Raw genomic sequence first — 144,179 nt, forward strand, 5'->3', positions numbered from 1 at the left:
ATGTCAGCCAGCCAACCAGAGAAACCCCAAACAAGGGTCAACAAAAGAACACTGAACCCAGCTGCTTTCTTGGAGATCCTGGTATGACACCTCCTGGAATATAAGGCTTTTGGAAAGTTACTGTTTTAAGATCGCTCAGCCTTTCCCCTCTAGTATCTTAACTAGATATCAAGAAAAACTTGATCCAAAGGACTGGCCCAACCTGGATATATTCTAGAGTAGAAGGACAGCCGGAAAGAATAGAAAAAATAGTCAGCTGGGACCATGAAAAAAACATTAAAGGGTCAAAAGAGATTATACCAGGTAAAGAGACCATGGCTAGTGTTTTTTGCCTCTTTCTACTTTTATTTTTCAAATTTTATTTCTGTGAAAATGTATCTGTTTACAGAAAAATACAAATCTGGGTAGCAACTGGGTGTTTCAAGAAAACACCATGGACACAATTGTCTGCATTCCCACGGGGAAGTGAAGGCGTTTGATAAAAGGGCCAAGGGTGCCCTCGTGTGGCCACGGAGGGAAATGCCGCGGCTGCAGCAGAAAGGAGGGGCTCGGGGAGCTGGTCATGAAGTCATCGGCTCCCTTCTTTCAAAAGGCCTTGGATTCCCCACAGGCTTTTCCGTCTTTTCCACTCCTTGCAGTTTTGTTATTCCTGTCAGAACTTAGAAGTTCGGGTGCTCACATGGTAAGCTTCGACTGCCATCGAGAGGAAGGGCTTTATGTTTTATAAAAAATATATACTAATCTACACGAAGCTTCGGATGAGCTGAAAGGCCACTGCAGAGCCGCAGCCCTGCCAGGACACGCAGCAGAGGTCTGGAGTGGGGACTGTGCGGCCAGGATGTGTGGGGAAGGAACCAAGCTGACGGAGGCAAAGCAGATTCCGAAGAACAAAAGCAGCTTTAGTTTGCCTGGAAAACAGGCTCAGCTTCTGTCAGCTTCTGTCTCCACTTCCCTTATCAAGAGACCAGAAGCCGATTCTAGGGACCAGAAGAGAATTTAGGGTCACACCACAGAGATTTCATTTCATGCCAACCCAACAACGTGAATGTGACCTCCGGACATGTAAGGAGAGTAACACTCAAGATGATGACATATGAGTCAATAACCTATTTCTTCTAAGAAAGCCTTTGCCACCTGTACCAGAGGTACATGCGATGGCACAGCCCACAACTATAAAGCACACGCACGACCAAAACAATGTTCAGCTGTCCTTTCAAAAATACGTTCGATGTTCTCTCACTAGGTAGTCTAAGAAAATCTTCTCAGGGAAGGAAATGGAGACATCCAAATGCACAGAAGGCACTCAGCTCCAGACTGTGAAAGCCGGCCTGCTCATGGATTTTTTTTTTTTTTTTTTTTTGAGACCGTCTCACTCAGGTTCTTTTTTTTTTTGAGACAGAGTCTCACTCTGTGGCCCAGGCTGGAGTGCAGTGGCATGATCTCGGCTCACTGCAACCTCCACCTCCCAGGTTCAAACGATTCTCCTGCCTCAGCCTACCGAGTAGCTAGGATTACAGGTGCGTGCTATCACGCCTGGCTAATTTTTGTATTTTGAGTAGAGGTGGGGTTTTGCCATGTTGGCCAGGCTGGTCTCGAACTCCTGACCTCATGCGATGCGCTCACCTCAGCCTCACAGTGCTGGGATTACAGGCGTGGGCCACTGTCACAGATTTTTTAAAACTCTAAGATCATTAGCTTAACATCTATAAAATCTCCTCCATGACATGAAGCCTTAAACCTAGGGACAGAAACACACTGAGACACAGAAACACCGTCTGTGCTTCAGTACACGGAGCATTCTCTGGAAATCCCTAAGACAGACTTAAAGGCCAGTGCCGTGCCTGAAAGACGTTTTGAACAGGCAAGGAGTATAAGTCAATACACTCCTGTTGTAACATGGAAAAATACTCGTAAGATGTTAAATGAAAAAAAGACCAGAATATAAAACTGAATATGCAGCATGAGTACAACCAAAGTTAAACCCACACACTCACACACCCCATCTATAGAGAGACTGGAAAGAAACGCGCCAATACCAATAGTGGTTATGTTACAGAAGGTTGGGACTAGCGGTGATTTTGTTGTTTTGACTTTCATTTCTCCAAATCTTTGATGAGCATGTGCCACTCTTTTATAATGAAACAAGCAAACAATAAGTTCTTACTACTTACTGAGTGAATAGTTGCTACTTAACCAATTATCCTAAAATTATACCAAGGAAACTAGGTTTGGGTCCAGCAAAGGATTCAAATGTGATATTCACTCGAGGTAAGGATAGTGGGATGGTGTGGGCTAGCACAGCAGAAAATTACTAGACCAGGGGAATCCACGGTCCTGAATTGAATCTTGGCTCTGTGTGACCCTGGGTATTGGATTTTGCAGCCTGACACATGAATGCTTGAACTAGAATAATGATTCTTAACCCTTAGTGGGTTACTGACCCCTCTGTCTATGTCTGAGGGTTCTGGGAACCCTCTCTCCAGGAAAAAGGAAACACACACACACACACACACACACACACACACACACACACACACACACGCTCACAGAACTTTTAGAAGTAACTCTAGGAGGCATATGGACTCTCTGGAGGTCCACGGACCAAGTTAAGAACACTGGTCAGAGGCTGGGTGTGGTGGCTCACGGCTGTGATCCCAGCACTCTGGGAGGCCGAGGTGGGTGAATCACCTGAGGTCATGAGTTCGAGACTAGCCTGGCCAACATAGTGAAATCCCATCTCTACTAAAAACACAAAATTAGCCGGGCATGGCGGCACGTGCCTATAATTCCAGCTACTCAGGAGGCTGAGGCAGGATAATCGCTTGAACCTGGGATGCAGAGGTTGCAGTGAGCTGAGATCGCGCCACTGCACTCCAACCTGGAGGACAAGAGTGAAACTCCCTCTCAAAACAATCAAAAAGCCACTGGTCAGTATGCTGTCTTCTCTAGCTCCAGCTCCACAGCCAAACGAAAGCACAGTAGTTCCACTTCCTGTGTCTCTGCTAAGGGCCTGATCTAGCAGATGCCAAGATATGCCAAGGTCACCAGCTTCCTGTCCTAACCAACAGCCACCTCTCAGAAGGCTGGCTTAACTACTCAGCCCCAGTCTTCTTAGCAGATGGCAAGGAGCCCTGGCGAAGATTTTAGTCTAAAGAGAACCCTAGGCTGCTGATGCAACATCGAGCTGTTAAGTCAAGCACAGCAAAAGGTCACCCCTTTTCCGGGGGGGCTGCTACCGAACCCTGGTATTCCAACTAGAAACGTGTTTTAAGGACACCCCTTTTCCGGGGGCACTGCTACTGAACCCTGGCATTCCAACTAGAAACGTGTTTTAAGGACACGGTTACTCCAGCCTCAGAACTCTCCAATGTGAGTAGGTAAGTACAGAGGGGATTACAAGTGAAGCCACAAAAAACAGTATTTGATCAGCAACAAAATATCTGAGACTTTCTTAAGCTACCTACGGCATATACTATTTTGTTCCATTTCTCATTTCTGTCATCAGCCGCTCACTCAGCTAACCCCAGGATTCAAATAGGACCACTGGTTTTTAATTTTTGAATATTCTTATATTAAAAACAAAACAAGCTCTACTTCAAATGTCCAAACAAAAATCATACAGTAGTAAAACTGCTACAAAATGGTACTTTCAACAGGCTGGAGGTGGGGGTACGGGTGCCTTCTGTGTGCCTCAGTCACACCCGGGGGTTTTGCTTACCTAATTCTGCTTCTGAAATAAGAAACATCAAAACAGGCCGGGCGCGGTGGCTCACGCCTGTAATCCCAGCACTTTGGAAGGCCGAGGCGGGCGGATCACAAGGTCAGGAGATCGAGACCATGGTGAAACCCAGTCTCTACTAAAAATAGAAAAAAATTAGCCGGGCGCAGTGGCGGGCGCCTGTAGTCCCAGCTACTCGGGAGGCTGAGGCCGGAGAATGGCGTGAACCCGGGAGGCGGAGCTTGCAGTGAGCCGAGATTGCGCCACTGCACTCCAGCCTGGGTGACAGAGCGAGACTCCGTCTCAAAAAAAAAAAAAAAAAAAAAAGAAACATCAAAACAGCCAAGTGTCAGGAATGTGCCATTTACTGGGTACTCCCCAGACTCTGCTCCTCCTTCTAGGATTATTAGGGTTTCTCTCCCCGATTCCCCACCACCCACCCATGGCTAGCTCCCTTCGTGGGACTGACGCAAGGTAGGTCCCATCTCGAAGAGTGACCTAGAAATGGGTACCAGGGCCTCCAACTGGAGGCAGAGAGAGCCACCCCTCCTCAAGAAACACCCTTGGGTGACAGAGAGAGCATGACATTCTAGGCAGTGCTGCCCAGCCCAGACTCCACAAACAACCCTTTTGGCCTTGAAGAAGCAGTCCAAAGCTGAGGGGCAGCTTGAGCCAGCTTGCAATCCCTCGGAGTTTACTGAGGGCTTTTTGTTGTTACTGATGACAGCAATTCCTCCTTGTAAACGACCACGCTACAACTCCCTGTAACTCAAAATGCAGGAAGGCGGTGGGGGGAGGTGGGTGACAGATTCATTGGTTTTTGTGTTTGAAGATAATTCCACATAATGCTACTAATGGGCCACTGGTAGGATTCCTCTTGCCACCCCACAGGCCACTGCAAAGCAAGTTACTATAAACACTTTTCCAACTGTGCAAGAAGTTTCTAGTTAACTGGCAACAAGCCTGAAAATTTGGTTCCGTATGTAGGTACAAAGCTGGTTCATCAAATCCCTGTTCTGGCCCTCAACCCAATGCATTTCAACTAAGGCATCGTCCACCTCCTTCTTAACGTTTATCAGACACTTAAACAGGTACTGTCCAGCCACTCCTGGGAGCCGTTTCCCCCTTTCAGCCACTGGGCTGCTCAATTGCTCAGAAGCCTCTTGGTCCTGGGCTCCGTTGCTAGAGCCTTTACAACTTTCCAGAACCTCCCCCCCTCCCTTTTCCTCACTCCTTTCATCCTCCGTGGGCTCCGGGTTTTCCTCCTGGGACAGGGACTCCTGGCTCGGGCATGGGCCCTCCACAGCGGCAGGCTCGCCTTCCCGCAGAGCAGGCCCACAGGGGGCCCTCTCCCGGGGGCCCCTGGCCAATTCTTGGCTATTGCCAGACTCTTTGGGGGTGGACTTTTTCTCTTCCAAGGCCTGAATGACATCCTCCGGAGCGCGAGGAACTTCTCTCAGCTGTCTCACTCGCTCTCTTTTCTTCCTCCTTAAATGAATCCAGGAGTTTTCTATGGCCGTTAGGAAAAGGCTAACTTCCTCTTTTCCACAGGGAACTCGTTTATGCTGGACCTGTTTGGAGGAAAAACAGAATTTTATGGGAAATCACTTTTCCCCTCTCTCCAAACTCGATGAAAAAAAGAAAACAGAGAGAAGGATCGTTATGAGTACTTCGTCAGTATGGTCACCCAGGTACCTTCAAATCCGTGAGAATTTGTTCAATCCATGCTGTGACAGCCACGATGCCTTCCGCCGTCTCAGAGCCCAGGGACGATGCTCTGAGGGACAACTCTTTCATCACGGATGCCAGCACCACAAATGTAATGGGCTTCCTTGGTTTCTCTAATTTTCTCCGCTTACTTGGTGGTGACTGAAGAAAAAGGAAGCATGGAAAAGAGAAGAAAGTGATCCGAATAATTAAACCTCATGCATTGTAATGAACTCAGAGAAAATTTCCACAACTTCTGCTACCAATCACAGAGCACGGAAAACACAAAGGCTTTTGTATGTGTTATTTCCAGCACTTAAACCAACCCTGCAGGGTGCGGTCGTCCCTGCCTATAATCCCTGCACTTTGGGGGCCATGGCAGGATCACGCGAGCCCAGGAGTTTGAGATCAGCCTGGGCAACACAGTAAGACCTCCATCTCTAAAAAAATGTTTAAAACCAGTCAGCCACAATGGTGTACACCTGGAGTCCCAGCTACTCTGAAAGCAGAGAAGGGAGGATCATGTGAGCCCAAGACTTCCAGGCTGCAGTGAGCTCTGACTGTGCTACCACAATCTAGCCCAGGAAATGGGGTGAGACCTTGTCTCCTTAAACAAAAAATTTTTTTAACTAAAAAAATAACCCCACAAGATAGAGTTTTGGCATCTCCCTATTTTACAAAAGGGAAAACTAAGATACAGGAAGGCTATGTCACCACAGCTCAAGGTCACATAGTAACCACAGTTAGGACGGAACGCTCAACCCAAGTTCTTTCCAGCCGTACCACACACACTGCCTTTGTTCTGCCTGTCACCACGTAACTCCTCCAACTGCTAAACGTCCTTCATGTACCTGTGGTACCCAAAGCAGACCTGCACAATTATTTCTTCCATGACAACTCAAGGACCCTGGGGGCACTGTGTTCTTTGCTAGAAAGAACTGCATGGCATAAACATTGTCAAGTTGTAGTTTTGCGTTTATATTTGCTGAGGCTTGAGATAAAGCAGCCGGTGAATCACAGCTGTGAGATTACATGCAAGGAAGGATCAGGGCCACTCAGATCACATGGGCAGAGGAGGAGGACTCCTGAATCTTGGCTGACGTCAGGACCAACCCAGCGGCGAGCTAAGCACTGCCGTTTAGCTGGGGAGGGTGACACCAGCGCTGATGAGAAGACTGGATTTGAAAGCTGGTTCCAAGAAAATCATGACTGGCAGCTTCCATTCCATCTCAAGCTGGGAAGGTGAATTATATCCTATCCACTAGAGGGACTCAAGTTCCACTTTAAAAACCAGTGGCACCAGCCGGGTCGTGGTGGTTCATGCTTATAATCCTAGCACTTTAGGAGGCCGAGGCAGGCAGATCAGTTGAGGTCAGGAGTTCAAGACCATCCCGGCCAACATGGTGAAACCCCGTCTCTACTAAAAATACAAAAATTAGCTGCGTGTGAGGGCACGCACCTATAATCCCAGCTACTCAGGAGGCTGAGGCAGAAGAACTGCTTGAACCCGAGAGCCAAAGGTTGCAGTGAGCCGAGATTGCGCTACTGCACTCCAGCCTGGGCAACAAGAGTGAAACTCCGTCTCAAAAAAAACAAAAAAACCAATGGCACCACTGTATTGAAAATTTATTTTTTTATTTATTTTTGAGATGGAGTCTCACTCTGTCACTGGAGTACAGTGGCGCAATCTCAGCTCACTGCAAACTCCGCCTCTGGTTTCAAGTGATTCTCCTGCCTCAGCTTCCCGAGTACCTGGGACTACAGATGCATGTCACCTCGCCCAGCCAATTTTTGTATTTTTAGTAGAGACAGGGTTTCACCATGTTGGCCAGGATGGTCTCGATCTCTTGATCTCGTGATCCACCCACCTCGGCCTCCCAAAGTGCTGGGATTACAGGTGTGAGCCACCGTGTCCAGCCTGAAAATTTCTTTCTTTAAAGTAAAAACTTTAGGCTGGGTGTGGTGGCTCACGCCTATAATCCCAGCACTTTGGGAGGCAGAGGCGGCCAGATGAATTAAGCTCAGTAGTTTGAGACCAGCCTGGGCAACATAAGGAAACCCCATCTCTACATAAAATACAAAAATTAGCTGGAAATGGGGGTCCCAGCTACTCAGCAGGCTGAGGTGGGAGGATTGCTTAAACCTGGGAGGTTGAGGCTGCAGTGAGCCGAGAGCCCACCACTGCATTCTAGTCTGGGCAACATAGGAGACCCTGTGTCAAATTAATAAGTATGTAAACAAATACAAGTAAAAACTTTCTAAATGGCATTTTAAAAAATGACTCTTGGTTGCTGGGTGCAGTGGCTCACACCTGTAATCCCGGCTACTTGGGAGGCTGAGGTAGGAGGATCACTTGAGTCTAGGAGTTCAAAGCTGCAGTGAGCTATGACCACGCAGCTGCACTCAAACCTGGGTGACAGAGTGAGATGAAGAAAGACTCCTGGCCGGGTGTGGTGGCTCACACCTGAAATCCCAGCACTTTGGGAGGCCGAGGTGGATGCATCACCTGAGGTCAGGAGTTCGAGACCAGCCTGGCCAGCATGGTGAAACCCTGTCTCTACTAAAAATACAAAAATTAGCCAGGCCTGGTGGCGCACGCCCGTAATCCCAGCTACTCGGGAGCCTGAGGGAGGAGAATCACTTGAACCCGGGAGGTGGAGGTTGCAGTGAGCTGAGATTGCGCCACCGCACTCCAGCCTGGAGGACAGAAGGAGACTGTGTCTCAAAAACAACAACAAAAAGGATATAAAAGAAAAAACACTAAGTCAGAGTTGAAGATCTTTTTCTGCTAAAAGGAATCTGATGACTGCTACTGATAATTCCTGTTGTACCTGGCAACACTGACAGCACACACACACGCACACACACACACGACAGGCTCTGATTATTGGGGGAGGTCTTCTAATAAGAACTAATCAGCAGCCTCACAGTGTATACATACACAACAACCCAGCCAGTTTATTCTACTAGGAAACTGTTAAGAAAGGATAAAAAACAAAGTGTGTCTGTGTGTGTGTGTGTGTGTGTGTGTATGTGTGTGAAGAAACTGCTCTTGAGAAATGAATAGTGGACTCTAAGACCTGTCTGAACCTGAACTTGTTCAATTATGTTTCAGACAAGATGAGACAAATTCATATTGACATTAAGACAGTCATATTGTTATTACTCAATCATCCTGCAAGAGAAACAATTTCGAGTCTACTGAGAGCCGAACGCTTTGCAGTAAGGAGCTTACAATAAGAGTATTAAGCTGGGGACGAAGTGTATGAAGCTGGTGTGCGGGAAGATGATGGGGGTCGAGAATCAGGACTCCCCATTCCCCGTCCCAACATCGAAGGACATGGCCATGGAGAGCTTACTGCAACCTGGTCCTCCTCGCCAGTCCACCCTGCACAGCAAAGGTCATCTACAAGGACGGCTAAAAGGGCAGCACTTCCTGTCTCTTCTCACAGGGGGAGCAATCATGTGCTCACAAATTCTGACCAGTGAAGTGAAGATATTGCTGTTTCTCATTATGCCAAAGCTGACCTGTGATACTCTCTCCAAAAGTATGGACGGGCTTCATCACTTCTAGAGATTAAAAGAAGAAAATACATCGTGACCAACTGACAAGAACTCTATCAGGGATCTTTCAGAGTTCGGAGAAAGTCAGAAATCACAAAATCGACACTTATTACCCAGTTATCTTAGGACTAAAATGAAAACTTCCCTGTCTCAAATATGGCTCCTTCACCTGCATCCTGACCCGACTTTCCCAAGTACAATGGTCAGTCAACAAACTTGGGATTTCCTAAGATTTCTTTTTTAAACACTTTCATTTTATTTTATTTTTTTAAATAGAGAGGGGTCTTGCTATATTGCCCAGGCTGGTCTGGAACTCGTAGGCTCAAGCCCTCCATTTGCCTCAGCCTCCCAAAGTGTTTGGACTCCAGGCCTGAGCTACTGTGCCAGCTGCATTTCGGAAGATTCCTAATGAACTGCTTTAACACGCACACGCACACACATCATCTTAGGACTGTCTTCAATCTGGCTGTGCTCTACTATAGAAACTAGACATTAAGAGACAGACAGGCCGGGCACAGTGGCTCACGCCTGTAATCCCAGCACTTTGGGAGGCCAAAGTGGGCAGATCATGAGGTCAGGAGATTGAAACCATCCTGGCCAACATGGTGATAACCTATCTCTACTAAAAATACAAAAAATTAGCCGGCGAGGTGGCAGCACACGCCTGTAGTCCCAGCTACTCAGGAGGCTGAGGCGGGAGAATGGCGTGAACCTGGGAGGCAGAGCTTGCAGTGAGCGGAGATCGCGCCACTGCACTCCAGCCTTGGCGACAGAGTGAGACTCCATCAAAAAAAAAAAAGAGACAATTCATACTCCAGGAGTTCTCAAGCAAGGCTTTTACATGATGAAAGATTAACTTAACTATGGCTCCCAGCAGTTGTTCAGTCCCCCTCTCGTTTATCATGAAAATTCCTAGTGGGCAGGGTCACGGTAAAATATAGGATCGAGTTCTAAGAAATTAATAGTTAAATTCAACACCATAGGTCTCTGGTCGTAGGCAATTTTTACATTTTGCCGCAAACACTAGTACGCAGAAGCTGTCAGTTTTCCCCCAAGTGAAATGATCTTATTTTGCTAATATCCTTATAATTGCAAACCACAAATATTTTAAATGAAGAGTGCTACACTCAAACTGTCATAATCTAGTGTAGCAGGCAAGGCATACATAAATAATGCAAGATTTTAAAGTCTACCCCAAAACCAATCATTTACAATGGCTAATCCAGTTTAATGCAAAGAACTAGGTGAATTTACAGCTGATTTTTGATTTGAAGATGCAATGCTGGAATTACAATGTGAGAGAAGCCTAGTGAGGAGTCGTAGGTCCGTAGAGGACACAGGTTTTACATCTTTTGAATTCCAAGTAGTCAAGGAATGATCATCAATAAGGGAGGAACTGCAAGCGTTAAAAACACATTAGATCACAGAAGCCATCGATCAGGCAAAAACGAACAAACAAACCAACAAAAAACCAGTTCTTAAATTTTAAAATATGCTACGTAGCAGGGTGGTCTACAAATTTCTTTTCTTGTCTGTTTTTTTGAGATGGGGTCATGCTCTGGCACCCAGGCTGGAGTGCAGTGGTGCAATTATGGCTCAGTGCAGCCTCAACCTCCTAGGCTCAAGTGATCCTCCCACCTGTTTTCTGAGTAGCTGGGACTACAGGTGTGTGCCACCGTGCCTAACTAATTTTTGTACTTTTTGTAGAGATGGGGATCTGCCATGTTGCCCAGGCTGGTACAAATTTGAGTCTTCACTTTAATTTCTAGATCTCAATGGTGCAATCAGCCAAGAAACTTTCACATGTGGTGTAGTTTGACACAGATCAGTGTAGCATGTTATCTCTGTTAATTATGGCTAAGGCAAAAAAAAAAAAAAAGCCACAGGCTGAATGAAATCCTTCAATTCTCTCTATTATTTACAGGAAGAGAAGAGCCATTCTACAGAGAGATTTGATGCGCACGAAGCCACAACCTCTTTGTTTTCACAAAGCAGCTTCTAGAAAAATCTCAAGGGGAAAGGGGACAGGGCAGAGAGGAGACCCCAGTGCAGTGGCCTTCTGTTTTTTAAAAAGAGATAGGGCGTTACAGTGTTGCCCAGGCTGGCCTTGAACTCCTGTGTGCAGGTGATTCTCTCACTTCAGCCTCCCAAGTGGCTGCAGCTACAGGTGCACATCACCACACCCAGCCCATTTCTTTCATCTTAATCTGACAGGTCGTTGTTCAAAATGTCCTGAAATCATCCCCAGGATTATGTTAAAACAGTAAAAAGTAAAAATAGCAGCCGGGTGCCATGGCTCATGCCTGTAATCCCAGCACTTTGGGAGGCTGAGGCGGGCAAGACTCTGTCTCAAAAAAAAAAAAATAAAAATAAAAATAGCAAGGGGAAGAAAACTCACTGCAGAGTGCTACCTGTTTGAGAAGGAGTAATGATAAGTAATAAATACACGCATGTATTTCCTCGAATTTGAAAAAATGGCCCGGGCGCCGTGGCTCACGCCTGCAATCCCAGCACTTTGGGAGGTCAAGGCAGGCAGATCACTTGAGGTCAGGAGAATTCAAGACCAGCCTGGCTGACATGGTGAAACCCCATCTCTACTAAAAATATGAAACAAACAAACAAACAAGAGCCGGGCATGGAGGCGTGCACCTGTAATCCTAGCTGCTCGGGAGACTGAGGCAGGAGAATTGCTTGAACCCAGGCGGCAGGGCCTGCGGTGAGCCGACATCGTGCCACAGCACTCCAGCCAGGGCAACACAGCAAGACTCTGGCTCAAAAATAAAAATACACGGTGGCTCAAGCCTGTAATCCCAGCACTTTGGGAGGCCGAGACGGGCGGAGCACGAGGTCAGGAGATCGAGACCATCCTGGCTAACACGGTGAAACCCCGTCTCTATTAAAAAATACAAAAAAACTAGCCGGGCGAGGTGGCGGCGCCTGTAGTCCCAGCTACTCGGGAGGCTGAGGCAGGAGAATGGCGGGAACCCGGGAGGCGGAGCTTGCAGTGAGCTGAGATCCGGCCACTGCACTCCAGCACGGGCGGCAGAGCGAGACTCCGTCTCAAAAAAAAAAAAAAAAAAAAAAAAAAAAACAAATAAAGGAATGATAAAGTATAAAATTGTTTAAATAGTAACCCATGAGGAAGTAAAGGATTAGGATGAATGAGATAGGAGAAAGAAGTTAAGACTTCTGACCATTCTTTTGAGATTTGATTTGTTTTTCATTTCACAGGTAGATAAATTAGAAATATATATATATATATATATATATATATATATTTTTTTTTTTTTTTTTTTTTTTTGAGACAGAGTCTGGCTCTGCCGCCCAGGCTGGAGTGCAGTGGCCAGATCTCAGCTCACTGTAAGCTCCGCCTCCCGGGTTCACGCCATTCTCCTGCCTCAGCCTCCAGAGTAGTTGGGACTACAGGCGCCCGCCACCGCGCCCGGCTAGATTTTTGTATTTTTTAGCAGATACGGGGTTTCACCGTGTTAGCCAGGATGGTCTCGATCTCCTGACCTCGTGATCCGCCCGTCTCGGCCTCCCAAAGTGCTGGGATTACAGGCTTGAGCCACCGCGCCCGGCCGAAATATATTTTATTACAAAACAAAATTAACAACAAAAAAGGCACTTTCTAAAAATCTGAAGTAAAATGAAACAAACGAACCTCTGTCCTGACTCCATGGCAGAAAATTCAGAGTGGAAACATTCCAAATGACTTTGAAATCCACCGTGAGAGTCTCCAAGGACAAAAAAGAAATGTAAAAGTAAAAAAAAAAAAAATAGCTATTTCCAGAAACCACTTTGTTGATGGTAACGTTACTTTCAAGACTCTTGTGGTCTATTGTGCGATGAAATTAACGAGTAATATGTTTGCTGAGGACTGGATTTTTTGGCATGGGATTTTTTTTCTTTTTTTAAGAGATTAGGGTCTTCTGGTTGCCCAGGCTGGCCTCAAACACCTGAACTCAAGTGATCCCCCCCGCCTCAGCCTCCCGAGTAGCTGGGATTACAGGTGTGCACCACTGCAGTCACAAGATTTTTGAATGGGAGATATAGATGGACAATTGATGAAATTAAGTAAAAACCTGCAGATGTGAAACTGAATAAAGTATCAGCAAGTATATGCCGGGCACAGTGGCTCACACCTGCAATCCCAGCACTTTGGGAGGTTGAGGCAGGAGGATCACTTGAGCCCAAGAGTTTGAGACCGAATGGGGCAACATGGCAAAACTCCATCTTTACCACCAACACCCCCCCCTCCGCAAAAAAAAAAAAAAATCAGCTGGGTGTGGTGGCAAGGAAGAGAGGGAAGGGAAGGGGAGGGGAGGGGAGGGGAGGGGAGGGGAGGGGAGGGGTGGAAGAAGGAAGAAGGGAGGGAGGGAGTGAAGAAGGAAGGAGAGGGATGGGAAAGGAAGGGCCAGGGAGAGGAGGAAAGGAAAAGAAAGGAAAGGAATCGACAAGAACTCGCAACATATTTTATCTTAAAAATAGTAATTCCTAGCTCTGCTGAAAAAGCCTCTAGAAACAATGACTAACCTGGTACCATCCCTAGTGCCCAGATGAATACCTTTAAATATGACTTCCCAGTAAAATAAACCAGATCTCCTGGGAGAAATGGTTGATTCCAGATCTGAGAGAGGAAAAAATACGAGCCTAGAACAACCTGTGATACCAGAAAGCAAGAAAGCCATCAAAGACTACAGTGGATATGATAAAAAAAGACTCACAAGCCAAGCTGAATAAATTCTCCATGGTCAAAGATGGTTAACTGTACCTCAGTAAAGATAGTAAGTGTAATGAATTGAAAATATATTAAAAAATCGTAATCCAGAGGGACACGGTGGCTCACGCCTATAATCTCAGCACTTTGGGAGGCAGAAGCAGGAGGATCACTTGAGCCCAGGAGTTCGAGACCAGCCTGGGCAACATAGTAAGACCTCATCTCTATTTAATAAAAAGAAAAAAAAAAGTAATCCATGAGTTCATAAGACTCTACCAAATAATACCAAACCACCCTCTTTGGTCACTTTTGGAAGATGCTAGGGAACCACCAACTCATTGTTTTTATTTATTTATTTTATTTTATTTATTTTTTGAGACAGAGTTTTGCTCTTGTTGCCCAGGCTGGAGTGCAGTGGCGCGATCTCGGCTCACTACAACCTCTGTCTCCTAGGTTCAAGTGATTTTCCCGCCTCAGCCTCCCAAGTAGCTGGGATTACAGGCATGCACCACCACGCCCGGCTAATTTTGTTTTTTTAGTAGAGACAGAGTTTCTCTATGTTGGTCAGGTTGGTCTCGAATTCCCGACCTCAGGTGATCCACTCGCCTTGGCATCCCAAAGTGCTGGGATTACAGGCGTGAGCCACTGCGCCCAGCCAACTCATTATTTTTAAAACTGATAAAGCAGAAGAATGAAACTTTTTTTTTTTTTTGGAGATGTAGTCTCACAGGCGGAGTGTAGTGGTACAATCTCAGCTCACTGCAAACTCCGCCTCCTGGGTTCAAGCGAGTCTCCTGCCTCAGCCTCCTGAGTAGCTGGGACTACACGCATGTACCATCACACCCAGCTAAATCTGTATTTTTAGTAGAGACGGGGTCTCACTATGTTGGCCAGGCTGGTCTCAAACTCCTGACCTCAGGTGATCTACCCGCCTTGGCCTCCCAAAGCACTGGGATTCCAGGCATGAGCCACTGTGCTCAGTCAAGAATCAAACATTTATCCTGTTTTACTAGATGAACTGTACTTCAAAGTTATTAATAACTAATACAGAGAAGTTTCCTCTGTATGAAGGGACAAATAGAATTGGAATGTCATTATTTGCAACTCTAAATGAATTAATGAATCTCGGCAATGATCATGAATGACTGCTCACATCACGAAGACACAATCTAACATTATGTGCTTCCAGGTGGTAATATATACCGTCTACACACACCGCCCACACATACCGCCTACACACACCGCCCACACATACCACCTACACATACACATACCGCCTACACACACCGCCCACACACACCGCCTACACATACACATACCGCCTACACACACCGCCTACACATACCGCCTACACATACACATACCGCCTACACACACCGCCCACACACATCGCCCACACATACACATACCGCCTACACACACCGCCTACACACACCGCCCACACACACCGCCCACACACACACATACCGCCTACACACACCGCCCACACACACCGCCCACACACACCACCTACACACACCGCCTACACACACCGCCTACACACACCACCTACACACACCGCCCACACACACCGCCCACACATACACATACCGCCTACACTACACACACCGCCTACACACACCGCCCACACACACCGCCCACACATACACATACCGCCTACACACACCGCCCACACACACCGCCCACACACACCGCCCACACATACACATACCGCCTACACACACCGCCTACACATACCACCTACACACACCGCCCACACACACCGCCCACACACACCGCCTACACACAGCCCACACACACCTACACATACACATACCGCCCACACACACCGCCCACACACACCACCTACACACACCGCCCACACATACCACCTACACATACCGCCCACACATACCACCTACACATACACATACCGCCCACACACACCGCCCACACATACCACCTACACATACACACACCGCCCACACACACCGCCCGCACACACCGCCCGCACACACCGCCTACACATACACATACCGCCTACACATACCGCCTACACATACCGCCTACACACACCGCCCACACACACCGCCCACACACATACCGCCTACACACATACCGCCTACACACATACCGCCTACACACACCACCTACACACACCACCTACACATACACATACCGCCTACACACACTGCCTACACACCGCCCACACACACCGCCCACACACACCGCCTACACATACACACACTGCCCACACACACCGCCCACACACACCGCCTACACATACACATACCGCCTACACACACCGCCCACACATACCGCCCACACACACCGCCCACACACACCGCCCACACACACCGCCCACACACACCACCTACACACACCGCCTACACACACCGCCTACAAACACCGCCCACACACACCGCCTACACATACACATACCGCCCACACACACCGCCCACACATACCACCTACACATACACACACCGCCCACACACACCGCCCACACACACCGCCCGCACACACCGCCCGCACACACCGCCTACACATACACATACTGCCTACACATACCGCCTACACACACCGCCCACACACACCGCCCACACACATACCGCCTACACACATACCGCCTACACACATACCGCCTACACACACCACCTACACACACCTACACATACACATACCGCCTACACACACTGCCTACACACCGCCCACACACACCGCCTACACATACACACACTGCCCACACACACCGCCCACACATGCCGCCCACACACACCGCCTACACATACACATACCGCCTACACACACCGCCCACACATACCGCCCACACACACCGCCTACACACACCGCCCACACACACCGCCCACACACACCACCTACACACACCGCCTACACACACCGCCTACAAACACCGCCCACACACACCGCCTACACATACACATACCGCCCACACACACCGCCTACACATACCGCCTACACATACCACCTACAAAGTATTCTTGCTCCCCCTCCCCAAGGAAAAAAAACAAGAATCAACCCTGTATCTGATCAAGCTTCTTTTCTTTTTTTTTTTTTTTTTTGAGGCAGAGTCTAGCTCTGTCGCCCAGGGTGGAGTGCAGTGGCATGATCTCGGTTCACCGGGTTCAAGCGATTCTCCTGTCTCAGCCTCCTGAGTAGCTGGGATTACAGGCACCCGCCACCATGCCTGGCTAATTTTTTTCTATTTTTAGTGGAGACAGGGTTTCGCCATGTTGGCCAGGCTAGTCTCAAACTCCTAACCTCAGCTGATCCACCTGCCTCAGCCTCCCAAAGTGCTGGGATTACAGGCATGAGCCACCATGCCCAGCGCCCCACTCCTTTTTTTTTTTTTTTTTAAGACAAGGTCTTGCTCTGTCACCCAAGCTGGAGTGCAGTGGTGCAATCACAGCTCACTGCAGACTCAAACTACTGGGCTCAAGCAATCTTCTCATCTCAGCCTCCCAAGTAGATGGGACTACAGGCGCATACCACCACTCCTGGCTATATATATATTTTTTTGTAGAGACAGCACTGCTGTACCTAAAAATATGCTTCTATCTGTATTTAAAGTTGAATTATCAGCTTTAGACAGTTTCAGTTGCCTTAATTCTGTTCTATTCAGATATATTTTTATATATTTTTTTAAAAAATTGAAATGTACATACAGAAAAGCGTATCTGTTATAAATGTTGTCTTATTTACCAGGAACCCAAATTCCCTCTCATGCTCACTCACCGTTACCAACCTCTCAGTATCCCGATTTCTATCACCACGGGTTATACCTGTTTGCAGTCTTCAGTATCTGACTTCTTTCATGTAAATTATTAAATTATTATTATTGAGATGGAGTCTTGTTCTTGTCGCCCAGGCTGGGGTGCAGTGGCGCAATCTCGGCTCGCTGCAACCTCTGCCTCCCGGGTTCAAGCAATTCTCCTCCCTCAGCCTCCCGAGTATCTGGACTACAGGAATGCGCCACCATGCCCAGCTAATTTTTGTATTTTTAGTAGAGACAGGGTTTCACCATGTTGGCCAGGATGGTCTGGAAATCCTGACCTCAGGTGATCCACCTGCCTCTGCCTCCCAAAATGCAAGGATTACAGGCGTGAGCTGCTGCGCCCAGCCTTTTCATGTAAATTATGCGTATGGGATTCATTCATATTGTTGTGAAGGCAGGTTCATTCACTGGAACACAATTACTGTGTAGTTTCCAGCTTCTGAATATACTACAACTTATTTACCGTTTCTACTAGAGACATTTCAGGTGCTTCTAATTTAGGGCTATTATGAATACTGTTGCTGACTTTTTGGAGCCTCCAGTAGATGGAGAGTAATACCATCTACTTCACTCGACTGCTGTCAGGTGGAAATAAAATGAGAATATAATGTATTGAAGTACTCAAATAACAACAAATATTATATCCAGTGCTTCAAATATACTAAATCTACTGGTTCTTGCTCACAATGTTGCTCTTCAATGTAAGTCCTACACCATTCCTTTAAACATTCCACAAACACTGGGAGCACCACCCACCTGCCCACAGCCAGACGCTGGCGACTTCTCCTCCGGAAAGCTGTCCCTGACTAGCCCCAGCCTGAGCCATTTCCTTTTCTCAACTCCTGGCCACTCTTGCTACCACCATCCATGTCAACACTTACTCACATGCAAATCTGCATCAATAGCGCTACGTGTTTTTCTTTCCTATAAAACTGATCATTGTAAAGAACAGAAAACAATGTCTGATTTGTTTATCATCACAATGAAGACCACACTTAAGAAGAAAAGTAACTAAGAAGAGGGTCCTACCTAATAAGCTTTGGCTTTGCTCAAGAGCTCAGGCCCCTGGCCATCACATCCATTTGGTAGCATAATGCACAGCCCGGTACAGTACTGGTTTTCAAACTCTTTCTTTCTTTCTTTCTTTTATTTTGAAACCAAGTCTCACTCTGTCATCCAGGCTGGAGTGCAGTGGCGTGACCTCGGCTCACCGTAACCTCCGCCTTGCAGGTTCAAGCGATTCTCCTGCCTCAGTCTCCCCAGTAGCTGGGATTACAGGCGCGCACCACCACACCCAGCTAACTTTTGTATTTTTAGTAGAGATGGGGTTTCACCATGTTGGCCAGGCTGGACTCAAACTCCTGACCTCAGGTGATCCGCCACCTCAGCCTCCCAAAGTGCTGGGATTATCAGCCACCACAGCCAGCCCAAACCATTTCTTTTTTTTGTTTGTTTGTTTTTTTGTTTTTTTGAGACGGAGTCTCGCTCTGTTGCCCAGGCTGGAGTGCAGTGGCGCGACCTCGGCTCACTGCAAGCTCCGCCTCCCGGGTTTACGCCATTCTCCTGCCTCAGCCTCCTGAGTAGCTGGGACTACAGGCGCCCGCCACCGCGCCCGGCTAATTTTTTGTATTTTTAGTAGAGACGGGGTTTCACCGTGGTCTCGATCTCCTGACCTTGTGATCCGCCCGCCTCGGCCTCCCAAAGTGCTGGGATTACAGGCGTGAGCCACCGCGCCCGGCCGCCCAAACCATTTCTTAACAGCAGGACACTTTCAACAAATAAATCAATGTATAAAATTGATAAAAGCAGATGAACTCTTTAAAATGAGAGGGAGGCCGGGCGCGGTGGCTCAAGCCTGTAATCCCAGCACTTTGGGAGGCCGAGGCGGGCGGATCACAAGGTCAGGAGATCGAGACCACAGTGAAACTCCGTCTCTACTAAAAATACAAAAAATTAGCCGGGCGCGGTGGCGGGCGCCTGTAGTCCCAGCTACTCAGGAGGCTGAGGCAGGAGAATGGCGGGAACCCGGGAGGCGGAGCTTGCAGTGAGCCGAGATCGCGCCACTGCACTCCAGCCTGGGCAACAGCGTGAGACTCCGTCTCAAAAAAAAAAAAAATAAAAATAAAAAAAATAAAATGAGAGGGAGGCCTCAAGTACCAGCCTGATGTCTGCCCCGCCCTGGGCCCCTGCACGGCACCCCTCAGCTATGTGACGGGACTGAAAACCTATGGAGCAGGGAGCCAGGCTCTGAAAACCTATGGAGAAGGGAGCCAGGCTCTGTCAGGACACCACCTCCAACACGCACAAAGTTGCCTAATTAATTTGACACCTCTCCTCCATCTGCTCTCCAAAAAGCTCTCTAGTTCTCACTCCCTGGACAGTCAGTCAGGTCCCAGGCTTAAAGGTAATGTCTTCAATGTAGAGGATCCTTTTCAAGCCCAGAGTTCCTGAGCAGCGCTCACACCAAGAGTGAGCAACTCACTGGGGCGACATTTCCCCCCTTTTCTCTTAACAAACGTCAAACTTCCTTAAAGCAAACCAAAATAAAACTAAATAATGCCTTGGGCAATGAGAGGAGAGCTGGAACAAAGAGGTAAGTGGCTTGTCAGAATTCTGCAGAGAACAGTTTGTAGAACACGCTTCCTTATATTCATCATTAGTTGAAATTATGGAACGAAATTCTATCAACATTAGGACCTGTCTTTTTGTTGCTAAAATAAATCCAGACAACAGGAATGGGCTGAGTGTGGACACGTGAATCACCAGTGAATTAGAATTTTTCAGCATTCAGCACCAACAGAAACGAGTCAGGAGGCCTGCGATAAGTGAAAACAGAAGTTGCCATAGTAACTTGCACATTTACCCTAAAATGGCGGGAGTGGGGGTGGGGAAATAGGTCAATGTTTCTGCTTAACTAGCTCTATTCCTTGTCTAAAGGAGCATCCTCCTCCTTCCTCACCCCCAACAGGAGCGAGAGGGGGAAAGTCAGATGGGCTTTTCAAAAAACGAGGGTGGGGAGAGAGGTCTAGGAAGAGGGAAGAGAACCAAGAGGACCGCCAAATACACGCCTCGTGAGTACCCTGGGACGACCCCCTGGGGAAAGCAGTTGCTGATCAAGGGCAGCAGCGCTAAGAAACTGTTGCTGGGTTACTACAAATCAGGAATTGCCGTTTTTTCCTGTAGCGGTTGAAGTGAGTCTAATGGAACACTTGGGAGTGCATTATTAGCAGCTTTTGGGGCTGGGGTACTGGTGGGGAGGGAGGAAGACTCTGGCATGGGGAAATCTGGGGCCCTTAGCATTCTGATGGTTGAGAACTAAGAACGGGGCTGAAGGATGCCCCAAAAACAGAGAAGAGGAGGAGAGGGAAGCGTAGGGGGTTCCTTTTCAAAATAAGCTGGTTTTGTTAACACAGAAGCAGTGCCCTTTACTATGTGGACCTGACATTACTACTCATCCAGGAGGGCCAGGAGGGCCAGGAGGACTCGGTCTCCGAGCTGGTGTGGCGTGCCAGGGCGCATTGTCCGCTCTTCCACCTGCGCTGCTGACCCATGGGGGAGGCGGGTTAAGCAGAAAGCACTTGAAAACAGGTGCAGTTCCACTGTCCTGCAGCTGTGCCTCCACGGGGCTAACTCAGAGCATTACTGATGATTTTAACCATGTGGTGTGAGGGCCCTGGTATTCTAGAAAATGACAGAAAGGATAATCCTTCGGGGTGATGAGGGGTGTTAAACAAGGAGAAGCATCTTTTTAAGCAGAGACTATTTCAAACACAGACCTCTAGATACCTTACTGCACTGGCCAGGAGTCTACGCTTCAGGGAAAGGGCCATTCAAATGGCACTGGGGAGCGTACTTCAACCCAGCAGCGCTTCTAGCTGCAGAGCAGGACAGGCTCAACCTCGAATGTAAGCTCCTGTTTTCAGAAACATGGCAGCATCTGCAAATTGTTCCCTTGTGCTACATGTCTCTACTCCTCTACCCTACAAGGGCAGGGAAAGAGACTCAGACACACAGCAACAGGTAAGATGACTTCAGAGACCAAGAGCGGCCAAGAGCTTGGGAGAGCGGCACCCAGAACCAGCCTGCCGTAGGCGCTGGGGGGAGACGTAAAGCAGCAGGTGTCGGTCCCCGCACATATAAGGAAAGGAAGAGCCCGTGCTGAGCAGGGTGTGCAGACGCTTCAGTTGGGAATCTCCAGGCAACAAGAAGCCAACCACACCTGGGAGGGAACTGTGAGAACCAGCAGAGGCTATTCTGTCACTGCCTCTCAGCACTGCCCAGATCATTCGGTCTGGCCAGCTCAGAGGCGGTTTTCCTTTACCTATAGCAGCACTGAGGACAAAGAGACATTTGTGAACAAATCTTTTTTTTTTTTTTTTTTGGGACAGGGTCTCACTCTGTTGCCCCAGGCTGAAGTGCAGAAAGTGCAGTGACACGATCGGGGCTCACTGCAGCCTCCACCTGCCGGGCTCAAGTGATCCTCCCACCTCAGCCTCCCCAGCAGCTGGGACTACAGGCATGCGCCATCAAAATACAAAAATCGTTGTATGTTTTGTAGAGACGGGATTTCACCATGTTGCCTAGGCTGGTTTCCAGCTCCTGAGTTCAAGTGATCAGCCCGCCTCGGCCTCCCAGAGCGTGGAGATCACAGGTGTGAGCCACCAGGTCTGGTCACAAATCATTTCTTTCAACTTTTTATTCCAGAAAATGTTCTAGCATACACAAAATAGAAAGAGATAATGATCTATCACACAGCTTCAGAAATGGTTAACATTCTGGTGCGAATCTGAAAGCCGAGATAGAACCCTTCATTAGAATGATCCCCGAGTGTTACACATCAAAACCTGCAATCCAAAACGTCAACTTCTGCGTTCTCCAGGAGCCCCAGGAGGCAGCTATTCCAGGAAAGCGGCAGTGGTAAGGAAAAGATAGAGACCTCACTTTCAGTTCCTGAGGAATGTCCACCAGCGTAATTATACCTGCAAAATGTTTCTACAGGTTATGTTACCTCAATTTTCTTTTTTTTTTTGAGACGGAGTCTCGCTCTGTCGCTCAAGCTGGAGTGCAGTGGCCATATCTCAGCTCGCTGCAAGCTCCGCCTCCCGGGTTCACACCATTCTCCTGCCTCAGCCTCCCAAGTAGCTGGGACTACAGGCGCCTGTGACCACGCCCGGCTAGTTTTTTGTATTTTTTTTAGTAGATACGGAGTTTCACCGTGTTAGCCAGGATGGTCTCGATCTCCTGACCTCGTGATCCGCCCGTCTCGGCCTCCCAAAGTACTGGGATTACAGGCTTGAGCCACCGGGCCCAGCCCTTGTTTTTTTTAAAATATTTTATTTTATTTATTTATTTATTTTTTTTTTTTGAGACGGAGTCTCGCTCTGTCACCCACACTGGAGTGAGTGGCGCGATGTCGGCTCACTGCAAGCTCGGCCTCCCGGGTTCAAGCCATTCTCCTGCCTCAGCCTCCTGAGTAGCTGGGACCACAGGCACCCACCACCACGCCCGGCTAATTTTTTGTATTTTTAGTAGAGACGGGGTTTCACCGTGTTAGCCAGGATGGTCTCGATCTCCTGACCTCATGATCCGCCCGTCTCGGCCTCCCAAAGTGCTGGGATTACAGGCTTGAGCCATCACGCCTGGCAAAATATTTTATTTTTAATACTTTTGAGACAGTCTTGCTCTGTGGCACAGGCTGGAGTGCAGTGGCATAGTCTCAGCTCACTACAACCTCTGTCTCCTTGGTTCAAGCAATTCTCGTGCCTCAGCCTCCCTAGTAGCTGGGATTACAGGTGTGCACCACCACGTCCAGCTAATTTTTGTATTTTTAGCTGAGACACGGTTTCACCATGTTGGCCAGCAGGTCTCAAACTCCTGGCCTCAAGTTATCCACCCAGCTCAGTTTCCCAAAGTGCTGGAATTACAGGCACAAGCCACTGTGCCCGGCCACATTTTTAATTCCTAAAAGACACATTTCTGTCTGCTGAGCAAATACCACTGTGTTATACAAACTCACAGAGGAAGGCTCCACGGGCTCCAGGACCAGCCTTCTAGGTGTCTTGGTGACAACCCCTTTCCATTTTGACAAAAGTATTTGGGGCAAACTTCAGTTAAACAGGACACTAGTGATTCAGTTCACTTATGACTGACCGAAACCCACCATGGGCTGGCAGGTGGCGAAGCTGAGCAAGGTCTGTACTTACTGGTACTGTTACATCATCATAAAAACTCCAAGCTAAGGCCCATCTCATCGTCCGACCTTGACAGAATTCAGTGTAGGTGACTTTAGGAACCTGAAACCAACAAAGATAGCATCTCATCAAACTGAAATCATTCTACCAATATGTTTCTGGCTGCCGCCTCATGCTGTATTATGTTGATCCTTCTTTTTAATCAGCTAACAAACAATATTATCAAACAACAGTTATACACAGCTACCTAATAATAACTCATCTCTCAATAAAGTTGTATTTTTTTCTCCCATAAAACATAAGAGAATTTATAGATGTGACTTAAAGGTTCAAATATATGAAACACCAAAAACACAGCTCTTTAGAGAATTATTTGTAATATGACTCAAGTGAGTTTTTTTGGTTGTTTTTTTTTGAGACAGAGTCTCACCCTGTCACTCAGACTGGAGTGCAATGGTGCGGTCTCGGCTCAATGCAACCTCTGCCTCCCAGATTCAAGCAATTCTCCTGCCTCAGCCTCCCGAGTGGCTGGGATTACAGGTGAGTGCCACCATGTCCAGCTAATTTTTGTATTTTTAGTAGAGACGGGGTTTCACCATCTTGGCCAAGCTGCTCTCGAACTCCTGACCTCAAGCAATCTGCCCACCTTGGCCGCCCAAAGTGCTGAGATTACAGGTGTGAGTCACCATAAGTGGCCTCAAATGATTTTTTGTTTTCTTTTCTAGAAAGAAAGCCAACTAAAGCCTGACTAGATACAGATAGATAATCTCTTTTATCAATCAGATTTTAAGAAAGGTAAAGGAACAAGTTTGTAGCTCTCACAATTTACCCAAGAAATGGTATTGTGAGGAAAAGAGGAAGAAAGAATAGGACGTCAGAGAGAAACCAGAGACCAGAAACTCTGCTCCTCCCACCGATGTGCATCTGACGCTTTTGCTGAGAAGTCCTCTGACTCACACCAAACACCAGAAACTGGGAGGAAAGTGGAAGTGGCGGGGGGAGCATTTATTTTATTTAAAAGAAAATTGGCCGGGCGCGGTGGCTCAAGCCTGTAATCCCAGCACTTTGGGAGGCCGAGACGGGCGGATCACGAGGTCAGGAGATCGAGACCATCCTGGCTAACACGGTGAAACCCCGTCTCTACTAAAAAATACAAAAAACTAGCCGGGCGAGGTGGCGGGCGCCTGTAGTCCCAGCTACTCGGGAGGCTGAGGCAGGAGAATGGCGTAAATCCGTGAGGCGGAGCTTGCAGTGAGCTGAGATCCGGCCACTGCACTCCAGCCCGGACGACAGAGCCAGACTCCGTCTCAAAAAAAAAAAAAAAAAAAAAAAAGAAAATTGTTTTGGGAGACAGGGTCTCACTCTGTCGTCCAGACTGTAGTTCAGTGGTGTGATCTTAGCTTGCTGCAACTTCGACTTCCCAGGCTCAATGGATCCTCCCACCTCAGCCTCCTGAGTAGTGGGGACTACAGGCACGCGCCATCATACTTGGCTAATTTTTTGTATTTTTTTGTTGAGATGGGATTTCACTGTGTTGCCCAGGCTGGTCGTGAATTCCTGGGCTCAAGCATTCTGCCCGCCTCAGCCTCCCAAAGTGCTGCGATTATAGACATGAGCCACTTTGCCCCGCCTGGGAGTACTTACTTGTGATCTGCCTTCTGAAACAGGAGCAGGGGGCTCTACTCTTGTGGAATGTCGGAATGTCATCCTAGCGGGAAGCACACGGGACCGAGACTGTGTTCTGCTGCTGTTCCCCCAGAGCTAACTGCATGGCCCACAACAAAACCTTAAACCTACCTAGCTTGAGTTTCTGGATCTATAAAGGAGTGAGTTGAACTTGTCTTGGAGGCATGGTAAAAAATAAAAATTTTAAAAAATTAAAAATAAAAAGGAGTTCGATGTGAGGTCAGTGGTAGATACCAGGTTTTTTGATTTCCGGTTTCTCTCTGAGATTCTACTCATCTGTTTTTCTCCACCCTTCTCTGTTATAATTGTCAAAAAAGGCCTTGTTTTAATAATCTATAAAAAATACATTTTAGCCCTAAAAATATAGAACTTAGAAAACAAAACAAAAAAAAAATTTAGAGTTTTAGAGTATAAAGAAAATTCTATACTCAAAACTACCATCAGAGTAGATACAGGTCAGGTGCGTGGGTCACGCCTGTAATCCCAGCGCTTTGGGAGGCCAAGGTGGGAGGATCACTTGAGGCCAGTAGTTTGAGACCAGCCTGGGCAATACAGCAAGACCCTATCTTTATAAAAAATAAGGATTACTTGAGTGCAGGAGTTTGAAACCAGTCTGGGCAACACAGAGAGACCTTGTTTCTACTAAAGATTTAAAAATTGGCCGGGCGCGGTGGCTCAAGCCTGTAATCCCAGCACTTTGGGAGGCCGAGGCGGGCGGATCACAAGGTCAGGAGATCGAGACCACAGTGAAACCCCATCTCTACTAAAAATACAAAAAATTAGCCGGGCGCGGTGGCGGGCGCCTGTAGTCCCAGCTACTCAGGAGGCTGAGGCAGGAGAATGGCGGGAACCCGGGAGGCGGAGCTTGCAGTGAGCCGATATCGCGCCACTGCACTCCAGCCTGGGCAACAGCGTGAGACTCCGGATCAAAAAAAAAAAAAAAAAAAAAAAAAAAAAAAAAAAAGATTTAAAAATTAGCTGGGCATGGTGGTGTGTGCCAACAGTCCCAGCTACTTGGGAGGCTGAAGTGGGAGGATCGCTTGAGCCTAGAAGTTTGAGGTTGCAGCAAACTATGATCATGCAACCACACTACAGTCTGGTTGACAGAGCAAGACCCCATCTTTTTCTTTTTTTTTTTTTGAGATGGAGTCTAGCTGTGTCACCAGGCTGCAGTGCAGTGGCACAATCTCAACTCACTGCAACCTCTGCCTCCCAGGTTCAAGTGATTCTCCTGTCTCAGCCTCCTGAGTAGCTGGGACAACAGGTGCCCGCCACCATGCCTGACTAATTTTTGTATTTTTAGTAGAGATGGGGTTTCACTATGTTGCCCAGGATGGTCTCGATCTCTTGACCTTGTGATCCGCCTGCATTGGCCTCCCAAAGTGCTGGGATTACAGGCGTGAGCCACTGCACCTAGCCCGACCCCATTTCTAAAAAAAAAAAAAAAAAAAAAAAGAAAGAAAGAAAAAAGTATATGTATATATGAAAAATAACCTCAAGATGGGCTAAAGACTTGAATGTAATACCTGAAAGTATACAAAATACTAGAAGACTTAGTTCCAAAGGAAAAGAAATCATTAGGTGGGGTACAACGATGCACACCTGTAATCCCAGCACTTTGGGAGGCTGAGGTGAGAGGACTGCTTGAGCCCAGGAGTTTGAGACCAGCCTGGGCAGCACAGCAAGACCCCATCACTACTAATAAAAAAAAAAAACAAAGGCCGGACACGGTGGCTCAAGCCTGTAATCCCAGCACTTTGGGAGGCCGAGGCGGGTGGATCACGAGGTCAGGAGATCGAGACCATCCTGGCTAACATGGTGAAACCCCGTCTCTACTAAAAATACAAAAAAACTAGCCGGGCGTGGTGGCGGGCACCTGTAGTCTCAGCTACTTGGGAGGCTGAGGCGGGAGAATGGTGTGAACCCGGGAGGCGGAGCTTGCAGTGAGCCGAGATCACGCCACTGCACTCCAGCCTAGGAGACACAGCGAGACTCCGTCTCAAAAAAAAAAAAAAACAACAACAACAACAAAAAAAAACAAAATAGCTAGGGATGGTGCCATGTGCCTAGAGTCCCAGCTGCTCAGGAGGCTGAGGCGGGAGGATGAGTTGAGCCCAGGAGGTCAAGGTTACAGTGAGTCATGATCCCACCACTGTACTCCAGCCTGGGAACAGAGCTAGACCTGGTCAAAAAAAAAAAAAAAAAAAGAAAAGAAAGAAAAGATATCTGGACTTGAATTAACTTAAGTATCCATCAACAAAGGATTGGATAAAAAAAAAAAAATATTTAGGCCGGGCGCGGTGGCTCAAGCCTGTAATCCCAGCACTTTGGGAGGCCGAGACGGGCGGATCACAAGGTCAGGAGATCGAGACCATCCTGGCTAACACGGTGAAACCCCGTCTCTACTAAAAAAAAAATACAAAAAAAAAAAAAAACTAGCCGGGCGAGGTGGCGGGCGCCTGTAGTCCCAGCTACTCGGGACGCTGAGGCAGGAGAATGGCGGGAACCCGGTAGGCGGAGCTTGCAGTGAGCTGAGATCCGGCCACTGCACTCCAGCCTGGGCGACAGAGCGAGACTGTGTCTCAAAAAAAAAAAAAAGTAGTATACACATATAATGGAATACTATTCAGCCATAAAGAAGAATGAAATTGTGTCTTCGGCAACATGGATAGAACTGGAGGCCATTATCCTTTTTTTTTTTTTTTTTTTTTTGAGACGCAGTCTGTCTGGAGACAGCCTGTGTCCAGTCTGTTGCCCAGGCTGGAGTGCAGTGGTGCAATCTCGGCTCACTGCAAGCTCCGCTTCCCGGGTTCATGCCATTCTCCTGCCTCAGCCTCCCAAGTAGCTAGGACTACAGGCGCCCACCGCCACACCCAGCTACTTTTTTTGTATTTTTAGTAGAGACAGGGTTTCACCATGTTAGCCAGGATGGTCTTAATCTCCTAACCTCGAGATCTACCTGCCTTGGCCTCCCAAAGTGCTGGGATTACAGGCGTGAGCCACCGTGCCCAGCCAGCTGGAGGCCATTATCTTATGTGAAACAACTGAGACATAGAAAGACAAACACCACATGTTCTTAGTTCTAAGTAGAGTTAAATAATGTGTACACATGGAAGCAAAGTATGGAATGATGGATGAATGAAGACTTGTGGTTGGGGAGCGGGAGACCGGGTGATGGGAGGTTGCTTAATTGTTCCAGTGATAGTTACATTGAAGGCCCTGACTTCACCACAATGCAATACATCAATGTAGCAAAACTACTTGTGCCCCATGGATACAAAGAAAAGTAGCTACGTGAGAACAGTAATGAGGAAGCCTCACCCCTTGTATGCGAAGCTCTTCCTTCAGAGGCGCCAGGCTGCATTTCTTTCCCAGCATACAGCTATACCATCTAGGGGAAAAAAAAAATCAGACAAGTAAATACTGTTTATGTGGTTAAAATTTTAAACTAAGCTTATTCAAGTGAATAAGATGAGAATAGTAACAAACAAACACTGAGTAAGGTCACAAGTGAAAAATAACAAGAATTGCATATAATGTATTTAGACAAAGACCAAATCTAATGATGGAAAACAAGCCCAAGGCAACTTAATAAAATATATATATATATATATATATATATATATATATATATATATATATATATATATGCACTTAGCCTCTCCAGTGCTTCAGGGCTACATATTAAATATTTGAGTAAAGCAGTCTCATCTGTCATGCTTACAATGAAGGCTGTTTAGCTCTAGGACAGAAATTAGAAAATAAAGAACAACAAAAACATCATACTAAGAGAACTTATAAGATCCAGCATGAACCTATATTGTGAGATGTCCTCATCTGCAAGTAATTTAAGGATAGATAATGAGTTTCAACAGATCATGAAATCAATTTGTTCTAGAGTAAAAACAAATCCAGAAGAAGGAATGTGGAGAAGTTGGACTGAACTGATTAAAAGGTAAAGAGACAGAATTTATTTCTTCTGATTATTCTGAAAAGTTTGTAAAGGACCTCTGCTTCAGCCCATGAAAGATGAGTTACTACAGGAATTGCCCTTCCACCATAAACAACCAGGAAACTGGACAAAACATATAAAAGAGCTGTTTTTCAGACACTGGACAACTGGCAGTGCAGACCTACAGTCCCAGAAACAAACAAGGTGAGTCTGCATTTGCCAGAGCTTCCTGCTTGAAGGAAATTCCCAGACTGCAGTACAGGGAAAAGAAATTCGAACACAGTCCAACGTCTTGCTGAGTTGATGAGACACAGATCGAAGGTCACATATGCTGACGGAGTTAATGATTTGTAAAGCAAATTAACAAGAGCAAATGAAACCCAAGTAAGAAGAAGAAAGGAAAAAACAAAGATTAGAGCAGAAACTGAGGAAAGAGAAAACAAACAATGGAGAAGAATAATGAAATCAAGAGCTGGTTCTTTGAAAACAAATTTTCTTGAAGTCAAGAAAAAAAGAAGACGCGAACTCTCAGTATCAGAACTGAAAGAGCGGACGTCCCACAGATCCTCCAGGTATTAAAGGATGTGAAGAGAGTATAGAACAACTTTTTGCCAACAAATTTCACAACTTTGATGAAACAAATTCCTTCAAAAACACAAACTACCCAAGATTACTCAAGAAGAAATAGATAACTTGAATAGTTTTCTTTTTTTTTTTTTTTTTTTTTGAGATCGAGTCTTGCTCTGTTGCCCAGGCTGGAGTGCAGTGGCACGATCTGGACTCTCTGCCACCTCCGCCTCCTGGGCTCAAGCGATTTTCCTGCCTCAGCCTCCCAAGTAGCTGGGATTATATGTGTGTGCCACCAGGCCCAGCTAATTTTTTTGTTTTTGAGACAGTCTCACTCTGTCGCCCAGGCTGGAGTACAGTGGCGTGATCTCCACTCACTGCAACCTCCGCCTCCCGGGCTCAAGCGATTTTCCTGCCTCAGCCTCCTCAGTAGTTGGGATTAAAAGCATGCGCCACCACACCCTCCTAATTTTCTTTTGTATTTTTAGTACAGACAGCACTTCACCATGTTGGCCAGGCTGGTCTCAAACTCCTGACCTCAGCTGATCCACCCACCTCAGCCTCCCTAAGTGCTGGAATTACAAGCATGAGCCACTGTGCCTGACAAAGAAATAGATAACTTGAATAGTTCTCTATCAATTAAAGAAATTGAATTTGTATTAAAAACTTTCCAGACCCAAGTCACTTTCACTAGTGAATTCTACTAAACATTTAAGGAATAAAAAATATTAATTCTATGCAAACTCTTCCAAAAAATTTTACAAGAGGGAACACTTCCCAACTCATAAGGCCAGTATTTATTTATTTATTTTTATTTATTTATTTTGAGACAGACTCTCACTCTGTCGCCCAGGCTGGAGTGCAGTGGCACGATCTCGGCTCACTGCAAGCTCCACCTCCTGGGTTCATGCCATTCTCCTGCCTCAGCCTCCCAAGTAGCTGGGATTACAGGCACCTGCCACCATGCCCGGCTAATTTTTTTATTTTTAGTAGAGACGGGGGTTTCACCGTGTTAGCCAGGATGGTCTCAATCTCCTGACCTCGTGATCCACCCACCTCGGCCTCCCAAAGTGTTGGGATTACAGGCGTGAGCCACCACACCAGGCCCATAAGGCCAGTATTACATCGACAAATCATATCATTTCTTACAATGATAAGAAAACTAGGCCGGGCGCGGTGGCTCAAGCCTGTAATCCCAGCACTTTGGGAGGCCGAGGCGGGTGGATCACGAGGTCAGGAGATCGAGACTATCCTGGCTAACATGGTGAAACCCCGTCTCTACTAAAAAAAAAAAAATACAAAAAACTAGCCGGGCGTGGTGGCGGGCGCCTGTAGTCTCAGCTACTTGGGAGGCTGAGGCAGGAGAATGGCGTGAACCCGGGAGGCGGAGCTTGCAGTGAGCCGAGATCACGCCACTGCACTCCAGCCTGGGAGACACAGCGAGACTCCATCTCAAAAAAAAAAAAAAAAAAAGTAAAATACTAATAAATCAACTGTATTTTCTTAGAGTAGCAATACATAATTTAGAAATTAAAATTGTAAAATGCCATTTATGGTAGCATGAAAATACACAAAATACTTAGGAATAAAATTCATATAATGTGTGTAAAGAAAACTACAAAGCACTGCTGAAAGATAAGACCTAAATAAATGAACAGCTAAACCAGGTTGGAATGGAAGACTCATTATTGTTAAGGTATCAGTTCTTTCCAACTTAATCTATAAATTCAACACAATCCCAACCATAAATTTTCATGAAAACTGATAAACTGAGGCTGAAATTTATATGGAGATGCAAAAGATTGCCACTAGCTAAAACGAATGTTTTTCCACAAAGCCAGGGCATCACTATGTTGCACAGGCTGGTCTCGAACTCCTGCACGCAAGCAGTCCTCCTGCCTCAGCCTCCCAGCATGCTGGGATCACAGGCGTGCGTCACCATGTCTGGCTGAAAACAATTTTGAAAAAAAATAACAAAGATAGAGGATGTGCACTGCCGGATTTCAAGACTTCTATAAAGCTATGATAATTCAGACCATATGGTACTGGCATAAGATAGACACAGATTAACAGAATGGAACAGAGTCCAGAAATAACTCACTTATAAGGTCAGTTGATTTTAAATAAAGGCCCTTAAAAGTTCAAAATTGTGCTCTTTAAAAGAGATTCATAAAAATGCAAACCCAACTACAGACTGGGAGGAAATACTTGCAAAACACATTTGACAATGGACTGTACTCAGAATCTATAAAGAACAACCAGTCAGGCCGGGCGCGGTGGCTCACGCCTGTAATCCCAGCACTTTGGGAGGCCGAGACGGGCGGATCACGAGGTCAGGAGATCAAGACCATCCTGGCTAACACGGTTAAACCCCGTCTCTACTAACAAAATACAAAAAACTAGCCGGGCGAGGTGACAGGTGCGTGTAGTCCCAGCTACTCGGGAGGCTGAGGTGGGAGAATGGCGTGAACCCAGGAGGCGGAGCTTGCAGAGAGCTGAGATCCGGCCACTACACTCCAGCCTGGGCAGCAGAGCGAGACTCCGTCTCAAAAAAAAAAAAAAAAAAAAAAAAAAAAAAAAGGCCGGGCGCGGTGGCTCAAGCCTGTAATCCCAGCACTTTGGGAGGCCGAGACGGGCGGATCACGAGGTCAGGAGATCGAGACCATCCTGGCTAACCCGGTGAAACCCCATCTCTACTAAAAAATACAAAAAACTAGCTGGGCGAGGCGGCGGGCGCCTGTAGTCCCAGCTACTCGGGAGGCTGAGGCAGGAGAATGGCGTAAACCCGGGAGGCGGAGCTTGCAGTGAGCTGAGATCCGGCCACCGCACTCCAGCCTGGGCGACAGAGCGAGACTCCGTCTCAAAAAAAAAAAAAAAAAAAGAACGACCAGTCAGTAAGATTAATAAACCAATAAAAAGGAGATACGGGAATGACCAATAAGCACACGCGGATGCTTCCTATCACCAGCCACCAGAGAAATGCAGATTCTAATCATAATGAGAGACCACTACACCCACCCATGAGAACAGATACATTTTCAAAAGGTGACAACAGTACCAAATGGTGTCAATGGAAACTCTCAGATATTGCTGGTGGGAATGTAAAATACTGTACAGTCACTTTGAAAAGCAGCTTCTTATAAAGTTAAACATATACTTACAACAGGACCAGGAGTCCTCCTCTCAGGTATTTACTTAAGATGGAGGAAAATTTAATTACGCAGAAAAAATTATAAGCAAATGTTCAGTTTTATTCCTACTAGTCAAATCCTGGAAATGATCCAAATGTCCATCAACTGGCAAATGGATGAACAAACTGTGGTATCCTCAGCCTTTTTAGCAACAAAAGGGACAGGCCACTGACACAAAAAAAGCATGGCTATGCTACATGAAAGAAACCAGACAATCAAAACCTGCATTTTCTATGCCTCCATTTGTATGAAAAGTCTAGAACACACAAAACTGTTGGGACAGAAAGTACATCAGGACTACAGGAAGCTGGGAGCACAGCGTGGACAGACTGCAGAGGGGAACAGGAAACTTTTTAGGGTGATAGAAATGTTCCACTTTTGTCTAAACTCATGCAACTGCACACATAAATGGGAATCACTTAAGTTTACCTCAGAACGACTGACTGAAACATATAAATGTGGTTATCTTATACCTTCAAATGCACATAAAATAAGAGTTAACAATATCGTAATGTTTTACACGTTTCCTTCTTGTTTTATAACAATTTAGCCAAACAATACATATTCTGTCTCCTGCTTTTCTCACTGAGCATTATAATCACCTGTCACAAAATTCACCTAATCGCATTAAAAGGGAAATTTCAGATTAAAGGATATACACTCAATATTTAATTGTTTATATACAAAATGCATACTACGAAGATGAATTTTCAAGTGACTAAAATTCTAAGAGAATTTAAGAGTCTCTAAAATCACAAATTAGATTAAAACTGTATAAAACTGACATTTTTATACATCAAAAACTATTTTATAGGTCAAAAACTGTTGAAGACTGGCAACCTGGTATTTCAACATCATACATTAAATAACATATATGAAAAATTAATTATTTTTAAAGTATGAAAAATACTACTATATTACGTTAGAAATAGTGGGCATCAACAAATATTTTGTCTTGATTGTGAATTCAACACGAGGTGACTGCACCTATTTTTGTTTAGGCAATCCTTTTTCCCTTTGAAAACAAAGAAATAATTGGTATAACTAAACTACTTTAAACAAACCCCAGTAAAGTTATTTAAAGGATAATAAATTTCATTTGGTGGTTTAAAAATGTTTAGAAGAAAAATAGTATGTTCCCTTTAAGAAACTATCATCAGGCACAGTGGCTCACACCTGTAATCCCAGCACTCTGGAAGGCCAAGGCGGGAGGATCACTTGGGGTCAGGAGTTCGAGACCAGCCTGGCCAACATGGGGAAACCCTGTCTCTATTAAAAAATACAAAAAAAAATTAGCGGGGCATGGTGGTGCATATCTGTAGTCTCAGTTACACAGGAGGCTGAAGCAGGAGAATCGCCTGAACCCAGGAGGTGGAGGCTGCAGTGAGCTGAGATCGTGGCACTGCCCTCCAGCCTGGGTGACAGAGGTAGACTCTGTTTCAAAAAAAAAAAAAAAAAAACCAGAAAAGCAAGTGTATAAATGGAGGAATCATTAACCAGGAATTTAAAGCTTTGGGTATGTTATGAACAAGATGAAGTAAGAGAAAATAAGGAGCAATTAGTGCTGATAAAATAACAGCATAAAACAGGTTAATTAACACTTTCCTTTAAAACTAGCACTCCTGAACAGATTAAATAGACTGGAGCTATCAGAAGCCAAGAAAAGGCCTAGAACAACAAAGAAAGATACTGGATGGGCTTGGTGGCTCACATCTGTAATCCCAGCACTTTGGGAGGCTGAGGCAGGTGGATCACTTGAGCCCAGGAGTTCGAGACCATCCTGGGCAACATGGCAAGATCCCATCTCTTACAAAAAATAGCTGGGCATGGTGGTGCATGCCTGTGACCCCAGCTACTAGGGGGGCTGAAGTGGTAGGACTGCTTGAGCCTGGGAGGTCAGGGCTGCAGTGAGCAGTGATTGCACCACTGCACCCCAGCTTGGATGACAGAGCAAGCGCTTGTCTCAAAAAAAAAAAAAAGATACCGTAAGGTTCTTCAGGAGATGAAGGAAAAGAAATATTTAGAAGACAAGAAAGACTAGTAAGAGTTAAACATACCATTGACAATTAACAGACACTTGGGAGGGAGTTCATATTTCTTTTAACCTTTGCACTAAACTGAATACCACACAGCAAATCATTTCAGATTGAATGTCATATATACACTGTTTACAGCAACAGTTGTATTTGTTATGGAAAAAGCAGAAGTCACTGGATGTGTTAAAAATCCTATTTTAGCTGCACATTTAAAATATGCCTACCCACTAGATCCTAGCTACTCTCAACAGGCATCTTGTGACAACTAATCAAAATGCAAGTGGAAAAAAAAACGAAGAAAAGGAAGATCTAGTCACCCAAGAGACTTTGAATCCATTAAACTATTTTAATGATGAAAGTAACACTCTACTTATTACAACATTTAGGAATTCCTCTGAGATGGTAGGTTTCAAGAAAAATTATTTTGAAATACTTTCAAACTTCCAGAAGAGTGGCAAGATTTGTGCAAATGTCTCCAGTATACCCTTCACCCAGATTCACCAGTTACATCTTCCTTCATTTACCCATTCTGTGTGTGTGTGTGTTTTCCTAAGCTGTTTGAGAATTAGCTATGGACATCACCATGTCTCATTAACTGTAATATTTTGGCATGTCCATTTTAAAAGCACGTATTGTTTTTTGGTTTTTGGGGTTTTTTTTTTTTTAACATTTTGTTTAGACAGAGGCTCACTCTGTCTCCCAGGCTGGAGTGCGGTAGTGCAATCTCAGCTCACTGCAACCTCTGCCTCCAAGGCTCAAGCGGTTCTCCTGCCTCAGCCTCCAGAGTAGCTGGGATTACAGGTATGTGCCACCACACAGGCTAATTTTTGTATTTTTCCTAGAGACGGGGTTTCACCATGTTGGCCAGGCTGGTCTTGAACTCCTGACCTCAGGTGATCCGCCCTCCTCGTCCTCCCAAAGTGCTGGGATTACAGGTGTGAGCCACTGCGCCCAGCGGAAACAAGTGTATTCATTTTTGTAACCACAGAAGAATTATCAAATTGCTAAAACTTAACACTCATTCAATACTATTATCCGGAATACAGTCCATACTTAAATTTCACCTGTTTATCCCAATTTTCTCCCCTGATGCAAGGCCCATTAGGATTGTGAATTTCGTGTACTTGTCATGTCTCTTTAGCCTCCTTCAATCTGGAATAGTTCCTCAGTCTTCTTTTACTCTCATGACCTTAATGTTTTTGAGGAGCTGTTTTTACAAAATCCCTCAATTCGCTGTGTCTGAAGTTTCCACGTCGTTAGATTCAGATTACACATTTTCGGCAAGAAGAGCACGGAGGTGCTGCTTGTCCTTCCAGGTGCATCACATCAGGAAATGAGCACACAGCAAACTCTTTGTTTACTCTGTAAACTCCTACGTTTCTCTTTGTAATTGTAAGTAACCTAAAAGGGGGGGGTGGTTCTTTGAAACTAGGTAATTATCCTGTTCCTTTTCAAATTTCCCCTTGCCAATTGTTCCACGAATCAATTATTACTATGATTGTTGCAAAATTTAAGAGCCTCTAAAATCACAAATTAGGTTAAAACTGTATGCAACTGACATTTTTATACGTCAAAAACTGTTTTATAAGTCAAAAACTGTTTTATAGGTCAAAAACCATTGAAGACTGGCAATCTGGTATTTCAACCTCATACATTAAATAACATAAATGAAAAATCTAATTAATTTTAAAAGTATGAAATTAGTAATGTAATAGTCTATTATTCTTTCTATATTTGTTCGTCGGCATTCACACTATCCCCTGTATGTATTTCATTTATCTTATTCAGTGGGTTATAAGTCATTCATCTTGAAACTCATGTTGTCCCAGCTTTGCCCTGAGCTCACTCTAGGTTCTTCTGACATGTCATTTTTTGAGTATGTCATTACTTTCTGGTACTAGAAGATATTCCAGGCTCATCGTGTACTTATCCTAACTCAGAACTGGAATTTACCATTTCTCCAAAAAAATTTTTCCCCCTCAGTGGGGAACGGTTATTTAGAAACTCATTAAAAACTAAAGTGAAGTATAATATAGAAAAACAGGAAAGCAGAGGTTTAGGGTATAAGCAATTATGAACCTTACCTAAAAAGTTCTCTAAGTAGTAAAATCTAACACCTTGCTGCCTATAATAAATTACTAGAACGAATGCCCCTAGACATTCAACAGAGCAGCCCTAATGTCCACCTGATCTGAAAATTTACTATTTAAACTATCATAAACTTCGAATCTATATAACTAAAAATGAACTTTTATCCTATGCTCTTATTAATCAGTGATTTTAATTAGTCACTTTTTGACATGGATAAGAAAGACTACATTATTATTATTTTTTTTTTTCTGAGATGGAGTCTTGCTCAGCCTCCCAGGGTGGAGTGCTGTGGCGTGATCTCGGCTCACTGCAACCACTGTCTCCTGGGTTCAAGCAATTCTCCGCATCTCAGCAAACCGAGTAGCTGGGATTACAGGCACCCGCCATCATGCCCAGCTAATTTTTCTATTTTAGTAGAGATGGGGTTTCACCATGTTGGTCAGGCTGGTCTTGAACTCCTGACCCCTGGTGATCTGCTCACCCTGGCCTCCCAAAGTGCTGGGATTACAGGCATGAGCCCCCGTGCCCGGCCAAAAGACTACATTATAACAAGCAAGTGGAACCAAGGCTTTTAGTTAATTTATTATTTTTGAGATGGAGTCTCACTCTGTTGCTCAGGCTGAATGAAGTGCAGTGGCGCAATCTCGGTTCACTGCAACCTCTGCCTCCCAGTTTCAAGTGATTCTCCTGCCTCAGCCTCCCAAGCAGCTGGGATTACAGGCACGTGCCACTATGCCCAGGTACTTTTTTTTTTTTTTTTTTTTTTTTGAGATAGAGTCTCATTCTGTTGCCCAGGCTGGAGTGCAATAGTGCTATCTTGGCACACTGCAACCTCCACCTCCCAGGTTCAAGTGATTCTCCTGCCTAAGCCTCCCAAATAGCTGGGACTATAGGCATGCACCACCATGCCTGGCTACTTTTTGTATTTGTATAGAGACGGGTTTCACCATGTTGGCCAGGCTGGTCTTGAACTCCTGACCTCAGGTGATCTGCCCACCTCGGCCTCCCAAAGTGCTGGGATTACAGGCACGAGCCACCGTGCCTGGCCCGCCCAGCTACTTTTTATATTTTTAGTAGAGACAGGATTTCAACATGATGGCCAGGCTGGTCTTGAACTCCTGACCTCAGGTGATCCACCCACCTCAGCCTCCCAAAGTGCTGGGATTACAGGCGTGAGCCACCGCGCCCAGCCTGTTATTCCTTTTTAGACTGCTAGATAAACTCAAAATACATGCTTGTTGATTTTAAGAATTCTCTTCTTTGGCCGGGCACGGTGGCTCACGCCTGTAATCCCAGCACTTTGGGAGGCCAAGACGGGAGGATCACGAGGTCAGGAGATCGAGACCATCCTGGCTAACATGGTGAAACCCCGTCTCTACTAAAAATACAAAAAATTAGCCGGGTGCGGAGGCAGGCACCTGTAGTCTCAGCTACACGGGAGGCTGAGGCAGGAGAATGGCATGAACCTGGGAGGTGGAGCTTGCAGTGAGCCAAGATTGTGCCACTGCACTCCAGCCTGGGCAACAGAGCGAGACTCCGTCTCAAAAAAAAAAAAAAATTCTCTTCTTTCATCAGCAAAAGCAGAACCAAGCAGTGACTACGTCTTAGAAATGCCATGTAAGCTGACACAGCCAGCTCGTCATGGCGCAAGCTGCTGGATCCAGTCTTTTCTCCCTGAGACCTGAGAGCAGACACCAATCAACAAGGCTGCCACACCAATCCTGAACGGGATTAAACTAAGCATGATTCCTGAGTTTAAATGATGAAATGCATATAACCTAATTCATTAAAGAAAATAAGGTAAGGCCAGGTGCAACGGCTCATGCCTGTAACCCCAAAACTCTAGGAAGTCAAGCTAGGGTGGAGTCACTTGAGTCCAGGAGTTCAAGACCAGCCTGGGCAACGTGGCAAAACCCCATCTCTACAAAAAAATACAAAAATTGGCCAGGCATGGTGTTGTGCACATGTGGTCCTAGCTACTCAGGAGGCTGAGGCAGGAGGATTGCTTGAGCTCAGGAGGTGAAGGCTGCAGTGAGCCGTGATCATGCCACTGTACTCTAGTCTGGGTGACAGAGCAAGACCCTGTCTCAAAAATAAATAATTAATTAACTAAAATAAAATAAAGTAGTCCCTTATCTTTCAGGCTGCTTATCCCTCTTTTTCCTACCTTCTTATGAAGGAAAAATCAAAATAGCAGCATCTACCCCCTGTGGAGCTCATAACTGGGAAGTGTTCCTTCATGTTTTAATTGCAAAAATGCTGCACTACCTGGAGAACAAGCTGGTACACCATCTGTCCCCCAATACTTCTCTATCTCTGGTATCTGTGTAGGAAGTTTGAGGGGCACGATTCTCTGTAATGATAACCCAAAACACCTTTATTGAATGACAACCCTACTTTGGGTCCTAATCAAAGATGAAGGCAGAGATCAAAGGTAGCCATTCATAACAGCCTCAACAGGTGGCAGTTCAGTAAGAAACAAGTGGTATGTTCTTTGTAACAGTGAAAACAAGAAAAACTCTGAATGTCCAATAATAAAGAATTAGTTAATCATGGACTGTTGTTAAGCTCACTAGCTACTGACTGACTGACTGAGGTCTCGCTCTGTTGCCCCGGTTGGAATGCAGTGGTGTGATCATAGCTCACTGCTGCCTTGACCCCCTGGACTTAAGTGATCCTCAGGCCTCAGCCTCACGAGTAGCTGGGACTACAGGAACATGGCACCACACCAGGCTGATTTTTTGTAGAGACAGGGTCTTGCTGTGTTTCTCAGGTTGGTCTTGAACTCCTGGCCTGAAGCCATCCTCCAGCCTCAGCCTTGCAAGTGCTGGGATTACAAGCATGAGTTACCACACCCGGACTGTTTTATTTATTTATTTATTTATTTATTTATTTATGTATGTATGTATGTATGTATTTATTTTAAAGACAGTTTTGCTCTGTTGCCTAGGCTGGAGTACAGTGGCGCAATCTCAGCTCACTGCAACCTTCTGACTCCCACGTAAGTGATTCTCCTGCCTCAGCCTCCCATGTAGCTGGGATTACAGGCACATGCCACCGTGTCCAGTTAATTTTTGTATTTTTAGTAGAGACAGGATTACAGGGTTTCACCGTGTTGGTCGGGTTAGTCTCAAACTCCTGATCTGAGGCAATCCACCCACCTCAGCTTCCCAAAGTGCTGTGATTACAGGCGTGAGCCACCATGCCTGGCATCTTTTTTTTTTTTTCCAAGACGGAGTCTCACTCAGTTGCCCAGGCTGGAGTGCAGTGGCACAATCTTGGCTCACTGCAAGCTCTGCCTCCCGGGTTCATGCCATTCTCCTGCCTCAGCTTCCCAAGTAGCTGGGACTACAGGTACCCGCCACCAGGCCTGGCTAATTTTTGCTATTTTTAGTGGAGACGGGGTTTCACCATGTTAACCAGGATGGTCTCGATCTCTGAACCTCATGATCTGACCGCCTTGGCCTCCAAAGTGCTGGGATTACAGGAGTGAGCCACCGTGCCCGGCTTTTTTTTTTTTTTTAATGCCAAAGCAGCTTTCTCCATTTTCTAATTTCCTGTAAGTGTGGTTGTATTGTTTAAGAGAGAACAAAATTATAAAAATAATAATGCCATTATCTAACATTTACACTACATGTTGCAGTCTCCTAGAATAGTCAAGAGTTAAAAATCGGCCAGGCACAGTAGACCTGTAATCCCAGCACTTTGGGAGGCCAAGGTGGGTGGATAACCTGAGGTCAGGAGTTTGAGACCAGCCTGGCCAACACACTGAAACCGTGTCTCTACTAAAAATACAAAAATTAGTCAGGTGTGGTGGCACGTGCCTTTAATCCCAGCTACTTGGGAGCCTGAGGCAGGAGAATTGCTTAAACCTAGGAGGTGGAGGTTGCAGTGAGCTAAGATCGTGCCACTGCACTCCAGTCTGGGTGACAGAGCAAGACTCTGTCTCAAAAAAAAAAAAAAAAAAGAGTTTAAAAATCACCCTATTTAATATCCACTATTATTATTATGTCAAATATGTATTCATTTAATTCTATAACCACTCTATGAGATAGCTACTATCATTCCATTTTACCAATGAGAAATCAAAATTTCAAACCAAAGAATCACATTCAAAAGGCTCAAATTATCATTATTTTTTGAGACAGGCTTTTGCTCTGTCACTCAGGCTGCAGTGCAGTGGAATAAACACAGCTCATGGCAGCCTCAACCTCCCAGGCTCAAGCAATTCTTCCACCTTGGCCTCCTGGGTAGCCGGGACCACAGGCATGTGCAAGCATACACAGCTAATTTTTTAATGTTTTGTAGAGATGGAGTCTTGCTATGTTGCCCAGGCTGGTCTCAATCTCCTGAGCTCAAGTCATCCTCCTGCCTCAGCCTCCCAAAGTGCTGGGATTACAGGTATGGGTCACTGTGCCCAGCCTAGGCCCAGATTATTATATTACCCACCCCCAAATATGTGGGTTATATCCAAATCCAAGCAGTATCTGTCATCTGGCAGGGGACACGCTGGTGCTTTGTGGAATACAGATCTCTGGTTCCTAAGAAAATCCTAAAATCATTGCCATCAAGGGCATCGGTTATAGAACTGGTAACCAATGACAAGAGGCAATCCAAAACATATAAAATTATGGTGTGGAGAAGAAACTTAAAAAAAAAAAAAAAAAATTCAGGGCCAGGTATGGTGACTCACACCTGTAATCCCAGCACTTTGTGAGGCCAAGGCAGGTGGATCATTTGAGCTCAAGAGTTCAAGATCAACCTGGGCAACATGGTAAAACTGCGTCTCTACTAAAAATACAAAAATTAGCTGAGTATGGGGGCACACACTTGAAATCCCAGCAACTCGGGAGGCTGACGTGGGAGAATCACTTGAACTTGGGAGGCAGAGGTTGCAGTGCGACAAGATCACTCCACCTCACTGTAGCCTGGGTGACAGAGCAAGACTCACACACACACACACACACACACACACACACACACACACACACACACACAATTCAGACCGTGAGGAGTTTGATAAAGTCTGGTAATTTATCTAGAAGGTCAGGTGGGTGAGTCCCTTTTTTTTTTTTCTTTTTTGAGATAGGGTCTCACTCTGTCACTCAAGCTGGGGTGCAGTGGTGCAATCTCAGCTTACTGCAGTCTCGACCTCCTGGGCTCAAGCAATCCTCCTACCTCAGCCTCCCGAGTAGCTGGGAAGACAGGCATATGCCACCACACCCAGCTAATTTTTGTATTATTTGTAGAGAAGGGATCTCGTCACGTGGCCCAGGCTGGTCTTGAACTCCTGGGCTCAAGTGATCCACCAACCTAGCCTCCCAAAGTGTTGGGATTACAGGCGTGAGCCACTGTGCCCGGCCTGGGTGAGTCACTTCAGAGAAGAAAAAGCTATTAAGTAAAGCTCAAGCCACAGGCACAGAAAGCCAAAGTAAGGGTGACAAGCACTTGTAAATCTTCATCAACGATAGAAAGGCTCTTCAGAGTCCACCTGTAGCTTAGAGCTGCAGAGACTGTGGGGGCGGCAGAAAGACCACTGGACTAGAATGAGGGTATCTGAGTTCAAAGTTTCAAGACTGTAAACCAAGAGGCTGGATAACTTTACCTCTCAAGGTCTTTCCAGCTGCAAAATTCCTTAAGATACAAAACAAAACTGTAACTGCTGCTGAGCATGACAGAGGTGAGACATGAACCTCCCAGGGGAGACGAGGCATCATAAGCGCCATCCTGAGGTCAGTCCAACAGATTTAACTTATTTCACCCCATAATGCTGCAAATTCTGCTTCGTTCCTGTATTTCTTCAGGGACAAAGAAAAAAACATTCTAGAGGCATAAGAAACAGATGGTAGGGTTAAGATACTTGTTTGTAATCTCTTATTTTTTAGAGCTTCAAAATACACAATTTTCACAGCATTCCGAAATGTGAGTCACACACGTATAAACATTATGATGTCAACTATAAAAATATGCATGGGGGCCGGGCACAGTGGTTCACGCCTTTAATCCCAGCACTTTGGGAGGCCAAGGCAGGCAGATCACCTGAGGTCAGGAGTTCGAGACCAGCCTGGCCAACATGGAGAAATCTTGTCTCTACTAAAAATACAAAATTAGCTGGGTGTGGTGGTGCATGCCTGTAATCCCAGCTACTCTGGAGGCTGAGGCAGGAGAATCGCTTGAATACAGGAGGTGGGGGTTGCAATGAGCTGAGATCGTGCCATTGCACTCCAGTCTGGGCGACAAGAGCAAAAACTCCATCTCAAAAAACATAGATAGATATATATACATATGCATGGGGACACGAACTGGGTAATCATGGTAGGATGTGATTGAAAACAATATTTGCAAGCAATACCCTTTCACAAAACACTCTTCTATTTTCTTCTCAATAAAAATAACTTCATTTCTTCCTTTCTTTCATCTAAACTTTCAAACTGCCTGAGTCCTCACAGAGAAGACAGTTGCACCTTGTTTTAAATAAATCCTAACAGGGTTTGTTTCCCATATGAGATACCAAGCACAAGATGGCCAGCTCTCCGGAGCTGTGACGGGCTCTTGCATTTTATCCTTCTTAGCAAATTTACACCCTTGATTCAGTTCGCAGGCTGCCCCAGCGCCAGGGATAAGCAGACTAGGAACATACTGAGTCCATTTCCACCCCTTAAAATGGTGTTCTGTTCAAACATATTTTTGTAGTTCAAATGGGACTTTGGAAATGACAGAAACTTATTGTTTAAAAGCCTCCTGAGAACAACCCCAATATTATTGTAGCCTAGAAGAGCCACCTACAGTTCCCCATTTTCCTGGCTGGCTCCAGTTCCCTCAAAAGCCATAATGAGGGCTGGGCGCGGTGGCTCACGCCTGTCATCCCAGCACTTTGGGAGGATGACGCGGGTGGATCACCTGAGGTCAGGAGTTTGAGACTAGCCTGACCAACATGGAGAAACCCCGTCTCTACTAAAAATACAAAATTAGCCTGGCGTGGTGGTGCATGCCTGTAATCCTAGCTACTCGGGAGGCTGAGGCAGGAGAATCGCTTGAACCTGGGAGGCGGAAGTTGCGGTGAGCCAAGATCATACCATTGCACTCCAGCCTGGGTGACAAGAGTGAAACTCAGTCTCAATTTTTAAAAAAAGCCATCATGAAATGGTCACGTGGCTCGGTTACCTCTTTTCTGTGAATTTCAGTGCTCTTACCTTCTTTATTTTACTTTCTCAGACTTTTCTCAATGCTCAGTATAATTTTAGTCTCTTTCTTCTTCAAGATAGTTTAATGTGTCTAAATAAGTTAATCTAGACTGGGTGTGGTGGCTCACATCTGTAATCACGGCACATTGGGAGGCCGAGACAGGAGAATCACTTGAAGTCAAGACTTCGAGACCGGCCTGGCCAACATGGTGAAACCTCAACTCTACTAAAAAAGTGCAAAAACTTAGCCAGGCGTGGTGGCACATGCCTGTAGCCCCAGCTACTCAGGAAGCTGAGGCATGAGAATCGTTGGAACCTGGGAAGCGGAGAGAGGCTGCAGTGAGCCAAGATCACCCTACTGCTCTCCAGCCTGGGTGACAGAGTGAGACTCTGTCTCGAAGAAAAAAAAAAAATCAGGATATTTGATGATTTTGGAATAAGTCTTTAATAAAATAAGCAGCTTTCTACCTTTGGGAGATAGGAAAGATTTATAGAATAAGAATAAACAAAAATTGAAAAGGTAGTAGCTCCTATAGCCTGCAGAGACCCTGTTTCTGAGGATATTTTCATTTCTGAGGATGTTCTCCTGTCTTTTTTTTTTTTTTTTCAGATGGAGTCTCGCTCTGTCACCCAGGCTGGAGTGCGGTGGCGCAATCTTGGTTCACTGCAACCTCTGCCTCCCAGGTTCAAGCAGTTCTCCTGCCTCAGCCTCCCAAGTAGCTGGAATTACAGGTGCCTGCCACCAGGCCTGGCTAATTTTTTGTATTTGTTACTAGAGACAGGGTTTCACCATGTTGGCTAGTCTCCAACTCCAGACCTCAGGTGATCCACCCGCTTGGGTCTCCCAGAGTGCTGGGATTACAGGCGTGAGCCACCGTGCCCAGCCTTCTCACATCTTTAAGTGATTTTGTTTCCTATAATCATCTATACTACATAGACAGAAAAGAGGACAATACCATATAGGGAAAAAAATCTTCCCTATCCAGGAATTCCACTTCTAGGTCTACATCCAAAGAACTGAAAGCAGGGTCTCTAGGAGATATTTATATACCCATATTCATATAGCATTATTCACAATAGCCAAAGGGTAGAAGCAACCTAAGTATTCTCCATCAGCAGATGAATGGAGAAACAAAATGTGGTACACATGGACAATGGAATTTTAACACTATCAGCCTTAAAAAGGAAGAAAATTCAGAAATATGCTGCATCATGGATGAACCTTGAAAACATGACGAAAAGTGAAAAAAGCCAGTCATAAAAGGGCAAATACCGTATGATTCCATTTGTACGAGGTACCTAGAGCAGTCAAGTTCGTAGAGACAGACAGCAGAATGATGGTTGCCGGGGGCTCAGGGAAGGAGAGAACGAGGAGTTATTTAAGCAGCACAGAGTTCCAGTTCCGCAAAATGAAGAGTTCTGGAGACTGCTTGCACAACAATGGGAATGTACTTAACGTCACTAAACTATACTCTAAAATTTTAGATGGCGATACGGTTTGGATTTGTGTCCCCGTCCAAATATCATATCAAACTGTAATCTCTAGTGTTGGCGAGGGGGCCTGCTGGGAGGTGACTGGATCCTGAGGGCAGATTTCCCCTTGCCGTTCTGGTGATAGTGAGATCTCACTAGATCCGGTTGTTTAAGTGTGTAGCACCATGCCGCCCCCCTTCTCTCTTCCTCTTCCTCCTCTGGCCATGTACTGATGTACCTGCTTCCCCTTCACCTTCTGCCATGATTGTACATTTCCGGAGGCTTCCCCAGCGATGCTGTCTGTACAGCCTGTGGAACCGTGAACCAATTAAACCTCTTTTCTTTACAAATTACTCAGTCTCAGGTATTTCTTTATAGCAGTGTGAGAATGGACTAATACAGATGGTAAATTTTATGTTATGTGCATTTGACACAATAACAAATAAAATCTTCCCTATGTCCCAAAGCTAAATTCTAGGGTTGAAAGCTCTTTTAGTTTTTGAACTACCACATTATCCATCATTTCAACAACATGTGGCAGGGTGAGAAGTCAAGCGAGACAAATAGCTCTTTTTGAGTACCTTAGGTTGCTTAACGACAGGTGTACTGTCCAAAATAATTAGCTTTCAAAAGGAATGGCCTTAACCCTCCTCTGCAACTGGTTAGTGATCTCAGTTTCCCTTCATTAAGTTCTTGACAGCTCAATGTCCTCACATCTGTCACTGTTTGGGAGACTGATTCCGAGAACCTAAATTGCTGAAAGGACTAGGCAACACATTTATTCTGGTTCATGGGACAGAACTGAACCCATCTGTTTTCTAATCAAAAGCTGTATTTGAATCAGTTTTGTTCCCCCACAGGACCATCCTAATGGGAGCAATACAATCATATGGTATTTTCCTCTTTCCTATCTATGTAATATACACGAATACAGTAAACACTAATCAATTAAAGGCATGGAACATCCTCAGAAACAGGGTCTTCACAGATTGTAGGAGCCACTACCTTTGCAATCTTTATTTTTATTTTTATTTTTGGAGAAGGAATCTCACTCTCTCGCCCAGGCTGGAGAGCAGTGGTGCAATCTCGGCTCACTGCAACCTCCGCCGCCCAGGTTTAGGTGATTCTCCTGCCTCAGCCTCCCAAGTGGCTGGGACAACAGGCACCCGCCACCACGCCTGACTCATTTTTATATTTTTAGTAGAGATGGGGTTTCACCATATTGGCCAGGCTGGTCTTGAACTCCTGACCTTCTGATGCGCCTGCCTCGGCCTCCCAAAGTGCTGGGATTATAGGCATGAGCCACCGCGCCCCACCTCCCCTATGTCGTTCTAAAACAAACCATGTCGCTCAGAGGAAAAGTAATCCTAGTGGTCAGAAGAACAAGCAGATAAAGATAGCAGGCTGGGCACGGTGGCTCATGCCTGTAATCCCAGCACTTTGGGAGGTCGAGGCAGGCGGATTCACCTGAACTTTCACCTAGGAGTTCCAGACCAGCCTGGCCAACATGGTGAAATCCCCGTCTCTACTAGAAGTACAAAAATTACAGGTGGCAGGTGCCTGTAATCCCAGCTACTTGGAGGCTGAGGCACAAGAAAAGCTTGAACCCAGGAGGCAGAGGTTGCAGTGAGCTGAGATGGTGCCACTGCACTACAGCCTGGGCAACAAGAGCAAGACTCCATCCCCCCACCACAAAAAAGAGAACTACATAGGGGGTAAATATTCCTGTGTTGTAAAAATGGACTCTATGTTGTAAAAACAGACTTACCTTAATCTTTTTTTAAGTTGTAGACTGTCATGGATGATCCTTTTAACAAACTCTAATTCACCTCCTTCTGCCATGATCTCTGTGATGCCTCCTGTATTAACAGAACTAGGTGGAGGTCTTCGAGGATTTCGTGAGTTTACTCCCTGAACAACAACGACAAAAAAACACTGGTGAAAAATGTGTACACCCAAGAACCGAGTCTGAATGTAACCTAAGTTAGAATGTTTAGATGCAATTTTACTTTCCAAATAGTACGCTAGATTTAGATTTTAAAATCACATAGCCAATAAAATATTTTATTTATTTATTTTTTGAGACGGAGTCTCCCTCTTTCACCCAGGCTGGAGTGCAGTGCCGCGATCTCAGCTCACTGCAAGCTCCGCCTCCCGGGTTCAGCCATTCTCCTGCCTCAGCCTCCCGAGCAGCTGGGACTACAGGCACCTGCCACCACGCCCGGCTAATTTTTTGCATTTTTAGTAGAGATGGGGTTTCACTGCGTGAGCCAGGATGGTCTCAATCTCCTGACCTCATGATCCGCCCGCCTCGGCCTCCCAAAGTGCTGGGATTACAGGCGTGAGCCACCGTGCCTGGCCTAAAGTATTTTATTTTAAGCAGCTACTTCATGCAACTATTTATTCCCAGGTCTTTTACTTTCCATTTTTGTGATTAAACATAAAAATTATTTACCTTTTTATATAGCCCAATCTGTCACTTTTTCTTTATGCTTTCTTTTTCATGTACAGAAAATCCACCCAAAGATTAGATAAATATTTACTTATGTTTTTTCCTAGCATTTTCATGGTTTTGCTTTTCACATTTAAATATCTAATCCACCCTTACCTCATACCATATGAAAGTTAACTCAAAATTCATCAAAGACCTAAAAGTAAAACCTAAAACTATAAAACTTTTTAGAAGAAAACATAAGAGTAAATTTTCATGACCTTGGAATAGGCAATGGTTTCTGAAACATAACAACAAAAGCGTAAGCAACAAAAGAGAACAGATAAATTGGACTTCATCCGAATTAAAAACTTCTGAGCTGCAAAGGGCACCATCAAGAAAATGAGAAGAAGGCCGGGCCCGGTGGCTCAAGCCTGTAATCCCAGCACTTCGGGAGGCCGAGATGGGCGGATCACGAGGTCAGGACATCGAGACCATCCTGGCTAACAAGGTGAAACCCCGTCTCTACTAAAAAATACAAAAAACTAGCCGGGCGAGGTGGCGGGCGCCTGTAGTCCCAGCTACTCCGGAGGCTGAGGCAGGAGAATGGCGTGAACCCGGGAGGCGGAGCTTGCAGTGAGCTGAGATCCGGCCACTGCACTCCAGCCTGGGCGGCAGAGCGAGACTCCGTCTCAAAAAAAAAAAAAAAAAGAAAGTGAGAAGATTGGCCGGGCGCAGTGGCTCAAGCCTGTAATCCCAGCACTTTGGGAGGCCGAGACGGGCGGATCACGAGGTCAGGAGAGCGAGACCATCCTGGCTAACGCGGTGAAACCCCGTCTCTACTAAAAAATACAAAATAACTAGCCGGGTGAGGTGGCGGGCACCTGTAGTCCCAGCTACTCCGGAGGCTGAGGCAGGAGAATGGCATGAACCCGGGAGGCAGAGCTTGCAGTGAGCCAAGATCCAGCCACTGCACTCCAGCCTGGGCGACAGAGTGAGACTCCGTCTCCAAAAAAACAAAAAAAAGTGAGAAGACAACCCACAGGAAGGGAATGTTTGCAAATCACTGTCTAATAAGTAACTTGTTTTTAGGATGTATAAAGAATGCTTACAACTTAATAATAAAAAAGAAAAATAAACCAACTTAAAAATGAGCAGAGGATATGAATAAGCATTTCTCCAAAGAAGATATGCAAATGGCCAATAACCACGTGAAAAGATGCTCAACATCATCAGTCATCTGGGAAATCCTAATCAAAACCACAATGAGATACCACTTTATACCCACTAGGATGGCTATAATCAAAAAGACAGATCAGGCCGGGTGCAGTGGCTTACGGCTGTAAATCCCAGCACTTTGGGAGGCTGAGGCGGGCAGATCACGAGGTTAGGAGATCGAGACCATCCTGGCTAACACAGTGAAACCCTGTCTCTACTAAAAAAAAATACAAAAAATTAGCCGGGCGTGGTGGCTCACGCCTGTAGTCCCAGCTACTGGGGAGTCTGAGACAGGAGAATCGCTTGAACCCAGGAGGCAGAGGTGGCAGTGAGCCGAGATCGCGGCACTGCACTCCAGCCTGGGCGACAGAGCAAGACTCCGTCTCAAAAAAAAAAAAGCAAAAAAAACCCCGACAGATCAGGCTGGGCATGGTGGCTCATGCCTGTAATCCTAGCACTTGGGGAGGCCAAGATGGGCAGATCACTTGACGTCAGAATTTCGAGACCAGCCTGGCCAACACGGTAAAACCCTGTCTCTAATAAAAATGCAAAAAAATTAGCCGAGGGCAGTGGTATCTGCCAGTAGTCCCAGCAACTCAGGAGGCTGAGGTGCGAGAATCACTTGAACCTGGGAGGTGGAGGTTGCGGTGAGTGGAGATCACACCACTGCACTCCAGCCTGGGCAACAAAGCAACACTCCATCCCCCCCATCCCTCCCCCCACAAAAAAAAGGACAAATAAGTGTTGACCGGGTGCGGTGGCTCACACGTGTAACCCCAGCACTTTGGGAGGCCAAGGCGGGTAGATCACTTGAGGTCAGGAGTTTGAGACTAGCCTGGCCAATATGGTGAAACCCCGTCTCTATTAAAAATACATAAATTAGCCGGGCATGTTGGTGCATGCTTGTGATCCCAGCTATTCCGGAGGCTGAGGCAGGAAAATTGCTTGAACCTGGGAGAAGGAGGTTGCAGTGAGCCGACATGGTGCCACTACACTCCAGCCTGGGTGACAAGAGTGAGACGCTGTCACAAAAAAAAAAAAAAAAAAAGCAGGCCATGTAGCAGTAAAAACATTGATTTTCTTCCTAAGCCAAGAAGTTCAGTCCAGGAGTGGACTATGACCCAAGCTGGTCAAATGAGAAGCAAATCAACTGCTCAATGGTTCAGGGAAGAAAAGAGCTGTCTCCGCACCCTCCCACCCTCTAAATATTGCTGTAGCACAAGTAAACCAGCTTATGAACAAAAACAACCACGGAACAAGTCACACCCAAGAGAAAAACAGAGCTCTTAATACTGTGAACACCTTAATCAAATCATTATGAAATCCCAACTACTGCTGGGTTTCTCAAATATGTCAGCCAATACACTTCCTTTGTCGTTAAGTCAACCTAAATTGGGTTTTTAGGTACAGTCCTCCCTCAGTATCTGAGGAAGATCTGCCTTAGATACCAAAATCCAAGGAAGCTCAAGTCCCTTTTATCATATGGGGTAGGATTTGCATTTCACCTGCCCACGTCATCTCATCTACTTTCAATAATTCCTAGATTAATTATAATACCTAATACAATGTGAATGCTATGTAACAATAGTGCTACTGTAGTTTTTTGTATTATTTTTCATTGTTACATTGTTATTTTTTATTGTTTTCTTTTTTTCTCCAATTTTTTTTTTGAGACAGGGTCTTGCTCTGTTACCCAGGCTGGAGTGCAGTGACACGATCCTGGCTCAATGCAACCTGCACCTCCTGGACTCAAGCCATCCTTCCACCTCAGCCTCCCCCAAGTAGCTAGGTCTACAGGCACACGCCACAGCATCTGGCTAATTCTTTCTATAGTTTTTGTAGAGACAGGGTTTCACCACGTTGCCCAGGCTGGTTTCGAACTCCTGAGCTCAAGCTACCCGTCCGCCTCAGCCTCCCAGAGTGCTGGGATTACAAGTGTGAGGCACCCTGCAAGCCTCCCAACGCTTTCAATGCGTGGTTGGTTGAATCCACAGATGTGGATCCCACAGGTGTAGGACCTATAGACACAGAGAGCCGAGAGTACCTCAAACCAAAAGCACCCTAACTGACACAGCTTTCAAAACCCAGGCACTGTAGCATGCGCCTATGGTCTCAGCTACTAGGAGAGCTGACGGGAGGGGGACTGCTTGAGTCCAGATGTTCAAGACCAGCTTGAGCAACACAGCAAGTTCTCATTTCAAATATATTAATTTAAAAAATAGTAAGTTAATTTTTTAAAGTTTTCTTTAAAAAATAGTAAGTTAATTTTTTTTTTTTTTTGAGACAGAGTCTCGCTCTGTCGCCCAGGCTGGAGTGCAGTGGCCGGATCTCAGCTCACTGCAAGCTCCGCCTCCCGGGTTTACACCATTCTCCTGCCTCAGCCTCCCCAGCAGCTGGGACTACAGGCGCCCGCCACCACGCCCGGCTAGTTTTTTGTATTTTTTGAGTAGAGACGGGGTTTCACCGTGTTAGCCAGGATGGTCTCGATCTCCTGACCTCGTGATCCGCCCGTCTCGGCCTCTCAAAGTGCTGGGATTACAGGCTTGAGCCACCGCGCCCAGCCATAAGTTAATTTTTTAAAGTTTTCATTGCAACCTCCGCCTCCCGGGTTCAAGTGATTCTCCTGCCTCAGCCTCCCCAGTAGCTGGGATTACAGGCGTGGGCCACGACGCCTGCCTAATTTTCTGTATCTTTAGTAAAGAAGGGGTTTCACCATGTTGGCCAGGCTGGTCTCCTACTCCTGGCTTCATAATCCACCCACCTCGGCCTCCCAAAGTGCAGGGATTACAGGCATGAGCCACTGTGCCCGGCCTATATTCAATTATTTTAAAGCAGAAGACATTTTACCTTGGCTTCCAATTGATTGGCAAAAAAGGGAGGGTTGCACATGCAAAAGTCATAGATGATCTCAGATTCTTCTTTAAGAGCGTCCATCAGGAGCGTCTTCTGTGGCACTTTCACCACTAGGAGGAAAAACAGGGCTGTGAGCTCATCACTGTCACGGTGGTTTTAAAGCATAATCACGCCCTGCGTAACGATGCTTTGGTAACAATGGACTGCATATATGACGCTGGTCCCGTAAGATTGTAACACCACATTTTTACTGTACCTTTTCTATGTTTGATATGCTCAGATACACAAATACTTACCATTGTGTTAAAACGGCCTTCCGTATTCAATACAGTAACATACTGTTCAGGTTACAGCATAGGAGCCACAGGTATTACATACAGGCCTAGGTGTGCATGAGCACACACTACGATGAAATCACCTAACAATGCATTTCTCAGAATATATTCCTGCTGTTAAGTAATGCGTGACTGTATGTCCTCAAACCCTTTGACGTTACTCCCTTCAGGAGATGGAGTTTAATTTCCTTCCCCTAGAGTGTTGGCTGCATTTTAAGGACACTCAAATAGCTTCACGGAGAGATCCACATGGCTATGAACTAGGGTTTCCTTCCAAGAGTCGTGTGAGTGAGCCGCGAGTAAGCCATCTCGGAAGCAAATCTCTACCACCCGTAAATCCTTCAGATACTGTAGCTCTAGCCAACAACTTGACTGCAAATGCATGAAAGTGTCTCAACTGGAACCACCCGACTAAGCTATGCCAGAATGTATGACCCACAGGAACAATGAGATAAATGTGTATTGTTTGAAGTTGCTAGGGCCAAGTGCGATGGTTCATGCCTGTAATCCCAGTGCTTTGGGAGGCCAAGGTGGGAGAACTGCTTGAGACCAAGAGTTCCAGATTAGCCTGGGCAACATACAAGAACCTAGCTCTACAAAAACTTTAAAAATAAAAAATTATCTGACCGTGGAGGTATGAGCCTGTAATTCTAGCTACTTGGGAGGTTAAAGTGAGAGACTGCTTGAGCCCAGGAGGCTTGAGCCATGATCACGCCAATGCACTCCAGCCTGGATGACAGTGAGACCCTGTCTCTAACAAAAAAAAAAACAAACAAAAAAAAATTTTTAAGGCTCCTAGGGCCGGGATTGTTATATTGTTACAATAACAATGTAACAATGAGGTGGCTCATGCCTGTAATCCCAACACTGTGGGAAGCCGAGGCAAGTGGATCACTTGAGGTCAGGAGTTCGAGACCTACCTGGCCAACATGGTGAAACCATGTCTCTACTAAAAAAAATCACAAAAATTAGACGGGTGTGGTGGTGGGCACCTATAATCCCAGCTACTCGGGAGGCTCAGGCAGGAGAATCGCTTGAACCTGGGAGACAGAGGTTGCAGTGAGCTGAGACTGTGCCACTGCACTCCAGCCTGGGTGACACAGCAAGAGTCTATCTCAAAAAATAAAAAATAAATAAAAGTAAATAGGCTCCTAGATTTTGGAATAATTTGTTACACAACAATGGAGAAATAAAACAAATGCACTAATAATATGAATGTCTCCCCTTACAAAAATATGTTCAATACTATGAGGAAAAGTCTTATTTCCTTCATAAAGAGACATAAAATCTCTTCAATGGAAAAAAAAAATTAACACTGCTTTATACACAGAATGGTCACAAAAATATTTATTTTTATTTATTTTTTTTGTTGTTGAGACGGAGTCTTGCTCTGTCGCCCAGGCTGGAGTGCTGTGGCTGGATCTCAGCTCACTGCAAGCTCCGCCTCCTGGGTTTACGCCATTCTCCTGCCTCAGCCTCCCAAGTAGCTGGGACTACAGGCGCCCGCCACCTCGCCCGGCTAGTTTTTTGTATTTTTTTAGTAGAGACGGGGTTTTACTGTGTTCGCCAGGATGGTCTCAATCTCCTGACCTCGTGATCCGCCCGTCTCGGCCTCCCAAAGTGCTGGGATTACAGGCTTGAGCCACCGCGCCCGGCCACAAAAATAAAAAGTAACAAATCACAAGGGGATTTGACTATTTCTAGCACAGTTCTATGTACTGAAATTATTATTTGTTTTTGAGACACAGTCTCACTCTGTAGACCAGAATAAAGTGCAGTGGTGTGATCTCCACTCACTGCAACCTCTGCCTCCCAGGTTCAAGCGATTCTCCTGCCTCAGCCTCCCGAGTAGCTGGGATTACAGGTGCCCACCACCATGCCCAGCTAATTTTTGTATTTTTAGTAGAGATGGAATTTCACCATGTTGATCAGGCTGCTCTCAAACTCCCGACCTCAGGCAATCTGCTTCGGCCTCCCAAAGTGCTGGGATTACAGGCGTGAGCCACCGCACCCTGCCTATGTACTGAAATTAAAAAGATGGTATAGTTTAAGCAACAGTAGGGTTTCCTTCCTTTTAAAATCTTGATGACTAAGTTACTTCACATATAGTCAATTCTCATTATCTGCACTAGTTATGTTGTAAAAAGTAGCCACAAATAGTCAATGAGTGAATACTGAACCACTGGTTCCCGGGGGAAATACAGGGTTAGGTTCCTACAAGTCTCTCATCACGTTTTCATCAATTGATAGATACACAATCTTGTTTTATGGTGTTTAAAGACACTTTATCGAATATACATTGCTGATTCACTAACACGAAACTCATGGCCAACACCACTATGACTCGTGTCTGAAGGAAGCTTATTTAACACATGTATTTTCTCTGTAAGGCACATCACAGCCTTTTTGCACTGAGGAACACAAGACAGCCTTTCAGCACTATGTTTAGGGACTAGTTTAAACAGCAAAATCACCAAGGGAAAGCACAAAAATGCAAAATAAAAATTTAAAAAACACCCAAAACGTGGTATTAAATAGACCAAGAAAAGGACACTTGGTCCACAGAAAGGAAGCTGGAGTAAGAAGGCAGAGCATCGCTTTGCTGAGCCTCAGCTGGGAACACGCACACTGGGCAACTCCAATTATATGCCACTATGCACGTGTCTGTGAATGACCACAAAAGTACCATGAATGTCAATTTTAAGTTAAAAATAAATTTTTGGTTGGGGGTAGTGGCTCACGCCTGTAACTCCAGCACTTTGGGAGGCTGAGGCCAGAAAATCACTCGAGCCCAGGAGTTTAAGACCAGCCTGGGCAACATGACAAGACCCCATCTCTACAAAAAAACACAAAAATTAGCCAGGCGTGGTGGCAACACACCGGCAGTCTCAGCTACTCACAAGGCTGAGGCTGGATGATTACCTGAACATAGGAGGTTGAAGCTACAGTGAACCACTACACTCCAGCCTGGGTGACAGTGAGACCCTGACTCTAAAATTAAATAAGGAAACACATTCATACGTACAAACCTACATGCATACATTTTAGCTATTGACAAACTAATTTTAAAGTTTATTTGGAGAGGCAAAAGGCTCAGGATAGCCAACACAGTATTGAAAGAGAAGAGGCAAGTTGAAAGACTGACACTACCCAATTCTAAGACTTACTACAAAGCTACTATAATCAAAACAGCATGTTTTTAGTGAATGAATAGATCAATAGAACAGAACAGATACAGTCTTTTCAAGAACTGATACTGGAACATCACTTAGACATCCACATGCATAAAATGAATCTAGACACAGACCTTATATCCTTCACAAAATTTAACTCAAAACAGATCACAAACCTAAATGCAAAATGCAAGACTATAAAACTCCTAGAAGTAACAGAGTCTTGCTCTGTTTCCTGGGCTGGGGTGCAGTGTCGTGATCTCGGCTCACTGCAACCTCCACCTCCCAGACTCAAGTGATTCTTGGTCCTCAGCCTCCTGAGTCACTGGGATTACATGCATGCACCACAACGCCGGCTAATTTTTGTATTTTTAGTAGAGATGGGGTTTTGTCATGTAGGCCAGGCAGGTCTCAAACTCCTGACCTCAAAGATCTACCCACCTCAGCCCCCAGCGTGCTGAGATTACAGCACTTTTGGATATAATACCAACGGTACTGTATATAATTCCTTAAAAGAAGATCAATAAGCTGGACTTGGCTGGGGGCAATGGCTCATGTCTATCATTCCAACACTCTGGGAGGTACAGACAAGAGAATCACTTGAGGACAGGAGTTTGAGACCAGCCTGGGCAACATGGTGAAACCCCATCTCTACTAAAAATACAAAAATTAGCTGGGCATGGTGGGGGGTGCCTGAAATCTCAGCTACCTGGGAGGCTGAGGCAGGAGAATCACTTGAACCTGGGAGGCAGAGGTTGCAGGGAGCCGAGATCGCGCCACTGTACTCCCACCTGGGGAACAAGAGCAAAACTAAGTCTCAAAAAAAAAAAGGGGGGGGGGGGCAAAAGGCCTGAATAGACATCTCACCAAAAAAGATATACAGATGGTAAATGAGCACATGAAAAGATGCTCTACGTCAGTATCAGGAAAATGCACATTAAAAGAAGGAAGCACCACTGCACACCTATTAGAATGGCCAAACTCCAGAACACTGACAACGCCCAGCACTGGCAAGGCTGTGAGCAACAGGAGCTTTCGCCCACTGCTGGTGGGAGTGCAAAACGGCGCTCTGGAAGGGAGTTTGGTGGTTTCTCACAAAATTAAACATCCCATTACCATACCAGCCAGCAAGCACACTGCTTGGCCTTTACCTAAAGGAGTCAAAACCTTACACGCACAGAAAAAGCGGCACACAGGTGTTTCTCACAACTTTATCTGTAATTGTCAAAATGTGCAAACAATCAAGATGTCCTTCAAGAGGTGAATGGAGAAACTCTGGTACACCCAGATAATCGAATATCAAAATGAAATGTGCTAAAAATAAATGAGCTTTCTGCAATTAGAGAGGCAGCAGAAAAAAAATAAATTAAAAGAATTTTTTAAAAAGCTGTCAAACTGTAAAAAGACATTAGGAAAGTTAAATAAACGTCACTCAGCGGAAGAAGCCACTCGAAGAGTCTATCTACTGTGTGGTTCCAATTATATGACGTTCTGGAAAATGTACAACTATGAAGACAGTAAACAGGTCAGTAGTTTCCTGGGGCTGGGGCCAGTGAGAGACGGACAGCTGAGGCACAGAACACGGCAGGGCAGTGAAACGATTCTGTGTATACTGTACTGGGAGACACATGTCCGCTTCATTCGTCCAAAACTACGAAATGTACACCACCAAGAGGAATCCGTGATGTAAAGCACGAACGGTGGGTGACAATGATGTGCCAGCATAGGTTCATCACCTGTGACAAATATCCCACTCTGCTGGGGCATGCTGATAATGGAGAAGGCTATGCACGTGTGGGGGCAGGGATATACAGGGAATCTCTGAACCTTCCACTTCATTTTGCTATGAACCTAAAAATGCCCTAAAAAATAAACTCAACAAACAAACAAAAAACCGCCACTTAAAGTCTCTGGAAATGTTTCTAAGGGGTTATAACGAATAAACATTTATTCAAGAAAATCTACTAAAATAAATGAATGGATAAATAAATAAATTTCGGCAAGCAGGCAAATTCACTAATAAAGAATCCACAAACAATGAAGGATCAACTATAGTTACAATTTTCCTTCTGAGTTAATTCTGGTATCAAGACAGACAGCAAACCCAATTACAAAATGCCAGATTTTTTTAAATTGCCGAAGTTTGCATATTCAAGAAAAAGGTAATGAAATGTGTTAAACTAAAAAGGCAGGTGAAGACACAGTGTGTGGAGGTATTCATTCTGTGGCGCTAACCTTTTATGAGATCAGATAAGTTATTCTGTTCCACATTTTTCTTTGCATAGTTGAAACACATATCATCCACTTCTGTTGCAAGGAAATACCAGCCATTCAAGGTTGCTCCAAGTAAGGGGTAGATGCAGGATGCCCCCGTACCTAGTAAAACGAAAATTCAAAACACATTCCACACACCAGAGGGAAAGGTTAGAATCATCATGAAAACACCACTCTTCTCAGAATTCTGTTTTCACTCCGTCACCCAGGCTACAGGGCAGTGGTGTGATCATGGTTCACTGCAGCCTCGACTTCCTGGGCTCAGGCGATTCTCCCCACTCAGCCTCCCGAGTTCCCGGGACTACAGGTGCATGCCACCATGCCTGGCTAATTTTTGTATTTTCTGTAATTTTTGTATTTTTTGGTAGAGAAATCACAAGCTAGTACCTGATTCCACATATATTATGGCTACTGGGTTCCTTAGTCATTCGTGTATATTAGTCTTACCTCCTAATTAGACTCAACCTTCCTAAAGTATCGAAACCTTGCTGGCCTCCTCTTTCGTGTGTTGTATAAAAAATGAAGAACACACAAGCAGAGGTCAAGGAATATGTGACTAATTCACCTAAAATGCTCAAAACTCAGCTGATTTACTTTGTAAAGAGTCTTCATTTTAAATCTCACACAAAACTCAATTTTCTTAAAAGAAAACAATGCTATTTGTTAAAATGCCTTTGTAATATCTTAAAACGGATCAATGTACATTCCATTCTCCAAAAGCAAGAAAAAATATGTAGGGTATAAAATGTTTATTAAACTGCTGAATTACCCAAATGTCTGTAAGTTGTCAGCTGAAAGAAATAAGAAGTGGAAAAAACAAACAAACAAACAAAAAAACTAAAGAGATTAGAGATAACTCATCTCTCTCTTAGCTGTAGAGACATGGGAAAATACTTGGTTTGAAGCCAAGACATCAGAGTCACTGGCTCGCCTCACCAGTGTCAAGGGAGGTATTCAAAAGGCAAACACTCCAGGCAAAAAAAACACTCTTTGACCACTAGGGTTTGGTACTAAATTATGTAGAACCCCGAGCCCTGGACTGGACTATATACTAACCATGAATATTGTTTTTAAAGGCCGGGCATGGTGGCTCACACCTGTAGTCCCAGCACTTTAGGAGGCTGAGGCAGGCGGACCACCTGAGGTCAGGAGTTCCAGGCCTGCCTGCAACATGGTGAAACCCCGTCTCTACTAAAACTACAGAAATTAGCTGGGCATGATGGTGGGCACCTGCAATTCCAGCTACTCAGGAGGCTGAGGCAGGAGAATCACTCGAACCTGGGAGGTGGAGGTTGCAGTGAGCCGAGACCTTGCCACTGCACTTCAGCCTGGGTGACAGAGCAAATCTCAATCTCCCTCTCTCTCTTTTACAATATTGACTATCTTGGCCAATTAGATCCTAAAGAGTATATTCAAGAGAAGAGTGTTTCTCCCAGAGGCCTAAAGCAGTCAGCCTCCACCAGCCACTGTAGGTCTGCTCTCATCTGACCATATCCCAGCTCCGGTCTAGCCTTGTAAGGATTTGCCAGGGAGAAGCAGGGGCTAGATACTCCTAACCCAGAGGAAATCCAGGCTTGTCATACTGCTTCCTCATTACGCATCCAGAACAGGCTACTAAAAGCTGACGGCCCCAACATTTAAGCTCTTTGATGGTCACGGTGAATGCTGCGTTGCCTACCATGTTTGCCCGAGAGTATCCTGGGCCTGGTGCTACTGGACAAGCACCTCCTTGGATACCTGGGGGTGGTGAGGGAAAGGGTGGTAAAGGGTATTCAAGGTCTTCTCAGAAACCACACTGCTTTAGCTCCTGCTGGCCGTTCTAGTAAGCCAGACACACACACATTTCAGAACATTTCAGTTGTACTTTCTACTCTGTAGGAAAAAAATCCAGACCAGATCCTTGACTTTTACACAACTGCCTCTCTCTTCAAACTTCAATTTCATTTAAAAGATTAAAAAAGTACACTTACCTCCAGGGTAATAAATATACATAAAAGATTTGTCAGCGCCAAAAGAAGTTTCTTAATTCTCAAGACCCAAAGACTTGTACTCTAATAGAATGCAACAGATTCTTTACTAGTCCTTTATAGGACAGGACAAAATCCCCTCAGAAAGCCAAATGACATTTTTAAATGGGTAATAATCTTTGTAATGATAAATAAAAATGGAAAGTACGTAATCGTAGAACTAGAGCAAACTGATGGAGTCTGGGGGAAGAATTTATATAAAGCCCTAATTAGAATGGACGTGATTGCAGTTAGGTAGTGCCCCTTGTGAAGAATTAAAATCCATTAACCTCCTCTATCCCCAAATGCTATTTTAGAGGGTTTGGGGCATAATTAAAATCAAATTAGTACCAACTAGGCTGTCAAGCTTTTTAAGCAAAACTAGGTGAGAAGCAGAAGAGGTGAGAAATGCAGAAATGCAAAAAGGTAAGAGATGATGACTTGGCTAGGACGGCAGTGGAGATGGAGAGAAGTAGATGATTTCAGAAGTATTTAAGAGAGAAAGTCAACAGGAAACAGTCAAAGACATTTTTTTACTGAGTGGTAAGTACCAAGGATCACAGGGTGGACTACGGTAGACTCACTGAAACAAGAAACAAAGAGAACCAGGATTAGGGAAACAGAGTGTGAGTTTGGTCTTGGACACAGCAAGTCTGAGATGTTTTTCAGAAATCCAAGTTTCTCTTATATATGAGATCGGAGGTCAAGGAAAGTAATCTGAGTTGGAGGAACATATAAACATGTGATTTATTTGTATAGAGGTGGGAAATCATCATAGAAGTGAATGCAATTGCCAGGGTAGGGTGCTGAGTGAGAAAGGAGCTAAAGGCTGAGCTTTATGCAAGGAATACCAATATCTAGTGGTCAGATACAGGCAGGTACGCCTGAAAAGTGGAGAACAGTGCACAGAAACGAACGAGGAAACCAACAGTCTGGCGTCATGAAAGCAAATGAAGGAGAGCGAACAAAAGAGAAAGGAGGGATCAATAAATGCCGCTGAAAAGATCATGTAGGATGAGGACTGAAAAACGTATACAAACATCAAAGTTAAACACTTACTACTATCTAGGAGTAAGGAATGCTAATAATTCCACTGAGTCCGAAATAGAGGCCAGGTGCAGTGGTCAGGCGTGGTGGCTTACGCCTGTAATCCCAGCACTTTGGGAGGACGAGGTGGGCAGATCACCTGAGGTCAGGAGTTTGAGAACAACCTGATCAACATGGTGAAATCCCATCTCTACTAAAAGTACAAAAGTTAGCCAGGTGTGGTGGAGGGCACCTGTAATCCCAGCTACTTAGGAGGCTGAGGCAGGAGCATTGCTTGAACCTGGGAGGCGGAGGTTGCACTGAGTTGAGACCACGCCATTGCATTCCAGCCTGGGCAACAAGAGCAAAACTCCACCTCAAAAAAAAAAAAAAAAAAAAATCACAATATGAAGACACCAGAGTAAAAATTAAGCCCAACAGACACAGACATCAATGTGGTAATCTGAAAAGCTAAGTAGGGCCAGGTGTCGTGGCTCATGCCTGTAATCTCAGCACTTTGGGAAGCCGAGGCACGTGGACTGCTTGAGCCCAGGAGTCAAGACCAACCTTGGGCAACACGACGAGACCCTATTTCAAAATAAAAAAATTTAAAAAATGAAAAGCTACGTAAGTAAGAGCCTCACTTTCATTTTGTACTTCCCTTAACCTCTTACTCCCTGTTTGGACTGACAATCCCTTCTCAAGAGAAATCAGTGGGAGAAAAGGCCAGGTGTAGTAAATAAGAACGGTAACAGGTATAGTAAATAAGAATAGTAACAGGTGTAGTAAATAAGAATGGTAACAGGTATAGTAAATAAGAATGGTAACAGGTGTAGTAAATAAGAACGGTAACAGGTGTAGTAAATAAGAACGGTAATAGGTGTAGTAAATAAGAATGGTAACAGGTGTAGTAAATAAGAACGGTAATAGGTGTAGTAAATAAGAATGGTAACAGGTGTAGTAAATAAGAACGGTAACAGGTGTAGCAAGTAAGAATGGTAACAGGTGTAGTAAATAAGAACGGTAATAGGTGTAGTAAATAAGAATGGTAACAGGTGTAGTAAATAAGAACGGTAATAGGTGTAGTAAATAAGAATGGTAACAGGTGTAGTAAATAAGAACGGTAACAGGTGTAGCAAGTAAGAATGGTAACAGGTGTAGTAAATAAGAACGGTAATAGGTGTAGTAAATAAGAATGGTAACAGGTGTAGTAAATAAGAACGGTAATAGGTGTAGTAAGTAAGAATGGTAACAGGTGTAGTAAATAAGAATGGTAACAGGTATAGTAAATAAGAATGGTAACAGGTGTAGTAAATAAGAACGGTAATAGGTGTAGTAAATAAGAATGGTAACAGGTGTAGTAAATAAGAACGGTAATAGGTGTAGCAAGTAAGAATGGTAACAGGTGTAGTAAATAAGAACGGTAACAGGTGTAGTAAATAAGACGGTAATACAGGTTGAGGATCTCTAATCCAAAATGCTTGGGATTAGAAGTGTTTTGGATTTCAGTTTTTTTTTTTTCAGATTTTGAAATATTTGCATTATATTTACAGGCTGAACATCCCTAACCCCCAAATCTGGAAAGCTCCAATGCACATTGCCTTTGAGCAGCATATCAGTGCTCAAAGGTTGCAGATTTGGAAGCATTTTGGATTTTCGGATTAAGGATGCTCAACCTGTATCTGTAGCCAGCTTCTTTCGTACAACAACAAATACCCAGTAGAAAAGTTAACAAAGAATTTGATCTTGCAAAACTTACGAAACCTATGTTTAGCCAAAAAAGAATTTAAAACTATATACCTATGTCAATTCCTCTTCGAAGAGTACTTTTGTCAGAATCCTGGTGACCGATCAGATCTTCTACCCAATGAATATAGTTGAGTCTCAAGGGAACTGTGGGAATTAGTCTCTCCAATGGAATATCAATAGAAAGTCCAAAATCTTCCCTTAGGAGAGTACAAGTCAGAGCTCTGACTGCTTCGGGGTCTTTAAAATTAAGGCTGAGGAATAGAGAAAAAGAAGTAAAACTGATTAATAAGATTCACTATGTTGTACAAGCTCTGTGACAAACAGGCAAAACCAAATGCCCATCTGAATTTCCTGGAGAGATCACACATAAATAGTTATACAGAGCATTCATCCCAGCGGCATATATACATGAGTGTTTAACAGTCACGGCATATGAAAAGCAGTACAATCCTCCACCAAAAACACTGCATGTCCATATACAGAGCACAGAGATTAAACGACTCGGTCAAATTCCTGTCTCACTGTCTCCTTACTGTGTGGCTTTGGACAAGTCATTTACCTCTAGGAAACTGTTTCCTCTGCTGTAAAATGAGGATAGTAGTACCAATATCACAATGCTACCGTGAGATAACCTAGAAGTACTTAGCATAATGTCTGGTGCATAGTAACTATTTTACAAATGCTAGCTATTTTTACTGTTACCATTAACATCATCTGACATTAGCATTCCTTGAAAATCCTACTTAAAAGTGGAAAGAAAGCAGTATAAAAATGTTTAATAATGAAGACAGGATAAGATACTTAAATATGACAACTATTACAGACATCAAATTTAAAATGTAATTTTTTAAAGCTTTATGAAGTATAATTCACACACTATAAAATTCACCTGTAAGTGTACAATTGAATAGTTTCTAGTATATTAACAGAGTTGTGCAACCATCACCAAAACCCACTTTTAGAGCACCCTTATCACCCCAAAAAGGAGAACTCATGACCATTTGCATGTCTTTCTTCATTTCCAACTTTAGCCTGAGGCAACCATTGATGTACTTTCTGTCTTTACAGACTTACCTTTTCTGGATATTTCAAGGAACTGAAATCATAATGAGGTCTTCTGGTAACTTAACACAAGTTTGTGAGGTTCATCCACTTTATAACTTGTCAGTATTTCACTTCTTTTTATGGGTGAATAATATTCCACAGTAAGAATAACTACACTTTGTTTATCCATATTCCCCAGTTCCTGGACAGCTGGCTTGTTTCTACTTGTTGACCATCACGAACAATGCTGCTGTTTACATACAAGTCTTCGGGTGGACATACGTTTTCACCGCTCTTGGGTAGACAGTCAGGAATGGATCATAAGATATATTTGTGTTTAACTTTTTTCTTTTTTTTTTTTTGAGATGGAGTCTCGTTCTGTCGCCCAAACTGGAGTGCAGTGGCGCAATCTTGGCTCACTGCAAGTTCTGCCACCCGGGTTCACACCATTCTCCTGCCTCAGGCTCCCAAGGAGCGGGGACTACAGGCGCCCGCCACCACGCCCAGCTAATTTTTTCGTATTTTTAGTGGAGACGGAGTTTCACTGTGTTAGCCAGGACGGTCTCCATCTCCTGACCTCGTGATCTACCCGCCTCGGCCTCCCAAAGTGCTGGGATTACAGGCGTCAGCCACCGCACCTGGCCTGTATTTAACTTTTTAAGAAAATTGTACGAATGTAACTATGTTGATGTCAAAATACTGCTAAACTGAAAATATTAAAAAAGAAAACCAACAGACCTTTTTTATAAACACAGCAGGGTCTTTTTTGGTTTTGCGGGTTTTTTTTTTGAGACAGGTCCTTACCGTCTCCCAGACTGGAATGCAGTGTGATCACGGCTCACTGCAGCCCCAACCTCCCAGGCTCAAGTGACCCTCCTGCCTCAGCCCCTCAAGTAGCTGGGACTGTAGGTGCATACGGCCACACACAGCTTTTTTTTTTTTTTTTTTTTTTTTTTTGGTAGAGAAAAGGGCCCAGCCCATTATGTTGCCTTGGCTGGTCTTGAACTCCTAGGCCCACGTAATCTTCCCGCCTCGGCCTAAGTGTCGGAATTAGAGGCGTGAACCACTGCACCTGCCCAACAGAGCATTTTGAAGAAAGCAGAAAGTCCGTAGATGGGGCTAGGAAAGGGAGGAGGAGTTTTGAAACTACTTAGAATTCTGGCCTTAAGGTGTCTGGTCAGGCAACACCACATCCCCAAACAGCTTCTGGTCTGGACCATCTCCTTTTCTGCTCCCCTGCCTGGTCATCAAATGACCAATCACCAGAAAAATTCAATGCCCATCTGGATACCTGAGTGCCAAGAGAGAAGGAAGCGTGCTGTTTCCACCCAGCAACCATGGAAACTTCAGGCAGGTTCCATCAACCCAATCTCTCTCCACTACCTACAGCAAAAATGTTCTAGAACGGAAGTTAGGAGCCCTGGACTCCACTTTTGGCTCTGCAATCAATTAGCCACGGACTTAAGTCAGTTCAGTTCTTAGGTCTCAGTTTCTCCACCTATAAAAGTAAAGGATTGGCTAGTTGTGGTGGCTCATGCCTGCAATCCTACCAATTTGGGCGGCCAAGGCGGGTGAATCACCTGAGGTCAGGAGTTCGAGACCAGCCTGGCTATCATGGTGAAACCCCACCTGCACAAATAATACAAAAATTAGTCAGTCGTGGTGGCGGATGCCTATAATCCCAGCTACTCAGGAGGCTGATGCAGGAGAATCGCTTGAGCCTGGGAGGCAGAGGTTGCAGTGAGCTGAGATCATGCCATTGCACTCCAGCCTGGGTGACAGAGTGAGACTCCATCTTGGAGGAAAAAAAAAAGTAAGGGATTGGACTCAACAGGCTAAGGGTCCTTCTTGCTGGCATTTTATGACTATGAGGAATACTATGACCTAGTACAATGGGAGTCATTAATTATTTATCAAGCAAATTATAGACATGGAAGGGTTGAAACGGCTACTGAAAACAGAATAAACAGTAAACATTTCCATTACCTTCCAGTCTGATGTGAAGAAAATTTCTTTATTCTTCTGTTATGTGATGCCAAGAATACAGCAACACAATTGAACACATATTAAAGAATAGACAGCCAGTGGTTGTTAGGTAACACGACCTACTCTTTCAAAAAACTGTTTAGAAAAAAACACACCTTGGGCCGGGCGCGGTGGCTCACACCTGTAATCCCAGCACTTTGGGAGGCCGAGGCAGGCAGATCACAAAGTCAGGAGATTGAGACCATCTTGGCTAACACGGTGAAATTCCGTCTCTACTAAAAATACAAAAAATTAGCTGAGTGAGGTGGCGGGCACCTGTAGTCCCAGGCAGGAGAATGGTGTGAACCCGGGAGGCGGAGCTTGCAGTGAGCCCAGATCGCGCCACTGCACTCCAGCCTGGGAGAAAGAGCAAGGCTCCGTCTCAAAAAAAAAAAAAAAAAAGAAAGAAAGAAAGAAAGAAAAAACACACCTTGGCCAGGCACAGTGGTTCACACCTGTAATCCTAGCACTTTGGGAAGCTGCAGCAGGGAGATCACCTGAGGTCGGGAGTTCGAGACCAGCCTGACCACCATGGAGAACCCCGTCTCTACTAAAAACACAAAATTAGCCGGGCGTGGTGGCGCATGTCTGTAATCCCAGCTACTAGAGAGGCTGAGACAAGAGAATCGCTTGAACCCAGGAGGCAGAGGTTGCGATGAGCTGAGACTGCGCCACTTCACTCCAGCCTGGGTAACAGAGAGAGACTCTGTCTCAAAAAGAAAAGAAAAAACATACCTTTCACAGGAAAAGACCTTGCAAAAAGATGGATGATGGGCAGAATCACATTTCATGGATATAGATTTGTTATCTACACAAAAATTGCATTCCATACCTGAATATAATGATTTCTTGTGACCTCTAAGAATGCTTCCAGATACTAACTTATAGGGAGGGAAATGGAAGGGATGAAGAATGGAACTTTAGTATCATCGACAGCAGACAGAAATAGGATGACTATAGTGGACTCTGAAGAGACACAGCCAAAGCCTAGAAGCAACGACGCTCCCATCGCTATGAGCATACCTAGAGTTCCAGACCTTGGTTTCTAAATAGTACTCCCTAAAGGAATCAGAGTTCCTTGGATAAATCATTATTCCACAACTGGATAGGGAAGTACAAGATGAACCCGAAACATTGTATTGTATTAGAAAACAGGACATGCTGAAAGGAAGGTAGGAACAAAGCAAAAGTATACTAGACCCAGCTTGATGGCGCTATCTTTGGCCAAACCTGTGTCAACGTGAATGAAGAAGGCTAACAAGGGATTTATGGCCCATAGAATAAAACCTATGAGTCCAGCCTTAAACATAGAAGCAGTGAAAGAGTTAGATAATTTACATGTGGCAATCACCATGCTAATAATTGTTTCACTTAAGAATTATCAATGGATGCTAAAAATAATGAGTAAAAGTTTGTTGAAAAACAGGATATTGGGCTGGGCACAGCAGCTCACACCTGTAATCCCAACACTTTGGGAGGCCAACGTGGACAGATCACTTGAGGTCAGGAGTTCAAGACCAGCCTGGCCAATATGGTGAAACCCCATCTCTATCAAAAAATCCAAAAATTAGCTGAGCATAGTGGCACACACACCTTTAGTCCCAACTTCTCAGGAGGCTGAGCTGGGAGAATTGCTTGAACCTGGAAGGCAGAGGTTGCAGTGAGCCTAGATCAAGCCATTTCACTCCCGTATGGACAACAGAGTGAGACCATGTCTCAGAAAAAAAAAAAAACAACACTGACAAGAAAACAAAAAAAGAAAACAGGATATTTACACAGTCACAAAATACTTCCCCAGAAATTATTAATTACCTTGATAATGATATCAATTACCAGACTATAAAAGGATAAAATAATAACAGTACAATAAAGAAATCTGACAGATACCCCCTTAACGAAGCGACCAAAGTCAATACCCCTAATTACGAAACAAAATGATATTATATGCTTCAATAATACAGAGAAGAAGAGAAAAGGATAAAGCAAGCAAGACTCAAAAAACCAGGCAAAATTAAACAAAATTCAGGAATGAGATAGTAGACATGGTTGTACAAGTATCAATATACTAAAAACCACTGAGTTATAAGAGTGAATTTTATAGTATGTGAACTATATCTCAATAAACAAATGAAATGGAAAGGAGTGAGAAGTTTTAAAAAGTAAAGAAAAAGTAGTAAACATAAGAGAGGTCAATAATGAAGACCCCCTTACATATAACTGGGGATTCTGAATAACAGAACCAAAGGATTAGAATAAAGAAATATTCAAAGATATGATTCAAGATAACTTTCTAGAAATAGAAGGCTCACTATGTTCCTAGGAAAAGATACAAAATTAGCAATACCAACACCTAGAAAAATTACCAGACTTTAAGGCTTACAAGAAAAAAAAAATCCTTTAGATATCTAGGCAAACAAGTTAAACAATTGATTTTGGGGTTAGGGACGCAGTAGGGTAAATGAGGCTACCTTTGTATTTCCACACAGCACCATTCAATAGTAGAAGATAAAAGAACACTGACTACAAAGCTCTTAGAGGAAAAGAAGCGTGACACAATTTTATACTCAGCCAAACTTACTTTGATTATAATGACGACAGATAAACATTTTGAGTGTACAGGAACTCAAGGAGTAGAGTTTTCATGAGCTCTTTGTGAAGAAATTTCTTTTTTTTTTTTTTTTTTTTTTTTGAGACAGAGTCTCGCTATGTCGCCCAGGGTGGAGTGCAGTGGCCGGATCTCAGCTCACTGCAAGCTCCGCCTCCCGGGTTTTTACGCCATTCTCCTGCCTCAGCCTCCCGAGTAGCCGGGACTACAGGCGCCCACCACCTCGCCCGGCTAGTTTTTTGTATTTTTTAGTAGAGACGGGGTTTCACCGTGTTAGCCAGGATGGTCTCGAACTCCTGACCTCGTGATCCGCCCGTCTCGGCCTCCCAAAGTGCTGGGATTACAGGCTTGAGCCACCGCGCCCGGCCTGTGAAGAAATTTCTAATGGAAAAAGTTTAATCAATAGAGATAAATTAAGGAACTACAGTAAGTCTTCACTTAACATTGACAATAGGTTCTTTGACTTGAAGCGAAACCATATATAACAAAATCAATTTTTTTTCTCATCACTTACAAGGAAATGACGTTATTAGAGGACCTGCTACACATCATTTCATTAATGTCACAGTTTCCAAGAACCTACTGGCAACACTAAGTGAGGACTTACTGTATAGCAAAACAACCGGCACTGAGCATTTAAGCCTTTTTAACCAGAGAGCTAAGATAAAAACACCTGTGAACTGTGGCTACATAATAAAATGTCAGTGTTTACAAACCACAACAACATACACATAATCAAAATTCAGGACAGGAAACAGAAAAGGGAGAGGGAGTTCCTCAGCTTTTATACACAGGGTCAAAAGACTTCATTTAAAGGTGATAAACTAAGTAGCAGAGATAGAAGCACACATTTAAGAAGATAAACTGGCTGGGCCCAATGGCTCACACCTGTAATCCCAGCACTTTGGGAGGCTGAGGTGGGCGGACTGCTTGAGCTCAGGAGCTTGAGACCACCCTGGGCAACATGGCGAAAGCCCGTCTCTACAAAAAGTACAAAAATTAGCTGGATGTGGGAGTATGGTGGTTGTGTGAGCCTGTGGCCCCAGCTACTCAGGAGGCAGGAGGATCACTTGAGCCCAGAAGGTCAAGGCTGCAGTGAGCCAAGATCCCATCACTGCACTCCAGTCTGGGTGAGAGTGGGCCCCTGCCTCAAAAAAAAAAAAAAAAAAAGAATATTAACACTAGAAGAATGAAGATAAATAATATAATCAAATAAAATCAGGGGCAGTAAAGGAAAGGTAGGTGAAAATCAGATTATATAGTGTAAAAGAAAAGTAACAAGAACAAAGCATGATACGAATGTGAAATGAATGTAAATAGTAAACTCATAATACTCTCAGATTACATCACAAAAGTCAAAATCTACTCACTATAATAAACTGTTTTAAACAAAAACTACAGTTAAAACAAAATGAGCCAAAGGTTGAAGATAAAAGCTTAACCAAAAGTATCCCAGACAACTACAAATAAAAAGGAAAACAGGCCAGGCGCGGTGGCTCAAGCCTGTAATCCCAGCACTTTGGGAGGCCGAGACGGGTGGATCACGAGGTCAGGAGATCGAGACCATCCTGGATAACACGGTGAAACCCCGTCTCTACTAAGAAATACAAAAAACTAGCCGGGCGAGGTGGTGGGCGCCTGTAGTCCCAGCTACTCGGGAGGCTGAGGCCGGAGAATGGCGTGAACCCGGGAGGCGGAGCTTGCAGTCAGCTGAGATCCGGCCACTGCACTCCAGCCTGGGCTACAGAGCGAGACTCCGTCTCAAAAAAAAAAAAAAAAAAAAGAAAAACAGGAGTTATTTTACAACAGACAACCTTAATTTTTGGATCAAAAGGATTAAATGAGCAACTATGCAGAATGGGTTAAAGATATAAAATGCTGATGGAGGCCAAGAGAATAATAACTTTAAAAAGTGACTGACTTTCCATTCCTGTGGGTATTGGTTTTAAAGAACAGCTTCTATAGGACCGTGGAAGCAGATGTTTATTGCATAAATATATGCTAGCAATTGAAAGTCTCATTAAAATACATTAAGTCTATTTAAAGGGGTATTAAGTTTATTCTTAGAGATCAGAATTGGATATGTATTAATTTTGTCATTTGTGGGGGCTAATAAAAGAGGGTTAATCCAGGGACAACAGCCACCAACACATTTCTGCTTTACTCAACAGCACAGCAATGGCCTCAATCAATTTTCACATTAAAAAAAAAAAGATTTGCACTATCTTTGTATTTCTTATTCAATTAAAAGCAGTATAAACTCAGGATCAACAAGATAAATGATGAGCAATAAAAAGGTATAAAATCTATAAAAACTTCAGTTTTACTTCTAACAAGAATATTTCATTCCTGTGAAATCAGTCAAGTGTGTGAGAAGGATGGGCCAATTCCATTTTCTTCAATGATACAGGAACGAAAGTCAAGTTTTACATGTGAGGAAGAAGTTCACATCTAAGAACCATGCTAAGGCATTCAAACACATTCGTGTCTTTAATTAGAATGGCAGCCCGACCTTGTAACTAAATTTCACTGCTAAACACACAAAAGAAAAAATAATCTATGTCTGTGTTCAAAGGCTTAAAATCTCAAATGTAAAATTTCATGGTAAAAGGCATTTGAGGAGAAAAATGTTTTCAGAAAATCTCTATTAAAGAAACTTAATAACTTAGATACTTTATAAAATAAATTTGATAAAGAGTATTATCTAAGGGCAGCAAATAGTAACAAAAGTATTGCTATTTTGCACTGGCATTTCAAAGTAACTGTGAAAATCAGGGGTTTCAAAATATTTATAAGGAATAGCTATTGGTACTACTCAAAATGCCAGTCCCTGATAAGATAAGGAGCTTGTGCCAGAATGTAAACAACACATTAAAAAGTCAACGAAACCAAAGAAATGTGAGGTAACCTAAACATACGGCACAAGGTCCTTATCTCCGTGGACAGTAACAAATAGTTTGTGGTTAAGCAGCCAGTTCAATAACCACTTTTAGTAGCACTATGCCAGATGCCACAAATGGCCATTTCAAAGGTTATGACCACCATTCTGTTCTTTTTTTGGTTTTTTTTGAGACAAAGTTTCGTTCTTGTCGCCCAGCCTGGAGTACAATGGTGCAATCTCGGCTCACTGCAACCTCCGCCTCCCGAGTTCAGGCGATTCTTCTGCCTCAGCCTCCCGAGTAGCTGGGACTACACTCATGTAATACCATGCCTGGCTAATTTTGTATTTTTAGTAGAGACGGGGTTTCGCCATGTTGGCCAGGCTGGTCTCGAACTCCTGACCTCAGGTGTACTGCCCGCCTCAGCCTCCCAAAGTGCTAGGATTACAGGCGTGACCCACCGCGCCCAGTGACCACCACTCTGTTCTAAGTAGTTAATGTCGTGTGGATTTGCCCGCCCAGTTTTGCCAGCTCTCTAACACTTTCAAACAAAACCAGTGATCCATGTTTTCATATGAAATGGATCTGATTCTCAACATTAATATGGGCAATAAATAATAACTGCAAGCCTTATACAACTCACAGGCTAATGGGCTGTCCCCTCTATTACAGGGGTCCCCAAGCCCTGGGCCATGGACTGATACTGATCCGTGGCCTGTTAGGAACTGGGCCGTACAGCAGGAGGCGAGTGGCAAGCAAAGCTTCATCTGAATTTACAGCCACTCCCCATTGCTCGCATTACTGCCTGAGCTCCGCCTCCTGTCAGATCAGTGGCAGCATTAGATTCTCACAGGAGCATGAACCCTCCTGAACTGCACATGCGAGGGATCGAGGTTGAGCACTCCTTGAGAATCTAATGCCTGATGATCTGTCACTGTCTCCCATCACCCCTACATGGGACCGCCCAGCTGAGGGGAAGCAAGCTGCGGGAAAACAAGCTGATTCTACACGATGGTGAGTTGTATAATTATTTCATGTAATGAAATAATACAATGTAATAATAACAGAAATAAATGCACAATAAATGCAAAGTGCTTGAATCATCCCAAACCCACCCCTCCCCCACCACAGGTCCATGGAACAATGGTCATCCATGAAACTGGTCCCTGGTGCCAAAAAGGCTGGAGACCACTGCTGTACTCTATTGTAAATAGTAGAATTGTCAAGAAAGTTGGGGTACTTGGCTACTCTACTTTTAAAAGTGAAATATAAATATGTTTCCTTTGAGCACACTTTGTTCAACTGAGGTATACAGAATAGGTCAGAATTTTTAAGAAACTGTGACAGCTGGCGTGTATTCCTTTATTCATTCAACAAACAGTTATTAAGTGTCAACTATGTGCCAGGTATTATGCAAAATGCTAGGGATATTGCAGTAAAGCGAACACAGACAATCCCTCCCTTTCTGAAGCGGACGGTCTGGCAGAGGATGGGTCTTATCCAGAAATCACTTAAATACCTGTAAATCTGTAACTGCGACAAATGCTATAAAACACAGGTAAAAGATACTATTGACCCTCCCTAATTCGTGGATCTGCCTTAGGAAGGTCAGAGAAGGCTTCCCTGCAGAGGCAACTGATCTAAGAACTGACAATGGAAGAAAAATTCACAAAGGAAGGAATGAGGGGAAGGGAACGTGGCATTCTAGGGTCCTAGGTAAAGCAAACAGCAAGTACGAAGACCCTAGGGCAGAACTTCTGGAGTATTCCAGGTACTAAGAGACAGTCACTGTGTCTAAACTTTGCAGAGAGCAAAGTAAGCACATACAATTCAAGGTGAAGCTGGGGAGGAAGGCAGGTTCCAGATTATGTAGCGCATTATAATTAGAGTGACCATATAATTTTATCATATCCCATCTGAAACTTTTCTGAAAGTAAAAACTATTAATAATCACACCAGGATACAATTATATTCTTTTTTTTTTTTTTTTTTGAGACAAAGTCTCACTCTGTCGCCCAGGCTGGAGTGCAATGGCCCGATCTCAGCTCACTGCAACTTCTACCTCCCAGGTTCAAGCAATTCTCCTGCCTCAGCATCCCGAGTAGCTGGGACTATAGGCACGTGCCACCATGCCCAGCTAATTTTTTGTATTTTTAGTAGAGACGGGGTTTCACCGTGTCAGGCAGGATGGTCTCGATCTCCTGACCTCGTGATCTGCCCACCTCGACCTCCAAAAGTGATGCAGCCGTGAGCCACTACACCCAGTTGATAAAATTATATTCTATGTTAAGGATTTAAGTCTGGTATAGAACAAAGCTGGAACAAAGTGGAAGCAAAGGCTCTAATTAGGAAGCTACTGCTATACCTGAATTAAGAGGCTAAAGGTTGGGTGTGGTGGCTCACGCCTGTAATCCCAGCACTTTGGGTGGCCGAGGTGGGTGGATAGCTTGAGTCCAGGAGTTTGAGAGCAACCTGGGTAACATGGTGAAACCCTGCTTCTACAAAATATACAAAAATTACTCAGTGTGGTGGTGTGGTGGCATGCACCTGTGGTCCCAGCTACTCTAGGCGGGGGACTGGGGGGTGGGGCGCAGTGCTGAGGTGGGAGGGTCACTTGAGCCTGGGAGGTAGAGGCTGCAGTGAGCTGAAATTGTACCACTGCACTCCAGCCTGGGCAACAGAGTGAGATCCTGTCTCAGAAAAAAAAAAAAAAAAAAAAAAAGGCTAGATCTAGATAAAGGTAGCAATGGCAGAGATAGGGAAAACTGAAAGGAATCAGAGATATTTTGGAGGGAACATTTGTGAGATTTAGCAATGGAATCACATGTGAGCTAAGGGATGCCGTGTTTCGCACGAGTCTCCCAAGGTTCTGGCTTGTTCAACAGGATAGGCAGTGCCACCCTAACTGAAGTTAGTAACTCTGGCACAGAACCGTTTTTGAGGAGAAATATAAATCTGAGCTGTATTTGAGACATTTAAGTGGAGATGGAGCCCAGAGAAGAGGTGTGTAGAAATAAACGTGTGAGTGATTTGCAAACAAACAAGTGAAGCCCTGGCACGGATGACAGCGATGAGGGAGAAAATGTAAAGTGCGAAGGAAAGAGAGCTGGAGAGCAAGCTTTGAAAACTCCTTTAATAGCTGTATGCACAGTCATCACAGAGTAAGCTCCACCAGGAGACAAAGGAACACCAGAGTGGAAGAAGGAAAACCAGAGTTTTCAGTTGGCGCCAAGGAGGCCACGGCAAGAGCGGATCCATGAAGGAACCAACCAGCAGAGTGACTTGCTGCTCAGAAGGCAATGGAGGGCTGAAAATCAGAGTCAGTGACATGAGGCTGCTGGAGACCTTTTAAAGAGCTGCTTTGGTAGTGGCAGAGTTATAAACCACCCCGGAATCAGCTAAAGATTAAATGAGGGCAGAGAGTGGAAGCTCACACTTGTAATCGCAGCAGTGTGGGAGGCTGAGGCAGGAGGACTGCTTGAGCCCAGGAGTTCAAGACCAGCCTGGGCAACAAAGAGTGACCCTGTCTCCACTAAAAAAAAAAAAAAAAAAAAATTTAAATTAGCCAGGTGTGGTGGTGGGCATCTGTAATCCTAGCTACTCAGGAGGCTGAGGCAGGCGGATCACTTGAGCACAGGAGGTCAAGGCTACAGTGAGGCGTGATTGCATCACTGCACTCCAGCCTGGGCAAGAGTGAGACTCCGTCTCAAAAAAAAAAAAAAAGAAAAAAAAAAAAGAAATCCTGTCACGTGCTAGAACATGGCAGAGTCTTTGAGGATATCATGCTAAGTGAAACAAGTGAGTCAAAAACAACAAATACTGCATGATTCTACTTTAAGGTAAAGGTATCTAAAGTCGTCTAACTCATGAAAAGGTTCTAGAAATCTGCTGTACAACAACGAGCACAAAGTTAACACACTGTACACTTCAACTCGATTAAGGTGGGACATTTTATGTTGTGTTTCTCACAACAATAAAAAAAATTAAGTGGCCCTAAATTATTATTCAAGTACTGTGCTGACATCCTTCCCACTTTTTCAACTCTCTGATACAGAAGACTTATTGAAGAAAATGTCCAATTTTTAAACACTCTCATGGGTCAAATAAGCAATTAGATAGTAATATACAAAAACACAGATCCTGAAACAATGGAAACAACCACTACTGATAACCCTAAATTAAGCAAAGAATCCAAAATCCTACTGGCAAAATATGAAATTGTACCTTGATCAATCAAGCTAATCTTTTCATTCTTTTTTTTTATTTTATTTTTTATAGAGAAGGGGGTCTCACTATATTGACCAGGCCGGTCTTGAACTCCTGGCCTCAAGCAATAGCTTTCCAAAATGCTGTGATTACAAGCATGAAGCAGCCTGAAGCCTGGCCTTCAGGCTGATCTTTTAAATGACCATGCCTATGCTAACTAAAGAGCAAATAACAGAAAAGAAAAATCTAGTCATCCAAATACCTCTTTGCCCTTTCCGGGCATGGTTAAGAATACTGTGATTCTGGCCGGGCGCAGTGGCTCACATCTGTAGTCCCAGCACTTTGGGAGGCCGAGGCAGGCAGATCACCTGAGGTCAGGAGTTTGAGACCAGCCTGGCCAACACGGTGAAACCCCGTCTCCACTAGAAATACAGAAATTAGCCGAGCATGGTGGCAGGTGACTGTAATTGCCATTTAGTAGAGACAGTGAAATCCCGTCTCTATTAAAAATACAAAAAAAATTAGCTGGGCGTGGTGGCACGTGCCTGTGATCCCAGCTACTCAGGAGGCTGAGGTAGGAGAATGCTTGAACCCTAGAGGCGGAGGTTGCAGTGAGCCAAGATCACGCCATTGCACTCCAACCTGGGTGACAGAGCGAGACTCAAAAAAAAAAAAAAAAAAGAATACTGCGATTTCCTAGCAATGCCCAGTGACTTACCCTAATTTCAGTGAAACTTAAAAAAAAGTCCAATGATAAAAGAGGAACTGTTTTTTTTTGTTTTTTTTTCTTTTTTTTTTTTTTTGAGACGGAGTCTCGCTGTGTCGCCCAGGCTGGACTGCAGTGGCCAGATCTCAGCTCACTGCAAGCTCTGCCTCCCGGGTTTTTATGCCATTCTCCTGCCTCAGCCTCCCGAGTAGCCGGGACTACAGGCGCCCGCCACCTCGCCCGGCTAGTTTTTTGTATTTTTTAGTAGAGACGGGGTTTCACCGTGTTAGCCAGGATGGTCTCGAACTCCTGACCTCGTGATCCGCCCGTCTCGGCCTCCCAAAGTGCTGGGATTACAGGCTTGAGCCACCGCGCCCGGCCAAGGAACTGTTAAATTTAAGTTTTGTACTACAGAAAATTTAGGAACAAGCTGAAAGTAATCAATATGGAATTGGCTAAATAAGCTATAATACAAGAAAACCCGATGCAGCTATTAAAAATAGTAAGATTAGGCTGATCTACACATACTTGTATGAAGAGGGTTCCTCAATATATTACGTTTGAAAAAGAAGTTGAGCAGAAGTATGTATGTACATTCCGACTGCATTCTTGTAAAAACACAAGAAAAAGACCCTGTATAAATAGATGCAGAGGAAAAGTCTGGAAGGCTAAGCAGGGACTCTGGATATGCATGTAGGTGGGTAGATGAGTCAAGTGGAGACTTCCACTCACCTCACTTTTCTATACTATCTAAACACATTTAATTACATAATTCCACTTTTTTTTTTTTTTTTTTTACTAAATATGTAAACTCTCTTCATACAAGTATATGTGGATCAGCCCGGTCTTATTCTTTTTAATGACTACACTGTACTCGCTTGGGTGGATGTATTACAGCTTTTGTAACTTTATGCAAAATGCTTACAGGATAACGTCAAATGGGGGAGAAGACGCATGACTGTATGTAACTAAAATGACAACCACAAAAATTACTACGTATGAATAAAGACAAGGGCTTAGAAAGATGAGATTACGGACTCATTTCATCTTTTAGGGTAAAAGAACTGTGACTTTTTGTACATATGTGACATCACCATTATAAATGTAGTTAGGAAAAATAGATTTCTGTAATTTTCTCATTAAGGAGTCTATAATATCTGTATAGTAAAAAAGAATTCCTTTTCTGAAAAACGGAAAACAGGTCTTTGGTTCTAGAACACTTGCTTTCCATAACACGGTGACAGCAATCACCAAAAGATAGTGCTGCAGCTGTAGCACTCATCATACAGCTTCAAGAGACATTTTGGGCAAGGGAACAATATAATTAATGTTTTCCAAGGGCCTTCGAAGAAAGCTGTTGCTTACATAAACAATTCTTGTTATTCAAATATATATATATATATATTCATAAATATATTTATATATATTCAACTTACAAAATGATGAACTACAGCACACAATTTAATCACAAGGAACCATATCCTAAAAAAGTACAAGACATTAAGCTGAGGCTGGTTTAATGGGAGGAAATAAAGTGAACACCAATGAAGACCTGATTCTTAGACTTTGTTGTTTATTTTTTGTTTCTGAAAAGATCCAGACACTAGTCTGAGTGTTAGAAATACTTTTGTAGGGCAAAGTCAAGTCACTCGACTTCACTAGTTAAGTATCTAGGTCTTGTTAGCACCCTGGGACATTCAAAAATCCTGAACACGGGCAAGATCTTTTTTCATTCTCATTTCCGAGATTACAGGGAGGCCCAGGAACTAAAATTAGCTCTCACGTGAAAATCAGCAGTTTATTCATTTTCAGTCTTTGTTGTTTGTTTAACACATCCAGCTCCCCAAAATAGCCCATTGTCAACAGGCTCATGGCCGATTTCCCCAGAATGACTCCCGCTCTGCCACTGATGAATACAGTATCACCATTATAGACGGATTTTGAACAGACACATTTCTGTAATCCATGGCTAAAATAACAATCATTCTAATCCTATAGAAGCTGAACCTGATATAACAACAACAAAAGCCAAAAGCCTCCCAGTGTTACTCCAAAGTTGGTTTCTAGTCTTTAGATGGTCACTGAGGTGCTAAAAACGGTACAGTCTACCCAGAATGATAAAGCCCTTCAATGCTGGGTCTTTGGTTTAAAAACAAATCAGTTAAAATAAATAGACAAATAAATAAAAATAAAAACAAAAACAAATAGGGCCGGGTGCAGTGGCTCACACCTGTAATCCCAAAACTTTGGGAGGCCGAGGCGGGGGGATCATGAGGTCAGGAGATCAAGACCATCCTGGCTAACACGGTGAAACCCCGTCTCTACTAAAAATACAAAAAATTAGCCAGCGTGGTGGCGGGCGCCTATAATCTCAGCTTCTCGGGAAGCTGAGGCAGAAGAATGGCGTGAACCCAGGAGGCGGAGCTTGCAGTGAGCCAAGATCACACCACTGCACTCCAGCCTGGGCGACAGAGTGAGACTCCATCTCAAAAATAAATAAATAAATAATAAATAAATAAAAACAAATCAGTTAAGTGTCACATTCTATTCAAGCTCAACTGACAGCGCTGAACTAAATTGCAGGCTGTTCCTATGGAACTGATTATTGTGAAAAAACAAACTAAAATCTCATTGTAATGGTCAGATATGATTATAACAAAGCAGTGGCACGTGCAGGGAAGAAAAACAAGGTATCACACTAGCCATCTTGCCACCTTAATTATACCAGGCTTAACAACAATACGAGCACCTACCATGAACCAGTGTCTACAGAATGCTAGTCATTCTACGTGCATTACTGCTAACCTTCATGACAACCGTCCGAGGATGTCCTCTCATCTCTCCTTTTCAGGTGAGGAGACTCAGTCTCAGTAAAGCTAAGAAAATTACATAAAATCTCACAGCTAAGGCCGGGCACAGTGGCTCACGCCTGTAATCCCAGCACTTTGGGAGGCCGAGGCGGGTGGATCAAGAGGTCAGGGGTTCGAGACCAGCCTGGCCAACATGGTGAAACCCCGTCTCTACTAAAAACAAAAATAAAAAAATTAGCCAGGTGTGGTGGTGGGCACCTGTAACCCCAGCTACTCAGGAGGCTGAGGCAGGAGAATTGCTTGAACCTCAGGAGGCGGAGGTTGCAGTGAGCCAAGATCACGCCACTGCACTCCAGCCTGGGGGACAGAGCAAGACTCTGTCACAAAAAAAAAAAAAAAAAATTTCACAGCTAGAAATGGCACCCTCAAGACTGATACTTAACAAGACTATCTTAGAAATGTCCCCTTTCCAAAACACCCCTGATTCCCTTAAGAGAGCACTTAGGAGTTAAGCAAATAAGTGACACTAACCCATCGAAGGTCTAATGTTTTGTCTGACATTTCTTTTCCATATTAGTTGAGTTTATAATTTTGGTGATTCTTCTTTTTTTTTTTTTTGATATGATCTCAGCTGCAACATCCGCCTCCCGGGTTCACACCAGTCTCCTGTCTCAGCCTCCTGAGTAGCTGGGACTACAGGCGTGTGCCACCACACCCAGCTAATTTTTTTGTATTATTAGTAGAGACGGGGTTTCACTGTGTTAGCCAGGATAGTCTCGATCTCCTGACCTCGTGATCTGCCCGCCTCGGCCTCCCAAAGTGCTGGGATTACAGGCAAGAGCCACCGCACCCGGCCCGGTGATTCTTCTTTAATACAACTCACAGAATTAAATACAAAGCCATTGTAGGCTGGGCGTGGTGGCTCATGCTCGTGATCCCAGCACTTTGGGAGGCCAAAGTGGGCGGATCACTTGAGGTCAGGAGTCAGACATCAGCCTGGCCAACATGGTAAAACCCCATCTCTACTAAAAATACAAAAATTAGACAGCTGTGGTGGCGCATGCCTGTAATTCCAGCTACTCAGGAGGCTGAGACACATGAATCACTTGAACTCGGGAGGTGGAGGTTGCAGTGAGCCAAGATCGGGCCACTGCACTCCAGTCTAGGTGACAGTGTGAGACTCTGTCTCAAAAAAAAAGATTGTAAAAAGGAAGAACATTCTACCAGTGCAGACAACCATCAACAACTCCTACTTAAGCAGGCAGGAAGGGGGAAGATTTCTGGGAGCCACCAGGTCATTTACACCAAGAGCGCATCTCCTCTCTCCTATGACTACCACAGGTCCCTGCAAAACGTCTGAGGTTGCCAACTATACATAGGCTCACACTGCTCTCATCTCTAAAAGAAAAACAAGGAAGTCCTCCTCAAGACTGCCATATCTTCTTCCCATTCCCTCACAGACACATTTCTTTTTCCCTGTAACAAGAGTCTTTTTAAAAAACTTTTTAAAGATTTATTACTTTTGGCCGGGCACGGTGGCTCACGCTTGTAATCCCAGCACTTTGGGAGGCCGAGGTGGGCAGATCACAAGGTCAGGAGATCGAGACCATCCTGGCTAACACCGTGAAACCCCGTCTCTACTAAAAATACAAAAAATTAGCCAGGTGTATTGGCGGGCGCCTGTAGTCCTAGCTACTTGGGAGGCTGAGGCAGGAAAATGGCGTGAACCCAGAAGGCAGAGCTTGCAGTGAGCCAAGATTGCACCACGGCACTCCAGCCTGGAGGACAGAGCGAGACACCGTCTCAAAAAAAAAAAAAAAAAAAAAAAGATTTATTACTTTTAATTTCTTTTCTTTTTGTTTTTGAGACACAATCTCACTCTGTCACCCAGGCTGGAGTGCAGTGGTGCAATCTTGGCTCACTGTAACCTCTATCTCCTGGGTTCAAGCGATTCTCGTGCCTCAGCCTCCCGAGTTGCTGGGAGGTTAATTTTTGTATTTTTAGTAGAGATGGGGTTTCACCATGTTGGCCAGGCTGGTCTTGTACTCCTGGCCTCAAGTGATCCACCCACCTTGGCCTCCCAAAGTGCTGGGATTATAGGCATGAGCCACTGTGCCCAGTCAAGATTTACTAGTTTTTATGGGTACATGGTAGGTATATATATTTAGGGGGTATATGGGATATACATTGTATTTTTAGCAGATCAAATGTTTGTGGCAATCTTACATCTAGCAAGTCTGTTGGCACCATTTTTCCAATAACACATGCTCACTTTATGTCTCTATGTCACATTTCGGTAATTCTCACAATATTTCCAACTTTGTTGTAGTGATCTATGATCAGTGGTTTTTGTTTTTTGTTTTTGTGCGTATGTGTGTTTGTTTTTGTTTTAGTTACTCAGGAGACTGAGGTAGGAGGATTGCTTGAGCCCAGGAATTTGAGACTACAACGAGCTATAATCCTACCACTGCACTCCAGCCTGAGCAACAGGGACCCTCTCTTGAAAAAAGAGAAAAAAGGCTGCGCGTGGTGGCTCACGCCTATAATCCTAGCACTTTGGGAGGCTGAGGCAGGCAAATCACGAGGTCAGGAGATCGAGACCATCCTGGCCAACATGGTGAAACCCTGTCTCTACTAAAATACAAAAAATTAGCTGGGCGTGGTGGCGTGCAGCTGTAGTCCCAGATACTCGAGAGGCTGAGGCAGGAGAATCGCTTGAACCCGGGAGGCAGAGGTTGCAGTGAGCCGAGATCACGCCACTGCACTCCAGCCTGGGTGACAAAGAGCAAGACTTTGTCTCAAAAAAAAAAAAAAAAAAAAAAAGTCTTTAGATCCCTACCAGTCACTACGTTTTAGGTCACGAAGAGCACAACGCTAAGTCTCTGCAGTCGCTCTGGGATTTCTGTAGGGTAAGCAATAATTCGGACAGCACGAGAATTTTTCCAGAAGGAAACTGAAATGCATTTGGTCAATTCCTCTAATGTGATACATTAAAAAGCTGAGACCAAGAGAGGTTAAGCGATTTGTCCTAGGTCGCATGGGAAGTTTAATCGAATGTCTCAGATTAACATTCAGGTAGGCTTTCTGTTATATCGTATCCATTTGAATCACACAAGAATAATACGGTAAGTTTTCATCCGTTACCTACCTCACTCTTCCATTCAGATTTATCTGAACATGCTGCTTAAAATCTGGATATTTGGATGCCAGATATGCAAAGTCAGGAGGTTTGTCCTTGTATCTATTTCTTGCATGCATTGATTTACTCAGAGCCATCTTAAGGAGAGAAAGAGAGAGAGAAAATCAGCATATTTATTAAAAACCATTAATGGGGGCCAGGCGCGGTGACTCACGCCTCTAATCCCAGTACTTTCGGAGGCCAAGGCAAGTGGATCACCTGATTCAGGAGTTCGAGACCAGCCTGGCCAACATGATGAAATCCCATCTCTACTAAAAATACAAAAAGTAGCCAAGCGTGGTAGCAGGAGCCTGTAATCCCAGCTACTCGGGAGGCTGAGGCAGGAGAACTGCTTGAACCCAGGAGGCGGAGGGTGCAGTGAGCCGAGATTGTGCCACTGCGCTCTAGTCTGGGCAACAAGAGTGAAACTCCGTCTCAAAAAAAAAAAAAAAAAATCAGTGGGGAAAGCTGTGGATGCCAAGTTAATAGTTATAGCCAACATGTCTTTGCCGATCAAGTGAGAAAGTAGAAACTACATTTAAAAAATATATACAACAAATAAGCACATGAAGAGATGCTCAACATCATTAGTCATTAGAGAAATACAAATCAAAACCACGTGAGATACCACTTCATACCCACTAGAATGGCTACCGTCAACAAAAAACCAAAAATTAAAAATTAAAAAAACAGAAACAACAAGTGTTCTGCAAGGATGTGAAGAAATTGGAGCTCTCGTGCATTGCTGGTGGGAATGTGAAGTGGCACAGCTGCTGTCGAAAAACGCTTGGCGGTTCTTTAAAAAGCTAAACATAGAATTACTATCTGATTCAGCAATTCCACTCCTAGGTATATTCCCAAAAGAACTGAAAGGAGGAACTAAAACAGATATTTGTACAGCAGTGTTCACAGTAGTATCATTCCCAAGAGTGAAAAGGTCGGAAACAACCCGAGTGTCCATCAGCAGATGAATGTGGATCAACAAAATGTGGATCAACAAAATACGGTATATCCAAACACTAAATATGGATCAACAAAATACGGTATATCCAAACACTAAATATGGATCAACAAAATACGGTATATCCAAACACTAAATATGGATCAACAAAATACGGTATTATCCAAACACTAAATATGGATCAACAAAATACGGTATATCCAAACACTAAATATGGATCAACAAAATACGGTATATCCAAACACTAAATATGGATCAACAAAATGCGGTATAGCCAAACACTAAATATGGATCAACAAAATACGGTATATCCAAACACTAAATATGGATCAACAAAATACGGTATATCCAAACACTAAATATGGATCAACAAAATGCGGTATAGCCAAACACTAAATATGGATCAACAAAATACGGTATTATCCAAACACTAAATATGGATCAACAAAATATGGAATATCCATACAATCAATATGGATCAACAAAATACGGTATAGCCATACAATAAATATCACGCAGCCCTAAGAAGGAATGAAATTCTGATACACGCTACAACATGGAAGAACCTCGAAAACATGATGCTAAGGGAAATAAACCACACACAAAAGGACAAATATTGTATGCTTCCACTTATATGAGGCACCCAGAAGAGGTAAACTTATCACACAGACGGAGAGTGGAATAGAGGTGATGAGGGGCTGGGGGAGGGAAGAATGAGTTACTGTTTAATAGGTACAGAGTTTCACTTTGGAATGATGACAAAGTTCTGGAGATAGAGGTGATGGTTGCACAAGAGAATTAATACATTTAATGTCACTGAATGGTACACTTAAAAATGGCCAAAATGGTATATTTATGTTTATTTTTCCATAATTTTAAAAATGTAGACAACGTAAGAGTGAATTTTTTTTTTTTAATCAAGGGAAGAAAGCTGAAAATTATTCCTTTAAGAGCATCAGGCCGGGCACGGTGGCCCACGCCTGTAATCCCAGCACTTTGGGAGGCTGAGGAAGGCAAATCACGAAGTCAGGAGATCGAGACCATTCTGGCTAACACAGTGAAACCCCATCTCTACTAAAAATACAAAAAATTAGCCAGCCGTGGTAGTGGGCACCTGTACTCCCAGCTACTCAGAAGGCTGAGGCAGGAGAATGGCGTGAACCCGGAAGGCGGAGGTTGCAATGAGCCGAGATCGCGCCACTGCACTCCAGCCTGGGCGACAGAGGGAGACTCGGTCTCAAAAAAAAAAGAAAAGCATCAAAGTGACAGAACACAGTCTGTCTATATGATCCATAGCCAAGGATATAAGTTAGAGGTTAGTTTTGTTTTGTTTTGCTTGTTTTGAGACAGGCTCTCACTCTGTTGCCCAGGGTGGAGTGCAGTGGCACAATCACACCTCACTGCAGCCTCGACCTCCGGTGCTCAGAGTCCTCCTATCTCAGCCTCCTGAGGAGCTGGCACTGTAGGTACGTGCCACCATGCCTGGCTAATTTATTTTTAATTTTATTATTTGTAGAGATCGGGTCTCCCTTTGTTGCCCAGATTGGTCTCCAACTCCTGAGTTCAAATGATCCTCCTGCCTCAGCCTCCCAAAGTGCTACAGCTACAGACATGAGCCACCACACCCAGCCTGGAGGTTAGCTTTTACAGTGTCCTTACAAGGACTGAATATTTGGTAACGCACCACAATGTCACCAAAGTTTGAAAAAATATCTTTGATTCCAACTTAAAGTTTCAATCTTGTCATTCCTAGGTAGCTAAAACCAAATGAAAACAAATATAATTTTGTCTTCTTCCAGATTACAACAAGAAATAAAAGCAAATGTACATATAGCAAGAAATAAAAACAGAAAGAGAAACTATTATAATGGCTTAGTAAATCTCCAGGTAGTTGGTAATTTTAAAAATAGTTAACTATTATATATGTATAGCTCTCTGGGTGGAAGTGACTTTTATTTTCTTAATATCTTTATTTTCTATTTTTTAAATAATGATCAATCTTCTAAACAGTATTATGTAAGCCAAAAATCTAGGAGTCACCTGATAGTTTCTCATATCCAAGAAATCACCACTCCTGTAGGTTTTACCTGCTAAATACCTCTTAAATTAATCTATTTTTCCCTGTCCCCAACAATGTTAAGCCTAGAGGCCGTTTTTTTTTTTTTTTTTTTTTTGATACATGGTTTCGTCATATTGGCCAGGTTGGTCTTGAACTCCTGGCCTCAAGCAATCCTGCCGCCTCAGCCTCCCAAAGTGCTAGGATTATAGTTGTAAACCACCACACCCGGCCAGAACAGCCTTTTTATTTATTTATCTTTATTTTATTTTAGAGACTACATTGCCCAGGCCAGACTTGAACTCCTGGGCTCAAGCAATCCTCCCACCTCAGCCTCCGAAATGGCTGAGACTACAGGTGTGCCCCACTGCACCTGGTTTACAGTAGCCTCTTAATTGGTCTCCCCATATCCACTCTTGTTCTCACTATCCCTCCTTCCACCGCGCAGTGATCATTTCTAAACACAAATCTCAGTATGTCCTTCCCCTATGTCCACCTGCTCAAAACCTTACTCTTAAGATAAAATAAAAAATATCACGGCCGGGCGCGGTGGCTCACGCCTGTAATACCAGCACTTTGGGAGGCCGAGACGGGCGGATCACGAGGTCAGGAGATCGAGACCATCCTGGCTAACACGGTGAAACCCCGTCTCTACTAAAAAATACAAAAAACTAGCCGGGCGAGGTGGTGGGCGCCTGTAGTCCCAGCTACTCGGGAGGCTGAGGCAGGAGAATGGCGTGAACCCGGGAGGCGGAGCTTGCAGTGAGCTGAGATCCGGCCACTGCACTCCAGCCTGGGCGACAGAGCGAGACTCCGTCTCAAAAAAAAAAAAAAAAAAAAAATCACTTCAGCCTACATACAAGGCCCTACACGACCTGGCCTTGCCTATCTTTTCACCACTCAGTTTAAGTCACAAGCCCTTGCTCTTGTGTCCTTCCACCCTGACCACACGGCCTTTATGCAGGCTATTCTTTTTGGGTTTTTTTTTTTTTTTTTTTTTTTGAGATGGAGTCTCGCTCCGTTGCCAGGGTGGAGTGCAGTGGCGCGGTCTTGGCTCACTGCCGCCTCTGCCTCACGGGTTCAAGTGATTCTCCTGCCTCAGCCTCCTAAGCAGGCTATTCTTTTTATCTGTAATGTTCTTCCCTCCCTCTCTTCAGTTGGCGAATTCTTAGTCATCCTTGGGCTCACAGTTCAAGCATTTCTTCTGAAAAGATCTTTCCGGCCGGGCGCGGTGGCTCAAGCCTGTAATCCCAGCACTTTGGGACGCCGAGGCGGGCGGATCACGAGGTCAGGAGATCGAGACCATCCTGGCTGACACAGTGAAACCCCGTCTCTACTAAAAAATACAAAAAAACTAGCCGGGCGAGGTGGCGGGCGCCTGTAGTCCCAGCTACTCGGGAGGCTGAGGCAGGAGAATGGCGTGAACCCGGGAGGCGGAGCTTGCAGTGAGCCAAGATCACGCCACTGCACTCCAGCCTGGGCGGCAGAGCCAGACTCTGTCTCAAAAAAAAAAAAAAAAAAAAAAGAAAAGATCTTTCCTTCCCTAATCTCCCCAGTTAAGACAAATCCTCTATTATAACATCTCCTAGCAATAAATATTTTTCCTTTGCAATCTTTGTTACATAGTCATAAATCTGTCAATGCTATTTCAGATGGCTTTTTGACAGCTTCCTACACTGGAAATTAAACCAATTTCAAAAAAGAAGCGTTGTCTTCAATCCAGACTTTTCCAAATCACATATCCAACTGCCTACCATATTTCTCACTTGAAGGGCTCAAAAATACATGTACAATATGCGCAAAATTAAATCACTTCTACCCACCCCAAACTGGTCCTCCTCATTTTCCCTGCCTCACCGAATGCACTGCTATCTTTCTTGTGATACACACATCAAAAATCTTCAACACCTTCTCCATGCTGCCTCTCCCATTCACAACACACCATGTCCTGAATACTCTCTATCTCCCAATTATTTATTGACCTTATCCCGTTCTTCACCCTTCACAACACCACCTCTCTGGCCCAGATCATTATCACGTCTTTCTTGGGTTGCTCTAAGAGTCTCAAACTGATCTCTTCATAACCAGTCTTGCCCTCTACCAGCCATTTTTCATTCAGCAGACAAGCCACTCCCCCCATGCAAATGTGAACATTTCCTTATTAAATCCCTTCAGTGGCGTCCCAAAGCTCTTAGGCTAATAAAGTCTGAAATCATTAACAAGGCAGGCATAATCCAGGCCTTATCTGTCCCTCCAACTTCATTTGTTGCCACTTTCCCCTTCGAGACACACTGGTCTTCTTCCACTTTCTCTGCTGCATGGTAGTCTGTCTCACCATCTCCTATTCTTACTGCCTGCCACCATCGCCTTTCACCTCTGAAGGCCCACTAGCTCCTCGTATCACAACCTAAGCATCATTCTACTCAGGCAGGCTTTCTCTGACCCCACAATCCAATCAGATGCCCATCTACATGCTTTCAAAGCACCCTGTGCTGCTTCTCCCTCAGAAATCCTCAGTTTACTACTGGGTGTGTAATTAATTTGCATATGTCACACACAGATCTGCAACCATATCCATCCTAATCTTCACTATACCCCCAGCAACTTCTATACAATAAATATTTGTTAAGTAAACAATTCAGAATTTGAGGGGATTAGTAGTCACTTGAAAGTTTTTCAGCATACCGTTACTACATTTTGCCCCTTACACTATGACTAAAACTGACTATATACCTGTTTTAATTTCCTAGCATTGACATACCTTTTACTGACCATCAGGAAAGAGAGGAGCATAAAACGAGGATGGCCCCCAGTCCTTAAGAAAACATCAACTGGGCAAGGTGGTGCGTGCCTGTGGTCCTAGCTACTACGGAAGCTGAGGATGGCTTGAATCCAGCAGTTCCAGTCCAGCCTGGGCAACACAATGAGATCCGGTCTCAAAATAAACAAATACAAATAATAGACTTTATTAAAAAGAAAATATCAAAAATGAAAGTGTTGGCTGGGCACGGTGGCTCATGCCTATAATCCCAACACTTTCAGAGGCCAAGACAGGAGGATCACCTCAGGAGTTTGTGACACCAGCCTGGCCAACGTGGAGACCAGCCTGGTCAACATAGTGAAACCCTGTCTCTACTAAAACACAAAAATTAGCTAGGTGTGGTGGCACCTGCCTGAAGTACCAGCAACTCGGGAAGCTGAGGCAGGAGAATCACTTGAATCTGGGAGGCAGAGGTTGCAGTGAGCCAAGATCACACCACTGCACTCCAGCCTGGCGACAGACCAAGACTCTGTCTTAAAAAAAAAAAAAAAAAAAAATTAGCTAGGCATGGTGGTGCATGCCTCTAATCCCAGCTACTCAGGAGGCTGAGGCAGGAGAATCACTTGAACCCGGGAGGTGGAGGTTGCAGAGAGCCGAGATCATAATACTGCACTCCAGCCTTGGTGACAGTGAGACTCTGCCTCAAAAAAGAAAAAAAAGAAAAAGAAAAAAGAGAAAATGTCCTTGCTTGTGATTCTGGCAAGCAACAAAAAAGAAAACTAAGAGTAATTTCTTTAAGCTGATAGAAAATATTTTCCCTATTTATGGGGGACATGTGACCTTTATGGGGTATTTGTTACACGCATAGAATGTGTGATGATCCAGTCAGGGTATGTGGGGTATTCATCACTTTAAGTATTTTTTTTTTTTTTTTTGAGACGGAGTCTCGCTCTGTCGCCCAGGCTAGAGTGCAGTGGCGCGATCTCGGCTCACTGCAAGCTCCGCCTCCCGGGTTCACGCCATTCTCCTGCCTCAGCCTCCCGAGTAGCTGGGACTATAGGCGCCCACAACCGCGCCCGGCTAATTTTTTTTTTGTATTTTTAGTAGAGACGGGGTTTCACCGTGGTCTCGATCTCCTGACCTTGTGATCCGCCCGCCTCGGCCTCCCAAAGTGCTGGGATTACAGGCGTGAGCCACCGCGCCCGGCCCCACTTTAAGTATTTTTTATATCTATGTGTTGGTAACATTTCAAGCCCTCTCTTTACCTATTTTGAAATACACATTGTTGCTGACTATAGTCACCATACCCTAACAGTGACTAAAGAGGCAGTGGCATGTGAGGGCTCTGTAACACATTAAGGAAAATTCTACAGACTACATAGCTGACACAGTGCACACACAACACGATACTCTGAATATATGTGAAACAAATTAAATTATAGATACGGCAGATTCAATTCATTTCCTACATTATTCAACTTTTCTGGTCAGAACAGATACAGAATGAGTCAATACAACCACCTCTTTTCTAACTAACCTCCCAATATGGGCAATGGGTTCTTAGCTAAATATATCCTATTCTTCAGAGTTTAACTGGGCATCAACTTTTTTTTTTTCCTTCTTGTTGAGACAGGGTCTCATTCTGTTGCTCAGAATGCAATAGTGGAATCATAGCTCCCTGCAGCCTCCAACTTCTGAGATCAAGCAATCCTCCCGCCTGAGCCTCCCAAGTACCTGGGACTATAGGCACAGGCCACTGTACCTGGTTAATTTACTTCATTTTTTGTAGAAAGGGAGTCTGGCTTTGCCACCCAGGCTCCAGCTTCAATTTTCGACACAGAATTTACCCATCTGACATTCCATATATTTTACTTTAAAAAAATCTCCCGTCAGTAAGGTTCAAGAGCGAAAATATTTTGTCTGTCTTGTTCATTGCATATCCCAACACCTAAAATAGTGCCTGAGAGAGTAGGCACTCACGTATTTGTTGATTGAAAGCACGACGTCCGGACCACTGACACAAAGCTCCCTCATTGAGTTTCAAAAAAAGCTCACTCCAAGGACTGAAACTTTTCTTCCTGGTTACTTGAGTCAGTCCAGAAAGCTACAGTTAATAGTAGAACCCTGAGAATGAGGCTTTCACTTTTTTTTTTTTCTTTCTCATCTCCATGCTTGTTTCCTTGGTTCCTCTTGACCATTAACCCTCTTCAACTACCATTCTCTTAATACATGGCCTGTAAAATAGTCTAAATTCCAATTTCAAAACTTAATATTCTTTCTGCACAGATCCTTCCCACCTCAACACCAACCTACATCTTCTCTCTTCGCCTTCTCTCATAAATTCGACTTTTCCCACTAGTTCTGCCACTGCCATTTCTCCATCTCTTCCACTCTTTCCACGCCCTCATCTCATCCGCTCAGTTTGTCTTCCCGCCTCAGTTTTGGATTTCTCTAAACCTCCTAAACCCCGGGGAGTCTTTACTACTTCGATCCTAGTCTCTATTCTATTCGCCAACTCCTCCCACTCATCCACTCTCAAACACCCCCGCGTGCGCACACGCAGCCACATCAGGTCTCCCCTCGTAGACCCCGAAGTCGGCACCTCACTAGCCCAAAACTCAAGAATGAGGAACCCGGGTGATCCACAGGTTAAGTGAACCATGATAGTAGATCTGCCTGAGAAATATAAGTGACCCACCTCTGAGGCCGAGGTTCCTGCCAGACGTCGTGTCTGGCGTGGGCCTGTACAACCCTAGAATCTTAAAGAAGCCGCAGAGTGAAACTCCTAGAAACGCAGAGGATACGCTCCCAGCGCGCCGCCATCTTGTGAAGCCATCTAGCCTCCTGATTGGACAAATCCCTCTCGCGCGACCTGTGGCTGATCCTGAAGAAAGAAGAAACCGTCGCGAGACCTGGAGTTGGCTGCTCCTGACAGAAGGCGGGGGCGTGGTGGCAAGCGGAGTCCTTTGCAGTATGGCAGGAGGAGGACCTGCGCTCGAATTCGCGGGAAAGCACTTAAAAGAAAAAGAAACAAGTTTTCCGGGCCGTGCAGACTTACCTCTCACACCCACTGGGATTGGACAGGTTATGAAGATAAGGGTATGAGACTTGGGCGTCATGGCGTGCGGTGAGCGCTTTTTGTGCAACAGGTGTGTCCTCAGGCGATGTCTCACTCACTGAATCATGAGAGATTCATTGGGGTGGGGAAGAGTACCCTCATTTACAGCTAAAGAACTGAGGATCAGAGGTTTTTGTTTGTTTGTTTTTTGATGGAGTCTCGCTCTGTTGCACAGGCTGGAGTGCAGTGGCCCGATCTTGACTCGCTGCAGCCTCCGCCTCCCGGGTTCAAGCCGTTCTCCTGCCTCAGCCTCCCAAGTAGCTGGGATTATAGGAACCCGCCACCACGCCCGGCTAATTTTTGTATTTTTAGTATAGATGGGGTTTCTTCATATTGGCCAGGCTGGCCTCGAACTCCTGACCTCAGGTGATCCGCCTGCCTCGGCCTCCCAAAGTGCTGAGATTACAGGTGTGAGCCACGTGCCCAGCTGGATCAGAGCTATTAAGTGGTTTGTTCAAGATCTTACACTCAGAGGCCGGATGCCGTGGGTCACATCTGTAATCCCAACAGTTTAGAAGGCCAAGGTGGGCGGATCTCTTGAGCCCAGGAGTTCAAGACCAGTCTGGGCATCATGGCAAAAACCCGTCAATACAAAAAAATACAAAAATTAGCCAGGTGTGGTGGTGGTGCGCCAGAAGTCCAGCTACGTGGGGGACTGAGGTGGGAGGCTGAAGTGGGAGGATCACTTGAGCCCGGGATGTCGAGGCTGCAGTGAGCCGAGTTCCCACCACTGCACTCCAGCCTGGCAGACAGAGCAAGACACAGTCTCAAAAAATAAATAAATAAATAATAAAAATAAAAAAATTGGATGACATCAAGTCTGCCTGCCCTAAGCTGGAAGCTCTGTTAACGCATTTCAATTTCTTTTAAACTCATTTCTACTGATTTTACCTTCTTTTTTTTTTTTTTTTTTTTTTTTTTTTTTTTTTGAGACGGGGTCTCGCTCTGTCACCCAGGCTGGAGTGCAGTGGCCGGATCTCAGCTCACTGCAAGCTCCGCCTCCCGGGTTCACGCCATTCTCCTGCCTCAGCCTCCCGAGTAGCTGGGACTACAGGCGCCCGCCACCTCGCCCAGCTAGTTTTTTGTATTTTTTAGTAGAGACGGGGTTTCACCGGGTTAGCCAGGATGGTCTCGATCTCCTGACCTCGTGATCCACCCGTCTCGGCCTCCCAAAGTGCTGGGATTACAGGCTTGAGCCGCCGTGCCCAGCCGATTTTACCTTCTTGTAAGTGGAGTGAATATAAATCTCCCCCAGTGTGCGGCTGAGATAGAAAGGTTAGTGACTTTCAAAGGCATACAAGTAGTAACAAAGTGAGGGCTAAAGTCAGCCTCTGGACCTAGTACCTCTTTCCATTTAAAAAAAAAAAAAAAAGGCCTGCCTACGTCCTCATCGTTAATGTGAACGCTTCTGGCAAACTATTGCGATAAAATTGGGAGATAGTAAGGATTAAGGAATGGAGACTTCAGCCTTATGCACAAGTGAGTGTACCAGCAGTCACCCAAGGAAAGCTGAGGAGGTGTTTTCATAATCTATTGTGTAACAAACCGCCCCAAAACGTAAGACTTAAAACAACAACCATTTTATTTGCTCACAGTTCTGCAATCTGGGCTGTGATTAGGCCAGCCATTCTGCTGGTCTTGCCAGTGGTCATAGCATCAAGTGGGGGCTGGTTCTGCTGAAAGAACTGGGTCTCTCTCCCTATAGTCCAAGTTATTTCCCTGCCCATATAGCCTTTCCACATAATTTGTCTAGCAGAGTAGGAAGATTTTTTCCCCACCCCCCACCCCAGAGATGGAGTTTCACTCTTATTGCCCAGGCTAGAGTGCAATGGTGCCATCTTGGCTCACTGCGACCTCTACCTCCTGGGTTCAAGCGATTTTCCTGCCTCAACCTCCTGAGTAGCTGAGATTACAGGCGCCCGCCACCATGCCCAGCTAATTTTTTGTATTTTTAGTAGAGACAGGGTTTCATCATGTTGGCCAGGCTGGTCTCAAACTCCTGACCTGAGGTGATTCACCCACCTCGGCCTCCCAAAGTACTGGGATTGCAGGCATGAGCCACTGCGCCCGGTCAGAATACTTCTTACATGTTGGCTCAGGGCTCCCAAAAGGGCAAAAGTGGAAGCTGCCAGGCCTTCTTAAAGCTTAGGTGCAGAACTACCACCTTGGCCATACTCTTGGTTAAAGCAAGTAAAAGGGCCAGCCCCCGGCCATTCAAGGGGAGGGGACTATGCCAGGATACCTTCCAATATTAGAAGGCATGATTCATTTCGGCAATCAATGTAACATATTACTACAGAAAGTTTTCCATCTTTAGTTGGTAGTGGCTTTGATACTACTTATAGCATTTTATTTAGTGTGTGCTACTGGAAAGGTGAAAGAAAAGATGGCCTCAGAGATAGGACTGGTGGGGTTGAAGTGATTCTATTTAAGATACTGGTAACTTTCTGTTAGCTCCAAAGAGCAACCCCGTTTACCTATAGGTCAGGCCCGAGGGACCCTAGTAGCACTGCAGCTGGGAAACCTGGCCTTTAATCCTGCCCACCATTTACTAACCCTGTGATTATAGGCAATTTACTTAAACACTTGAAGCCTTAGTTTGCTCAATATTACAAAACAGGTTAATAATCTCATAGGGTTGTGGGAATTAAAATCAGACAATGCATATAAAACAACAGAATGTCTAGCATATAGTAAGTTCCTAATAATTATAATATTGCTCCTTGTAACTTATCTGGTCAGTTTTTTTTAAGTATTCCATAAAGATAAAACATGTTAATAATTGAAAATTTGTAAACAACTTAAATAACACATAAAGGTATCAGAAAGACAAAAATTATCTAAAATCTCACCACTCACAGGCAAGCGCCATCAAATTTGGGTAACCTTACCACTAAACCTCTACATCTCATAAGGATATATAACCAAATAATTTTTATACAAATAATACACATTAGTATATATATGTAATTACATATATATATATACATACACACGCATATATACTCAAATATAACTCTTGGAGGTTCCTCCACTTCCATCAATATAGTTCTATATTATTCTTTGTGATAGGTGCACAGTATTCCAGTGAATTGATATACCACTTTTCTTCTTTTGTTTTTTTTTTTGAGATGGAGTCTCACTCTGTCGCCCAGGCTGGAGTGCAGTGGCGTGATCTCGGATCACTGCAACTTCCGCCTCCCGGGTCAAAGCGATTCTTCTGCCTCAGCCTCCCGAGTAGCTGGGATTGCAGGTGCCCACCACTACACCGAGCTAATTTTTTTGTATTTTTAGTAGAGATGGGGTTTCACCATGTTGGCCAGGCTGGTCTCAAACTCCTGAGCTCAAGTGATCCACCTGCCTTGGCCTCCCAGAGTGTTGGGATTACCGTCGTGGGCCACTGCACCCGGCTGGATATACCACTTTTTAAAAAACTAATTCGCGGCCTGATTCAGTGGCCCAGACCTGTAATCCCAGCACTCTGGGAGGCCAAGGCAGGTGTATCACTTGAGCTCAGGAGTTTGAGACCAGCCTGGCCAACATGGTAAAACCCCATCTCTACTAAAAATACAAAAAAATTAGCCAGACGTGGTGGTGGGCACCAGCAATCCCAGCTCCTCAAGAGGCTGAGGCAGGAGAATTGCTTGAACCCGGGAGTCGGAGGTTGCAGTGAGCCGAGATCACGCCACTGCACTCCAGCCTGGGCGACAGAGTGAGACTCCATCTCAAAAACAAACAAGGGGGGGCACAGTAGCTCACGCCTGAAATTCCAGCACTTTGGGAGGCTGAGGCGGGTGGATCACTTGAGGTCAGGAGTTCGAGACCAGCCTGGCCAGCATGGTAAAACCCCGTCTCACTAAAAATACAAAAACTAGCCAGGCGTGGTGGTGGGCACCTGTAATCCTAGCTACTCGGGAGGCTAAGGCAGGAGAATTGCTTGAACCGGTACCCGGGAGGCGGAGATTGCGGTGAAGATCGTGCCACTGCATTCCACCCTGGGTGAGAGAGCGATACTCTGTCTCAAAAATAACAAACAAACAACAACAACAGCAACAAAAACTAATTCCTCTGTGGATGGATATAGGTTCTTTCCAATGTATCTGGTATGACCTATTACCAAATATTGTGATACAATGATAAATACATATCCTTGAAAACTTTTTTTTTTTTTTTTTGAGACGGAGTCTCTCGCTGTCGCCCAGGCTGGAGTGCAGTGGCCGGATCTCAGCTCACTGCAAGCTCCGCCTCCCGGGTTCACGCCATTCTCCTGCCTCAGCCTCCCGAGTAGCTGGGACTACAGGCGCCCACCACCACGCCTGGCTAGTTTTTTGTATTTTTTAGTAGAGACGGGGTTTCATCGTGTTAGCCAGGATGGTCTCGATCTCCTGACCTCGTGATCCGCCCGTCTCGGCCTCCCAAAGTGCTGGGATTACAGGCTTGAGTCACTGCGCCCGGCCATATAGAAAACTTTTTTGTATAAAATGAAAATTATCTGGAGACTCCACAGAATAGATTAACAAGATATTCAACATCTGCCTTTTTCCAAATTTACCCTCAAATCTTCAAGGATGTAACTGGTCAGAGAAGCCTCTCAAACTTCCATGCCCCAGCAAGGACAGTGCAGATGTCCAACTAACCAATTACATCCTTTGCTACCTCTTTGTAGCAGGAAACTGATTCTGCACATCCAATAAATAATGCTGCTAATTATGAAATGTTGCCTAGCAGGTTGTCAGAGCCGCTTTCAGCAGCAGCTGCCTACTGGACTGGAATCAACCCTTGAGGGCATCAGACTGGGCTCCCTCTTTACTGAAATTAATTATTTCAAGGACTTTGTGGCCCTTCCCTGTCACTGTCCTTTGGCCACAGCCAGCCTGTCAACAGCCACAGATCTCTCTGACTTTGTGTTTCAGAAAGTAATAATTGAGTTTCAATTTCTTCTAGCTTAGAAGACCCTAGCTTCCTTATGGAAATTCGTCCACGTCCTTCTTAGGGACCAAGTTTACATATCAGGGATCTAATAGTCATTATAGTTGTCACAAAAGCTATATCCAGGTGGGTGCAGTGGCTCACGCCTGTCATCCCAGCACTTTGGGAGGCTGAGGAGGGCGGATCACCTGAGGTCATGAGTTCTAGACCAGCCTGGCCAACACGATGAAACCCCATCTCTATTAAAAATACAAAAAATTAGTCAGGCGGGGTGGTAGATGGCTGTAATCCCAGCTACTCAGGAGGCTGAGGCAGGAGAATCGCTTGAACCCAGGAGGCAGAGATGACAGTGAACTGAGATCGGGCCACTGCATTCCAGCCTGGGCAACAGAGCAAGAATCCCTGTCAAAAAAAAAAAAAAAGTTATATCCTGTTCACAGAACAATGATTTTTTCTCAGCTTACATTTATGTAACTGAGAGAGCCACTCAAGTGATCCTCTGCACGAAGGATACCATATCTTCTTTTTCATTTCTTTATGGTTTTTGGGACAGGATCTCATTCTGTCACCCAGGCTGGAGTGTAGGGTCATGATCACAGCTCACTGTAGCCTCGACTTCCTGGGCTCTTGAACCTGGGAGGCAGAGGTTGCTGTTAGCCGAGATCGCGCCATTGCACCCCCCGGGGCGACAGAGGGAGACTCTGTCTCAAAAAATTAAATAAATAAATAAATAAATAAAATAAAATAAATAATAATAATAGCTGGTGGAATAATTGAATATAAATGTACATCTTACTACTGCCCTGCTTCCTGTTCCAAGTCTCATAAAACAGAACATACTTATTTTAAAAATTAAATAGTAAATTTCAAATCGAGCTGAAAATTCAGAATTAGTGTTATTGACACCCCAGAAAATGTGATAATTCTCTGAAAAAATACAGAATGAATAGGAATACCATCTAAAATGCCAAGAAGTTTTTTATAGGAAGCTTAAGATGATGATAACATTAGGCTGGAGAACAAAATGTGCAAGAATAGCAAATAATGTTTTTCCACTTGGAAAAAAATTAAAATTACACCATACAAAAAAGAATCCCATATGGATTAAGAAACAAAATAACCATAAAAACAAATAAAATTGACTAGGTACGATAGCTCATTCCTGTAATTCCAGCACCTGGGGAGGCTGAGGCAGGTGGGTCACTTAAGCCTAGGAGTTTGAGACCAGCCTAGGAAGCCAGCGTGGCAAAACCCCATCTCTACAAAAAACACAAAAAATAGCCGGGGGTGGTGGTGTGCGCCTGTGGTCCCAGCTCCTTGAGGGGCTGAGGCAGGAGGATGGCTTGAGCCGGAGAGGTCGAGGCCACAGTGAGCCACGTTCATGCCACTGCACTCCAACCTGGGTGACAAAGCGAGACCCTGTCTCAAAAAAAAAAAAAAAAGGGAAATCTATATCTACTGACACGGAAAATTTCCAAAATATGGAATAAGGTAAAAGGAAATTGTGAAACAGTAGGTTCGGTTTGATATTGTTTGTATAAAGTAAAACCAGAACACATTTCAATATGAAAATTTAAAGCATAAAAGTAGCCATAGAAAAAGATCTGAAAGGAGGCTGGGCGCGGTGGCTCACGCCTGTAATCCCAGCACTTTGGGAGGCCGAGACGGGCGGATCACGAGGTCAGGAGATCAAGACCATCCTGGCTAACACAGTGAAACCCCGTCTCTACTAAAAAAATACAAAAAACTAGCCGGGCGCGGTGGCGGGCGCCTGTAGTCCCAGCTATTCGGGAGGCTGAGGCGGGAGAATGGCGTAAACCCGGGAGGCGGAGCTTGCAGTGAGCTGAGATCCGGCCACTGCACTCCAGCCTGGGCGACAGAGCGAGACTCCGTCTCAAAAAAAAAAAAAAAAAAAAAGATCTGAAAGGAAAAACCCTAGACTGAAAACAGTGGTTACCTTAGGGAAACCTCAGGGAAACTGGGTTGGAATGTTAGAAGTGGGACATGAGAGTCTTTAATTTTGTCTATATCATTTGAATGTTTTACAATGATAATGGATTCATACATCATTTGTACGACTTAAAAATAGATTTAAGGCTGGACACAGTGGCTCACACCTGTAATCCCAGCACTTTGGGAGGCCGAGGTGGACAGATCATGAGGTCAGGAGATCCAGACCATCCTGGCTAACACGGTGAAACCCCATCTCTACTAAAAATACAAAAAATTAGCTGGGAGTGGTGGCAGGCACCTGTAGTCCCAGCTACTTGGGAGGCTGAGGCAGGAGAATGGCATGAACCCAGGAGGTGGAGCTTGCAGTGAGCCGAGATCGCACTGCTGCACTCCAGCCTGGGCGACAGTGAGACTCTTGTCTAAAAAAAAAAAAAAAAAAAAAGATTTAAAATAAGAAAAAGAAGAGAAAATCAAATCTGTTGGAAAAAAACATCACAGCCTGACACTTATGCAAGAAAAGACAGTTCAGAGGGGAAGCAAAGCCTCCTGTGGCCTCAGCCTCAGCAGCTGCTCAGGACAGCCATCCTCCGTGTGATGATTCTGTGATCCACATAGCCACAGCCTGTGGCACCACCATGTCAACGTGGGCTCCCAGGACCCCTGCAGCAAGGAAAGAGAGAGGATGGCTTTTCAGAGCTTCCACTCAGAAGTGACACACATCATTGACAACCAAATCAAGTCAGATGTCCCCACCTAACTTGGGTTGGGGAAGAGGGCAGGCGCACCGTCCCTCCATGTGCTCAAAATATTGCTGAAGAGTGATGATGTTCACTACACACACCTCATCCAGAAGCACCACAGACAGACAAAACAGAATCAAAATGTAGACGAATATGGATTATACTCTAAAATGATGAACTCCTCAAAAAATTAAAGATAGGATTGCCGGGCCGGGCGCGGTGGCTCACGCCTGTAATCCCAGCACTTTGGGAGGCCGAGGCGGGTGGATCACGAGGTCGGGAGATCGAGACCATCCTGGCTAACACGGTGAAACCCCGTCTCTACTAAAAATACAAAAAATTAGCCAGGCGTGGTGGCGGGCGCCTGTAGTCCCAGCTACTCGGGAGGTTGAGGCAGGAGAATGGCGTGAACCCGGGAGGCGGAGCTTGCAGTGAGCCGAGATCGCGCCACTGCACTCCAGCCTGGGCGACAAAGTGAGACTCCGTCTCAAAAAAAAAAAAAAAAAAGATAGGATTGCCCTGTGATCTGGCAATTCCACTTCTAGATATATACCCCCCAAAACGGAAGGCAGAATCTCAGTGATATTTATACACCCTTGTTCACGGCTGCATTCTTAGCAATGGCCAAAAGGCGGAAGCCAGCCAAGTGTTCGATGATGAACGAATGGGTAAACAAATTGTGGCACATACATACAATGGAATATTGACATTATTCACCTTCAAGAGGAAGTAAATTCTGACATGCTACAACATGAATGAACCTTGAGGACATTATGCTAAGCAAAATAAGTCAGTCACAAAAAGACAAATACTGTATGATTCCGCTTCTATAAAGTACCTAGAATAGTCAAATTCATAGAGACAGAAAGCAGAAAGGTGACTGCCAGGGAATGGGTGAAGGAGGGAAAAAGGTTTTGTTATTTATTTTATTTTTATTTTATTTATTTTTTTTTTTTTGAGAAGAAGTTTCACTCTTGTTGCCCAGGCTGGAGTGCAATGATACAATATCGGCTCACCACAATCTCTGCCTCCCAAGTTCAAGCGATTCTCCTGCCTCAGCTGGGATTACAGGCATGCACCACCACGCCCGGCTAATTTTATAATTTTAGTAGATACGGGGTTTCTCCATGTTGGTCAGGCTGGTCTCAAACTCCTGAACTCAGGTGATCCGCCCACCTCAGCCTCCCAAAGTGCTGGAATTACAGGCATGAGCCACCACACCTGGCCAATTTTCATTACTTTTTTTAAGTGAGGTGAAGGCTGGTGGCTCACGCCTGTAATCGCAGCACTTTGGGAGGCTGAGGTGGGCACATCACAAGGTCAAGAGTTCGAGACCAGCCTGGCCTAAATGGTGAAACCCCATCTCTACTAAAAATACAAAAAAGTAGCCAGGCGTGGTGGCGGGTGCCTGTAGTCCCAGCTACTCGGGAGGCTGAGACAGGAGAATGGCTTGAACCCAGGAGGCAGAGGTTGCAGTGAGCCGAGATCACGCCACTGCACTCCAGCCTGGGTGACAGAGTAAGACTCCATCTCAAAAAAATTTAAAAAATGAAGTGAAGTCTCGCTCTGTCACCCAGGCTAGAGTGCAGTGGTGTGATATCAGCTCACTGCAACCTCCACCTCCCAGGTTCAAGCCATTCCACTGCCTCAGCCTCCCGAGTAGCTGAGACTACAGGCACGTGCCACTACGCCTGGCTAATTTTTTGTATTTTTAGTAGAGACAGATTTCACCGTGTTAGTCAGGCTGGTTCTGATCTCCTGATCTCATGATTTGCCCACCTCAGCCTCCCAAAGTGCTAGGATTACAGGCGTGCGCCACCACACCCAGTCTGGAATTGTTTTCTTAATTTCCTTTCCGTGTTGCTCATTGCTAGTAAGCAGAAATGCAACTGATTTTTCTGTGTTAATGTTGCATCTGGCAACTTTTCTGAATTCATTAGTTCTAACAGTTTTTTGGTGGAATCTTTAGGTTTTCTACTATAAGATCATGTCACGTATTACTAGAGATACTTTTACATCTTCCTTTCCAATTTAGATGTCTTCTATCTCTTTTTCTTTCCTAATTATTCCGGCGCGGTACCATGTTCAGTGGAAGCAGCAAAAGCAGGCATCCTTGTCTTGTTCCTGAAAAGCTTTTGGGCCAGGCACCATGGCTCACACCTGCAGTCCCAGCCATTCAGGAAGTTGAGGTGGGAGGATTGCTTGAGCCCAGAAGTTTGAGGCTGTAGTGAGCCCTGGTTGTGCCACTGCACTCCAGCCTGCGTGACAGAGCAAGACCCTGTCTCTTAAAAAAAGAAAAAGAAAAAAAAAAAGGAAAAGTTTTCGGTCTTTCACCATTGAGTATAATGTTAGCTTGAGATTTTCATATATGGCCTATATTATGTTGAGATAGTTTCCTTCTATTACTAGTTTTTTGAGTGTTTTTCTTAAGAAAGGGTGTTGAATTTTGTCAAATGCTTTTCTGCATCAATGGTGATAATCATATGGGGATTTTTTTCCTTCATTCTGTTAATGTTGTATATTCGTTGATAGATTTTCATAGGTTGAACCAGGCTGGAGTGCAGTGGCATGACCCTGGCTCACTGCACCCATGCATACCTGGGCTCAAATTATCCTCCCACTTCAGCCTCTTTTTTTTTTTTTCTTTTTTTTTGAGACCAGGTCTCGCTCTGTCGCCCAGGCTGGAGTGCAGTGGCTCGATCTCTGCTCACTGCAAGCTCCACCTCCTGGGTTCATGCCATTCTCCTGCCTCAGCCTCCCAAGTAGCTGGGACTACAGGCGCCCGCCACCACACTTGGCTAATTTTTTGTATTTTTAGTAGAGACAGGGTTTCACCGTGTTAGCCAGTAGCCAGGATGGTCTTGATCTCCTGACCTCGTGATCCGCCCACCTCGGCCTCCCAGTGTGCTGGGATTACAGGCATGAGCCACTGCGCCCGGCCTCCACCTCAGCCTCTTAAGTAGCTACAACTACAGGTGTGCACCATCACATCCAGCTAATTTTAAAAAAAGACAGAGTCTTGCTATATCGCCCAGGCTAGTTTTGAACTATTGGCCTAGAGCAATCCTTCCTTCCACCTCAGCCTCCCAAAGTGCTGGGATTATAGACGTGAGCCACCACACCCAGCATGAATACCTTATTATTACTATTTTTTTTTTTTTTTTTTTAGATGGAGTCTCACTCTGTCACCCAGGCTGGAGAGCAGTAGCATGATCTCAGCTCACTGCAACCTCCACCTCCTGGGTTCAAGTGATTCTCCTATCTCAGTTCTCTGGGTAGCTGGGACTACTGGTGCATGCCACCACACCTGGCTAATTTTTGTATTTTTAGTACAGACGAGTTTTTACCATGTTGGCCAGAGCGGTCTCCTGACCTCAGGTGATCTGCCTGCCTCGGCCTCCCGAAGTGCTGGGATTACAGGCATGCGCCACTGCGCCTGGCCTACGTGAATACCATTTTTAACACATCGATTTGAATTGTCCTGTTGGTAATTTATGTACTTCCCACATATGCTTGAGTTTATTTCTAGGCTTGTTTCATTGATCTGTCAGCTTATTTCTATACATGTACACATTTGTTTTAATTAGTGCAGCTTTCTATTACTATACAGTATCACATAACATAAGGCCGCTATGTTAATCTTGTTTTTCAGAATTTGCCTAACATGTTGATGCTTCTAAATAAACTCTAGAACCATTTTATTAAGTTTTCTACAAAAATCCTTTTGGGATTTTGTTATTGTCATTACATTTTCTGTAGAGAGATCGGTTTCGAGAGGATTGGCATTTCCTCAATATTGACTCTCCTACCCATATTTAATAAGACTTCACCCCAGAATCCAAGGCCATTCACAACAGTTCCAACCTACCACTTCCTTCAGTGTTTAACCACCTTCCAGCCAACTTCACCATCATCTGGTCTCTGAACATACTCTGTGTTCTTTTCTGCCCCTTTCTCTTCACCCAAACTAGTCTCTCTTTCTGAAACATCCTCCTCCTCTTCTTCCCACAGTTTCCTGGCCGGGCACGGTGGCTCACACCTGTAGTCCTTAGCACTTTGCGGGGCTGAGGTGGGCAGATCACGAGGTCAGGAGATCCAGACCATCCTGGCTAATATAGTGAAATCCCGTCTCTACTAAAAATACAAAACATTAGCCGGGCATGGTGGTGCACACCTGTAATCCCAGCTACTCAGGAGGCTGAGGCAGGAGACTCACTTGAACCCAGGAAGGCGGAGGTTGCGATGAGCCCCGAGATCGCACCACTATACTCCAGCCTGGGCAACAAAAGCAAAACTCCGCCCCCCCAAAAAAAAACCCAAATCCCCATAAGTTGTCTGTGAACCCCTCGTTGAAACACTGTTTTATTTATTTCTTGAGACAGTGTCTGTCTCCATCATCCAGGATGGAGTGCAGTAGCGCAATCTTGGCTCACTGCAACCTCTGCCTCTCTGCAACTTCGACTTCCCTGGGCTCAAGCCATTCTCCCACCTCAGGCTCCCAAGTAACTGGGACTACAGGCGCCCACCATCACACCCTGCTAATTTTTGTATGTTTTGTAGAGACAGGGTTTCACCATGTTGTCCAGGCTGGTCTCAAACTCCTGGGCTCAATTGATCCACCCACCTTAGCCTCCCAAAATGGTGGGATTACAGGCATGAGCCACTGTGCCTGGCCCAAACGTTACCTCTTCTAATCTTTCTTTTTTTTTTTTTTCTCTCTCTCTCTCTCTCTCTCTTTTAATAGAGACAGGGTCTCACTGTGTTGCCTGGGCTGGTCTCGAACTCCTGAACTCCAGTGATCCTCCCACCTCAGCCTCCCAAAGTGTTGGGATTACAGGCTGGAGTCACCACGCCCAGTCGAGATTAAGAATTTTGGCCAGGTGTGGTGGCTCACGCCTGTAATCCCAGCACTTTGGGAGGCCGAGGTGGGCGGATCACGAGGTCAGGAGATCGAGACCACAGTGAAACCCCGTCCCTACTAAAAATACAAAAAATTAGCCGGGCTTGGTGGCGGCGCCTGTAGTCCCAGCTGCTCGAGAGGCTGAGGCAGGAGAATGGCGTGAACCTGGAAGGCGGAGTTTGCAGTGAGCCGAGATCGCGCCACTGCACTCTAGCCTGGGCGACAGAGCTAGACTCCGTCTCAAAAAAAAAAACAAGAAAAAAACCAAAGAATTTTAAAGAATGTATTGCAGCCAGTAAGTGGCTGAATCAGAGCTCAAATGACTGTCTGGCTTTTAGGCATCATCTTCCCTCTCCGCTATGTACTTGTCCTTTCCAGCACCTCTGCAGAATAGGCTCTCCGATTACTTCCAGGGCCCTGTGTGCAGGGGTCTGGGAGCTTAGTAGTCTCTTAGGCCCTGGAAGAGTAAAGGAAAAGATGCACGTGGGGTATTGTGTTTTTAAATACTCTCGGCTGAGCGCGGTGGCTCGCGCCTGTAATCCCAGCACTTTGGGAGGCCCAGGTGGGTGAATCATGTGGTCAAGAGATCGAGACCATCCTGGCCAACATGGTGAAACCCCATCTCTACTAAAACTCTAATAAAGATACAAAAATTAGCTGGGCATGGTGGTGCGTGCCAGTAGTCCCAGCTACTTGGGAGGCTGAGACAGGAGAATTACTTGAATCCAGGAGGTGGAGGTTGCAGTGAGCTGAGATCACACCACCGGACTCCAGCTCGGGCGACAGAGGGAGACTCCGTCTCAAAAAAATAAATAAATAAAAAATAAATACTCTTAACTCAAAACATATATTTTATTGTTTAAGGCAGCTTGAGTTGGGTGTTCTCTTACAACTGAACGTTTCTTTTATTTATTTATTTATTTTCTGAGACAGAGTCTTGCTCTGTTGCCCAGGCTGGAGTGCAAGGTGTGATCTCAGCTCACTGCAGCCTCTGCTTTCTGTGTTCAAGTGATTCTCCTGCCTCAGCCTCCCAGGTAGCTGGGATTACAGGCACGTGCCACCATGCCCAGCTAATGTTTGTATTTTTAGTAGAGATGGGGTTTCACCATGTTGGCCAGTCTGGTCTCAAACTCCTGACCTCAGGTGATCCACCCGCCTTGGCCTCCCAAAGTGCTGGGATTACAGGCGTGAGCCACCGCGCCTGGCCAGGAATCTGCTTTTTTTTTTTTTTTTTGAAATGGAATTTTGCTCTTGTTGCCCAGGCTAGAGTGCAGTGGTGCAATCTTGGCTCACCGCAACCTCCGCCTCCCAGGTTCAAGCGATTCTCCTGCCTCAGCCTCCTGAGTGGCTGGGATTACAGGTATGTGCCACCACGCCTGGCTAATGTTTTGTATTTTTAGTAGAGATGGGGTTTCTCCATGTTGGTCAGGCTGGTCTCGAACTCCCAACCTCAGGTGATCTGCCCACCTTGGCCTCCCAAAATGGTAGGATTACAGGCGTGATCCACTGCACCCAGCCAAGAATCTGCATTTTTTTTTTTTTTTTTTTTGAGACTGAGTCTCTCTCTGTCGCCCAGGCTGGAGTGCAGTGGCCGGATCTCAGCTCACTGCAAGCTTCGCCTCCCGGGTTTACGCCATTCTCCTGCCTCAGCCTCCCGAGTAGCTGGTACTACAGGCGTCCGCCACCACGCCCGGCTAATTTTTTGTATTTTTAGTAGAGACGGGGTTTCACCGTGTTAGCCAGCATGGTCTTGATCTTGTGACCTCGTGATCCGCGTGATCCGCCCGTCTCGGCCTGCCAAAGTGCTGGGATTACAGGCTTGAGCCACCGCGCACGCCAGCTGATTCTAATGTGAGTGGCTTGTGAGCCACACTTGGAGAAACACTGACTTCAAGAGGAGAGGGAAGTAAACAGGGTTCGCCTGAGAAGCAGGAGAGGCTGTCGCGGGTCGGAGAGGAAGCACAGTTACTTAGGCATCTTCAATCCTTCCCAGAGGATCAGGCAGTCGTGTGCTTTGGGTTAGAACAGAACTGTTAATAACAAATCCACCAGCTGGCCTCCACTCTCTAAGGAAGTCCAGGGATTCTGAGAGTCACATAGAAAGACCGCAAGTCCCCTAGTCTCTCCCTAATCTGGCAATTCCTCCCCTCTCTTGTCCTCTATGTCATTCAGTTAGGACTACAGGACTAGAAGTATCTCAGCATGTTCACTGGAGCATTAAAAAGTTCACTGGTGGCCGGGCGCAGTGGCTCATGCCTGTAATCCCAGCACTTTGGGAGGCCGAGGCAGGCGGATCACCTGATGTTTGGAGTTCAAGACCAGCCTGACCAACATGGAGAACACCATCTCTACTAAAAATACAAAATTAGCTGGGCATGGTGGTGCATGTCTGTAATCCCAGCTACTCGGGAGGCTGAGGCAGGAGAATCACTTGAACCCGGGAGGCGGAGGTTGCGGTGAGCCGAGATTGCACCATTGCACTCCAGCCTGGGCAACGAGTGAAACTCGGTCTCAAAAAAAAATGTCCACTGGCTGTGGTTGGGAAAGGTGAGAGCCACTCCGGGGACACCAGCAGAGATAGGCTGCTGGAAACTGGGAGAACAGAACCTAGTCTTGGTGAGGATGTGGCACAATAGGAACACTGATGGGGGGAATGTAAGTGGGTCTGACCACTCTGAAAAATAATTTGACCCAATAGTTCCACTCCAGGGTACATATCCCAGAGAAATTCTTACACTTGGAGTCTAGGAAACCTAAACACCCAGGATGCTTTTAGCAGCATTGATTTTTCTTTTTCTGTTTTTATGAGACAGGGTTTCCCTTTGTGCCCAGGCTGCAGTGCCGTGGCACCATTGTAGCTCACTGCAGCCTCAACTTCCTGGGCTTAAGTGATCCCCCCACCTCAGCCTCCTGAGTAGCTGGGACTGCAGGTGCACGCCACCACACCTGGCTAATTTTTGTACCTTTTTTTTTCTTTCTTTCTTTTTAGACAGAGTCTCCTCTGTCACCCAGGCTGAAGTGCAGTGGCACGATCTTGGCTCACTGCAACCTCCGCCTTCTGGGTTCAAGCAATTCCCCTGCCTCAGCCTGCCAAGTAGCTGGGATCCTCCCACCTCGGCCTCCCAAAGTGCTGGGATTTCTGAGCCACTAGCTCAGAAAAAAATTAATTAATTAATTTAAAAGTAAATAAATAAAATGAGAGAAAGACAAAGTTCCTTAGCCACTACTGGAATCTCTTGAGGTTATTTACCCTCTGTACCTCATCTCTCCTCCATCAGGCACTAGCAACCAGGGAGCAAGATGTTAGGCCTCTGCCGGGCGCGGTGGCTCACGCCTGTAATCCCAACACTTTGGGAGGCTGAGGTGTGCAGATCATGAGGTCAGGAGTTCGAGATCAGCCTGGCTAATATGGTGAAACCCCGTCTCTACTAAAAATACAAAAGCTAGGTGGGCATGGTGGCACAAGCCTGTAGTCCCAGCTACTTGGGAGGCTAAGCCAGGAGAATCGCTTGAACCCTGGAGGTGGAGGTTGCAGTGAGCCGAGATTGCGCCACTGCACTCCAGCCTGGCCAATAGAGGGAGACTCCATCTCAAAAAAAAACAAACAAGATGTTAGGCCTCAAGAGGCCAACGGAAGCTTGTAAAACTCCACCTCCGCCTCCACCACGCAGACTGCGACCAGCCCCTGTCCTGCTCCTCCCAGTCTGTGTCTCACAGCCTACATCTGTCACGAAAGCATGGCCTCATTTCCCAGCCGAGCTGATTGCATGTTTGGCTAATACGACATTTTTCTCTGATGACAACAGGACTATGTGGGACACTGTATTTTTGGACAAGTAAGTCATTCCAGCATCTACCTTCTCCTATCGTACTGCCTCCAAACCATTCCCACTGTTCCTCTTTTGCATCCTCCAGCCTCACACCTGGCTGGGCCTCTAGGTTTCCTTTTGCATTTCTCGTGATGAGCCTTCCTTGGCTCTTTCTCACTGTTTGTAAGCTCAGCAGTTGGCCTAGAGCTCTCCTGAGGCTTTTTTTTTTTTTTTTGAAACGGAATCTTGCTCTGTCGCCCAGGCAGTGGCGTAATCTAGGCTCACTGCAGTCTCTGCTTACTTGGTCCAAGCGATTCTCCTCCCTCAGCCTCCCCAGTAGCTCAGATTAAAGGCATGCACCACCACGTCTGGCTAATTGTTGTATTTTTTAGTAGAGACGCGGTTTCACCATGTTGGCCAGGCTAGTCTCAAACTCCTGACCTCAGGTGATCTGCCCACCTTGGCTTTCTAAAGTGCTGGGATTACGGGCGTGAGCCACTGCACCCGGCCCCAAAGTGCTGGGATTTTAGATGTGAGCCACTGGGTCCAGCTCCATCTAGTTTTAATCATTTGTCTTAAAAATGGAAAAAGTAATGCTAGGGTGGGAAGGAGACTTGAATGGACCGGGGATGCTTAGCTCTTCCGTGACAGATTTTGGACCAGAACCCAGATCCCCTGTGTCTCCTGAGGGATAGAGGTGAGGGAGAAGGACCCACAGCCACTAGCTCAGCCTTGCCCCAGCTCCTCCCAAGGCCTCAACACTCAGCCCTTTGAAGATGCTGGCTACTAAGCAGTTAATAAGGCTACCACTCTGGGGGCGGGAAGAGCCTGCCTCACCTGTCAGCCGGTCCATTGCACAACTTGACAAGTTGAGGCCAGGGACTCTTCCCACACTAGGTCCAGCTGTAGAGGGGAAAGGTTAGGGTGCGGGGAATAACAAGGAAGCTGGACACTAGTCCTACCTCCCCCTCAGGTCCTACTCCCTCTCCCTGCAGGGATTGGGATGGGTTGAAGTTAAGAGAGGCCTACCAGGGAAGCAGGGATGGGAAAATAGTTTCTCTGTAAGAGTTGAAGGGGGCAGGGCTAGTACTCTTTCTCACCTCTGAAATGTCTTTTATTTCAGGGAGGAAATTTGTGGACAAGATAGAAAAGAGGCTGGGTACAGTGATTCACACCTGTAATCCCAACACTTTGGGAGGCTGAGGCGGGAGAATTGCTTGAGCCAAGGAGTTTGAGACCAAACTGGGCAACATAGCGAGATCCTGTCTATACAATTTTAAAAATTAACCAAGCGTGGTGACGCATGCTGGTAGTCCCAGCTATTTGAGAGGCTGAGGCAGGAGGATGGCTTTAGGAGTTCGAGGCTGCAGTGAGCCATGATGTGCACCACTGCACTCCAGCCTGAGTGACAGAGCAAGACCTTGTCTTAGAGACAACAACAACAAGGCCGGGCGCGGTGGCTCAAGCCTGTAATCCCAGCACTTTGGGAGGCCAAGACGGGCGGATCACGAGGTCAGGAGATCGAGACCATCCTGGCTGACACGGTGAAACCCCGTCTCTACTAAAAAAATACAAAAAAACTAGCCGGGCGAGGTGAGGTGGCGGGCGCCTGTAGTCCCAGCTACTCGGGAGGCTGAGGCAGGAAAATGGCGTGAACCCGGGAGGCGGAGCTTGCAGTGAGCTGAGATCCGGCCACTGCACTCCAGCCTGGGCGACAGAGCGAGACTCCATCTCAAAAAAAAAAAAAAAAAAAAAAGAGACAACAACAACAACAAAACACCACGTAGGCCAGGCGCAGTCGTTCACCCCTGTAATCCCAGCTACTCAGAAGGCTGAGGCAGGGAGAATCTCTTGAATCCGGGAGGCGGAGGCAGCAGTGAGCTGAGACTGCGCCACTGCATTCCAGCCTGGGTGACAGAGTGAGACCTTGTCTCAAAAAACAAAACAAAAAACAAAAACATGGAAAGGAGAAGGAAGCGCCGGGCACAGTGGCTCACGCCGGTAATCGCAACACTTTGGGAGGCCGAGGCAGATGCATCACTTGAGGTCTGGAGTTCAAGACCACCCTGGCCAACATGGCAAAATCCCGCCTCTACTAAAAATACAGAAATTAGCCGGGCCTGGTGGCGGGCACTTGTAGTCCCAGCTACTCAGGAGGTTGAAGCAGGAGAATCACTTGAACCCGGGAGGCAGAGGTTGCAGTGAGCCGAGATCACACCACTGCACTCCAGCCTGGGCCACAGAGCAAGACGCCATCTTAAAAAAAAAAAAATGAGGAGGAGGAAGAAGCTTTTGGCTGGTCCTTCTTTCAGGCCATGAGTTGTGAGTTTTTGTACAACATGGAGAAATGAGAGATTAGACGGAGAGCTGACTTTGTTGGTGCGGCTGCCCATGTAGCCTCTAACAGAGGCACTGGAGAGTGGACTCAGTGCAAAGATGTCTGGGGTCCCAGTTTGGTTCTCTGAGCTGGGAGGCAACAAATGCAGAGGCCAGACACGCCTTTCCGAGGGCCACAGCCTTTCAGGTGTGCCATGAAGACGGCCATACTTAGCCACTGTTCAGCAATTCCATCACAGCCTCTGAGCAATCCAATGAGAGGCTTTTCGTTTTATTTTGTTTTGTTTTTTTTGAGATGGAGTCTTGCTCCATCTCCCATGCTGGAGTGCAGTGGCACCATCTCGGCTCACTGCACGCTCCGCCTCCCGGGTTCACGCCGTTCTCCTGCCTCAGCCTCCCGAGTAGCTGGGACTACAGGCGCCCGCCACCTTGCCCGGCTAATTTTTTGTATTTTTTAGTAGAGATGGGGTTTCACCGTGTTAGCCAGGATGGTCTCGATCTCCTGACCTCATGATCCACCGACTCGGCCTCCCAAAGTGCTGGGATTACAGGCGTGAGCCACGGCGCCTGGCTTTCATATTTTTAAAGTAGTGATAAGTGTAAAGAGCATTTCAACATAGTGCAACCATCATAATATGATATGAAAATATCTGATTTCTGCTGAGGACAAAGGCACAGGTACCATTAATACTTCAGTAGTTTGTTGCCTATGCTCATAATGGAAAGAAATGCTATATTTTATTTATTTATTTATTTTATTTTTCACCATGTTGGCCAGGCTGGTCTTAAACTCCTGACCTCAGGTGATGCACCTGCCTGGGCCTCCCAAAGTGCTAGGATTACAGACGTGAGCCACCTCGTCCAGCCAGAAATCTATATTTTAGATACAAATTAGTGAATACAAAGATGTAATTTTTTGGCTGGGTGCAGTGGCTCACGCCTGTAATCCCAGAACTTGGGGAGGCCGAGGCAGGTGGATCACGAGGTCAAGAGATTGAGACCATCCTGGCCAACATGGCGAAACCCCATCTCTACTAAAAATACAAAAATTAGCCAGGCGTGATGGCGGGCGCCCGTAGTCCCAGCTACTGAGGAGGCTGAGGCAAAAGGATCGCTTCAACCCGCGAGGCCCAGGTTGCAGTAAGCTGAGATCATGTCACTGCACTCCAGCCTGGTGACAGAACAAGACTCCATCTCAATAATAATTTTTAAAAAGATGCAATTGTTTTTCCCATCCATATTCAAGGACCCCAGGTCATAAGACATCCTGGCCTCAAGAAATTCATCCCTTCTCAATCCAACTCTTCCCCAGGAGTCCCAAGGCCTCCAGAGACAAGCAGCCCAAGATCTATTACCTGCTTGAACGAAGAGCGGGAGACAGTGGGTTCGCAGTTCTCACCCAGTGCCCGCCCTTGGTGTGTCTCTGGGCTCCCTCTGGCAGGCCCCAGTCGAAGGGCAAAGTGGAGGACATTTGGCTTTAATTGGAAAAGATTTCAGAACTATGTGGTTTGGTGCTCTCTGACCATGAGTGGACAGGTGGGAGCCACTGATGGTTAATATCTCACTATAACATTTTCCCATGTTACCTTTACGGTGTTTACACACAATCCTAACATGCCTAATCATCTTCCCTTAGCTCCCCTCCCCTCCCTTCCCCTCTCCTCCCCTCCCCTTCCCTTCCCTTCCCTTCTCTTTTTGAGATGGAGTCTGGCCCTGTTGCCCATACCAGAATGCAGTGGCATGATCATAGCTCACTGCAGCCTTGAACTCCTGGGCTCACAAATAATCTTTTTTTTTTTTTGGTTTGAGATGGAGTCTCACTCTGTCGTCCAGGCTGGAGTGCAGTGGTGTGATCTCGGCTCACTGCAACCTCCGCCTCCCAGGTTCAAGCCATTCTCCTACCTCACTCTCTTGAGTAGCTGGGATTACAGGCACGCACCACCACACCTGGCTAATTTTTCTATTTTAGTAGAGACGGGGTTTCACCGTGTTGGTCAGGCTGGTCTCGAACTCCTGACCTCATGATCCACCCACTTCGGCCTCCCAAAGTGCTGGGATTACAGGCATGAGCCACCGCACCCAGCCCTATCTCTTTTCTTAAAGGAAAATAGAAGCAGCAGATTAGAAAAGTCTGATCAGCAGCTGCTAAGAAAACACATAATACTGAGGCTGGGCATGGTGGCTCACACCTGTAATCCCAGCACTTTGGGAACCTCAGGTGGGAGGATTGCACAAGACCAGGAGTTGAAGACCAGTATGGGCAACATAGTGAGACCCCTGTCTCCACAAAAAATTTTTAAAAAACAAAACAGGCCGGACGCGGTGGCTCACGCCTGTAATCCCTGCACTTTGGGAGGCCGAGGCGGGCGAATCACGAGGTCAGGAGATCGAGACCATCCTGGCCAACACGGTGAAACCCTGTCTCTACTAAAAATACAAAAAATTAACCGGGCGTGGTGGCGGGCGCCTGTAGTCCCAGCTACTCGGGAGGCTGAGGCAGGAGAATGGTGTGAACCCGGGAGGAGGAGCTTGCAGTGAGCCGAGATCGTGCCACTGCACTCCAGCCTGGGCGACAGAGTGAGACTCTGCTTCAAAAAAAAAAAAAAAAAAAAAACTAGCTGAGTGTGGTGGCATGCCCCTGTCATTCTTGGTACTTGAGAGGCCAAGGTGGGAAGATTGCTTGATCCCAGAAGTTCGAGGCTGCAGTGAGCTATCATTGTGCCATTGCACTCCAGCCTGGCCAAGACAGCAAGACCCTGTCTCTAAAAAAAAATAAAAATAAAAATGGCTGGGCGTGGTGGCTCACGCCTGTAATCCCAGTACATTGGGAGGCCGAGGCTGGTGGATGACCTGAGGTCAGGAGTTCAAGACCAGCCTGGCCAATATGGCAAACCTCATCTCTACTAAAAATACAAAAATAAGCTGGGTTTGGTGGTGGGCGCCAGTAATCCCAGCTGCTCAGGAGGCTGAGGCAGGAGAATCACTTGAACCCAGGAGGCGGAGGTTGCAGTGAGCTGAGGTTCGCACCACTGCACTCCAGGCTGGGAGACAAGAGTGAGACTGTTTCAAAACAAACAAACAAACAAATAGAAATAAATAAATAAATAACACATCATGCCTAAGATAACTGAAAACACCCTGAAACATACAGAAGATTTTTATTTTTGTTTTTGTTCTTTTTTTTTTTTTTTGAGACGGAGTCTCGCTCTGTCGCCCAGGCTGGAGTGCAGTGGCCGGATCTCAGCTCACTGCAAGCTCCTCCTCCCGGGTTCACACCATTCTCCTGCCTCAGCCTCCCAAGTAGCTGGGACTACAGGTGCCCGCCACCTTGCCCGGCTAGTTTTTTTGTATTTTTTAGTAGAGACGGGGTTTCACCGTGTTAGCCAGGATGGTCTCGATCTCCCGACCTCGTGATCCGCCCGTCTCGGCCTCCCAAAGTGCTGGGATTACAGGCTTGAGCCACCGCGCCCGGCCTTTGTTTTTGTTCTTTTTTGACACATGTCACTCTGTCATCCAAGCTGGAGTGCAGTGGCGCAATCTCAGCTCACGGAAACCTCCGCTTCCTGGGTTCAAGCGATTCTCCTGCCTCAGCCCCCCGAGTAGCTGGTATTGCAGGCTTGCACCACAACACCAGGCTAATTCTTTTTGTATTTTTAGTAGAGATGGGTTTTCACCATGTTGGCCAGGCTGGTCTCGAACTCCTGACCTCAAGTGATCCACCTGCCTCGGCCTCCCAAAGTGCTGGGATTATAGGCATGAGCCACCACGTCCAGCCGAAGATTTTTTTTTTTTAATAGCAGATGAGAATTCAAAAAAATCACAGAAAATTGGAAAAGCCTGGGCAACATGGTTAAACCCCCATCTGTACAAAATATATATATATATATATAAATACTAGCTGGGCATGGTCGTATGAGCCTATAGTTCCAGCTACTGGGGAGGCTGAAGTGGGAGGATTACTGACCCTGGGAGATTAAGGTTGTGATGAGCCATGATCCTGCCCCTGCACTCCAGCACTCAGGGTAGACAGAGCAGGACTCTGTCTCGAAAAAAAAAAAAAAAAGCCGGGCGCAGTGGCTCACGCCTGTAATCCCAGCACTTTGGGAGGCCGAGGCGGGCAGATCATGAGGTCAGGAGATCGAGACCGTCCTGGCTAACACAATGAAACCGTCTCTACTAAAAATACAAAAAATTGGCCGGGCGTGGTGGCGGGCGCCTGTAGTCCCAGCTACCCGGGAGGCTGAGGGAGGAGAATGGTGTAAACCCAGGAGGTGGAGCTTGCAGTGAGCTGAGACCACACCACTGCATTCCAGCCTGGGTGACAAAGCGAGACTCTGTCTCAAAAATAAAAAATAAAAAACAAGGGGAAAGATTTAGTTGGTATACGAGCAGATAATTATATGTATTATAATTTCCCTAATTGCTTCTCTGACATCGCAATAACTGATATTTATCACTATAATCCTATATTCTGAACAAAAAGCCAGAGAACATAGATTTGTTAACCTATACCTAGGAAAGAAGAGATGGGTAGAATATGTTTAGCACAGTTTCCAAGCAAGATGGTAAAAATAAAAAGTTTTGGTGCTTAGAGAGGTAAATCTGTAGGTTCTGGATAGTTGAAGTTTTGAAATTAATATTACACTCAAGACCACATCTGCCCTTGATCCTGGGGTTCGTCTTACAGGATACTTTGCTTTTGTTTTTGTTTTTGAAAAGGAGTCTCGCTCTGTCTCCCAGGCTGGAGTGCAGTTGCACGATCTCGGCTCACATATTGGCCAAGCTGGTCTCAACCTCCTGACCTCAGGTGATCCTCCCGCCTTAGCCTCCCAAAGTGCCGGGATTACAGGCGTGAGCTACTGCTCCTGGCCTTCTTACAGGATACTTTTAAGTTTCCTATGCTCCCCTAGGAGGAAAAGTAGGTGGTGGGGATCATAGGACCCCTGGAGGAGCACCCACTTCAGTTCACATGGGAACATCCATGGCAGATTACAGACCATGGAGAACAGAGCCCAGGCGGCTTTCACTCATCCTCTGATGATGGCAGATTACAGACCATGGAGAACAGAGCCCAGGCGGCTTTCACTTGTCCTCTGATGATTAGCCAGTACCAAACCACACAACCTTTTTTTTTTGAGACGGGGTCTCACTATGTTGCCCAGGCTAGTCTTGAACTTCTGGGCTCAAGTGATCCTTCCACCTTGGCCTCCCAAAGTGCTCGGATTACAGGCATGAGCCACCGCACCCCGCCATATCAAACCACAGAATTGTGAAGCCTTTTTCAAAGTGAAATATCTTCACCTTTGCTCTTGCCCCAGGCCTCCCAGTAAACAGCCAAGAGTGAAACTTTTGAATTTAGTTGGTCCAACACCTGCCTTACACAGATGAGAAAACTGAGGCCCAGGTATGAAGTTAGTATAAAAGTAGCATTCTTGGCCGGGCGCGGTGGCTCAAGCCTGTAATCCCAGCACTCTGGGAGGCCGAGACGGGCGGATCACGAGGTCAGGAGATCGAGACCATCCTGGCTAACACGGTGAAACCCCGTCTCTACTAAAAAATACAAAAAACTAGCCGGGCGAGGTGGCGGGCGCCTGTAGTCCCAGCTACTCGGGAGGCTGAGGCAGGAGAATGGTCTAAACCCGGGAGGCGGAGCTTGCAGTGAGCTGAGATCCGGCCACTGCACCCCAGCCTGGGCGACAGAGCAAGACTCTGTCTCAAAAAAATAAATAAATAAATAAATAAAAATAAAAGTAGCATTCTTTCTTCTTTAACTATTTTGATAGAATTCAATGATAAAGCCATCTGGGTCTGGAGTTACTTTGTGGGAATGGATTTAATTTCAACAATATTTCTTTCTTGGGACATTCTTTTACCATTCATCATTTCTTCTTGTGATAATTTTCGTTTTCCCAGATTGTGCCTGTTTCTACAATATATAGAAATTACTGAAATAATGTGGTTTGTAATGTTATATAAAAATATTTAAGGAGCTGGCTGGGCGTGGTGGTGGGGCCTGTAATCCCAACACTTTGGGAGGCTGAGGCAGGTGAATTACTTGAGTCCAGGAGCTTGAGACCAGCCTGGTCAACATGGCAAAACCCCGTCTCTACTAAAAAAAAACAAAAACAAAAATTAGCCAGGCATGGTGGCACTGGCCTGTAATCCCAGCTACTCGCGAAGCTGAGGCACGAGAATCGCTTGAACCTGGGAGGTGGAGGTTACAGTCAGCTGAGATTGTACTTCACTCTAGCCTGAGCGACAGATCGAGACTCCATCTCAAAACAAACAAACAAACAAACAAACAAACAAACTGTCCTGCTACTTTTAACCATTTACATTCGCACCAGCAGTACATGAGGGTTCCAATGTTTCCACATCCTCGCCCACACTCTTAATTCTCTGCTTTTTTTCTGTAGTGGCCATCCTAAAGGGAATGAGGTTTTGATTTACATTTCCTCAACGATTAGTGACTTTGAGCATCTTTTCACATGTTTCTTGGCCATTTGTATACCTTCTTGGAGAAATGTCTGTTTAAGTCTTTTGCCCTTTTTTTTTTTTTTTTTTTGAGACAGAGTCTCACTCCGTCGCCCAGGCTTGAATGCAGTGGCGCGATCTCAGCTCACTGCAAGCTCCGCCTCCCGGGTTCAAGCCATTCTCCTGCCTCGGCCTGCCAAATAGCTGGGACTACAGGTGACTACCACCACGGCCAGCTAATTTTTGTATTTTTAGTAGAGATGGGGTTTCACCGTGTTAGCCAGGATGGTCTCAATCTCCTGACCTCGTGATCTGCCTGCCTCAGCCTCCCAAACTGCTGGGATTACAGGCGTGAGCTACCACATCCAGCCTTGTCCGTTTTATTATATTATTATTATTTTCTGTTATTGAGTGAATGATGTACCTTTCTGCATCCTTATATTTAAAGTGTATATTATAAGTGGTGGCTCATGCCTGTAATCCCAGCACTTTGGGAAGTGGAGGCAGGCAGATCACCTGAGGTCAGGAGTTTGAGACCGGCTTGACCAACATGGAGAAACCCCATCTCTACTAAAAATACAAAATTATCCGGGCGTGGTGGCGCGTGCCTATAATCCCGGCTCCTTGTGGGGCTGAGGCAGGAGAATCGCTTGAACCCGGGAGGCAGAGGTTGTGGTGAGCCAAGATAGCGCCATTGCACTCTAGCCCGGGCAACAAGAGCGAAACTCCATCAGTAAATAAATAAATAAAAGAAGCATATGCTTCTTTTCAAAATCCAGTTTGAGAACGTCTTTCTTCTAATCGGAGTGTTTAGCCTAATTGCAATTATTGATTGTTATCTTTTGCTGGATAACAAATTACCCCGAACGTAGAAGGGGGAACATGTTAAGCAACAATAAACACTGATTATCTTACACAGTTTCTGGGGTCAAGGAATTTGGGAGGAGCTTAGATGGATGGTCTGGCTTGTGGTTGCTCAGGAAGGTTCAGTCAACATATCAAGATATCTGCTGAGGCTATAGTCATCATAAGGCTTCACTGGGACTGAAGAATCCGCTTTCCCAGCCTGGCCAACATGGTGGTCTCTACTAAAAATACAAAAAATAACTGGGCGTGGTGGTGCATGCCTGTAATCCCAGCTACTCAGGACGCTGAGGCAGGAGAATCTCTTGAGCCCAGGAGGCGGAGGTTGCAGTGAGCGGAGATCACACCATTGCCCTCCAGCCTGGGTGACACAGCAAGACTCTGTCTCAAAAAGAAAAAAAAAGAAGTCCACTTCTATCATATTTCATTCACACAGCTGTTGGCAGGAAGCCTCAGTTCCTCACCATATAGACCTTTCCACAGGGCTGCCTGAGTATCCTCACAGCATGGTGGACCATGGTAACCCCAGGAGTGAGTAATACAAGAAAGAAAGCAAGAAGGAAAACTCAACATCTTTTATGACCTATTCTCGGAAGTCACATAACCATTACTTCACTATACACTATTAACCAGAAGCAAGCCACTAAGTCCAACCAACATTCAAGGCAAGGGAAATTAAGCACTACTTTTTGAAAGTAAAAGTAGGAAAAGGATGGCCGGGCACAGTGACTCATGCCTGTAATCCCAGCACTTTGGGAGGCCAAGGCGGGTAGATCACAAGGTCAAGAGATCAAGACCATCCTGGCCAACATGGTGAAACCCCATCTCTACTAAAAAATACAAAAAAAATTAGCCAGGCGTGGTAGCGGGCGCCTGTAGTCCCAGCCACTCAGGAGGCTGAGGCAGGAGAATGGCATAAACCCAGGAGGCGGAGCTGGCAGTGAGCCGAGATTGCGCCACCGCACTCCAGCCTGGGTGACAGGGCGAGACTCTGTCTCAAAAAAAAAAAAAGGGCCGGGCGCGGTGTAATCGTAGCACTTTGGGAGGCCGAGGTGGGTGGATCACAAGGTCAGGAGTTCAAGATCAACCTAACCAATATAGTGAAACCCCATCTCTACTAAAAATACAAAAATTAACTGGGCATGGTGGCGCACGCCTGTAGTCCAAGCTACTTGGGAGGCTGAGGCAGAAGAATCACTTGAACCCAGGAGGCAGAGGTTGCAGTGAGCCGAGATCTCACCACTGCACTCCAGCCTGGGTGACAAAGCGAAACTCTCAAAAAAAAAAAAAAAAAAAAAAGAATTGCGTTGTATGGTTTCAGCTTGCACTGTCCTATCTGTGGTCCTGCATGGCCATGCAAAGTGAAGGCTGCTGGGTAAGCAGTTTCTACATGGTTGTTGTCTTCACATCTGATGCTGGAGTTTGAGGTCCCCAGGGCAGGCAGTTGGTAAAGTGGAGAATGAGCTGGAACTCACTAGCGTAAACGGGAGCCCATGAGGACAAGCTGGAGACCGTGGCAGTTCTTATTGCTTCTAATATTGGTGGTGTGGGTGTCCGGGAGAAACCAGGGCTCATTGCACAGAGATAAACATTGACACCTGGCCCAGGAGTCAGAGAAGCTGAAGGAAGATTCAGGGGAAGGTGAAGCAATTCCAGGTGTAGCTGCTGCCTCCTGCCAATGAGTTGAGGCATCAGATAACCAGCACCAAGTGTCAGCTGCGGAACAGCTGCTGCTTCAATCCAGCCCTCCAGTCTCTCACAAGACTCTCTTGTGTAGTCTTCAATTGGGTTCAGGGGTGGGGAAAAAAAAAGAATCATCTGTGGCCCATGCTAACTGGAAACACACAAGAAAGGGAACTCTGGGGAAGGGATTCTGGGAAAGGGAATTCAGTCGCCATATTTACCATATAGTTTAATGGCTGTGGATGGAGGACCCGAAGTCAGACTTCTCAGGTTAGATCTGTTTCCTTTATTTCAAGTCGTATGTCCAAGGGTAAGTTTCTTAGTCTTTCTGGGCCTCCGTTTGCTTGTCTGTAAAATGAAGATCTAACAGTAGCGCTTAGTTATTTGAGTTTCAGGGTTTTTAAAATTATTTTTATTTCCTTTTCATTTTTTGTTTTGTTTTTGTTGTTTTTGAGATGGAGTTTCGCTCTCGTTGCCCAGGCTGGAGTACAGTGGTGCAAACTCAGCTCACCGCAACCTTCGCCTCCCAGGTTCAAGCGATTCTCCTGCCTCAGCCTCCTGAGTAGCTGGGATTACAGGCATGCGCCACCATGCCTGGCTAATGTTGTATCTTTAGTAGAGACAGAGTTTCTCCATGTTGGTCAGGCTGGTCTTGAACTGCCGACCTCAGGTGATCCGCCCGCCTCGGCTTCCCAAAGTACTTGAATTATAGGCGTGAGCCACCACGTCCAGCCTTTTAAATTTTTATTTGTGTAAAAACTTCTATGCTAGTTTGAGGCTTAAATGAGATAATACATATAAATTGTTAACATATTATTGACACATTATCAATAAGACTTGCCTTATTGGAAATGTTTAATAAGCATCAGCCATGTCGGCCAGGCGCAGTGACTCACACCCGTAATGCCAGTACTCTGGGAGGCTGAGGCAGGAGGATTGCTTGAGTCCAGGAGTTTGGAACCAGCCTGGGCAACATAGGGAGACCCTGTTTCTACAAAAAAATTTAAAATTAGCAGGATATGGTGGTGCACACCTGTAGTCTCAGCTACTCAGGACACTGAGGCAAGAGGATCACTTGAGTCCGGAAGGTTGAGGCTGCAGTGATCCAGCATTGTGCCACTACGCTCCAGTCTAGGCGACTGAATGAGACCCTCTCTCAAAACAGAACAAAACAAAAACAAACAAATAGACAAAGACACATCAGCCCCATGATTATTAGTTGTGTGATCTTTCTGGTCCTCAGTTTTTTTCATCTGTAAGGTGGGGATAACTTCCTTGGCCTACTTCACAGGCATGTATTGAGAATCAAATGAAATAATTCAAATAAAATAGAAATAATTAGACGAATAACATATCACCACTTCATGGCAGAGGTGGCGGTCAAAATGATGATAAGCATAGTTCTTAGTTCCTTCCAGCCTCCATACTGGTATCCACTCCAATGACTAATCGCAAGCCAGCTCTTCCATGATTATTAATCAAAAAAGCAGTTATCCACATGTACCATATTATTATAAGGTGTTAATAGGGAAACTGAATGCAGAGGATATTGAACTGTCTGTACTTACTATCTTTGCCATTTTTCTGTAAATATAAAACTGTTTACCGAAAAAAAATAATAAGTTTACTGAACAAAATTTGATGTTAAAAAAAAAAGAATGTCATTGTCAAACTTTAGCAGGATTCTCTGGAAGGCTTATTAAATACACTTTGCTGGGTCCCAGCCCCAGAGTTGCTGATTCAGAAGGTCTAGGGTGGAGCCAAAGAACTTGCATTTCTTTTTTCTCTTTTTCTTTTTTTTTGAGACTGAGTCTTGGTCTGTTGCCCAGGCTGGAATGCAGTGGTACGATCTTGGCTCACTGCAACCTCCGCCACCTGGGTTCAAGCGATTCTTCTGCCTCAGTCTCCCGAGTAGCTGGGATTACAGGCATGTGCCACCATACCCGGCTAATTTAATATTTTTAGTAGAGATGGGGTTTCTCCATGTTGGCCAGGCTGGTCTCAATCTCCTGACCTCATAATCCACCTGCCTCAGCCTCCCAAAGTGCTGGGATTACGGGCATAAGCCACTGTGCCCTGCTGAGAAGTTGCATTTCTAACAAGCAGTGCTGAGGCTGCTGATCTGAGGATGACACTTTGAGAACTGCTGACTTAAAATGTAAAGTAGTACGTGGGTTTCCTGCCTTTCCTATGAACAAAGGCTCCTATTCATCACAGTCTGCCATTTCTTGGTTCGTTCTGTCCATGACGTCACCCAACATTTACCACGAGGCAAGAAGAAGGAGACAGCTGATGACTGACTGAGCAGGACGATACTAAACGGGGTCTGCAGAATCGCTTTTACTCTGCTTTTCTCCAGCCTCTTCAAAGCATTAAGCCATGGATCCAAACCATGCTTAAAATAACACACAAGCCGGGCGCGGTGGCTCAAGCCTGTAATCCCAGCACTTTGGGAGGCCGAGACGGGCGGATCACGAGGTCAGGAGATCGAGACCATCCTGGCTAACACAGTGAAACCCCGTCTCTACTAAAAAATACAAAAATCTAGCCGGGCGAGGTGGCGGGCACCTGTAGTCCCAGCTGCTCGGGAGGCTGAGGCAGGAGAATGGCGTAAACCCGGGAGGCGGAGCTTGCAGTGAGCTGAGATCTGGCCACTGCAGTCCAGCCTGGGCAACAGAGCAAGACTCCGTCTCAAAAAAAAAAAAAAAAAAAAAAAGGGGTTTATTGAACTTCAGATGAGGCTGGGTGCACAGTTCCTGCTCTTTTGCTTCGTCTTCCAACGCCCCACCTGTCTTTCCTCTCTAATAAAATCTTATCTGGAGCGGAGGTGGGGAGAATCGTGTCCGGCTATCATACCTCTTCCCGAGTCTTTTGGTTTCACTCTTGAAGGCACAGCTTGTGCATTTAAAAGCCAAGATGTTGTTGACTTTTTCCTCTGGTTCTATCCTAGAAGGGATGGTGGCCTTGGATTCAAAGGGATTTTGAGAAAGGGAAAGAAGAAACTCGTTATCATCTTAAATTATTATCCCGCCTCATAAATAATGCTGCAAAAATATCTGGGCACATGTCACCAGTGACCTTTGGCAGACAGGGTGGGGCAGACAGCTGTGTATGAGCCAAGACCTGATGTCATTGAGGAAGCTAAGGTGAAGCTGGGGAGGCTGATAGTAAAGACAGCAGCATAGGCAGGTGGTTCACTCTGTGAAAAAGGAGAAGGGTGCGGACTGTGGGTGTCTGAACAACCGTGGTTTGTACTGTCTGCGGAGCTGCAAGTTGTTGCCCGCCCCTCCACCCTCAGTAAGACAGCTGGGACACAGACTCAGACAATTAAGGCCACCCTTTCCAATCCACCCGATACAGAGATGATTGTCCAAAGCAATCGGCTTGCTCAGACAGCCAGAAAAAAAATCTACTAGTCTATCAGCATAAACTTTTTGTTTGTTTGTTTTTTTGTGTGTTTTTTTGAGACGGAGTTTCACCCTTGTTGCCCATGGAGTGCAGTAGCGCCATCTCGGCTCACTGCAACCTCTGCCTCCTAGGTTCAAGTGATTCTCCTGCCTCAGCCTCCCCAAGTAGCTGGGATTACAGTCGTGAGCCACCATGCCTGGCTAATTTTGTAATTTTTTTAGTAGAGACAGGGTTTCACCGTGTTGGTCAGGCTGGTCTCGAACTACTGACCTCAAGCAATCCACCTGCTTTAGCCTCCCAAAGTGCTGGGATTACAGTTGTGAGCCACCGCGCCTGTGTAAACTATTTATGTGTATGTAATCACATAAAGAGTGATTACAATTTGCAGTGAGCCTCAGCATAAACTCTTTATGTGTATGTAATCTGGATATTTTCTTTAAAATTTTTACCATTAGTAGAATTGCTGAGCCAAAGGATAAAACTTATGCAATTATGATGTTAAAAAAGAAAGGTCAGGCTGGGCGTGGTGGCTCAAGCCTGTAATCCTAGCACTTTGGGAGGCTGAGACGGGCGGATCACGAGGTCAGGAGATCGAGACCATCCTGGCTAAAACGGTAAAACCCCGTCTCTACTAAAAAATACAAAAAACTAGCCCGGTGAGGCGGCAGGCGCCTGTAGTCCCAGCTACTGGGGAGGCTGAGGCAGGAGAATGGCCTGAACCCGGGAGGCGGAGCTTGCAGTGAGCTGAGATCCGGCCACTGCGCTCCAGCCTGGGGGACAGAGCAAGACTACGTCTCAAAAAAAAAAAAAAAAAAAAGAAAGGTCAGTGGCTCATGCCTATATTCTCAGCACTTTGAGAGGCCAAGGTGGGCGGATCACAAGGTCAGGAGATCGAGACCATCCTGGCTAACATGGTGAAACTCCGTCTCTACCAAATATATATATATTTGTGTGTGTGTGTGTGTGTGTGTGTGTGTGTGTGTGTGTGTGAGATGAAGTCTCGTTCTGTCGCCCAGGCTGGAGTGCAGTGGCACAATCTCGGCTCACTGCGAGCTCCGCCTCCCGGGTTCACGCCATTCTCCTGCCTCAGCCTCCTGAGTAGCTGGGACTACAGGCGCCCATCACCCCTCCTGGCTAATTTTTTGTATTTTTAGTAGAGACGGGATTTCGCCATGTTAACCAGGATGGTCTCGATCTCCTGACCTCGTGATCCTCCCGCCTCAGCCTCCCAAAATGCTGGGATTACAGGTGTGAGCCACCGCACCCGGCCTACTAAAAATATATTTTAAAAAATTAGCCTGGCGCGGTGGCGGGCGCCTATAGTCCCAGCTACTCGGGAGGCTGAGGCAGGAGAATGGTGTGAACCCGGGAGCAGGAGCTTGCAGTGAGCAGAGATGGCGCCACTGCACTCCAGCCTGGGCGACAGAGCGAGACTCCATCTCAAAAAAAAAAAAAAGGCTCGCCCTTGTGACACCTCTCTTAAGTGGCTCAGCCTGGAAAATCCTCTAGGAGAGTTGCCCTTGATGACAGACAGACTCAGAGGTCACAGGTCCTGTGGGGTGTGGGGCCCGGTGTGGATGAGGCTGTCAGCCAAAGTGGTACTTCTGGGGCACCTAACAATAGATTACACAAAGTCCACTGCCAAGCAGTCACTTGGGCTGGGCCGGTAAAACGTCCTGATCAGCAGCCGGGAAAAGCTACTCTTCAACCCTTGGACTCCAACCGTGGCAGGACTCAGCAGAACTCAAGGTCCTGCTCATGAGGCTGGCTTTGGGTCTCGCGTGTGCCAGTTCCTGCCCTGAAACCTCAAGTTTGACAGTAAGATGGGAACAAATGGCCAGGAAGACGCCCATGAATTCAGGAAGCGCCCAAAGATCTCAGGAGCAGCCCCTTCATTAACTGAGAGCTTTTACTTTCCTTTCTGATTTACTCCCCCAGAAAAATGTTAGGGCTGACACCTTCTTGGTGACTTTGGGTCATGAGCTTAAACAGGATCTCAGAGCTGGAAAGGCCATTAGAGATCATCTGTCCTGGCTGGTGCAGTGGCTCACGGCTATAATCCCAGGACTTTGGGTGGATTTGAGGCGGGTGGATCACTTGAGGCCAGGAGTTTGAGACCAGCCTGACCAACTTGGTGAAACTCCCTCTCTACTAAAAATACAAAAATTAGGGCCGGGCGCGGTGGCTCACGTCTGTAATCCCAGCACTTTGGGAGGCTGAGGCGGGCAGATCATGAGGTCAGGAGTTGGAGACCAGCCTGGCCAATATGGTGAAACCCTGTCTCTACTAAAAATACAAAAATTAGTCGGGTGTGGTGGCAGGTGCCCGTAATCCCAACTACTCGGGAGGCTGAGGCAGGAGAATCATTTGAACCTGGAGGCAGAGGTTGCAGTTAGCCAAAATCATGCCATTGCACTCCAGCCTGGGCAACAGGGCGAGACTCCATCTCCAGAATAAAATAGGCCAGGCACAGTGGCTCACTCCTGTAATCCCAGCACTTTGGGAGGCCGAGGCAGGCGGATCACGAGGTCAGGAGATCGAGACCATCCTGGCTAACACGGTGAAACCCCGTCTCTACTAAAAATACAAAAATAAAATTAGCTGGGCGTGGTGGCGGGTGCCTGTAGTCCCAGCTACTCGGGAGGCTGAGGCGGGAGAAGGCATGAACCTGGGAGGTGGAGCTTGCAGTGAGCCGAGATCGCGCCACTGCAGTCCTGCCTGGGCGGCAGAGCGAGACTGTACACATGCAGTTGCAGGTACTCTGGAGGCTGAGGAAGGAGGAATGCTTGAGCCCAGGAGTTCAAGGTTACAGTGAGCTACGGTCACACCACTGCGCTCCAGCCTGGGCGACAGAATGAGATGCTGTCTCTAAAAAACAAACATAAAATAAAATCAGGACTGTCTTCTTTGTAGACAGTTTGAAATTCTGAAAGAGGCCGGGTGCAGTGGCTCACGCCTGTAATCCCAGCACTTTGGAAGGCCAAGGCGGGCGGATCACCTGAGGTCTGGGGCTCGAGACCAGCCTGGCTAACATGGTGAAATCCCGTTTCTACTAAAAATACAAAAAATTAGTCAGGCGTGGTGGCACGCGCCTATACTCCCAGCTACTGGAGAGGCTGAGGCATGAGAATCACTTGAACCTGGGAGGCGGAGGTTGCAGTGAGCCACGATCGTGCCATTGCACTCCAGCTTGGGCAATAAGAGCAAAACTCCGTCTCAAAAAAAAAAAAAAAAAAAAAAGAAATTCTGAAAGATAGCTGTTGAATAATTGGCTCATCTGGATCACTGAGACCTGACAATTACCAAATCTTAGAGCAGAAAATGACATCGAATCATAGTATTCTGCCCCTGGCTTCTAGGTTAGTAAATATCCCAGCAGTCCAAGATAAATGGCTATCCCTGCCCTTCTTGGCTGTCTCCAGGGATATGCTATCATGTCCTTTCATATATTCTGTAAAGAATTACACACCAAGCAAGAACAGGAGATGGAGTATACTAGTTTTAAGGGAGGAGACCACCCCTCATATTGTCTTATGCCCAATTTCTGCCTCCAAAGAAAGAAGAAGTAAAAACTAAAAGGCAGAAATGAAATCCACAGGCAGACAGCCCAGCGCCACACCCTGGGCCTGGTTAAAGATCAACCCCTGACCTAATCAGTTATGTTATCTATAGATTACAGACATTGTATAGAAAAGCACTCTGAAAATCCCCGTCCTGTTCTGTTCCATTCTAATTACCGGTACATGCAGCCCCCAGTCACGTACCCCCTGCTTGCTCAATCGATCACAACCCTCTCATGCAGACCCACTTAGAGTTGTGAGCCCTTAAAAGGGACAGGAACTGCTCACTCGGGGAGCTCAGTTGTTGGATACATGAGTCTTGCCGAAGCTCCCAGCCGAATAAAGCCCTTCCTTCTTTAACTCGGTGTCTGAGGGCTTTTGTCTGTGGCTTGTCCTGCTACAGTTTATTTATTTATTTTTGAGACAGAGTCTCGCGCCTGCTTAGGCTGGAGTGCAGTGGTGCAATCTCAGCTTGCTGCAACCATCACGTCCCAGGTTCAAGCGATTCTCATGTCTCAGCCTCCCGAGCAGCTGGGAATTACAGGCATGTGCCACCATGCCCTGCTAATTTGTTTTTTCTTTTTTTTTCTCTCTTTTTTTTTTTTTTTTTTTTTTTTTGAGACGGAGTCTCGCTCTGCCGCCCAGGCTGGAATGCAGTGGCCGGATCTCAGCTCACTGCAAGCTCCGCCTCCTGGGTTCACGACATTCTCCTGCCTCAGCCTCCCGAGTAGCTGGGACTACAGGCGCCTGCCACCTCGCCTGGCTAGTTTTTTGTATTTTTTTTTTAGTAGAGACGGGGTTTCACCGTGTCAGCCAGATGGTCTCGATCTCCTGACCTCGTGATCCGCCCATCTCGGCCTCCCAAAGTGCTGGGATTACAGGCTTGAGCCACCGCGCCCGGCTCTCTTTTTTTTTTTTTTTTTTAATGAGACGGAGTTTCGCTCTGTCGCCCAGGCTGGAGTGCAGTGGTGCGATCTCTGCGCACTGGAACCTCCTTCTCCTGGGTTCAAGCGATTATCCTGCCTCAGCCTCCTGAGTAGCTGGGATTACAGGCGCCCGCCACCATGCCTAGCTAATTTTTGTATTTTAGTAGAGACAGGCTTTCACCATGTTGGCCAGGCTGATCTCGAACTCCTGACCTCAAGTCACCTACCCGTCTCGGCCTCCCCAAATGCTGGGATTACAGGCAGGAGATGGAATATACTAGTTACTCAGGGTAGGTACCTGTGCCCTCCCCTGGGACTGGGGCCTGGCGTCAGTCACGCCCAATCATATGCATTGCAAGTAGGAGATGTGGCTTCTCAAAGGAAAGCCTTCTATTATTAGAAGAAAGGGCTACAGAGAGCAGGAAGGGCAAAAATAGCTCTGTGCATCACAGAGACCATGAGATTTCCTAGAGGTGACCAGCCTCTGCTGGGTAGCGTAGGGTGAGCCTCAGCAGCTATTCCAGCGGGCCTTCCTGTGCTGTGGAGGCTGGGAGGAGAAAGCTGCACTTCCCAGATTGCCTGCAGCTCAGATTCTGGGCGCAACCTGGGTTCTAGGTTGCTACTTATTAATAAATGCATTTCTTCGAGATTTGAAAAGTGGAAGTGGGCCAGGCATGGTGGCTCACGCCTGTAATCCCAGCACTTTGGCAGGCCGAGGCGGGTGGATCACCTGAGGTCAGGAGTTCAAGACCAGCCTGGTCAACATGGTAAAACTCCACCTCTACTAAAAATACAAATTTTTTTTTTTTTTTTTTTTTTGAGATGGAGTCTTGCTCTGTCACCCAGGCTGGAGTGCAGTTGCCGGATCTCAGCTCACTGCAAGCTCCGCCTCCTGGGTTCACGCCATTCTCCTGCCTCAGCCTCCCGAGTAGCTGGGACTACAGGTGTCGCCACCTCGCCCGGCTAGTTTTTTTTGTATTTTTTAGTAGAGACGGGGTTTCACCGTGTTCTCCAGGATGGTCTTGATCTCCTGACCTCGTGATCCGCCCGTCTCGGCCTCCCAAAGTGCTGGGATTACAGGCTTGAGCCACTGCGCCCGGCCTAAAAATACAAAAATTAACCAGGCATGGTGGCTTACACCTGTAATCCCAGTTACTCGGGAGGCTGAGGCAGGAGAATCACTTGAACCTGGGAAGTGGAGGTTATGGTGAGCTGAGATCACACCACTGGGCAACAGAGGAAGATTCCATCTCAGAAAAAAAGAAAAGAAGAGATGAGGGGAAGGGAATGGGAGGGAGGAGAAGGAGAAGGGAAGGAAGGGGAAGGGAAGAGAAGAGGAAGAGGAGGGGAGGGGAAGGGGAAGGGAGGGAATGGAAGGGAAGGGAAAGGAAGGGGGTCTTGCTGTGTTCCTGTTGTTCTTAGCTGTTTGCTTTTGGCAAGAAGGCCATGTGATACCCATGTCACGTCTCCAGGTCTGAAGAGGTAGCAGTGGCAGAATTCCACATTCTCGTGTATCGGTGGGGGCGGTGGCAGCAACCTCTTGGGCCCAGCTTCCTGGTACCTGGATTGTCACTAGAACAGAATGTCCTACGACTCAGCGCTCCTGTGGGTGACAGAGATCATGACTCCATTGGGAGTGTTCTGGGAGTCACTCCTGAAAGAAATCCTTGAGTCTGCTCCTCCTGCCCTTCCAGGGACTTGGTCATCTTTCAGTTGCGTAGATTACGTGTGCCTAGAACAGGCACGGTGGCTGATGCCTGTAATCTCAACACTTTGGGAGGCTGAGGTGGGAGGATCACTAGAGCCTAGGAGTTGGACACCAGCCTGGGCAGCACAGTGAGACCCCATCTCTAAAAAAAAAAAAAATTTTTTTTTTTTTAAATCAGCTGAGAGTGGTGGCACACACCTGTAGTCTCAGCTACCTAGGAGGCTGAGGTGGGAAGATCGCTTGAGCCCGGGAGGTCAAGGCTTCAGTGAGCTGTGATGGCACCACTGCAGTCCAGCCGGGGTGACAGAGCAAGACCCTGTCTCTACAAAGGAAAAACAAATTCCTAAGATTTTTCAAGGAGCTAGCTCGTTGTTGAATGCGTGGAGGTTCTCAGTCTCTACTCTGTCTCTCCCATTCTGCTTTCCCACCATGCTGTTCCATGCTGTGCCATCTCATTCCTTCATTTCTCCCAAATACTCTACCACTTCTCTCAAACCAGGTGTACAGCAGACTTTACTGAAGATTTTTTTTTCTTTTTTTTGAGATGGAGTCTCACTCTGTTACCAGGCTGGAGTGCAATGGAGCGATCTTGGCTCACTGTAAACTCTACCTCCCGGGTTCAAGCGATTCTCCTGCCTCAGCCTCCCGAGTAGCTGGGACTACAGGAGCACGGCACTATGCCCAGCTAATTTTTGTATATTTGGTAGAGACAGCTCACTGCAACCTCCACCTCCTAGGTTCAAGCGATTCTCCTGCCTCAGCCTCCTGAGCAGCTGGGATTACAGGCACCTGCCACCATGCCCAGCAAATTTTTGTATTTTTAGTACAGATGGGATTTCACCATGTTGGCCAGGCTGGTCTTAAACTCCTGACCTCAAGTGATCCACCCACCTTGGCCTCCCAATATGCTGGGATTACAGTTGTGAGCCACAGCGCCTGGCCTTTACTGAAGATTTGAGGTAGAGAAACACAACACACTACAGTGTGCAGTATGGCTCAAAATTGAACATCGGATATCACTGTCCAAAATAACCACCTGCCATTCTCTTGCCTGAAGATATTTCTTATTGCTGGGCACGGTGGCCCACGCCTGTAATCCCAGCACTTTGGGAGGCCGAGGCGGGCGGATCACGAGGTCAGGAGATCGAGACCATCCTGGCTAACACGGTGAAACCCCGTCTCCACTAAAAATACAAAAAATTAGCCGGGCGCAGTGACAGGTGCCTGTAGTCCCAGCTACTCGGGAGGCTGAGGCAGGAGAATGGCAGGAACCCAGGAGGCGGAGCTTGCAGTGAGCCGAGATCACGCCACTGTACTCCAGCCTGGGCGACAGAGCGAGACTCCATCTCAAAAAAAAAAAAAAAAAGGCCGGGCGCGGTGGCTCAAGCCTGTAATCCCAGCACTTTGGGAGGCCGAGACGGGCGGATCACAAGGTCAGGAGATCGAGACCATCCTGGCTAACATGGTGAAACCCCGTCTCTACTAAAAATACAAAAAACTAGCCGGGCGAGGTGGCAGGCGCCTGTAGTCCCAGCTACTTGGGAGGCTGAGGCAGGAGAATGGCGTAAACCCGGGAGGCGGAGCTTGCAGTGAGCTGAGATCCGGCCACTGCACTCCAGCCTGGGCGACAGAGCGAGACTCTGTCTCAAAAAAAAAAAAAAAAAAAAAAAAAAGAAAGAAAAAAAAGATATTTCTTATCTAGTTATTTGCAACACAGTCTTGCTCTGCCACCCAGATTCGAGTGCCCAGGTGTTGCTCACTCAATGCAACCTCGTCCTCCTGGGTAAAAATGGGGTTTCACCATGTTGCCCAGGCTGGTCTCGAACTCCTGGGCTCAATCGAACCTCCCACTTTGCCTCCCAAAGTGCTGGGATTACAGGCGTGAGTCACTATGCCAGGCCTATTTATTTTTTCGCATGCCTGCTGCCTCAGATGAAGATATTTCTACTTCAAGGGCGGATCACTTAAGGTCAGGGGTACGAGACCAGCCTAGCCAACATGGCGAAACCCCGTCTCTACTAAAAATACAAAAAATCAGCTGGGCATGATGATGCGTGCCTGTAATCCCAGCTACCCTGGAGGCGGAGGCAGGAGAATTGCTTGAACCCAGGAGGCACAGGCTACAGTTAGCCAAGATTGTGCCATTGCACTCCAGCCTGGTTGACAGAGTGAGACTCTGTCTTTAAAAATATAGGCTGGGCGCAGTGGCTCATGCCTGTAATCCCAGCACTTTGGGAGGCTGAGGCGGGTAGATCACCTGAGGTCTGGAGTTCGAGACCAGCCTGGTCAACATGGTGAAACTCCGTCTCTACTAAAAATACTTAAAAAAATACAAAATTAGTCGGGTGTGGTGGCAGACACCTGTAGTCCCAGCTACTCAGGAGGTGGAGGCAGGAGAATCACTTGAACCCAGGGGGCGGAGGTTGCAGTGAGCAAAGATCGTGCCATTGCACTACAGCCTGGGCAACAAGAGTGAAACTCCGTCTCAAAATAAATAAATACATTAATTAATAATAAAGAAATAGCTTCACGAGATTAGTGACTACCATAGTAGACTGTGTGACGCTAGACACTTCTTCCCTTGCAGTGGGTCTTCAACGTCTTTAATTCCTACCACTGCCTGCCGGCAAAGCATTTGATTGCTCTGTTTTTTCAAAAGCATTTTCTCTCCTGTGCTCTCTTAACCGCGTCCTGGGGCAGGCGGCACTTTTGCTATTCATCAACGGATGAGGCCCAACAAGCCATTTTCCTGCACAGCGGAATCTTCCTGCTGCTCTTCCGGGATCAGGAATGCAGCACCCCCGAGCCTGGTTTTCAAAATAGCATCCCCCCCGCCTCCCCCACACTCTGCCCTCTTTGATGTATACTGATGTGTAGAAAAAGACCAAGAAGATATCTACCAAAATGTCAATGGTTATGTTTGGGTAGAAAAATTATATATCACCTTTATTTTTCTTTCTTGTGCCTTTTTAGTTTTTCTACAATGAACCGGTCGGGCTTTTGAAAGGTATAAAAATAGTTATAAAACAATTCTCTTTGGGGTTCCCAGGAGGACAGCAAAGGAAAGTTTCAGAAAGGGAACCTTGCGGCGGCCTGGAGAGCGGCCTGTCCAGGTGGGGTGAGGGGCTGCAGAGGGGCCCGCGAGGAAAACAGAACCGAGGGACTAGCTGGCAAGTTTGACTATGCGGAAAATTGGATTAGGACGGGTTTACAGAGTCCTTGGAGAGTGTGGGAAGACTCAGGTTCCAACAAAGCTGAGCACATGAAAAAAACCAAGATGTTCACCCCAGGGAAAACAAAAGAGAAATACATGTACTTGTCACTGGTATCTACATAGCCATCATAAGGAAGACGCTAAATACGGCTTTAGCCAAAACTGTGTTAAAAGAAGTTGAGAGGCCGGGCGCGGTGGCTCAAGCCTGTAATCCCAGCACTTTGGGAGGCCGAGACGGGCGGATCACGAGGTCAGGAGATCGAGACCATCCTGACTAACCCGGTGAAACCCCGTCTCTAGTAAAAAATACAAAAAAAATAGCCGGGCGAGGTGGCGGGTGCCTGTAGTCCCAGCTACTCGGGAGGCTGAGGCAGGAGAATGGCGTAAACCCGGGAGGCGGAGCTTGCAGTGAGCCGAGATCCGGCCACTGCACTCCAGTCTCGGCGACAGAGCAAGACTCCGTCTCAAAAAAAAAAAAAAAAAAAAAAAAAAAAAGAAGTTGAGAAGGGCCGGGCGCGGTGGCTCACACTTGTAATCCCAGCACTTTGGGAGGCCGAGGTGGGCGGATCACCTGAGGTCAGGAGTTCGAGACCAGCCTGGCCAACATGGAGAAACCCCGTCTCTACTAAAAAGACAGAATTAGTCGGGCGTGGTGGTGGGTGCCCGTAATCCCAGCTACTCAGGAGGCTGAGGCAGGAGAATCGCTTGAACTCGGGCGGCGGAGGTTGCACTGAGCCAAGATTGCACCATTGCACTCCAGCCTGGGCAACAAGAGCAAAACTCAGTCTCAGAAAAGAGATGTTGAGAAGGTAGGCGAAGAGGTGAAGTAAGACAGTTAAATCCTCCAAGTTCATAAATCCTTAAGTTGCCTCCAAGGAAGCCCATGGGTGATATCTGCAACTGAAATTTTAAGAAATGCCGATATAAGCTTGTTATTGGAGATATGGTGATAAATACCAGAAAAAAATAGCTAAAAATGAGTTCAAAGTGGTTGGATCTGAGAAGCAGGACTTGGGTAGGGAGTTGGGGAGCAGAAGGCGGCTGCTTTAAGGAAACTTTAAGCCTTTTCCTTCTAGTGGACTCTTAAAAAACTCTGTTCCTGGCCGGGCGCGGTGGCTCACGCCTGTAATCCCAGCACTTTGGGAGGCCGAGGCGGGCGGATCACAAGGTCAGGAGATCGAGACCACGGTGAAACCCCGTCTCTACTAAAAATACAAAAAATTAGCCAGGCGCGGTTGTGGGCGCCTGTAGTCCCAGCTACTCGGGAGGCTGAGGCAGGAGAATGGCGTGAACCCGGGAGGCAGAGCTTGCAGTGAGCCGAGATCGCGCCACTGCACTCCAGCCTGGGCAACAGAGCGAGACTCCGTCTCAAAAAAAAAAAACAAAAACAAAAAACTCTGTTCCTATATTATTTTATTAAAGATAAAAAATTTTGAGGCTGGGTGCGGTGGCTCATGCCTGTAATACCAGCACTCTGGGAGGCCGAGGCGGGTGGATCACCTGAGGTCAGGAGTTCAAGACCAGCCTGGCCATGGTGAAATCCTGTCTCTAATAAAAATACAAAAAATTAGCCGGGGGTGGCAGTGCACACCTGTAATCCCAGCTACTCGGGAGGCTGAGGCAGGAGAATCGCTTGAACCAGGGAAGCGGAGGTTGCAGTGAGCCGAGATCACGTCACTGCCCTCCAGCCTAGGCAACAAGAGTGAAACTCCATCTCAAAAAAGAGGTCAGACGCGGTGGCTCACGCCTGGAATCCCAGCACTTTGGGAGGCCGAGGTGGGTGGATCACGAGGTCAGGAGATCAAGACCATCCTGGCTAACACAGTGAAACCCTGTCTCTACTAAAAAATACAAAAAACTAGCTGGGCGTGGTGGCGGCACCTGTAGTCCCAGCTACTGGGGATGCTGAGGCAGGAGAATGGCGTGAACCCGGGAGGCGGAGCTTGCAGTGAGCTGAGATCGGGCCACTGCACTCCAGCCTGGGCGACAGTGTGAGACTCCGTCTCAAAAAAAAAAAGAAAGAAAGAAAGAAAGGAGGATGGTGGGAGGGTAAAGGCTGGTTGAAGCTGCTAATTGTAATTTGTATTGTTCCCTGCTTCTTCTCCTACTTCTCTATTTTGCCCCTTTGGTCTCAGGACCTTCCTCAGCCATCCCTTCTTCCAGGCAGCCTTTGCTCAGTCCCCCACACCGTGTGAATCCCGTGCCTTCTACCTCCCTGCGTAATGTCCCCTAAACTTCACTGGAGTACAAATTCAGCTGCACTGCGGTGCTCATTTAGTTGTCTTTGTTCTTCGCTCGATCAAACATTCTTGAGGACAGAAAAACGATTTCCTGTCAAGCGATTTTCCCTTCAAACCTTGGGTCTAGCACATGGCACATGATATTTACTAACTAAAACATACATTGAGTAGGTGGTAGGAATGATCAGTTGTTTACAAAGGTGGCTGTAATCGTTTTTTGTTTTTTGTTTTTTGTTTTTTGTTTTGCAACTAAGTCTTGCTCTGTCACCCAGGCTGGAGCGCAGTGGCACAATCTCAGCTCACTGCAGCCTCTGCCTCCCTGGGTTCCAGCGATTCTCCTGCCTCAGCCTCCCGGATAACTGGGATTACAGGTACACGCCACCACGCTTGGCTGGCTGCAATAGTTTTTCCCATTCCTTTATGCAAATCCCTTTTGCACATGACTACGCTGCATCAAAGGATAGGGATTATTCCTCCACCCCTTGAATCTGGGCTTGGCCACCGGGACATTAGCAAATGTGATGCAAGCAGAGGCTTGAAAAGCGCTTGCACAAAAGGAATTACCCCTTTTTGACAGTGGCTGTAACCCTAAGACTGGTGATGTGAGCAAGCCTGAGCTGGCCTAATAGAAAGGCCTTATGCCAACAGGGCTGAGCCCAGGCAGCAGCCTGCCTATGTCCAACCAGCCAATTGCCAGACATGTGAGTGAGGTCATCTTAGGCCATCCAGCCCCATTTAAGACCCTAGAGGACTACAGACACATGAATGACTCCAGGAAAGACCAGCAGTAGAAGCACTGTGGTGACCCCAGCCCAAATTGCTGATCCAGATTCGTGAGCAAGCCGTTAAGTCTGGCCATGGTTTGTAAGGCAGTGATCAATAACTGATATAGACGGTACTTTATAGGTGATCGTTCCTTCATTCGGTGTCTGTTCCTACCTTACCTTTAGTGACTAGCTCTTGTTTTTGCCTGTCCAGACTTTATGTCACTTTCTTCTTGTAGCAGCAAGTAGGTACTTTCTATAGGAAAAATTCTTAGAAATCCAATGCTGAATCAAAGAGTGGTTGACATTCCGATTGTCTCTCCAGCGTCCACTCCACCTTCTCTGGGGTTAGTCATATCGTTTGGGTAGGGCCAGGCACAGTGGCTCACGCCTGTAATCCCAGAACTTTGGGAAGCCTAGGCAGGATTACTTGAGCCCAGGAGTTTGAGACAAGCCTGGGCAAAATAGTGAGACCTCACTGCTATTTATTATTATTATTATTATTATTTGAGACAGAGTCTCACTCTATTGCCCAGGCTGGAGTGCAATGGTGCGATCTCGTCTCATTACAACCTCCGCCTCCCAGGTTCAAGTGATTCTCCTGCTTCAGCCTCCCAAGTAGCTGGGATTACAGTTGCCCACTACCATGCCCAGCTAATTTGTTTGTATTTTTACTAGAGATGGGGTTTTACCATGTTGGTCAGGCTGGTTTCGAACCCATGACCTCAGGTGATCCGCCCGCCTCGGCCTCCCAAAGTGCTGGGATTAGAGGCATGAGCCACTGCGCCCAATCTGTTATTATTTTTTTAAATGAAAAAATGGTTTCAGTAGGATGTAACTCACCTGTAGTTCCAGATGCAAGCCACATTAGGTCTACACTTGATCTTAGCTAAAAGGCCAAGAAGCAATACCACATTAGGTCTAAATAAATCAAGCAAAATAATCCTATCTTCCTCTCTATGATTGTGGAAAGCCCTCCAGGTTTGAATGAGAATCCACCCCCCACAGTCCTAAATGATCCCGGCCCAATATCTTGTTACTCTGTAGAAAGCCAGCCTGAGGATTTGACAGCACAGGAAGGAGGTGTAGAATCCAGAGAAACAGAACCAGGCTTTATTGTTCTACCCCTGAAGCTGCATTACCTGTGGACTTTCTTTTTTTTTTTTTTTCTTTTTTTGAGATGGAGTTTCACTCTTGTTGCCCAGGCTGGAGTGCAATGGCACGATCTCGGCTCACCGCAACCTCTGTCTCTCAGGTTCAAGCGATTCTCCTGCCTCAGCCTCCCGAGTAGCTGGGATTACAGGCATGCTCCACCACGCCTGGCTAATTTTTTTGTATTTTTCAGTGGAGACAGGGATTCACTATGTTGGTCAGGTTGGTTTCGAATTCCTGACCTTGTGATCTGCCCACCTCGGCCTTCCAAAGTGCTGGGATTACAGTCGCGAGCCACTGCGCCTTGCTGACCTGTGGACTTTCAGTTACGGAAGTTGTTATGTTATGTTTAGTATTCAAGCCACCTTGTTTGGGTTGTCTCTTACTTTCAGTAAGAGCTTTCTCACTGACAAGAACAAAAGGTTATACACGTTGATCAAATATTTTTCCATTGCGTCACGAGGGTTATCAACTTCCTTGTTACTATAATTAGTAACACTCTTTGCTGTCAAAAGCCCTATTTTAAACATTCCAAGGCCGGGCGTTGTGGCTCATGCCTGTAATCCCAGCACTGTGGGAGGCCAAGGTGGGTGGATCACTTGAGGTCAGGAGATCGAAACCATCCTGGCCAACATGGTGAAACCCTGTGTCTACTAAAAATACAAAAATTAACCGGGTGTGGTTGCGCATGCCTGTAATCCCAGCTACTCGGGAGGCTGAGGCAGGAGAATCACATGAACACAGGAGGCGGAGGTTGCAGTGAGCTGAGATCTCGCCATTGCACTCCAGCTTGGGCGACAAGAGCAAAACCCTATCTCAAAAAAAAAAGAGAGAGAAATATAAGGATGTACGAGTGGCCGGGCGCGGTGGCTCAAGCCTGTAATCCCAGCACTTTGGGAGGCCGAGACGGGCGGATCACAAGGTCAGGAGATCAAGACCATCCTGGCTAACATGGTGAAACCCCATCTCTACTAAAAATACAAAAAACTAGCCGGGCGAGGTGGCGGGCGCCTGTAGTCCCAGCTACTCCGGAGGCTGAGGCAGGAGAATGGCGTGAACCCGGGAGGCGGAGCTTGCAGTGAGCTGAGACCCGGCCACTGCACTCCAGCCTGGGCGACAGAGCGAGACTCTGTCTCAAAAAAAAAAAAAAAAAAAGGATGTACGAGTGCCATGGCTCACGCCTGTAATCCCAGCACTTTGTGAGGCCGAGGCAGGCGGATCCCCTGAGGTTGGGAGTTCGAGACCAGCCTGGCCAACATGGTGAAACCCTGTCTGTACTAAAAATACAAAAATTAGCCGGTGTGTTGGTGGGTGCCTGTAATCCCAGCTACTCGTGAGGCTGAGTCAGGATAATCTCTTGAACCTGAGAGGCGGAGGTTGCAGTGAGCCAAGATCATGCCACTGTACCACAGCCTGGGTGACAGAGCAAGACTATCTCAAAAAAAAAAAAAAAAAAAAAAAAAAAAAAAAAGCCAGGCATGCTGGCACAGGCCTATAGTCCCAGCTACTTGGGAGGCTGAGGTAAGGGGATCACTTGAGCCCAGGAGCTGGAGGTTGCAGTGAACCCAGATTGTGCCACTCCACTCCAGCCTGGACAACAGAGTGAGACCCTGCCTCAAAACAACAAATTTTTTTTTTTAAAAGGAGTATAAGGGCAAGCAGGTACTGTAGGCAGAAGAGTGGCCCCCAAAGATGTCCATGTTCCAGCTCCCTGTATTTGTGAACGTGTTACCTTTCATGACAGGAGGGATTTTGCAGATGTGACTATTGCAATAATTTTGAGATTGGGAGATTATTCTGGATTATCTGGGTGGATAATGTGATCACAAAGACATTTATAAATGCAAGAAGGAAAACGGAGGGTCAGAGTGATACTGTGAGAGAAAGACTCTGCTGGCTGGAGGTGTGGAGTGTTTTGAGACAGGGTCTCTCTCTGATGCCCAGGCTTGAGTGTAGTGTCTCAGTCTCAGCTCACTGCAGCTTCGACCTCCTGGGCTCAGCCTCTACCTCAGCCTCCCGAGTAGCTGGGACTGCAGGCACATGCTACCATGCACGACTAATTTTTTTTTTTTTTTTGTAGAGACAGGGCTTTACCATGTTCCTAGGCTGATATCAAACTCCTGGGCCCAAGTGATCCTCCTGCCTTGGCCTCCCAAAGTGCTGGGACTACGGGTGTGAGCTGCCAGGCCTGGCACACTGATGGCTTTGAAGATGGAAGGGGGCCACCAGCACAGGAGTGCAGGCAACTTCTAGAAAGTGGAAAATGTCAAAAAAAAAAAAAAAAAAGAATTTTCCTCTAGAGCTTCCAGAAAAGAATGCAGGGCTACCAGCACATTGATGTTAGCCCAGTGAAATTCATTTTGGACTTCTGATAGATTGTAATAAGATAACAAAAGTATGTAGCTGTAAGCCATAAGATAACCAATGTATGTTGCTTTAAGCCATTAAAGTTGTAACATTTATGTCATGGCCAGTAAAATAGACCAAATTTAAAAATGAGAAATATAAGGATGTCTGGGTGCAGTGGCTTACGCCTGTAATCCCAACACTTTCGGAGGCTGAGGTGGGCAGATCACCTGAGGTCATGAGTTCGAGACCAGCCTGGCCAGTATGGTGAAACCCTGTCTCTGCTAAAAATACAAAAAAATTAGCTGGACATGGTGGCAGGCGCCTTTAGTCCCAGCTACTCAGGAGGCTGAGACAAGAGAATTGCTTGAACCCGGGAGGCAGAGGTTGCAGTGAACCAAGACTGCACCACTGCACTATAGTCTAGGTGACAGAACAAGGCTCCATCTGTCTCAAAAAAAAATAAAATAAGGTAAAATAGGAAAAAATCGATAATGAATGTCTGGTTGAACACGCCTATCAAATCTTTTTTTTGTTTTTTTTGAGACAGGGTCTTGCTTTGTCACTCAGGCTGGAGTGCAGTGGCGTGATCTCAGCTCACTGCAGCCTCCATCTCCAAGTGATCCTCTTGCCTCAGCCTCCCGAGTAGCTGGGACTCTACAGACATGTGCTACCACACCCAGCTAATTTTTACATTTTTTGTAGACACAGAATTTCATCATGTTGCCCAGGCTGGTCTCAAACTCCCGGACTCAAGCGATCTGCCTTGCTCGGCCTTCCACAGTACTGGGATTATAGGCAAGAGCCATAGTTCTGGCCTAAATCTGAATATTTATTTGGTTCTTCCTGTTACTCCAATAAAGTCACAGCAAAGAACTAAAAATGTAATAAATCCACAGGTCAAAGAGAACAGTTGCAGAGAAGATATATGAGTGATGTCGACCCCATTTTGGAAGACGGGAAGGATTAGCGATAATTGATTTAGGTTTCAGCTTTTTCTTTTCGGCTAGGTCCTGCAGAGAGGTAAGACCACGAAAAGCAAAAAGCAGCAGGGTGACTGGAAAGATTCGGGAATTGGGAGCAGTGAATAACTCAAAGTGCAGTGGGGGTTAGTGCTAAACATCATCATTAGCTGACAATTTGTAAAAGAAGCAGTTCCCGGCCAGGCGCCATTGCTCATACTTGTAATCTCAGCACTTTGGGAGGCCGAGGAGGGCGGATGGCGAGGTCAGGAGACTGAGACCATCCTGGCCAACACGGTGAAACCCGGTCTATACGAAAAAGAATACAAAAAATTAGCCGGGTGTGGTGGCACGGGCCTGTAGTCCCAGCTATTCGGGAGGCTGAGACAGGAGAATAGCTCTAACCTGGGAGGTGGAGGTTGCAGTGAGCCGAGATCGAGTCACTGCACTCTAGCCTGGGAGACAGGGCCAGACTCCATTTCATAAAATAATAAAATAAAGGCCAGGTGCGGTGGCTCAAGCCTGTAATCCCAGCACTTTGGGAGGCCGAGATGGGCAAATCATGAGGTCAGGAGATCGAGACCATCCTGGCTAATGCGGTGAAACCCCATCTCTACTAAAAGAAGACAAAAAACTAGCCGGGCGAGGTGGTGGGCGCCTGTAGTCCCAGCTACTCGGGAGGCTGAGGCAGGAGAATGGCGTAAACCCAGGAGGCAGAGCTTGCAGTGAGCTGAGATCCGGCCACTGCACTCCAGCCTGGGTGACAGAGTGAGACTCCATCTCAAAATAATAATAATAATAATAATAAAATAAAATAAAATTAAGAGATGTTCAAACTCATTGGTAAGCAATGCAAGTTAAAACAATGAGATACCATTTTATACCTCGCAGAGGGGAAAAAATTAGCGTTAGAAAATAGCAGAGTGAAGATCAGAGAAATGATCATCCTTCTTTCTCATTATGGGAATGCAGACTGGTGCAGGTATTTAAGAAACAAATGTGGCTGAATTGGGGAAGTCAAGGATACAAGACCCAGCAATCAGCAATCTCAGCCTAGGTTGGGAGGTGAATTCTGTACATCTGAGAGTTCGCCCATCCACAAGGGGTCGTGTCCAAGGATGTTCACTGCAGCTTTGTTGTAAAAATAAGGAGCTGGTGTCCAGCACTAGTGGAATATTTGGGTTTATCTCATGTGCTGCTGTTCGGCAGTAGGATCTAGGAGCGAGGTGGACAGGCAGCGGCTGGAGAAGGTCAGAAAAACAGTGTTGGGGCTGGATGCAGTGGCTCACGCCTGTAATCCCAGCACTTTGGGAGACCGAGGCAGGTGGATTACTTGAGGTCAGGAGCTCGAGACCAGCCTGTCCAACATGGTGAAACCCCGTCTCTACTAAAAATACAAAAATTAGTTGGGCGTGGTGATGTGCCTGTTATCCCAGCTACTATGGAGGCTGAGGCAGGAGAATCGCTTGAACCCAGGAGGTGAAGGCTGCAGTGAGCCAATACTGGGCCACTGCACTCCAGCTTGGGCAACAGAGCGAGACTCCGTCTCAAACAAACATGAAAACAGTATTGGAAAGGAATAGAAAAAGATTCTTGGACCAATACTGTTTATTTAAATTGAAAACATACAACAAGTGTGGCTTTTATTGCAGAAATAACAACAAAAATAGAAAAGAAATAAAAGAGGCCGAGCGCAGTGGCTCAGACCTGTAATCCCAGCACTTTGGGAGGCCGAGGCGGGCGGATCACCTGAGGTCGGGAGTTTCAGACTGGCCTGAGCAACATGGAGAAACCTGTCTCTACTAAAAATACAAAAAATTAGCCGGGCATGGTGGCGGGTGCCTGTAGTCCCAGCTACTCGGGAGGCTGAGGCACAAGAATCACTTTAACCCAGGAGGCAGAGGTTGCAGTGAGCCGAGATCGCACCACTGCACTCCAGCCTGGGCAACAAGAGCAAAAACTCCGTCTCCAAAAAAAAAAAAAAAGAAAGAAAGAAAGAAAAAAGAAGGAGGGAAAAAAAAAACCATATACACATAGCAGGAGTATGTTTTTCACTACACCTACGTTTCCAAGGGCACATTTCAAACACGTAACGGTGGGTGTTTATGTGGGAGGGGAAGGGGAATGTGGACTAAGGGTAAGGGTGGGGTTCAAATGAATGAGAGATCGTGCACGACCACGTGCACCACGAACAGAGGAACCTGATGAGCTCAACTCTCACCTCACAAGACAGCCCCAGCCCCTAATAGCCTTTCTCGTGCAATTTCAGCAAAAACCTGAGTGGAATTTCTTTTTTTTTTTTTCTTTTAGACGAAGTCCCTCTCTGTGACCCAGGCTGGAGTGCAGTGGCGCGATCTCGGCTCACCGCAACCTCTGCCTCCCGGGTTCAAGCGATTCTCCTGCCTCAGCCTCCTGAGTAGCTGGGATTACAGGCAAGTGCCACCATGCCTGGCTAATTTTTTGTATTTTTAGTAGAAACGGGGTTTCACCATGTTAGCCAGGCTGGTCTCGAGCTCCTGACCTCAGGTGATCCACCCACCTCGGTCTTCCAAAGTACTGGGATGACAGGTGTGAGCCAGCGGCCCGGCCAAAAACCTCGGTGAAATTTCTGGAGGACTTTGCAATATAATTCTAAAGATTTTCTGGAAGACTGCCGGGCGCGGTGGCTCAAGCCTGTAATCCCAGCACTTTGGGAGGCCGAGACGGGCGGATCACGAGGTCAGGAGATCGAGACCATCCTGGCTAACACGGTGAAACCCCGTCTCTACTAAAAAATACAAAAAAACTAGCCGGGCGAGGTGGTGGGCGCCTGTAGTCCCAGCTACTCGGGAGGCTGAGGCAGGAGAATGGCGTAAACCCGGGAGGCGGAGCTTGCAGTGAGCTGAGATCCGGCCACTGCACTCCAGCCTGGGTGACAGAGTAAGACTCCATCTCAAAAAAAAAAAAAAAAAAAAAAAAAAGATTTTCTGGAAGAATACATCATGAAAGAAAAATATGAAAACTTTGAAAAAGAAGAGCATCTCTCAGTGACTTGGCCTCTACCAGATAATAGAATGTATAAATAATGCAGCAGTCCCTAGAACAGTATGCTACGGGCACTGGAATGGATAGAAGAATCAATAGAAAAGAAAAAAAAAGTGCAGAAATAGACCTCAAAAATTATCAAAAGCTATTAGATAATAAGAGTGGCATCACTCAGCCCGAACTTCGTGATCAATCAATCAACCAAAGCTCATGCCTGTAATCCCAGCACTTTGGGAGGCCAAGGCGTGTGGATCACTTGAGGTCAGGAGTTTGAGACCAGCCTGGCCAATATGGCAAAATCCCATCTCTACTGAAAATACAAAAATTAGCCAGGCATGTGGTGGCGGGTGCCTATAGTCCCAGCTACTCAGGAGGCTGACGCAGGAGAGTTGTTTGAACCCAGGAGGCAGGGGTTGCAGTGAGCGGAGACTGAGCTACTGTACTCTAGCCTGGGTGACAGAGCGAGACTCTGTCTCAAGAAAAATAAATAAATAAATAAATAAATAAATAATATACAAAAAAAGAGCCGGTGTGGTGGCACGTGCCTGTAATCCCAGCTACTCAGGAGGCGGAGGCAGGAAAATTGCTTGAATCCAGGAAGCGGAGGTTGCAGTGAGCTGAGACTGCACCACTGCACTCCAGGCTGAGCAACAAGAGTGAAACTCTGTCTCAAAAAAAACAAAAATGGCATTAACCAGTGGAGGAAAGGCTGAATTGACAAATGATACTGGAAAAAATGACTAACAATTTGAGGGTAAAGGTAGAAAAATACAGAGCAATGATTAAGACCATTGAAAGTAAGGTGGGGCAACATAGGGAGACCCCATCTCTACGAATAATTTTTTTTTTTTTTTTGTAACAGAGTCTCGCTCTGTCGCCCAGCCTGGTGTGCAGTGGCGCGATCTCGGCTCACTGCAAGCTTTGCCTCCCGGGTTCACGCCATTCTCCTGCCTCAGCCTCCCAAGTAGCTGGGACTACAAGCGCCCGCCACCACACCTGGCTAATTTTTTCTATTTTTTAGTGGAGACAGGGTTTCACCACGTTAGCCAGGATGGTCTCGATCTCCTCACCTCGTGATCCACCTACCTTGGCCTCCCAAGGTGCTGGGATTACAGGCGTGAGCCACTGCGCCCAGCCTCTACGAATAATTTTTTAAAAACAAGCCAGGCTTGGTGGCGCATGCCTGTGGTCTCAGCTACTCAGGAGGCTGAAGTGGAAGGATCACTTGAGCCTGGGAGGTTGAGGCTTCAGTGAGCTATGATTGTGCCACTGCACTCCGCTTAGGTGACAGAGGAGACACTGTCACACGTGCACACACAAAGACCTTTGAAAGTAAACGGACTTGGGGTTTGAATGCCAGTTTTGCCACTGATTAGCTGTGTAAATTGCAGGCAAGACCCTTAACTTCCCAAAGCCGAATTTCTCCCATATTTAAAAGCAAGGTAATAAAAATGACTACCTCACATGACTATGAGGATTAAAAGGGATAATGAGTATAAAAAAGTAAAACCATGGTGCCTATTACACAGAATGTGCCTCATACAAGTTAGCGATTATTATGTCTACTCTGTACCACACGCAAAGTAATGTGCAAAATGAAACCATAAATGTTCTAGAAAGAAAATGAATACTATTAGGATTGTGGGTGGTAGAGAACTTCCTAAATATGGCCCTAAGGGTAGAAAACAGGAAGGAAAAGATAATACTTCTGATTACCAAAACAAAACAAAAAGCCCACCAATTTTTTTTTTTTTTTGAGGCGGGGTCTCACTCTGTTGCCCAGGTAGTGTAGTAGCGCTATCTCGGCTCACCCACAAGCTCCTCCTCTCAGGTTTGAGCAATTCTCCTGCGTCAGACTCTGGAGTACCTGGGATTACTTACAGGCACACTCTAATTTTTGCTTTTTTTTTGAGATGG

The 144,179-nt window shown here is 45.9% G+C and overlaps 1 protein-coding gene across 2 annotated transcripts; it reads right to left on the reverse strand.

Annotated features, from left to right (window-relative positions):
- Positions 1-319: 319 nt before the first annotated feature.
- LOC105474302 (methyltransferase 16, RNA N6-adenosine) lies at positions 320-90,982 on the reverse strand. Of its 2 annotated transcripts, XM_071082123.1 has the most exons (11): positions 90,850-90,982; positions 82,344-82,471; positions 62,972-63,171; positions 58,101-58,241; positions 52,352-52,467; positions 47,624-47,766; positions 28,683-28,752; positions 23,688-23,777; positions 5,414-5,587; positions 4,950-5,289; positions 320-977 (listed from the first exon to the last, which is right to left on the reverse strand). In XM_071082123.1, the coding sequence occupies exons 2-11, from the start codon at positions 82,469-82,471 to the stop codon at positions 922-924; spliced, it is 1,458 nt and encodes a 485-aa protein (XP_070938224.1). In that variant the 5' UTR covers positions 90,850-90,982; the 3' UTR covers positions 320-921. The 2 variants fall into 2 exon arrangements, with proteins under 2 accessions (XP_070938224.1, XP_070938223.1); XM_071082122.1 differs by lacking the exon at positions 320-977 and having other exon boundaries at positions 4,526-5,289.
- Between the last annotated feature and the right edge of the window lie 53,197 nt (positions 90,983-144,179).

This window comes from Macaca nemestrina, chromosome 17, assembly GCF_043159975.1.
Source record: "Macaca nemestrina isolate mMacNem1 chromosome 17, mMacNem.hap1, whole genome shotgun sequence".
In the NCBI taxonomy this organism is placed as follows: Eukaryota; Metazoa; Chordata; class Mammalia; order Primates; family Cercopithecidae; genus Macaca; species Macaca nemestrina.

Coding starts and splice junctions, on each gene's coding strand:
- LOC105474302 (XM_071082122.1), bottom strand. CDS start 82,471: ATGGCTCTGAGTAAATCAATGCATGCAAGAAATAGATACAAGGACAAA. Junction 28,753..47,623: donor CAACTTAAAAAAAGATTAAG/GTAAGTCTGTTT, acceptor TTTTTCCCCTAG/ATGGTATAGCTGTATGCTGG. Junction 5,588..23,687: donor ATGATGATGTAACAGTACCA/GTAAGTACAGAC, acceptor CTTTTTCTTCAG/TCACCACCAAGTAAGCGGAG.